Source organism: Elgaria multicarinata, chromosome 18 (genome assembly GCF_023053635.1).
Source record: "Elgaria multicarinata webbii isolate HBS135686 ecotype San Diego chromosome 18, rElgMul1.1.pri, whole genome shotgun sequence".
NCBI lineage: Eukaryota > Metazoa > Chordata > Lepidosauria > Squamata > Anguidae > Elgaria > Elgaria multicarinata.
Window position 1 is genome coordinate 12,591,557 of NC_086188.1, and position 116,397 is coordinate 12,707,953.

Below are 116,397 nucleotides of genomic sequence, written 5' to 3' on the forward strand. Positions count from 1 at the left end.
TGTCAGTTCTCTACTAACGCAACGGTACTTGGACTTAACTTGTTTTAGGGTTGGATACTGTTGGTTGTGTTTTGAATTGGGTCTTAGTGCATTTGATTTGTCATTTTAATATATGAATGCAAGCTGCTTTGAGCAGCATTTTTCTTTGTTTAAAGGCAGGGAATCAATCAATCAATCAATCAATCAATCAATCAATCACACCAGGGCCAGATCTACACCAAGCAGGATATAACATTTTGAAAACAGTACATGAAATGTCTCCTGGGCCTGAACAGTTGTCGAAACCGTTATAAACTGTTATAAAGCAGTAGTGTGCCCAGGGTGGAGAACCAGGTTGGTTTGGAACATTCTTCCCAGGCACACAAAATGGGCCATTCTTCTGGCACAAGTCCATCATTGTCACTTGAGGCTCAGGTGACCTCAGTGGCACGGAGTGCCTTCTACCAACTCCGGCTGGTGGCCCAGCTACACCCCTATCTAGACAGGGATAACCTGGCTTCAGTTGTCCATGCTCTGGTAACCTCCAAGTTAGATTACTGCAATGCACTCTACATAGGGCTGCCTTTGAAGACGGTTCGGAAGCTGCAGCTCGTGCAAAATGCAGCGGCCAGATTGATTTCGGGAACCAGAAGGTTCGACCATATAACACCTGCTCTGGTCTGCTTGCACTGGCTGCCTGTATGTTTCCGCGCCCAATTCAAGGTGCTGGTTTTGACCTATAAAGCCTTACACGGCTTGGGACCACAACACCTGACGGAACGCCTCTCCCGACGTGAATATACCCGGTCACTACATTCAACATCTAAGGTCCTCCTCCAGGTGTCTACTCCGAGAGAGGCTCGGAGTGTCACAACGAGGGATAGGGCCTTTTCGGTGGTGGCTCCCAAACTGTGGAATGATCTCCCTGACGAGGCTCGCCTGGAACCAACGCTGCTATCTTTCTGGCGCCAGGTTAAGACTTTCCTCTTTGCCCAGGCATATGGCGGCACATCTTAATCACCCACATGTTTAGTTTTTTTTAACGGTTTTTATTGCTTTATGTGTGTATGTTCTGTGTTTTAGAATTTTAAATTTTGTATACTTGTTTTTATCTCAATTTTAGAATTTCTGTAAACCGCCCAGAGAGCCCTGGCTATGGGAACGGTATATAAGTGTAATAAATAAATAAATAAATAAATATAAACAAGTGTCACGTGGGCTCCGATGCGGCCGGAGCCGGAGAGGTTTGGCAGAATCGTTCCAATTAAAGGCTGCTTGCGAGGCCCGAGTTAATGATGGAGACGTGACAATGGTGATGATTCATAACGAATGTGCTATGTGAGCAGGCAGGAAGCAGCTCTTGGTGGCATCCCTGAAGGAGCGCTTTTGAGCTGTGGTGCAAACTAGGTGATTTTTGGCTCTGGGCTTAACGGGATTGTGACATTGGGGGGAGGTTTCCAAAGGGTGGCCTAAGAAATTTTGCCGCCTGAGGCGAAGAACAAGATGGCGCCCCTCCCATTTGATGTACAAAAGCTGACTAGACTGACCATTAAAGCTTTCTTCAACACCGGCGATGGGACACCGTCCTTTGCCACACCTGAAGGCAGGAGACTATGTTAGGGGGTGCAGAGAAGGCTGCCTGGCCCACAGCTCTGTCCTCCAGCACTTTCCGGCCACCTTTCAGCATCTGCTGCCTGAGGCAATGGCCTCGCTCTGCCTCATGATAGGGCTGGCCCTGCCACGCCTCCTAACATGGCCACGTTGAATTACTCCCATTGCAAAGTGCGCAATTAACATTTCTCTTTGCCGTGCCCCCCCCCTCGCCGTTCCCTGCTTGACAAGCGCTTCTGCATTCCTGACAGGTTGGAGCGAAACTCCCACCACCTCCCCACAACTCAAGCCAAACAAACAGTTTCCCAACCCTGGTTTGGAAAGCAAGAAGCCGTCTTGAGCCGGCGCTGCGGTACATTTTAATCGCGCTTAAAGCAAGAGCCCCTTCGTGACTGCACGATGAGCACGGAGTTGGTCTCCGCTGCCTTGGTTTACTTGGGAATAAGCACAGTTTCGTTGCAGAAAAGGATTGTACATTTTCAAATTGTCAAAATAAAATAAAATAAAATAAACATCAGCATGCCTGCCTGAGCAGTATCAGCTTTAATGGGCCCTGGGATGGTCATACCTGCTCAGGAGCTGATGCTGGGCCTGTTTGCCCTTGGCCCCATCACCTGTTGCTCTCTGGGTAGTCACTTGGGGGAGGACTTTGACCCTGCGGTCCAGCCCTAGCTGTCAGTGGAGGCTGGTGGCTTTGATTTCAGTGGGGCCGTGAATCAGCTCGATTTCAGCCAGAACTCTAAAGGAGCTATTCAAAGTCCTGAACCTATTGGGATAAATCAGGGGCGGATCTACACAGAGTTCTGAAGGCGCTTGCGTGCGCCCTGAAACTCTTTGTGTAGATCCTGCCTACCTGTCCAGAAGAGGCAGAGGAGGAAGCGGCGGTGGCGGCCCCACCTTCTTCTGCTGAGCTCTCCGACCCGGGTGGCTCTTTCGCCGGCAGCAGGAGGCCGGCAGGGAGGTGGGCGTTGGCGTCGGTGACAAGGACTCACCAGCGAAGCCGCCGAGTCCGGGAACTTTTCATCCCATCCCTGCGAGGGGTGATGCGGGGCCTCCTCCTCCTCCTCCTCCTCTTCTGGACAGGTAGGCAGGATCTACACAAAGTTTCGGGGCGCCCTGGAGGTGCACGCAAGCGCCTTCAGGACGCCTTCACAACTCTGTGTAGATCCACCCCAGGTTTACTTAGCTCCTTTTGAGTTCTGACTCATTCTGCCTGAAGCCCAGAGTGCATTCACTAGCCATTGATAGCTGCACGATTGCTTTTGAGTTAGCGCAATGCAGCCTTGCAAATGATTCCTGACAGTATTTTGGGCTCTGGGACTGTCCATGCGACTTGCTCATCGAAGGAGCCAGGATCGGAGCGTTGCTGCTTCTCAGGCCGAAAGTGTGGATTCCACAAAGGCATGGCATCCGCCCTGAGCCCAGATGGAGGGGGTTTGGAGGGCTCCCTTTCTCTAGAAAGCCCCCCCCCCGCCGTCCATTTCCTTGGGGCGGGGGATTCATGAGTATGAAGCTAAGAGTTTCCAGTCAATGGCTGTAATACTGTCTGGGGGCGTGCATTCACTTTGAAACAAATGAATGGCGCACATGTGGTTCGGATCGTGTTCCTTTCTAAACGAATGCTGCAAGTAACTGTAAGGACTGCTGGGATCTGTGTGGCACTGCCCTATGTGGCGAACTGCAGGATGGCCATGGGATCCTCCTTGACAGGAAGGAGTATAAGGATTTCCTGTTTCTGTGGTGTGCAGGTGCTCCATGTGGTGAACTGCAGGCTGACCATGGAATTGCCATGGACAGGAAAGAATACAAGGAATTCCTGTTTCAGTGGTGTGCAGGTGCCCCATGTGGTGAACTGCAGGCTGACCATGGAATTGCCATGGACAGGAAAGAATATAAGGATTTCCTGTTTCAGTGGTGTACAGGTGCCCCATGTGGTGAACTGCAGGCTGGCCATGAGATCACCCTGGACAGGAAAGAGTATAAGAACTTCCTGTTTCAGTGCTGTGCAAGTTCCCCATGTGGTGAACTGCTAAACTGCAGGCTGGCCGCTGGATCCTCCCAAACAGGAAGAAGTATAAGAGGACTTCCTGTTCCAGTTGAACCTTGCTTGATCAATAGGGTGTTCCTGTGTGCTGGTGTGTCTGTATTCTTGTCTGTTTTTAGGTTCTCACTTCTGGATTGCTCCTTGCTCCTGCTTCCCGGTTGGTCCTTCAGTCCTGACTTGCTCTTCAGTCATGGTTATTGACTCACCTTATGGCTTCCGGTTTCTGGCTCACCTTAGACTGCTGCTCACAGAATCAGTAAAGATGGCTGTGTTTTTCATTATACCCCTTTGGGTTCATCACCTCCCTCCCTCTGGCAAGAGCAGCAAAATGTTCTTCAGTGGCTGCTCTAGGCTGCCGCCATTTTCTTTTTCCAGTATGCCCTGAACGTTGCGTTGTTCTGGGGCGGAAGGAATGGCAGCCGCCATTTCCACCCGAGAATGACGTAACATCCCGGGTGTACTTGGAAAATAAAAAGGCAGAAATGACTGCAGAAATCAGCTTTGCTGCTAAGAGAGGCTGCCCCCCACTCCCAGCAACAAATGCAACTAACAGAACAAATGAGCTATGAATGAATGGATAATGAAGCGAATGTGGCTTTTCATGAATGAATGACAAAACTAAAGCAGCCTTTAATGAAAACGAATGGAGCAATTAAACGTTTGTTTGCTTCTTAGTACTTATTTACAAAGGAGTGGGAATGGAATTGAGCTATCAGGATTCTTCTTTTTTATCCCTGAAAGAAAGATGAGGGAGTGGCCTGTATATATTTTTTTTTATAGGCACGTGCACCTCTATCCCATGCTAGTTTTGGGAATTGGTCAGTGGACGCTGGTGGCTCCGATTTCAGTGGGGAGGTGAATCCATTCCGGGTTTTCAGTCAGAACCAGTTAAAACTCCAAAGGAGCTATCGAAAGTACTGAACCCTATCCTCAAAATGGGTTCAGCACCTGGGATAGCGCCTTTAGAGTTGTGGCTGAAACCTGGAGCGGATTCACTGCCCCACTGGAAGAGGAGCTGCCATTGGAATTGGTAGCCCCTTACCACCAGCTGCCCCTGCTGTTCTTAGCATAGTTCACCAGTTGCTGCCAACCCTTTGAGTACCCCCCACCACACTTCATCTTTCCAGTGAACTCTGGTTATGGGTGGTGGTGGTGGACATGCACCTTACTTTACACAGGACAATCCAATATATCAGCCTTCCCCAACCTCCAGATGCTTTGGATTGCAACTCCCATCAGCCCCAGCCAGCATGGCCAATGGTCGGGTGCTGTAATCCAAGGCAACTGGAGGATACCAGGTTGGGCACGGATGTTTTATGTGAAGGGTTGTCAGAGGGCAGTCCTTAATTGGAAGGCTCCCTCTGTTCGAAAGGCAGGCAGGTACTTATCTGGTTTGAAGAGAGAGAGAGAGAGAGAGATTTATTACATTTATGTCCCACCTTTCTTCCATGTGTTATCTGTACAGCACCATGTACATTGATGGTGCTATATAAATAAATTAATAATAATAATAATAATAATAATAATAATAATAATAATAATGTATGAAAAGCAGCTTTCTGGATAGAAAACATAGCTTTCAACAAAGACGCTCCACAGGAAAAGTATCAACATTTGCTCCTGACGAAGGATCTTGGCATCCGAAACGTTGAGTTTTTTGAACCTTTTAAATAAAAACCTTATTTTTTGACAATACCATAAAAGACTTTTTATCCTACACAGCACCTCAGCCAGTCTCTCTTTTCATACCAAATGGTGGGGCTTTTTCTCCTTTTTTCTCATCTTCCCTTCATAAGAACACAAGAAGAGCCATGCTGGAACAGATCAAGGTCCATCTAGTCCAGCATTCTGTTCACCCAATGGCTGACCAGCTGTTGACCAGCGACCCACAAGCAGGACACGGAATAACAGGCTCAAGTTAAAGGAAGCCAGATTCCAGCTGGACATCAGGAAAAACTTCCTGACTGTTAGAGCAGTATGACAATGGAACCAGTTACTTAGGGAGGTTGTGGGCTCTCCCACACTAGAGGCCTTCAAGAGGCAGCTGGACAAGCATCTGTCAGGGATGCTTTAGTGTGGATTCCTGCATTGAGCAGGGGGTTGGACTCGATGGCCCTGTAGGCCCCTTCCAACTCTGCTATTCTATGATTCTATGACACGGGTGCTTTAGCACCCTCATGCCCATGTTCTCCCACAGGTGGTCCCTAGTAGATGTTGTGCATGTTCCTTCTCCAATCTTTGGGGAGCAATGCAGAACAAAGCAAGCCGGAAATACATCTGCCTAATAAAGACGTTACTACAGTGTTGTTTCCTGGAGTTATCACTGGGTCACACAGACATAATAGTGGGGCCGCCATTTAAAAACAAAGTCTACAACGTATGGAGTGGCAACAGGGCTGCTGTCAAGAGGAGACCTGATTGGACACCTGCCAGGGGCCCACTGAGAGGAGGCTCCGGAGATGCACCCCCTCTTCACCCTTGCAACCTGCTTGTTCACCTCCCTCTTGCTCTGTCCAGACAAAGATGGTGGTGGGAAGAAGGAGCTGTAGATGCCACAGCCTCCTTGCTCCCAGGCTCTCTGCCTGTCAAGGAAGGAAGTGGTAGCCATGATGAGGAACAGCATGAGGAGCAATACGAGCTGGTGACAATGGTAGCAAGAAGGTAGAGAGGGCCCCCCATTGAGGTGACTTTCTCAAGGGCCCGCAAAAATGTGGAGCCGGCATATACTGACACTGTGTTGAGCACTCCAGGGGCCTTGTGGGAATTTTAAAATCACAGCTTATAGACCCAGTGTGGGACGCCTGCCTGAATGTACCAGGTGTCTGGAAACAAAGCCCTATGAAGAGAGACTGAAAGACCTGGCCATGTTTAGCTTGGAGAAGAGAAGATTGAGGGGAGACATGAGAGCACTCTTCAAATACTTAAAAGGTTGTCACACAGAGGAGGGCCAGGATCTCTTCTCGATCATCCCAGAGTGCAGGACAATAATGGGTGGAAGTTACAGGAAGGCAGATTCCATCAGGACATCAGGAAAAACTTCCTGACTGTTAGAGCAGTATGACAATGGAACCAGTTACCTAGGGAGGTTGTGGGCTTTCCCACACTAAAGGCATTCAAGAGGCAGCTGGACAACCATCTGTCAGGGATGCTTTAAGGTGGATTCCTGCATTGAGCAGGGGGTTGGACTTGATAACCTTATAGGCCCCTTCCAACTCTATGATTCTAATTCCTGACCCAATTCATTTGTTTGATTTTAGACATTTAGGTAACTTCTGCATGCTTTGATTAGTGATTTTTTTTAAAAAAAACACACTTACGCACACACTCTTAGATCATAGTTTTAGTGGATCTGGATCTTCTTAAACCATAATTTCACTGGTATGGCTATCGTGTTTGGAAGCACCAGTACATACATACCTATATGTACCTTTTGTGGCAGGAAGCTGGCTACTCAAAAAGATGCAGACGACTCAAAGCGGACAATCTCAATTTGCAGCGTGTCTTTGTCACAGAAAACTGGCGCTATAGCAGATGGGTCTCCAGTGTCTTAGATGCTACACGGTAGATCTCACGGTAGCATAACACCAACCTGGACTGTGGAGTGGACCAAGTCTCAGATCATGGCAAAATCAATCTACAATTTTCTTTCATCTGGAGGAGATTAACAAGGGGGATAAAAATCCATATCCTCTCCAATTTTGGGAATTTTACAAATGTAGAGAATTGCGGGGGGATGTTATCGGCTCTTGAGGCTTCCGAGACAGAAATCTGAAAGGACTTGATGATGGAAAACGGTTCCCCTCCCCTCCCCCTCCCCCCTTTTTACTTCCATCTCTTTCCAAAAGTTTTGAGATCACAGCCTTTAAAGAAGTTATTGGAACTGGTGTGACAAAAGCCATGATTCTTCATCACAGGGTGTCGTCGTATTGTCGGCCTTTTCAGAGTGAAGTCCTTTGCATCTGGTCAGAGAGGTTGTCCATATCAGCGTGCTTTTCTTCTTGAATAACCTTTTCATTTTCTGAGTACTCCGATTCTTTCCCATACATGGTTCTGATGTGATTCTGGTGGTGCGAGCATTCGCCTGTTTTCGTTAGCGTGGTGTCCGAGACCGATTTGGGGTCTTGCATCCAACCGTGCCCCAGAACCTCATCAATGCACAGCCGACGGGCGACGTCGGGCTGGAGCATGCGATAAATGAGATCTTTGCATTCGACGGAGAGCACTTTGGAGCGGGGGAAATGCACCCGGTGCTCTTTCTGCAGCTTGAGCATTTTTTTAATGTTGGAGTCGTCGTAGGGCATGGAGCCGCAAACCATAATGAACAGGACCACGCCCAGGCTCCAGATGTCATAAACCTTGGGTTGGTAGGGGATACCTTGCAGGACTTCAGGGGCTGCATAGGCGGCAGAACCGCAGAAGGTTTTGCTAAGGACCACCCTGCCGTCGTCATCACGAGTCACGCGCTTGGCGAAGCCAAAGTCAGTCAACTTGATGTTGAACTCTTTGTCCAGGAGGAGGTTCTCGCATTTCAAGTCCCGGTGGACAATGTCCAGCTCGTGGCAATACTTGATGGCGCTGGCAAGCTGGTGGAACATCTTACGAGCCACTTCCTCGGGGATGGCTCCTCTCCTCTTGATGAATTCCAGCAAGTCTCCTTGGACGCCGAGTTCGGTCACGATGTAGACTTTCCTGTCGGAGGTCTCAAAGATCTCGTAGGTTTTGATGATGGCATGATGCTTCACTCTCGCCAGCATCTCAATCTCTCTTGGAAGGAACCTCTCCAGAAAGTCATGGGGCGCTTTCCTCTTATCAATGATCTTGACTGCCACGTTGCATTTCAGCTGGTCGGAGTAAGCAGATTTCACCTTGGCGTAAGACCCTTCTCCGAGATTGATTCCCATAACATAGCCTCTCTTCTTAAGGACTTCGGCATCATCCATAGTACTACCTCCAGCAGCCCCTAACTGCTACATTCAAGTGGGCTGAGCATCATGTACCCTAGCTCCAGCCGCCCCATTCATGCGCATTCCAGGATGTTCATCTGAAATGCCCTGGCTTCTCCTAGGTTGGATGTCATGGAATTCTCAACCTTCCTTTGTGACATCACAAAGCGGAACCGTCGCAGGTGCTGACCAAACCTGTACTAGATGGGTCAAAACTGATGTATATGAATGGCAGGGACCAAGATAGCATCCTTGCATGACATCTGAAGCTTCTTGCTTGGGGGAGCTTTTAAAAGGATGGTCCTCTACAAAGGGCACCAGGTATGTATAGAGGAGGAAAAAGCCTGCCTCTTTTTCTCCATTTCCCCTATCTCAAAATACTATAGCCCTCAGTAGGGAGGGCCACCAATTTTGATGGCTTTAAAGAGGGAGGGGGGTTGGACAAATTTATGGAGGAGAAGGCTATCAATGGCTTCTAGACGTGATAGGACTGTATGCTACCTCCGGTATCAGAGGCAGGATGCCAATTGCTGGAAAACACTACTGGGAGGTCACTGTTGCACTCATGTCCTGCTTGGGGTTTTCTAGAGGTAGCTGGTTGGCCACTGTGCGAACAGAATGCGGGATGAGATGGACCTTGGACTAATCTAGCATGCTTCTTATGTCCTTATGCTTCAAGGAAATGCAATCTTTTTGGGGCCAAACTACTTAATGATACAGGAGATCTTTTTCTTTAGATCTTAACAACACAACCCTATACATTTCTACTCAGAAGTAAGTCCTATTACTTTCAGGGAGGCTTACTCTGTGGTAAGTGTCATTCTCAAGCTCGGTGCGAGGTCCAGGTTTTTGAGGGCCCTGGTCAAGGCACCCTTAGTGCAATGGAGGCTGGTAGCTCTTCTTTCAGGGGAGCAGCGAACCCGCTCTTGGTTTCATCCAGAATCAGTTGGAATGCTGAAGAAGCTATCCAAGGTGCCGAACCCTAGCTCCCAAATGGGTTCAGCAGCTTGAATGGTTCCTTCAGAGTTCCGACTGGTTTTCATTTGAAACCCAGAATGGATTCGCAACCCCACTGACCTCAGTGGGCCCCTGCCCTGAGTGAGGCCGTTTCTACACCTGCCTTTTTTCCAGGGATCGTCCCGGGATCATCCCTGTGCATGCAAATGACACACACGGGATCCCGGGAGCAGGCAGGGACGACCCCTCCATTTTCCTGGGATAATCCTTAGGTGTAGAAAGGGGCAAAGTCCACCTTCTGACCTTCCTTTATTTATTTATTACATATTTATACTGCCCAACAGCATAGGCTCTCTGGGCAGTTTACAACTAAAATCATGATATAACAATCCAATTTAAAACTTTTTTAAAAATCACATAAACCCAGAATAAGTTACAGTCCAGGGAAGGCTTGTCTAAAAAGATATGTTTTGAGGAGGCATTCAAAAGATATTACGTTTGCTGCCTCCCGAACCACACGACAGAGGGTTTTCCAGAGGATGGGTGCCACTACAGAGAAGGCCCGCTGTTCTTCATGAAGACATTCTCTTCGTCTTGGAATAGCCAGCAGGGCCTCCTCTGAAGATCGTAAATGTCACCTGGGTGTATATAAGGGAAGGTGGTCTGCCAGGTATCCTGGTCCTAAGTTGTTATCATATACCTGCTAGGTAAGGCATACAGCCAGCAAGCAAGGAGGCAGTGTCATCTAGTGCTTCTCCTCACTCTCCACCACCGGGACAAAGCAAGAAGGAGGTGTACAAGCCGGTTGCAATGCTGAAGAGGAGGGCAAGTCCAGGCAACTCCGGTCAGTGGGCCCCTGCTGAGCTGTGGGCCCATGGCATATGCCCAAACATGCCTACTTTTGATGCCAGCCCCGCTCAAGACCACCGTGTTTGTTTGAATTTGCAATTTCCCAAATGGAACCAACCTCACGTTTTTAAAAAGGGAAGAGTGGGTGCATGGCGACCTGAAACCTGAAACAAAATAAAGAAGGGACACACGGCAAACTCTGCCACTACACTGTGCCACCTTTTGTATCTCTTAAAAACAGAGCTAGGGTAACCAAAGAGAGAAAGAGCTCAAACACAGGGTTTCAGTCGGAACCAGCCGGAATTCTGAAGGAGCTCTCCAAAGTGCTGAACCCTATCTCCAAAATAGGTTCAGTGAACATACTTGTACAGGAACGAATTTAGTACATAAGTATTACTGCTGAAGAAATCATCATCATCATCATCAGGGATGAGAACTTTGGAATTTGATGCCATTTCTGTATTTCATCAGAGAGAAATAATAATAATAATAATAATAATAATAATAATAATAATAATAATAATAATTGGGGGTGACAACTTTGGAATTTGATGCTATTTCATCAGAGAGAATAATAATAATAATAATAATAATAATAATAATAATAATAATCAGGGATGAGAACTTTGGAATTTGATGCCATTTCTGTATTTCATCAGAGAAATAAATAAATAAATAAATAAAAATAATAATAGGGGTGACAACTTTGGAATTTGATGCCATTTCTATTTTTCATCAGAGAGAAATATAATAATAATGATGATGAGAACTTTGGAATTTGATGCCATTTCTGTATTTCATCAGAGAAATAAATAAATAAATAAATAAAAATAATAATAGGGGTGACAACTTTGGAATTTGATGCCATTTCTATTTTTCATCAGAGAGAAATATAATAATAATGATGATGAGAACTTTGGAATTTGATGCCATTTCTGTATTTCATCAGAGAGAAATCATCATCATCAGGGAGGAGAACTTTGGAATTTGATGCCACTTCTGTATTTCATCAGAGAAAGAAATAATAATAATAATAATAATAATAATAATAATAATAATAATAGATGACAACTTTGGAATTTGATGCTGTTTCTGTATTTCATCAGAGAGAGAGAGAAAAATATTAATGAGTAATCACTGTGTAGACAGGCTGAGTACCTCTCCAATGACATGCCCATTCGAAAGAGACAAGATAATGCAATGATAACTCTCGCAAGGGCCTAATACAGATATCAAAAGTAATGATAAAATTAGCTTATGCCTTAAATTTATACCTGAGAACTTGGGGAGGAGGGGGAACTGAAACAATTGATTGGAGTACTTCAAGAATTCCAGGGAAATGATATCTCTGTTGCCCTAAGATCACAAAATAACCACTCGAATCTTTGAAACATGACGATAACATAAATACTAGAACCCAGAGGTTTTCTTTCATTGCCTATCTTCAATCATTTTCTTCATTTGAACGCTTTACATTGTTTCATTATTTTCCAACCACAATATCAACATGTGTCCCTCCTATCAATTCACTTAAACTTACATGTACAGTCAATTTTTTAACTTTAAACAGCTACCTTGCCTGCTAATGTCACTAGAGCTGATTTTGTTTCCTCTATGTACAGTACGTTCATCCGGTGGCATTCTTTCTTTCACAAGCAACGGACAACCTCCCGTATGCTTGGATTTGTCTTCTTTCAGGAGCATGATTTCACTAGGAATCCATTTGGTGAGACTAAACTTCTGGCTGCAAATGTCATCAGTCGTGTTTCAAATATTTGCCTGGTTATTTTGTGATCTTAGGGTAACAAAGATATGATTTCCCTGGAGTTCTTGAAGCACTCCAATAATTGCTTCATCCACCCCCCCCCCCAAGTTCTCATTTTGGGGGCAATCTGAGCTTTTTCACATGTGTTCAAATTTGCAATTTTGCGAAAATATGCTGAAATCTGCAAATTTGTGCAAATTCACGGAATTGGAAAGAAACCCGTTTCAGTCAATGAGCGGACGATGGGACGAAAAGTGTCTGTCCATTCACACAACACAGATGGGATGGGTTTTACGAAATTCTTGTATCCGTAGATTGGTTGTGCTCTTTGTTCAAAGGTATTTCTAGAAAGCTGAATGGTGCGGAGAAGATTGGATTTGCCATAACATCCCATGGACATCTGGTTGGCCACTGTGGGAACAGAATGCTGGACTAGATAGGCCTTTGGTCTGATCCAGCACGGCCCTTCTTTTCTCCATCGTAGGAGAAGAGGGCTAAGGATTTTTTTTACTTTCAGTTCTGTCTATCTAGCATGTTTACGGCACACTACTACTTTAGAGGAAACGGTATACAATAAAATCACACATAACAACACCCTCCCTCCCTGTTCCATTTCTTCCCTATTTTAAGGTACCCTTGAGTGAAGGACAACACGCTCGGTGGAATGTGCATTGCATACAAATAATGTGCTGTCTCTCTCCAGTGGCACATATTGTGTTGCATCTGGGTAAAACATCAAAGCTCTGATAAACAAGGAGTTTTTGAGGCCATTCTTACTAATGGAAGCAACCGTTTCAGCTGCCGAGTGTTTCAAAGGGCCCTTGGGAGACCCTTCCTTTGAAAATCCACCACCCTAGATGAAGAGGAAGGTTGCTCCATCTTGGGTGGATGGTGCTAAATCCTGCCAAAGATGATGTTTCTCCTCCATTAAGGGAAGAACTTTCAAGAGATACTTGGACCAGACTTAGAGCTCTACTAAATTGGGCTCTTCTGGATTTCCCCCCTGACACAGGAGCTGTCAAAAACAAGAGCACCCCATTGTAACAGAAAGCCTTAATTGGGGAGAAATGGTGGAGAGGCAGTGTGGTGTAGTGGTTAGAGTGCTGGGCTTTGACTGGGAGAGACCAGGGTTCAAATCCTCATGCATGCAAGGCCAAGGTGATTCTCCCATATTCCAGGAGGCTGCACAGAGGCAAAGTGGAGCCATTCTACTAGCCCTGCTGAAAAACTAGTTAATTTCCTCCCTCTTTCTTCCCATCTGCTTTTTCTTGTGCGTCTTGTCCTTTCCCATCACTGGTATTTGGCCCCCGCAAAGTTACCCATGAGGGAATGCAGCCCTCAATGTGAAAAAGGTGCCTCACTCATGATGTAATACATTTCAACTGTGTCCCTGGACCAGGTCACTATGACTAGATAACCATGGGTTCTCTTCATGTATTGTTCATGGTTAACAAACCATGGCTTGTTAGCTCGGCTGTATTCAAACAACACAATAACCAAACTCGGGTTGAATATGGGTTGTTATTGAGTCATGGTTTGTTGCTGAAATGTAGTTTATTGTATTGTCTAAACCCAGCCGTACTAACAAACCATGGTCTGTTAACCATGAACAACCCATGAAGAGAACCCATGGGTTTTTGATGGATTGTGAATTGTGGGTTATTCGTGGTTAAGAAACCACGAATACTAGTTGGTTATCGTGGCTGCGTTCAGACAGTACGATGACTGCATGGTTAACAAGCCACCCTTCAGAAAATATCCTGGGTTCAGAGAGTTCAACAAACTAACCCACAATTCAACAAACAACCCATGGTTCAACAAGAACCCACACTCAACCACTGAGTGTTGGTTAGTGTGTTGTGAGAACCCAGTCAATGAAAGTGTTGATCCCTGAATATGCTAATTTTCTTCTTTCCTCACCATTCATTTCTCTTTTTATATCAAGAATGAGGAACCTGTGGCTCCCCACATGGTGTTGAACTCCAATATCCCACCATCCCTGACTATTGGCCACGCTGGCTGCGACTGATGGGAGTTGGAGTCTGTCAACAGATTCCCTCCTCCTGGTTGTATATTGAATCTCATAGAATTCAAACTGTTTTAGATGGTAAACTGGCTAGAGCGCTTTGGCAGTCAGGAGATATAGAAATGTCGTAAGCAAATAAATAAAGAGCTAAGTAAATACAGATCTGATCAGGAGAACTGTGCAGTGTAGTTCAAGGAAAAGAAATCCACATTTACTGCACTCTGCAAAGCAATAAGTACTCCTGATAACATTTCACGCGTGCTCTTTACCGTCCAGTAAGTCTCAAAATTTCTATGACTTCAGCCGCTTCCCCTGTACCCAAGGGTGGTTCAAAACTTCTTCAATCCGTAGCCGGTGAGAGACGTCAGGCTGCAGCATGCGGAAAATAATATCTTTGCACTCAAGGCTCAAATACTCGGGGAAGAGGACCCGGTGTTCCTTTTGCAGCCGGAGCATCCGCTTGACGTTGGAGTCGTCGTACGGCATGTACCCGGAGACCATGACGTACAAGATGACGCCCAAGCTCCACATGTCATAAACTTTGGGGTGGTAAGGGATGCCCTGAATCACCTCGGGGGCGGCATAAGCCGCAGAACCACAGAACGTCTGACTGGGGATGATTTTGCCGTTCCCATCCCGGAAACACCGCTTGGAAAAGCCAAAATCCGACAACTTGACGTTCATGTCTTTGTCCAGCAGAACGTTGTCGCATTTCAGGTCCCGGTGCACCACGTCTAAGTCGTGGCAGTATTTGACCGCGCAGCACAGCTGCCGGAACATGCGGCGGGCCACTTCCTCGGGAAGACCACGGTTATTCTTGATAAATTCCAGCAGGTCTCCCTGCACCCCGAGCTCCATCACGATATAGACTTTCCCAGAGGTCTCAAAGATCTCGTAGATCTTGATGATCGAGCAGTGGTTCACGGTGGACAAAATCTCCAACTCCCGGGGCAGAAATTTTTCTAAGAACTCCGTGGGGACTTTCCTCCTGTCTGTGATTTTCACGGCCACGTTGAATTTTAGGCGCTCCGAGTAGGCTGATTTCACTTTGGCAAAGGAGCTCTCACCCAGAATGCGTCCCAGGATGTAACCTTTCTTCTTAAGCACGGCGGCATCGTCCATAACGCAAAGGACGGGCATGCCAACCTCCCATCTGAATGTAATTTAACGGAGCATTCCTTTGGGTTGTGTGATGGTCCTTCCAGGGGTCTTGAGTCTGTGTGCTGTTAGGTTTTCCAGCAGTGCTTTTTTTTTTTTATAATTGCTGATGTCATCAGATGAGGTCATAAGGCAGCACTGTCAGGAGCATAGACATGCGATTCAGAGATTTGAAGGAAAGGCAGGGCCGGCCCAAGACATTTTGCTGCCTGAGGCAAAGGACAAGATGGCTCTTCTCTCATTCCATGCACAAAAGCCTACCGGACTGGTAGTTGAATCTTATGGTGGCATCCTCTATTGCACCTGAGCAAAGGTGTAATGGTGGGGTGACCATATGAAAAGGAGGACAGGGCTCCTGTATCTTTAACAGTTGTATTGAAAAGGGAATTTCAGCAGATGTCATTTGTATATATGGAGAACCTGGTGAAATTCCCTCTTCATCACAATGGTTAAAATGCAGGAGCTATACTAGAGTGACCAGTTTTAAGAGAGGGCAGGGCACCTGTATCTTTAACAGTTGTATTGAAAAAGGAATTTCAGCAGGTGTAATTTGCATATATAGGGAACCTGGGGAAATTTCCTCTTCATCACAACAGTTAAAGCTGCCCTCTTTTAAATCTGATCACTCTAGTATAGCTCCTGCAGCTTTAACTGTTGTGATGAAGAGGGAATTTCACCAGATTCCCCATCTATACAAATGACACCTGCTGAAATTCCCTTTTCTATGCAACTATTTATTTATTTATTGCATTCCTATATCGCTCAATAGCCGAAGCTCTCTGTTAAAGATACAGGAGCCCTGTCCTATGTAATGGTAAATTTTTGCAGTGCAGGCGCTCATCATGGCAGTCTCTGTAGCCCCACCCCCAAGGAGAATCAGGCAGCTGTATTGATCCGTATCAACCAACCAGTCCTAGGAGTTTTCCTCTCGATCAGGAGCAGGTGTTTTGTAAAGCGCATGGGTCTTAATCACCATCCATGCCCAACCCAACCCAAAGTACTTCTACATCACAACCAAAAACAATACATTGTAGCTGGGAACCCCTCCCCACACAGCTATTAGGAGGATTGTAGCTAAGCTCGGAGGGGTGGCAGATGAGATGGACACTACTGCTAATTAAAAAGTGCCGGCACTCTGTCCCTGCACCTGCTGATTTCACTATACCACTTCATGAGTTCACATATAGGATTCCATTGGGAGGACCACCAATTTGGATGGCTTTAAAAGGGGTTTGGATAAATTCCTGAAGGAGAAGGCTATCAATGGTTACTAGACCTGATGGCTGTGTGTTACCTCCAGTTTCTGAAGCAGTAATGCCTATATGCACCAGTTGCTGGGGAACATGGGCGGGAGGGTGCTGTCCTGCTTTGTTGTTCCCTGGTCTACAGCTGGCTGGCCACTGTGTGAACAGAGCATTGGACTAGGTGGACGCTCGGTCTGATCCAGCAGGGCTCTTCTTATGAGGAGTGACAGTAGGGACATGCATGTTCTCCACAGTGGGACATGCTGGGATATATACATTCCAGCAAAATTCTCAGTGTTTTTGAGAACCTCTGTAGCTCTGCATTCATTTTATAGTTTCTGAGAAATTGGACAGAATGGGGGAACATTCCATTGCAAAAGAATGTCAAGAGGGTTATAGATGCGGTGACCATTAGAGGACTGCCGGCAAGAGGACCGCTGTGGCTACATGTGGTGGCAAAAGCAGGGTTAAAAGAAAGCTGGGAATGAAATGAGAAAGAAAATGAATGTGAATGTATGTGGAGCGAAACAAGTGAGTTTTTAATAATGAAAACAGATATAATTACAATATGGGGGTGGGGCAGAGGGATGAAATCTTGCACGCCCCCAACTGCAGGGTGGCCATATGGAAAGGAGGACCGGGCTCCTGTATCTTTAACAGTTGTATAAAAAAGGGAATTTCAGCAGGTGTCATTCGTATGTGTGCAGCACCTGGTGAAATTCCCCCTTCATCACGACAGTTAACGCTGTAGGAGGCCTGCCCTTGTGACCAAAAGAGGACAGGACTCCTGTAGTTTTAACTGTTGTGATAAAAGGGAATTTCACCAGGTGCTGCATGCATACAAATGACACCTGCTGAAATTCCCTTTTCTGTACAACGGTTAAAGATACAGGAGCCCCGTCCTCCTTTCCGTATGGTCACACTACCCAACTGTAGACGACGTAGCGTAATGATTCATCGAGTCGTAGGAAGTTTTCAGACTGCTTTAAAACCATCTCTGGTGTCTGGAGACAAATTCCTCGCGAAGGACACCTGTGATTGCTCACAGCAAGGAGTAGCATTTTGCGTATGTGTGTGTCTTTTAGACAGGGGCTGATTTATATTTTGTTCGCTTATTGCTGCCACCTCCTTACCAAAGCTGCCAGAAGCTGGGCAGGCAGAGGAAACAATTGTCTTGACCTCGAGGGGTGCATTATTAAGAGAGGGCGAATGTAAGGTCAGCCTCTCTCCCGTTCCTTATGAGCAGGAATCATTCATCAGTCACACGAGAAGGGCGCACCAATAAAAAAAGATGCAAGAGTATGTATCATGGAGCACAGCAATCTAGGAGAGAGGCGAACATTATAAAAAGGAATGGCGTTTACTAACAAAGCCATCTTGCGGCGTTCTTTGACCTTTGGCTCTTGACCAGGATCACCAAGCCTGGGTTGATTTCCCTGGGCCCCACAGACCTAAATGTCCATTGATGCCAAAGTTAGGGTGACCATATGAAAAGGAGGACAGGGCTCCTGTGTCTTTAACAGTTGCATAGAAAAGGGAAGTTCAGCAGGTGTCATTTGTATATATGGAGAACCTAGTGAAATTCCCTCTTCATCACAACAGTTAAAGCTGCAGGAGCTATACTAGAGTGACTAGTTTTAAAAGAGGGCAGGGCACCTGCAGCTTTACCTGTTGTGATGAAGAGGAAATTTCTCCAGGTTCCCCATATATACAAATGACACCTAGTGAAATTTCCTTTTCAATACAACTGTTAAAGATACAGGAGCCCTGTCCTCCTTTTCATAGGGTCGCCCTACCTTAAGAGGAATGGAGCGGAGAGACCAGGGCCGGTGCTACCATAGAGGCCACTCAGGCGGCTGCCTAGTGCACCAAGCTAAGAGGGGAGCCGGGCGCAGCGCAGCACAGCACTAACGCGCGTTGGCAGTGAGCCGGCCCGGCCTGAGGATTCAGCTGGGCCTGGGCGGGCGAGATGGTGCCCCGCGCCCACCCAGCCAAAAAGAAGCCAGGAACGCTGGGGTGGGGGTGGGGCGGCTCCACGTTCGGACTTCCCAAACATGCCTGGAAGAGAAAGAGAGAGAGAATGAATGGGTGAATGGGGTGCAGGGGGTCTTTGAGTGAATGCATGTGTTTATGCATGTGTTTGTTTGGGGTGAGTGATGCTGAGTGTGTGTGTGAGTTGGGTGGGGGTGATTTGGAGGTGATTGTCCTATTAAATAATGCATTTTAGACCCATAGACGTTCCTTTCCAATTTGTTTGCTATAATCGGCATGATGTATTTCTTGCACTTTAAAATGAATTTAGCAGTTTCAAGTTTTGTGCTTCTTATTTTTTCCAGGAAACATCTGTTCTTAAAAATCAAAGTTGGCATTTTTTTTGGTGTGTGTGTGTGTGTGTGTGTGAAAGTAGCTCACCTTGCCTAGGGCACAAAGTAGTCTGGCACCGGCCCTCATGGGGTTCTAGGGGTGCACGTTGGCAAGGGTTTTTTTTCTAGGGGTGCCAGTGGGCGTGGCTTCACTCCAGATGGGATGGCCTCCATGTGTCCAACTCTTGACGGCTCTGCATGCTTGCTTGAAGGCTTCCTTGTATTAAGCTGTTCTAACCTGTGCAAAGTCAGGTCTGTTCGTTAGTATCTGGGCACCACACTTCACGAAGGATGCAGAGAAGTCGGAGCATGTTCAGAGGAGGGCAACCAGGATGATCAGGGGTCTGGAAACAAAGCCCTATGAAGAGAGACTGAAAGAACTGGGCATGTTTAGCCTGGAGAAGAGAAGATGGAGGGGAGACATGATAGCACTCTTCAAATACATGAAAGGTTGTCACACAGAGGAGGGCCAGGATCTCTTCTCAATCATCCCAGAGTGCAGGACGCAGAATAACGGGCTCAAGTTTTAGGAAGACAGGTTCCGGCTTGACATCAGGAAAAACTTCCTGACTGTTAGAGCAGTACGACAATGGAACCAGTTACGTAGGGAGGTCATGGGCTCTCCCACACTAGAGGCCTTCAAAAGACAGCTGGACAGCCATCTGTCAGGGTTGCTTTAAGGTAGATTCCTGCATTGAGCAGGGGGTTGGACTCGATGGCCATATAGGCCCCTTCCCACTCTGCTATTCTATGATGCTATCTACAGGCTTTTAAAGCCCTTGTCAGAAATATTGGATTAGTTTAAAACGAAAACAGAACACCACCTGCAACGCTTGTTACTTTCCCCCTGGTCTCCTGTGCGTTGCTTTGCTCTGTGAACAGCCTACCCAGTGTCACTGTTTTCTCTTGCTCTGTGGGGACGCCCTCGCGAACCACAGGGGAGGCAGGTGTCAGCCAAAGCCTTGTGAAATACAAACAGCCAAGGCACGGCTGTTAGCCTGTGGCTAGCAGGATGCGGTGGGGGAGCGTTGGTAACGCCTGTGGCTGAGGCAGCCTTTTGTTCCGCAAGAACCACGTGATGTTCTGCTTTGGGTTTTAAAATACCGTCGGTTGAGAGGTGGCAGGGAAAGGTGCTGGCTTCTAACACCTGGATGCCATTTTGGCAGCCAGTGGAAAACTCTGTGCCTGTATACAGACCCGTATGGGTTCCATGATTCTGTGTACCTGGTGTGGGGGGGGAGCATGGTCAGGCATCCGCTGAGGGCTCACATCCCAGCAGGGGTTCACGGACAAGAGCCCCCCCAAGTGTTGATCATAGAATAGCAGAGTTGGAAAGGGCCTACGAGGCCATCGAGTCCAACCCCCTGCTCAATGCGGGAATCCACCCTAAAGCATCCCTGACAGATGGTTGTCCAGCTGCCTCTTGAAGGCCTCTAGTGTGGGAGAGCCCATGACCTCCCTAGGCAATTGGTTCCATTGTCGTACTGCTCTAACAGTCAGGAAGTTTTTCCTGATGTCCAGCTGGAATCTGGCTTCCTTTAACTTGAGCCCGTTATTCCGTGTCCTGCACTCTGGGAAGATCGAGAAGAGATCCTGGCCCTCCTCTGTGTGACAACTTTTTAAGTATTTGAAGAGTGCTGTCATGTCTTGCCTCAATCTTCTCTTCTCCAGGCTAAACATGCCCAGTTCTTTCAGCCTCTCTTCATAGGGCTTTGTTTCCTCTGCTTCACCATTGCAACCTGGTGGTTCACCTGCCTCTTCCTCGGGCCCGGACAAACGGTGGTGGTGAGAAGGTGGAGCAGGAGATGTCACGGCATATTTGCTCCCCGGCTCTCTGCCTGTCAAGCAAGTGGTACCCATGATGAGAAAGAGGATGTGGAGCAATAGCAACTGGTGACAATGGCGGTGCGAAGTTAGACTCACTGAGGGAGGGGGAACCATGTGCTGGGCACCGAGCTTCTCTTCACACAGGAAAAATCCTGCGGCTTGCTGTGGCTTTCATTCTCACGGTAATCCCACCACTGTGATGTGCTTCTTCACATGCGACCACGTGATCTGTTCCCTTCTCGGAAAGGCCCCACTGTGTTTTAATGAGACGGCGCCATCTAGTGATGGAGAGATCCCACGAGATCTGGCTGTTACCACATTATCTGTGAGTTTTTCAAATGCGCAATTTCCACGGAATAGCATGGAAGACATCCTGGCTGTTGATGTCATGTAATGGGCCTGCAAACTTCCTTGAATGGCCAATCGTGAGCGCGCTATAAATCACTCGTTTAGAAAAGCTCCCTGTCTGCGCAGGCCCCCAAAGTGATGCTGATTGGTTGAAGAATCGAACATCCACAAGACTGAACCATCAAATGAAGAATCGAACATCCACAACATCCCCACAGACTCATGCAGCAGGATGGGACCTCAAAGGTTGTCAATAGTAAATCAATAATAATTTAATTAATACTGTGTCTGTGTGGTTGTAGTAACATCTTCAGTCACTCTGCAGTCTATACAGTCGGAAGCCAGGGAGATTATGAGGCCAAGGGACAGAATTAAAAGGCTGCCCCCTCACCATTGCTATGGGGCAGCCCCCCCTCAGTGGAATGGAATGGACAGAACCCTCCCTCAGAAGGTTTTAGGGGTGCACCATGGCAGGCACCATGCCGGGGGGGGGTGACATTGGGCATGCCTGCACTCAGACAGGGCAGGCATAATGTGTCCAACCCTGGCAGCTCTAAGTTTGTTTGAAGGCTTTGATGTATCAAACTCTGGGCTACTGCAACTCATTTCAAGCTGCGTCCATTTGATAGTTATAAACTCACAGGCATACATAATCTGCAATCCAGGCCATTAAAATCCATGGGGTTGATATTAATGGCGCATGGATTATGCCCACACTAGTGCAAGGTTGAAAATATCAGCCATTTCTGCTCTGATCTCTCTATGTATGTATATGCCCATGGCCAGCACCAGCACTTGCTGCTGGATCAGACCGAGGGTCCATCTAGTCCAGCACTCTGTTCACACCGTGGCCAACCAGCTGTCGACTAGGGACCCACGAGCAGGACATGGTGCAACAGCACCCTCCCACCCATGTTCCCCAGCAACTGGTGCATATAGGCTTACTGCCTCGGATACTGGAGGTTGCACTTAGTCATGAGGACTAGTAGCCATGGAAAGCCTTCTCCAGAAATTTATGCCAACCCCCTTTTAAAGCTATCCAAATTGGTGGCCATCGCTATGTCTTGTGTTAGTAAATTCCATAGTTTTACTATGTGCTGTGTGAAGAAGCCCTTCCTTTTATTTGTCCTGGATCTCCCCCCAGTCAGCTTCATGGGATGAACCCGGGTTCTAGTATTCTGAGAGAGGGAGAAAAATGTCCCCCCTATCCACATTCTCCACATCATGCATAATTTTGTACTCCTCTATCATTGTTGATGCTTGCCCTAAAAAGTTTTCGTTTTGTGAACCGCCCAGAGAGCTCCAGCTATTGGGCGGTATAGAGATGCAATAAATAAATAAAATAAAAAATTGGCCCAGCACTCTAAGCAGTGCCAGGAGGGTAGATCTAGTCACCCTTTTAATTTCCCACGATGCCCCTGGCCTAACATTACCCCTGTGGAATTATGGGTAGTATAAAGCAGTACCTCCCTCCTCTGCTAAACCCCCAGACAGATGAGGGGGCGAACTAGAAAACACTGTGCTCCAGGCATCCTCAAACCTGACCCCTATAGAACATGCATGCTAGAACATGCAATCTTGTTTCATGTTTTTTTGCCCATTTAAAACATATTGTGGAACTTTTCCCAGTTCTCTTATTGCTGCCAAACCAAACATGTACAGGTCACACAGTCCAGAGCACTCTGTCACGCCAAGGATAAAATCATTTGAGTGTGTTCCCTTTTCTGCATCCTCTTCTATACCAAGAAGGTCCACAATTTCCATGGCTACGAACCACAACGACCCCACACATGTGGAAGGCTGGTGGAGACAGAAAATAGCTTTAGGGTTGTCTCAGAGAGGCTTCCCTTCCCAAGCGAAGACCTGCCCTCCAGGTGTGTTGGACTACAACTCCCAGCATTCCCTAGCCAGCATCTTTCATTTTCCCTAGCCAGCCTCTTTCATTTTTCCATTGAACTCAACAGAATTTTCTTCTGAGTAGGACGTGGCTAGGATTGCACTGCCAATCCAATAAGAATGGGGTGTGTTTGTGCAGGAAGACCGCATAGAAATAATTTATTACTAAATTTATTTTTATTTATTTATTTATTTAGAGTATTTTTATCCCGCATCTCAGCCACAAGGCTCTCAGAGCAGCTCACAATTTATCAATAAAGAAGACAGTCCCTACCCTCAGGCTTACATTCTAAAAAGACATGACACACAAGAAAAAGGGGATGAGGAGGGAAGAGGGAGAAATTATCATCATTATCATTATTTGGTCTGCTTTTGTTGAAGTTTATGTATGATTCTTAGAAAGCTTTATTTCCGTTTCACATGCAGGCATTGAAGCTGGTACATTCAGATCTAGGTAGTTATATTTTTCCCTTTTCACCTTTTAATAATAATAATAATAATAATAATAATAATAATAATAATAATAATAATTTATGACACTTATATCCTGCCTCCCCCATCGCCTCCCCCAGGAACCCAAGGCATCTCACATAATCTCCTCCTTTCCATTTTACAACAACAACAATTATTATTAGATCTACTTTTATTGAAGTTTATGTATAATTCTTAGAAAGCTTTATTTACATTTCAAATGCCTGCATCGAAAACAATACATTTATTACCTTTTCATGTTTGGGGCTTTGTTGAAAGTTTGCAATAATTTTATATTATAGATATACTATTAATAAGAATTAATAAACAATAATATTAATTTATAACATTTATATCCCACTTTTTTTGCAATAATTTTATATTATAGATATTAATAAGAATTAATAAATAATAATTTATAACATTTATATCCAACTTTTTTGCAATAATTTTATATTATAGATATGAATAAGAATTAATAAATAATAATATTAATTTATAACATTTATATCCCACTTTTTTTGCAATAATTTTATATTATAGATATGAATAAGAATTAATAAATAATAATAATTTATAACATTTATATCCCACTTTTTTGCAATAATTTTATATTATAGATATGAATAAGAATTAATAAATAATAATATTAATTTATAACATTTATATCCCACTTTTTTTGCAATAATTTTATATTATAGATATGAATAAGAATTAATAAATAATAATAATTTATAACATTTATATCCCACTTTTTTGCAATAATTTTATATTATAGATATGAATAAGAATTAATAAATAATAATAATAATTTATAACATTTATATCCCACTTTTTTGCAATAATTTTATATTATAGATATGAATAAGAATTAATAAATAATAATTATAACATTTATATCCCACTTTTTTGCAATAATTTTATATTATAGATATGAATAAGTATTAATAAATAATAATAATAATTTATAACATTTATATCCCACTTTTTTGCAATAATTTTATATTATAGATATGAATAAGAATTAACAAATAACAATAATTTATAACATTTATATCCCACTTTTTTGCAATAATTTTATATTATAGATATGAATAAGAATTAATAAATAACAATTATAACATTTATATCCCACTTTTTTGCAATAATTTTATATTATAGATATTAATAAGAATTAATAAACAATAATATTAATTTATAACATTTATATCGCACTTTTTTGCAATATTTTTTATATTATAGATATGAATAAGAATTAATAAATAATAATATTAATTTATAACATTTATATCCCACTTTTTTGCAATAATTTTTATATTATAGATAATAAGAATTAATAAATAATAATAATAATAAATAGCATTTATAGCCCGCTCCCCCCCCCCCCCCAAAAAAAAAAAAAGGAACCCAAAGCCGTTCACATCCTTCCCTGCTCCTTCCCGTTTCACAGCAAGCGGCGCAGGTGTGCAGCCTTCGGGACGCGCGTTCCCTGGTTAGGGCGAGCGGCTCTCCGCCCCTCATTACCGATGCGCCTATGCAGATTTTCCGCCTCCTTGGCCCCGCCCCCGCCTCCCCATTGGCTGCCGGGCTCGGCGGCGGCGAGGGGGGGCAGCGCTGGCGGAGCGGCCGAGGGAGGAGAATGCGGCCGCCATCTTGTGTGTGCAGCTCCAGCCAGGACGGGCCCCTCGGCCGAGAGCGGCGGTGACCCTTCTCGCTTCGCTCCCGGCGCTGTGAGGGGAGAAGCGGCGGCAGGAGTCCGAGGCGAGGCGAGGCGGGGCCCCCCTGGCTCCCGGCGACGGCGGCCCCCGGCTTCCTTTTGCCTTCTCCGCCCCCTCCCCCGGGGGGCTTTATGTTGCTGCGCTGGGGGAGGATGAACGGAGGATAAATGGTGCCCAAGGCAGACAGCGGCACCTTCCTCCTCCTCTTCCTCCTCGTACTCAGCATCACCGAGCCGTTGCGGCCAGGTACGGCGGCTGGGAAGGGACACACGCAACCTGTGGTTGGTTGGGGGGGGTGGAGAGAGAAAGACATGAAGGCAGGTGGGGGGGGGCGAGCCCCACTTATAAGTGGGTCTGAAGTGGACTTCCACGGGGTGTGTGTGTGTGGGGGAGCTTTCATCCGTTTGTCCTGGAATTTGGGGTGGGGTGGGGTGGGGTCTAGCAGGAAGCCCCCTTCCCCATGGTGGGTTCCCCAGGTGCATCAGGATAGTTTTAAGGGTTTTTTTTGGGGGGGGGGGGTTAGGGTCCTGGAAGTGCCCTGGTGAGGGGCTGCTTTTGTAATATGGGGTGGTGGGGGAGGTGGATTGAGGTGCGGGGGCTGACTTGATTGGAAAAAGAGGAGGGGGTCTTGCCTCTCCATGAGGGGTGATGGCGGGGGACACTGATGGCTCCCTAGGAACTGTGTGGGGGTATTTGTGGGTACCTTCCATGCAGGGTGCCCCATATACAGTGCTCCATGATCCAAAGGGAGAGGTGGGTAAGAAATTATTATTATTATTATTATTATTATTATTATTATTATTACACTTCAGGGTTTGGGTTTGTCTTTCTGATGGGGTGGGGTGGGGTGGGGTGTGGGGTTGAGAACTAAGGAGTGGGATTGAATCCAACCCCTTCTGGACCAGTAATAATGGGGAGCCCCTGGTGTGACCCCTTAACGGTGGTGTATTGTAAATAGTTGGGGGTAAGGGAGTGTTTAAGGTTTGTTTTTGTATTGGGGGGGTAAAGAGTGGTCTTTCTGAAAAGGAAGAGGTCTTCTGTATCCTGATTGTTGATAGTGGGGAGCCCTTGGTATTCCCCAATAACTGGGATATTGTGTTTATTGGGAGTGAGGGGTGCCCGAAGGATTGTAGGTGTAATGGGGGTTTTGACATCTGAGGGGTGCTTTTACTGAAGGAGGGGAAGTGTCCCTTCTGCCACCTTGAATGATGGTAGTGGGAGGCCCCCCGTGGCTCCCCAGGAATTGTAAGTAGTCTGGGGTGAGGGGGTGCCTTTACTGGTGAGGGTCAGTCGGGTTTAGAGGTTTGTTGTCACCTAGAATGAGATGGTGTGCGTGCCTCTGTGGTACCAAAATGTGGACTAAAGCGTTGGGAAAAGTCCCTAAAGAGGTATGTGGCACTTTCCCCTGCTTTTTTTGGTCTGGACATTTGGGGGGGGGGAGAGGGATTAGGGATTGAGATTTATCTTTTGGTTGCAATAAGTAAATGGAATGGAATGAGATTTATTGTGGAATTAGAATGTGCCAAGCTTGGAAGGGTGTCCCAAAGTATCCTGGGCAGCCCAGGAAGGAAGAACGAAAAGTTTGAGCCCCACTGACGGCTGATCAAACGATGCAGGGGGTAGGAGAGAGTTTCAGGACATGAAAACTTGTAGATTACGCTGGAGTATCTTTAAACCGGTGAAGAGAGAGAAATGATAGAAGGGCCTAAAGTTTCTCTAGGAAGAGGTGGGAGAAATTGGAGCAATGCTCAGGCATAGGAGAGGAAATAGAAACCTTGGCATTTCAGAGGCTTGGTAACTGGGGGAAGAAGTCTGCCCTCGAAAGAGAGATGCGTTCCCTAATGATACATCCCATGCAGTGATGCATGTTGAGAGCATTGTGAAGTGAGCCTGTGTGTCTGGGGCAGGTGTGCGAGAAGAAAGAAAGGGCCTTCCAAGTTCTGTGTTGTGGCAGTGACAGATCATAATAACCTTATCGTAGTTGCAGTGTTGTTGTTTTCTAGCTAGCTGTGCTCCGGAATTGGCATATATATTCCCATTGCAGGAGGCTGAGGAAGGACGGAATGGTGTTTAGCCCTTTTCTATACCTTACCTGTTGGGTTGAGAGGGAAGCAGGGATGATTGCTGGGGAGCTTTGGTTGCAACGCTTAGTTGAATCATCTGTTCCCTGCAGATTATAGCAGAAGCCAAAATCTAAAAGTATAGCGTTGCAGGTAGCCTGCTTAGAAAGAATGCCTCCTCTGTCCACTTATCACTCTATACAAAACTGCTTGGCAAAGGCACAAGCATGCAGAGGGAGATTTATGTTGCAGTGGAGTATTAATTGACTGATCAGACCGGGTTTGATGGTTTCCTTTTTCTGGAACACAGTTTGGCAGGCTAGCTAACTTTGATCCTTTGTAGCTGTGAGATTTAAAAGAAAAGAGTCAGAAAATCTTAATGTGTAGCAGAAACGATCAGTGTGTTACTACCTCTCTTGAAAACCCCATGTGACTTAGAAAAAGGTACGTGTCAGGAAATGATCTGCAAAGATTCTGATGTAGCATTTCCAAAGCAATGTGACTGAGTTATGTAAGCGCCCATTGCGTGTGTATCGCCGGCATGACCAGGCACTGGGGGACGCGTCGGCTTGTCATTTCAGAAGTTGAGCATTTTTAAAATTAATTTGCTTTTGTGAAAACGCGTTTGCCGTATTATATAACCCTGCTGCATGCAGAATTTAATAGGTTTTTATTGCCTGTGCTCTTGTAAATACGAATACTGGATAGAACTTGACTGATGATCTCAGAGAAGCTTAGTTGTGGCTTGTTTGCTAGGCTACTGATGCAACACAGCGTTATGGAGTATAACACATAACATAATCATAATATTTAAAATCTTTACACTGTACCCTAGTTGGCTTTGAAAGAGGCTTGTGCATTGCTGCAATATTATCGAGTTCTTCATAGCATGTTCTTCTCTGTCTCTGTTTAGTAGAACTTAAAAACTTGGCCAGAATGTCTATTGAGTTGACAAACCTCTTTTAAATTTTACTCAATTGCCTTATTTGGGGCTACAGCTGTATGGAAAGTGGGACACTGAACCAACAAGCTGAGTGTATATGGGGGAGAACCATGTTCATCGCAGGTTTTCCTTGAAGCTTCCACTCAGCCCTTCTCGCGGCTGAAGAGGCAAGCTGAATTTTAAAGTGAGTATTGGTTTGTCTCTTCAGCATTACAGGTGGTGTAAACTCCAAAGCAACCTCTGGCAATGCTTGCCCGATATCTTTGTGCAAAATTAGTTCAGAATTTTCCTTAACTCAGGATCTAGGTTCTTATTTACTGTGCTTGTGTGTTCATATTTTTAATAGTGATAAAAGCATTGTTTAATGAGTGACGTTAAATGGAATATATTGACCTGAATTAATGAAATATATTGCCCTTTAAGCATGGTAATGGCTAAAGCCAGCATTCCCAACATGGTGCTCTACTGCTGTGTTGGAACTACAGCTCCCATCATGCTAATCCAACATGGCCAATGGCAATGTTGGCTGAGCATGGTGGGAATTGTAGTCCCAACATATATGCTGGGTACTGGGCTGGAGAAAGTTAAACTAAAGGAAATGGCAACAAAGGCACACATGTCTTTCCCGCCTTTATTGAAATAATATTTCCTCTATGCTGCTTTTATTGTAATAATACTTTCGCTACGCTACTTCTGGAGTTTGTTTTAAGGAACAGATGCAGTTTGAAGTACCACCTCCCCAATTCTTGTACTCTTCCTTGAAAAAAATCTACAAATTCAGACCTTTGCCTCTGTTCTCTAGGGCTTGTGTTAAAGTGCCTCTTCCTGCATATTTTTTGGTGTTTCTTGATTCAGCTTTGTTACCTTGCTGCACCCCAAAGGCTCAGGGACTTTACATCTCTAGGTATTTTTAAATGACTTGTTCAGTGGTATCTAGATTGGTAGTTTGTCAATTCCTATTAAGATAAGGCGCAGCGTCCCCTTCTGTATGTATTCATGATGAAAGCTATTTATTTTCTTGTTTGTTAGTGAAGCTAAGTGGTTGGTATAGGGTGGTGTTTCTGTTCAAGCCATTAGACCCACAGCGCTGCAAAAATGTGGAGTGTGGCTGTTGTTTTTTGTTTTTCAAATCTGTTTATGTGCTGTGTTGTAACATTCTTGTATCATTTCCTCATCCTGTTGTTTAAAACAAACTGTCCACCTTTTAAAACGTTATTGACATCCATTGGTTAATTTCTAGCTCAGTTGTTTATGAATTAAGTCTTTGATTTTGCAGAATTCGTAGGTCTTCCATGCTCCTCCAGATAGTCATTATAGTGTAGCAGTTGTGAGGGACAGTTTTCCGCACTGGGTCTCATATTTGACCCATCTTGCATAACCTCTCATCTGCCAGTGGTGTTCCTATACAGGTGTGAGTTTCCCTTTAGTATCCCCCAAATCAAGATTTGCCAAGTTTCTAGGGTTTTTGTGTTGCACAGCAGGAGGTGTGCAGACCAGTCCTTTGCATGTTCACTCTGAAGTAAGTCTTGCTTTATTCAGTGGAGTATTGACCACAAGAATCAGGTCTACACTGGGTTAAACTACTGGTTCTTCTGACCCAGAATTCTCTGTGCTTGACTAGCAGTGTTTTGCAAAGACAACTGAGGTCTTTCTCAGCCTCGCTACCTAGGATTCTTTTAACCAAGATGCAAGGGAACACCGTGCAAAACGTGTGTTGTGCCCCTGAGCTATGAACTTGCCCATTATTAACTTCTGTTCCACCCACAGCAGTTTAGAGGGTACTCCTGAAGATGTCTCACCTGGGTTTTAATCACAGCCCTTGCTTTCTCAGCATCAACAATGCTGCAGTGTTGGGTGCTCCCAAGCTGCTCGTTCCCAGCCAAGCAGGTAATAGTATTGCATTCCTGCGCCTCTGACTTCCTGTTTCCTGTAATGCAAGGTGGCTTAAGGGTGTAGGATTTGCCACGGCATTCTTGACATAGCTTATATCCCATTAGTGGCTTGTGTTTCAACACAAAACAGATCCAAACACCTCATTTAATTCATTGGACTTCCACTGTTAATGGTCAGGACTTGCAAAAGGGTTGCACCCTGACGTCAGGAGGGTAGCCCAGGTGTCACAATCACTGTTCCCCCCTCATCCCATTTCCCCCCCCCCTACTTTGCTGGGGTGTTCTTTAAAGAGGAAAGAAAGAGAGTCTGACGAAATGAAAAGAGGGACAGAAATCTTTTATAGTTGTGTAGAAGCTACTTGTCTTGTAAATAAGTCCACAAAAGTTAACTAGTCCACAAAGTAGATTTACTAGCCTGCTAGCGTGGGGCAGAGGAGGGACGGAGCGTGCCGTTCCTCTTCCAGCAGCTCTGCTGCATTTCTGTGCTGAGCCTGGAGGAGGGGGCTTCCCTATTTTGGCAGTCCATTTGGATTTGTATACCAGGCGCAGAGGAGGGATAAGAACATCAGAAGAGCCCTGCTGGATCAGACCAAGGGTCCATCTAGTTCAGCACTCTGTTCACACAGTGGCCAACCAGCTGTTGCCCAGGGACCAACAAAGCAGGACATGGTGCAACAGCATCCTCCCACCCATGTTCCCCAGCAACTGGTGCACACAGGCTTACTGCCTTGAATACTGGAGATAGCACACAACCATCAGGGCTAGTAGCCATTGAGAGCCTTCGCCTCCAGGAATTTATCCTACCCCCTTTTAAGGGAGGATGGAGTGCTTCATTCCTCCTTCACCATCCTGCTCACTCACCTGCGCACAGTTCCTTGTCACCTGTGGCAGCCAGGTGATCAGCTTTAGGGGATAACAGGTTTTTTTAAATAATAATAATAATAATAATAATAATAATAATAATAATTATTCAGGCATGAAAAGCTGCACCTACAAAAAAAAGAAAGAATCCTTCTGTACAGCTTAAAAATGAAGTGGCTTTCCCCTCTATTCATCCGATCACCCTTAACAGAGGTGACAAAATGGACGTATGCGGTGAAATAATGTGAAGTGGGTTCCATGTTGGAGTTTGAGATTAAAGATACATCCTGGATCTCAAAAGGTTGAAGACGACTGACTTAATTGCCTATTGACGTGTGGTGTGCCTCCTTTGATTTGGCACATCAATTTCAAATGATTAAAAGTTAATCTCCCTGGATTCAACATCCTGTGGGTTCTCTAGTCTGTGCAGCCTCCAGAATGTTCCTCTTGTGTCTGTCCCGTTCCGCCAAATGACACCGCAGGACTTCTTTTGTCCCTAGGGTGAGTGGTGCTTCCCTTCCATCCCACTTTCTTATCTGCCATCAGCTAATTGTCTGCAACCTTCTTTTCTTGAAATTTTACGCTCTGCTCAGGAAGCAAAGGAAAGGAGGGGCAAAGAGGACTCCTTGGAGCGGACCTCTACCAACATAGTGGGATGGCTCTTAGAATCATAGAATAGTAGAGTTTGAAGGGGGCCTATAAGGCCATCGATTCCAACCCCCTGCTCAGTGCAGGAATCCACCTTAAAGCATCCCCATTGGTGACAGAGTGAAGGGCATGTAATCATAATATGAGAGAGGTACAGCCTTGAGTAAAGACTTGGTGACATTTCCTCTTGAGCCTCAGAACAGCTACCTTTCTGTTGTGTATTGCATCAGTCTCTGTCTCCTGGGGTCTATCTGCAGTGAAAGAAACAGTCATGCCATGCTTCATACATCATGACGTGTCTCCCCCCCCCCCCACTTCTCTGTGCAAAAAATGTCACATCAGGTTTCTCATCATAGAGGAATAGGGAAAAATACGTTACATCTAATGTACATATACGCAGCACATTGAAAGTACATATATGAAGCACAGCAAAAGAGACCTTTCGGCTGGCTAGTTTGTCCACGTTTGGTTTGGTTGAGCTGTTCGTGATGACCCTGTTTGGAGCTTGTCAACCCAATGGGATAGATTTAGGTTGATCATCTTGCTCCTATTGTTTTCTTCAGGAAGCATCTTCTGGATAAAGTTATGCAATTATTGAAGCAATAATGTTTTCCTGAGTTGAATGAGTCCAAAGGTGCAAATGGGTGCGAACTCCTTTAAAGAAAAACATGTACGTAGACGTAAGCTTTATCCTGAAATATCTGGAAATTCAACCCAGATCTCCCGACTCCCAGTCCAACACTTTAGCCACTACACCACACTTATGCTGATATAATCCCCTATTTCCAACTGGAATGCTGCCCTCCCTGCATTCTGGGTCAGTTGTAACTTCCAATAACATACGAACAAACTTCCAAGGGCAGCCCCATGTAATGCTTCTTCTAGCAATCTAATATAATATTAGGTAAGAATCATAGAGTTGGACTCAAGGCAGGAAGTCCAGAGTTATTTGCCCAGCATTTGTTTGAAGTCCTTCATTGAGCGAGAGGGTAATGCTTAATGATTAATAGTTAATTACAGCACTTGCCGGTACTTTCAGCGCATTGTCAAACACGGAAAATTGGAAAGTTTGAAACAGCTCTTAAAATGTGTGTGTGTTTTTGCCCGCCTCTTGCCAAGGTGACCCATGTAGAAGCAGACTCTTATGCATGGGTCAAGGCAGCAGGCCCTGGTAGTCTCTGGTTGTGATTTGTAGGCACTGATGCAGTTTCCATAGTTTCTCCAGTGCTGCACAGTCCACATGTTTTCAGCATAGTTTTTGCAGGCTGAATGACATGAAGATGGCATCACCATAACAGAAATGGTCAAACTGGCGCTTTAATCAGAGCCAGTGTGGTGTAGTGGCTAAAGTGTTGGACTGGGAGTCGGGAGTTCCGGGTTCTAGTCCTCACTCAGCCATGAAAACCCACTGGGTGACTTTGGGCCTGTGACAGACTCCCAGCCCAACCCACCTCACAGGGTTGTTGTTGTGAGGATAAAATGGAGAGAAGGAGGAGGATTATGTACGCCGCCTTGGGTTCCTTGGAGGAAAAAATGTGGGATATAAATGCAATCGTCATCATACAGTTACCGTGCTTAAGACCGCAGCATTTGTTAGCAATGTTAGAGGGGTAACTCTGCTACACCCCCATCATTCTTTGTCTCTGCCAGTTGAAGTTCACGCTTAGGTAGAGCACCTGCTTTGCAAAAGATCTCAAATTCAGTCCCTGGCATCTCCAAGTAGTGCTGTGCGTAGTTAAATTACGGAATTCACTACCACAAGATGTGGTGATGGCCACCAATTTGGATGGCTTTAAAAGGGGGTTGGATAACTTCCTGGAGGAGAAGGCTATCAATGGCTCTTTTTTAAAGATCACGGGCCCTAGGCCGGGTTGGATGAGGAGGACCTCTCTCTAACTGTAGCTCAGTGGTAGAGCCTCTTTTTGCATGCAGAAGGTGCCAAGTTCAATCCCTGCCTCTCCAGGTAGGGCTAGGAAAGAAGCCTGCCTAGAAAGCCATGCAAATTAGTGTCATCAGGACTAGGCTAGATGAAACAATGGTCTGATTTGGTTTAAGGCAGCTTCCTCTGTTACTGACTGGTAAATTTGTACGGACCACTTAATGGTCTGCATCAATATGGTCTTCATCAATGCTACCGTCTAAAAATCGCAGGCCCCAGGCCACAGCCTTCTTAGCCTGTTGGATAATCCATCTCTGACGAATATAGCTTTTATCTCTGTCGTTGGGGGTGGGTTCGGGGTTGGAACGGGGAAGCAAGTTGAAGGTCAGGTACCGATACTCTTGACTGTTTTTCCGCCTTTCCATGGACCACCTGAGTGGAGCTCGCAGACCACAGTTTGAGAATCTTTTGTGCAGGCTGTACTGAGCTAGATGAGCTTGTGGGCCGACCTGTTACAAGGCAGCTTCGTGCATTCATCTATATGAAAGCTTGTGCTGTAATAAATCCGTTAGTCTTGAAGGCGTCACAAGAATATCTTTTTGTGTTCGCCTTAGTTACGTTGCAGTATTTGAGAATAACCGGCGTTGCTTGTGCTAATTATGGTTGGTTTTAACTAGTTTCAGTGAGAGACAAATCTTTTTCCGCCTTGAAGTTCCTTATTGTAAGATTAATAGGGATTGAGAATGATGACTCGTTTGATTTAATGCCCCAAATGATCAGGGCAAGGCCGCCTTTCATCAGCTGATTGTGTAGAACTTTCATTCAGATTGTTATTGCTAAGGGCAAATGAATGTTTTACAGATTTCTTCGGAGAGCTATTACTATTCAGTAAGGATTTCAAAACCGGCTAGCTTTTTGAAATATTAATCTTATTAGCAGCTAGCTGCACTTGGACCCTTACATAGAGTCGCTGGACATTTTTGGTAAGCCGTTCACAAGGGCTGCTTAATAACTCATTGATCTCTCGCTTTTATAGCTTTTCCCCACAACATGGATAATCAAGGATACCTGGAGGAAATAGTTTGGTGTTGTTAAAAATCTTGTGTCTCAGCTAATCATCATTAGCTACAAGGCTTGCCACTGCAGGTATAATTAAAAATTGATTTCAATCTCGTTTTCTCATTAACCGGGATATACTTTTGATTCTGTTTTATTAGAGCTGTGCAATGTTAGATTCACAGGGGTCCACACATGTTGGCTTAGCTTACCAGCCAGACGTTTTTTGTGGTCTCCGCCGACCCCCTCCCTTACATCTTCCGGCATGCTTGGGAGAGAAGCACGGCCATCTCTTATTTGTGCAAGAGATGGGAAATGCAAGAAACAATGGAAGTTTCCCCCTACTGCTTGGAAGAGAATCCTGCTGCTTCTTACCTGCCTGAAAAAGATAGTAGAATGAGACTAGCAAGGTAGGGTGACCTCAGTGGTGCTGTGTGTTCTACTCGCCAGAGAGCAAGGGGTACATTTGTAGATGCCTGTAAATATATTTGCTTTTAACCTGTTGGTTGTTTTATTATGGTTTTAATTTTTGTGAACCGCCCAGAGAGCTTCAGCTATTGGGCGGTATAAAAATGTAATAAATACTAGGAGTAGACCCACCCAGTAGTGGGTTTGATTCTCTCTCTCATACACACATTTAAATTATATAGATTTGTCTTCTGCCGTTTTTGCTATTGATTTTTAAAACGTTTTAAACTGTTCATATGAATTTGGCATACATGTATAACTTGATTTTCCTAAACAAACTGCTTTTACTGACTTGAAGAATTCTTACAGTGCACTGTAACTGTAGTATATTTAATAGTGTTGTCAAGTAGAATATTTTCTGTATTGGATTATTGTTTCCACTACTGTATTTTTCTGCAGAAAATCTTATTATAGCCCTTCTAGCAGCCTCGACAGACGAACCTTTTCATCTTGGCCTATAACTGAATTAGCTTATTGAGTAGCATTGTACACATGCTAGTAGCTTGTTTTAATTGCTTAATTTGGATGTTTTATTCTTGTTTTATAGTTTGATTCTCTACATTGGTTTGGGAAGGTTTGTCCCAAAAGGTGGCCCATAAATCTGTTTTTTTAAATTATTATTATTATTATTATTATTATTATTATTATTATTATTATTATTATTATTAAAATTGATTGTTTAAAAAGCGTCAATTAAACTAAGCACAAACCCAACTTAGTATTACAACATGATATTTTGGCAAGATTTAAAATCTATATCGGCAATGAACGGAGGCTTCTTTTAAGCGGATGCTTGTTGAAAAATGCACCGAGCCCTGACTGCATTGTGTGAGGCTTTCCAGAAACACAATAAAAGATTTGCCTTTGCCGAAGCGTTGCTCTGTATGAAGCGGCCCTGAGTTCAGCTGGAGTATTGAGTGTTGAGAAGTATTCCAAGTGTGAGGCGAGCCCAGCCTAAGCATCCTTGGATGAGTGCCAGGGCAGCTTTGGTCTGACCACCCACGCTGTGCCCGGGGGAGGCAGGTGTCAACGTGCCATCTCTCTTTCTCCTTCTCTCTCTCTCTCTCTCTCGTTCTGATAGAAAAAGACTTCGTTTCACACCATCCTTATTGATGCTCTCAGTCTTCCAGTCTAACGTTCAGCTGGTTTTCTGCTCCCCTACGAAATATACAGGGTTACCACGCAATAGAGCCATGCCACCGTGTGTCCACAAAGAACCTTCTACCACCATCTGCCCCGTGAGAAGGATCACAGGGGAGCCGGGGAGCCAGGCAGGCTGACCTCAAAGCCTGCTGCAGCTGAAGTGTCGTCCCCCCCCCCTCCCCAAGCTGCCCTACGGGAAGGATCCTGACTGCTTGTATGTTGATATGATTGTGTTGTTGTTGTTTTTAAAAAGAAGTGTTTTGATGCTACTTCTAAGCTGTCTCTGAAGGATTTCTATCCTGAAAGATGGGACGTAACTGTAATACGTAAATAAATATAGTGCCTTCGATGTGCATGGCGGTTTACAACGTACAAGAGGACAGGTCCCTGCCCCGAGGAGCTTACAATGTGAACTGTGACACAAGTGAAGGAGATAGGGGTAGAGAAGGAAGAACATGCATTTCTTTCAGTTGCACAGGCGTCTGGGAACTAAGGACCAATGATGGTGTTCAGCTTTCAGGCTGCATCTCATTCCAGCCTCTCTTCATCTCTCTGCTCCAAGTATGCAAGAATCCTTGTTTTTCTAGTGCTCTTTGTCAAAAGAACTGCGGGTTGGGAGCATAACTGTGTGCAGCCTCGTCCTACACACGTTTAGTAGGAAGTCAGTCCAGAGTTTCATGGGACTTACTCCCAAAGAAGTGTGTATTGAATTGCAATCTGTTGAATTCCTCTGGGCCTCTGCTTCAGGTGCTTAAAAGTTTGATAAAATGAGGGCTGTGTTTTCTGGGCAACGTGTACTTTCCCCCCTCCAACTCCCAATTCTGTACCGGGACGCTATGAGTTGTGACCTATATAAACAATACTAATTCAGATTTGCATAATTGCTAAGACTACGTAATTTTACTTATGCTAGTTGTGGAATGCCAAGCAGGGTGCTGAAGCGCCATCTATGACCGTTCCCCCCCCTCCCATTTTTGCCTGTGCACTTTTAAGTCTGTCTCTACAGCCATGGAAGTCTCAAAACTTAGAAGTCGAGACTGAGTGTGGTGAATTTCGAACCTGAACTTTCCGTGGTTTTACAGGATGTAGGCGCCTGTGAAAATTTTGCAGCTTCTTTTTTCTTGTAATCTGGTTTCCCACTAATCTGACACTCTTGCATAGATAATTCTTGGGTAGTCTGCAAGAGAAAGAATAAGAAAATTGGCTGAGATCATGCAAGTCTCCCCCCCCCCCCAGCCATAAGTGCAACTGCAGCTCTGTTTCCTTCTGAGCATCAACAGTTTTTAAAGTGTCAGCAATTCTGTTTATTAAATAAATGAAACAAACAAATGTACACTAAAGAAACAAGTTAGATTTATGTCACCTCAAATGTGCATCATCAAACATGCATAATCTAATCCACCTTGACAGCTGGTAGATTTCAGCAGTGGACTGTTTGTTCACCAGTGTTCATGTATGTCAAATAACTAATCTTAGTTGCTGTGGTTCGGAATGTTTAGGGTAGCCCTGTGTTGGTATAGATTTCTGTAGCAAAATCAAAAGTTATTTATTTAACCACGTGCTCTGTAGAGAATGCATGTAAAGCAAAAAACTTTGGTAGGCATCGCCATTTCCTGTACAGAATCCAGGAGAGTGCCGTATTGTAAAATGTCTGCCTTTATTTCTTTGTGGCCTTTATATATCACCGGATATAAGATCTCTCTGCGGTTCACAACATTAAAACCTAGCATTAATGGCCTAAGAATTGTACACAGGATCTTCCTTTATCACCCTGTATTAATATAAGAGAATTATTTATTTATTTATTTTCCATATTTATATACCGCTCCCCATTGAAAATTTCGGAGTGGTGTACAAGATAAAATAAAATAAAAACACAATAAAACACTTTGAAATAGATTCTCAAAGATGCAAAATGTGCAAATGATGTAGTGTTGTACCAATAGGCCGTTTAAAATGTATGCTGTTACTGGTGATGTGTGTTGGAGCATATTTTGATGGAGTTTCCCCAAGGTTATGATTTTTGGTTTGATGTATATTATATGATATTGCTAATGGTACATTTGACTATACTGCTAAATCCCTTGATAATCTCATTAGGTTATTTAGGGAAGTTCGCTTCAGATCAAAGGGAGTTAATTTGGAACTTTTTAGCTATTGCAAGAGTTTTTGGTAGCTCAAAATGGTTAATGAAAGTTTGGGAAATTGCAGAATTATGATGACGTTTATAAGATTGATGGGCAGGAAACAAAAAATTGCTGAAAACGTAAAGTATTACTTTGTCTTCTTTAATTTCGCTTAGAAATTAAGGTATCATTTTGATATTGATAAGTAAAAGAGTTTATGTTGTCCTGGTGCGTATCTCACCTCCTGAGTAACCTAGAAAGATGATTTGGGTGTCTCATCATAGTTTTTTTGAGATTAACAGAGTGATTGGAAGCGATCCTAATAACACCGGGACAAAGTGTTTGAAAACAGCAAAGCAAAGCAAATGTAGGCACTAGATGCTTAGCTGCAAAGTTCAGCAGCCTCTCCCTCTAATAGCCTCATAGAGATCAATGCACATTTATATACCGCCTTAATTGCTAACCCCCCCCATCAAGTGGGGTGCTCTTGGCCTCCCTAAAAGGTTGACCTTCCCTTTGGAATGACCCCTTAGGTGATGACCCCACAATCTTAAGACGGCCTCTCTCTTTCAGCCCTTGGGTCCCAGGGATAGTCCAATGAGGCTGAGGCTGCTGGAAAATGCTGCTTCATTGCCTGTCCTCTCTAGGAGGCAGGAACTCTCTCTGCAGCCAGTCCCTACTCACGAGGGAGATTTTACAAGCTTGCACGATGGTAAAAAAACTATTGTCCGTCCAGGGCACCGGATCTTCTTCCGTCCCCTTTTGTGCTGAAGTGGCTGCTGCTGTTCATTGTTCTCACCTAGTCCAGAGCAGTCTCTCTTTAAGCGGTTGATGATGTACTGCAACATTTTGTTGCAGTTTCCCCTGGTTTAATGGAGAATGCAGATTGGTCGAATTTGTGCATTGCAGTTATTTGCCCGTGCTAAATTTAACCGGGCGAGTAAGAACACTTTGCAGAAGTTATAATTCAGTTCCTTTTCTGGGGGAAAAAAAAAATTACATTCCAAGCAGGGAAGTAATGGAATGAGTGTGAAAGCATGTAATTCTAATGCCCTCGGTTAGTGGCTTTGGATCAAAGCTGAATGTAGATGGCTCTCGTTTGTCTTTTTCTTTCTCATGCCAGCACTTTGCTCAAGACTTTCCCCCCTTGTTTATTTGCCGGAATGGCATGAGGTAATAGTTTCTCAGTGATGCAAAGTAAGCTGTTCCTTTTTGTGAGCCACACCAGTATTTTGGAAGGGTAGTATTTGTTTGAGGTTCCTCCTGTGTTATGTAACCTGCTGCTGTGCTGTTTAATTTGGGCAGCTGGGTTCCCCCCCCCCTTTTTCTTTTGCTTCCCTTGTACTTGGGTATCTTTAGAAGCTTAGAAAATACTTCCCTCTTTCAGCATGAGAAAAGGTCTCTTTGTTCAAACACGCCAAGCCTTCAAGGAAGGCGAAGGCAGCCCAAGGAATTCTGAACCAGCGATTCAACAATTCACACGGCTAAAACTGTCCTTGCCAGTCCTGATGTTCAGCCAAAACGACACATTTCTTTAGCTTCTTGTTCTCCTTCGGAACAAAAGGCAAAATTGCAAATGCTGAGTTGGAACCAGAGACTTGTAAGAATAGGGCAAAGGTGGCCTAGATCCAAGTTTATATGTGGCCCTTCAACTCCTCAAACAACTTTGCCGAAACAAACCTCAGTTCAGAATTTGTGCCACCTGGAATACAGTTGGGTTGCACGTGTCTCTGTACTTTATATTTTTCCTTTGAATAGCGGAGAACACGACACTGGCAAAATAGTTTGAATTCCTAGCTACTGAACATTGCATTTTTATTGCATTTATTTATTACATTTCTGGGCTGTTTGCAAACTAGAGCTTAAAACCCTAAAATAGAAGAACTTATTAAAAGAGCATGACCTATTTTTTTTTCTTTAAAAGAAAAAGCTACCAAAAAGCTTTAGAATAAAACCAATGTAACCAACAGCAGTGCTAAGGTCTAAAAATTATTGGACACTTCTTAAAAGTCTGAGAGGGTAAACAGGTCTTCACCTGGCACAGAAAAGACCACAGTGTAGGCACCAGGTGAGTCTTTCATTATACCGTTCCTATATATGGTTGGGGGGAAAAAAGTTAAATTGCTAATTAACAGCATCACTGCTTAATTTCTTTTAATAGCACTTAATACAGTGACATTGCTTAAGGAAAAAAGAATGCGAAAAGGAAAACACAACCATGTATATTTGTCCTGGCCCAAATTATTCTAATCAATTCAAAGAGGATGCCAAGCTTTCAACAGTTGCTTTTCCTTATTGTATTGTGCATGAACATAATATATTGACTTCTTCCATAAATAAAAGTTGTGTGTGTCGGATCTCGCTCAGCTGTTCTAGTTCACCTGAAGTCTTAACGTTTATGCAACGGCTTGAACGGTGCGCTGCTGGAGTGGTTGAATGCTCCTCTGAGGACATGATTTGGCAACATTGACTGATGCAATCCATCCCCTGCAACTAATCTGAGCGGTTTTCTCTTTGAGCAGCGGATTGTGGGTGTTTGGAGCCTTGAACTCCTATGAACATGCTTTGTTTCCTCCTGTTAAATTGCTGGATTTTTCTAAAATGGCACAAGGTTTTAGCAGTGCAGTTCTAACTTCGTTCAAGTCGTATGTTTCCGGATGAAAAGGGAGCGAAAGGGCACGGACAGCCTTTTAATTTGCACTGTTTTGAAGTTAAACCCGTCTAGATATAGAGTTGTTTTGGTACCTTTTGTATGTAGTGTGAGGTTTTCAGAGTGTTTCACTTACATAGTTCTTGGTAATCCTTACAACACCCCTGTAAATGAGCTTACCTGAAGCTGCCTAGTGAGTCTGTTGGCTGGTGTGTGTGTGTGCGTGTGTGTGTGTGTGTGTGTAATTTGTGCTGGAGATAAGAGGTATTGACTGTTAGCGAAATGGAACTGTGTACCTCTGAATATCAGTTGCCTCTATTGAAAATAAAATGCTCTTAGCCATTGGAATTGTGTTTTTAAGGGTTCTGTTGCTCCAGAATTAATATATAATAATGAGTAGACAATATGGCGCCCGCCAAGATGCCCTAGAGATGTAAAATTTCTGGAAATTTTGAAGCCGATTTTTTCCAGGCCTTCACATCTCTACCTACCCCTCCCACTATTTTTTAAATAAGTCTTTTCCTTAACAGTAGCTGGGATTGCAATGGGATATATTGGTGCTGAAAACTGTGGGTTCAAAGGAGTTTTAGGCCCCATTCAGAAGATACCTTAAACCATGGTTTTAACCACGGTGGTTAAGCCAGAAAGCTGGGCTGTGTTCAGAAGACACCTTAAACCATGGCTTTAACCACGGTGGTTAAACCAGAAAGCTCCTCTGGTTAAAGCCACGGTTTAAGGTGTCTTCTGAACACAGCCTGGCTTTCTAGCTTAACCACCATGGTTAAAGCCATGGTTTAAGGTGTCTTCCGAACGGGCCCTTAGTGTATCACAGCTCAGATCCCACCTCTGCCTTACACTCAGTCTTTTGTGCAGGTTACTTGTCTTTTGCCATGCTTCTCATGACAACCATTTTGTGGTGGTGCCCACAGGCAAAAACATTTTTGTTGTGTTGGATTTTTAAAATTGTTATTTTTTAAAAAAATGTTTTTAATATTACAGGGGGTTAATTCTATTTTAACTTTTGCAAATTTATATTTATATGTTAATTGTATATGTTTTAATCTTGTAAACTGCCTTGAGTCCCAGTATTAGGGAAAAGGTGGGATAATAATAATAATAATAATAATAATAATAATAATAATAATAATAATAATCAAATGTACCCACTTCCCAAAAAGGTTGCGTGCCGCTGGCATATTGAAATGAAGACAACTTGGAATGTTTCTAAGACAGTGTAGAGTTATGTATTGCTACAGCCCAGCCAGGTTTCAAACCACACTAGTTGTGTTTTGGCAGCATGGGATCCGGCTAGATGCAAGGGTCCTCCAGTATGCCATCGCCTCTTTCCCATATGTGCTGCCTTTCCTTTTCTCTGGAATAAGTCTAGGTTGTGCTCATGAGAGTTGGCTTAAATATAAACAGCTATGGGCCTGTTCAGAAGACACCTTAAACCATAGCTTTAACCATGGTGGTTAAGCCAGAAAGCCAGGCCGTGTTCAGAAGATGCCGTAAACCATGGCTTTAACCACGGTGAATGAGGCTTTTTTGCTTTATTCACTGTAGTTAAAGCCATGGTTTAAGGTGTCTTCTGAACGGGGCCAATGTGTGCTTTCAGGTTGAAGTAGATGAATTCCATGTCTTCATCCATATCTTAGTTTTTTGTTTTTAAATGGAGGGAAAGTTGACCTTTCTGGTATTGGTACATTTAAATTTCCTACACTTTTGTAAGTTTTCTTTTACATTTCAAATTGCAGGTGCACGACTAGCTCTAGCAAGACTTCTTTCAGGTGAGTGTCTGAATTGGACAGATTGTTATAGGGTCTAATAACCTAAATCATTGGCCTTTACTTCTGTAAGGTTTTGGATTTAATAATTTTGTGCCATATATTCCCTGCTTTTTTAAAAAAATCACTTTCTGCTATTAAACCTCCATATTTGAAATATTATTAAGATACCTGTTCATAACCGGGATAGCTTTCCCTCTTTCCTTTATGCATGAGTAAAGAGCACTGGTGCATATTAAAATATGGAATTCATTTGTGTCTGTTTTGAAATGTATTCGGTTTGTTTGACTAAAATTAGCCAGTGTGTCTCCAATTTTAGACGGAAGGCATAGATTTGAACAAAGTATACTAGATAAAGACATAGGATGCAATCGTAAAGGCTCTGTGTGAGCATCTAAATAGGTGCCATGAGTGCACACAAAGGTTTTTCAACACCTAATTGTGCTTGGCATACTACATTGGCTGTATGTGACTTGGGATTTGGGGGTGGGGGTGGTGACAGAGATTTATGAAATGATGAGATGGGGTAGAGAAAGTTAATAGGGAATCTTTTTCTTCCTTTCTTCCTCTCCTGTAATGCTAGAACTCTGGGGCCTTAGCTAGACCTAAGGTCTATCCCGGGATCTTCCCTGCCAGGATATCCTATGTGTCATTTACATGAACAGGGATGACCCCGGGACAATCCCAGGATAAACCTTAGGTCTAGCTAAGGCCTGGGTCACCTCATGACATGATTGAACGGTTGGTTTCGTGTAATTAGTTTATGGAATGCTTGGCTCCAGGATGTGGTGATGGTCAGTAGATATATAGAGGATTAGGCAAAATCCCGGAGGGCGAAATTGTCAACAGCCACAGGCCATGTTAGCAAAATGGAACCTCCTGGTTTAGAGGCACTATCCTTCTGGGGGAAAGGCTTTTGCCTTCAAACTCTGCTGATGGGCTTTCTGGACGCATCTGTCTGTATGTTGTAGGAAGTAGGACAATAGATTAATCCACCCTTGCCCAACCAGATGTGTTGGGCTGCTATGGCTGCTGGGAATTATGGGAGTTGCAGTCCAAAACATCTGGTGGGCCCCAGGTTGGGGAAGACTGGACTAGGAGAACATAAGAAGAGTTCTGCTGGATCAGCACAATAGCCCACTTCACACAAGGGCCGACTGCATGCCTAGGGAAAGCCCACCAGTTGGAGATGAGGGCAAGAGCTTTCTCCTGTGTTCCTCAATGACTGGTATTCAAAGCCATGGTGCTTCTGATCTTGCAGGGAGCACACAGGCATCAGAGCTAGTAGCCATTGAAGCTTTGGTACTTGAATTTGCTTCCCTTCTCATTCCCCTTTCCTTATTGTATCATAAGCCTTTAGTTGGGGGCGTTCTTGTACTTAATCTCTGCATAGAGCTTGGAAAACGTTAGGCACTTCACCAGCAATAATAATCCAGCAGGGCTCATTTTACGTTCTTATGCAAGCTTCTCCAGCCTGACGCTCTCCAAATGTTCTGGACTTCAACTCCCATTGGCCTCAGCCAACGTGGCCGGTGTTCAGGAATGCTGAGAGTTGTCATCCAAAATATCTGGAGGGCACCAGGTTGGGGTTCTTATGGATGTTGCTCAACTTCAGGAGTGACGTTTGGGTTGCAGGGTTGAGGGATTTTTGTGGCAAAGGGAACGCTCCTGAAAACTCCTTTGAGTGTACAGAAGGCCTCTCACAACCCTTTGCGTTCCACCCTTTTAATTTCCGTGCTTCATATATTTTCCAGCTAATTAAGAACATAAGTGCCATGCTGGATCAGACCAAGGGTCCATCTAGTCCAGCACTCTGTTCACACAGTGGCCGACCAGCCATTGGCCAGTGACCAACCAGACAGGACATGGTTCAACAGCACCCTTCCACTCATGTTCCCCTGCAACTGGTGCACACAGGCTTACTGCCTCGAATACTGGAGATAGCACACAACCACCAGGGCTAGTAGCCATTGATAGCCTTCGCCTCCAGGAATTTATCCACCCCACCTTTTAAAGCCATCCAAATTGGTCGCCATCACTACGTCTTGTGGTAGTGAGTTCCATACTTTAACTATGTGCTGTGTGAAGAAGTACTTCCTTTTATTCCTCCTGAATCTCCCACTAATCAGCTTCATGGGATGTCCTCTCTGGGTCATAGTATTTTGAGAGAGGGAGAAAAATGTCTCCTTATCCACATTCTCCACTCCATGCATAATTTTGTACACCTCTATCATGTCTCCCCTTAGCCTCCTTTTCCCCCAAGCTAAATTCTTAAAACAAATCCTGAAGGCCCAGGTACATTTGATTAAATTTGGTGCCAAATCCTCATTGAAGCACTCCTTGTACGTCACTTTTAAGTTAAAAAAAATGCTGAAAGAATTCAAGAATCCGCCTCAAATTCTTTAAGTAAGCCCTTAAATTTCACAGTGCGGGCTTGACATTTGGCTTGACGCAACTTGCTACAACGCCACGATGCCTTTCATAAAACCTGTTGACAGGAGAGCTGCTGTAAAGCCCCTGCTCAGAGTCCAGACGCATCGGGCTCATGCCATCCATTGCCAAATGTGACGTGGAAATGGTTAGAGAAGTCCAGCAGTCAAGATGCGAGGAGCTGACTTTACAATGAACTCCCCCAGACTTTCCCAGTTGCATAGTTCTGTATGGTTGCTCAATAGTCGCATTATTACCTTTAGGAAGTTTTTTCCCTGATGACTATGTGCTACCTCCAGTATCAAAGGCAGTAAGCCTATATTCACCAGTTACTGGGGAATGTGGGTGGGAGGGTGCTGTTGCACCCATGTTCTGCTTTGTTAGCCCCTGGCCGACGGCTGGTTGGCCACTGTGAACAGAACGCTGGACTAGATGGACTCTCGGTCTGATCCAGCAGGGCACTTCATATGTTCTTATGTTCCTTTCCTGAAAGGAATCACTGGAAATTTTGGAGTGGCTCGTGCTCTTCGCTCCTCTGATGCCATGTTTCTCGCCTGTCCAAGGGCCTCTACTTCCCTTGCTCGGCTTCGTCCATTTTCATCTGCTGCCCCTTGCGCCTGGAACGCTCTTCCAGAACATTTGAGAACTACAAGTTCAACCGCAGCTTTTAAAGCTCAACTAAAAACTTTTCTCTTTCCTAAAGCTTTTAAAACTTGATGTTGTGCAGACTTCTACTGTTACTTTCTACTGTTAGTTTTACCCTACCCTGTGCCTGCTTACCCTACCCTGTACCTGTTGGCATTCTCTTCCCCTCCTTATTGTTTTACTATGATTTTATTAGAATGTAAGCCTATGCGGCAGGGCCTTGCTATTTACTGTTTTACTCTGTACAGCACCATGTACATTGATGGTGCTATATAAATAAATAAATAATAATAATAATAATAATAATAATAATAATAATAATGCATATAGGCTCCGTTCCCTTATACTGGGGGCTGTCCCTAGTGTTAGTTCCTAGGATTGACATTCTTCAGGGTTCAGTTTCCTCTCCAGAGTCACCAAAAATTAAAATTCCTGTGTTGCTTGAACACCAAGGTTTGCACTGTCATTTATCTCATTGCAGCTGCTAAGGTCTATGTTGAACTGTTAATGCCCTGTTTAAGGACAGTAATAGTAGGGTGACCCTATGAAAAGGAGGACAGGGCTCCTGTATCTTTAACAGTGACATAGAAAAGGGAATTTCAGCAGCTGTCATTGGTATATATGCAGAACCTGGTGAAATTCCCTCTTCATCACAACAGTTAAAGCAGCAGGAGCTATACTGCAGCTATAGTGTGACCAGATTTAAAAGAGGGCAGGGCACCTGCAGCTTTAACTGTTGTGATGAAGAGGAAATTTCACCAGGTTCTCCATACAATGACCCCTGCTGAAATTCCCTTTTAAATACAACTGTTAAAAGATACAGGAGCCCTGTCCTCCTTTTCATACGGTCACCCTAAGTAATAGTTGTTTCCGAGTTTATCTTTAACCAAATGAACATGCTCTCGCCTGGCTTTTAAATCGTTAGAATACCTTCCAGCGTAAAGCAGGAAAGAGTGCAGCATTCACCAACGTAAAATAGTGAGGTGCGGGGATTTGGGAGTCCTCTTTGATATGGTAGTTGTGGTGTTCTCTCTGTCTCTGTTTCAGCTGTGAAATGGGAATATGCTGCTGACAGCATCCCGCTCTTTTCTTTTCATCTCACTCTGCTCCTGTGGCGGTTGCACTGCAGTGTATGTCTTGCTCTTGGGTAGTGGCAGAGGATTGGAAGGCGGTAAGCACAGTGCAGCGGCATCTATCTGTGGGTGAAGTAAATCCTTGGTTGGTTTAGCAAGAGCTTTAGCCTGGTATGCCTACTCAAATGTACAGCCCTGGGTTGTTCCTGGATTACTTGCTGTGGCTGGAAGTGTTTTTAACACCACCTCTATTTGGGTGAAAAGGTGGTGGCTGTTTTCACAGCTGGAATTCATCGTATAATATCTGAGATACTTAAGAGAAGGGCTTGTTGTTGGGTTAACCGCTGGGTTGTTTAGCCCCATCAGTTTTTAAACCTCTGGGTTGTCATTATGTGTGAACAGCCCCATGCTTTGTGAACTTTTGGTTGGCCGTTGACTTGGTTTGCACGATCACTGTGGCTTAAATAAGCCATGCTGGTTTGTTTCAGCTGAGGCATGTGCCTAATTACCTGCCTGGATGCAGCTTCTCATGTCTTCTGAACCTGGTTGGTTTATGTAGTTTGTTTGCGGGGGAAACAACTCTTATATAACCCATGGCCAGAACTGTGCGTTGTTCATGGGTTGTTTCACCCGGCTACAGACGCAATATGGATAGAGGGAGGGAATGAGTGAAAAAGAAGGGAAACAGACAACCCAGGGATTGAGAAAACAAACCCAGGTTTGTTCGATCCTCTGCCAGACAAATCCTTGGGTAGGGCAACAAACCATGGATTAAATAAATGACGGATAAGTGTTATGTGCAAATCACGCCATTGCGTGGCTGCTGTGAAAAAGGCAAGTTCCATGTTGGGCATAATTTTTATTGTCCTTATAGAAATCTGATACGATCACACTTGGAATGCTGTGTACAGTTTGGGTTCCCCCCATCTAAAAATAGGATATTGTTGAATTGGAAAAGGTACAGAAAAGGCAAACTGAAATGACCGAAGGACTGGAGCATCTGCCCTATGAGGAAAAGTTACATCAACATGTGGAAGAATTTAGCTTAGGAAAAAAGCAAGTACAGGGAGACATGATAGGGTTATATAAAATTATGCACGGTGTGAAGAATTTTCTCACTCTTCCTCCAAGTTTCCTTGATGGCAGCATCCTGATAGAGGGAGGGAAGGAGTCTTTTTTATTGTCTCTGTTGTTCAAACATAGCATATTGGAACTATTCACTGATCTTTTTGTAAATTGCCTTGCTTGGTTTCAGAAAGGAAGCATAGAAATAAAATAAAACAAATAAACTGCAAATCACCAGTAGATCCCAATTTCCCTTCTGTCTGTCCTTGGTTACAGGGATGGAGAGGTGGCGATTTTGAGAGGCAGCAAACCTTGGGTGAAAAGAGACCTGGAAGCCCAACAGAAAATTTAACTTTTTAAAAATGCCCCATTTTTATTATTATTTATTTATTTAGAATATTTATATACCGCTCCCCATTGAAAAATTTCAGTAATTACAAGGTAAAATGAAAATAAAAACAGAATGAAACAGTTAAAACAAAATGTAAAAGAAGCAAAAACAGAAATCCAAGGCTGCATGTCAAAGAAAGGCTTCTTGGAATAAAGATGTTTTCAGGAGGCGCCGAAAGGAGTACAAGGTCGGAGCCTGCCTGACCTCCAGAGGCAGGGAATTCCACAGGAGGGGAGCCACCACGCTGAAGGCTCTTCCCCTGGTGGATTCCAATCGGAGGAATTTTGTTCGATTGAGTCTTGCACAGTTTGAACTTCTGGTTTCTGTACTGTTAGGGTCACTCCATAAAGTATAAGTTATATGGCAATGAACGGCCGCTAATCTAAGAAACCTGAATCGTAAAATGCCCTTTTACTATTAAAAATTACTTAAAATTCCCCTGAAGCTGGTGATGGTGGGGTTTCAGCGTGGATCGAACGTTCTTAAACTCTGAAATAAGTGGTGGTGGTCCACAACGTTCTCCTTTCCTCTCTCTTGAGTGTCGTTATTTACAGATAACCTGATATCCAAGCTTGGCGTTCTAGCTTCTAGAAGTGAATGAGTTTTTAGCCTTGCCTTAGTGTAGGATATAATAATTTTAGAAAGAACGCCCACTCACCTAAATGGGTCAAAGCTGTTTTGGCCGTGCTATAACATATGTTGTTGTCTATAGCAGTCTAACAGGTCTGAGTTCTTCGCTGTCTTTGTGACCTCAATGTTCATTCTGAGTAGGCGGCGTGTCAAGCAGGCTAGGCCTATTTTTACTGCCTCCTTCTGGCTTGAGCTGCTTTTATGCTCTTTAAGACAAAGCACTTCACAATATCGGAGGGGGGAAAAAATCTATTCCTTATTACAGATTTTTTTATGTACGAGTGCTCCGTTTTGTTTTTTCAGTGCTTTCCCCTCTGGTACAGAACCTTGACGTACAACCGCTTTGGAATTCATTTTAATTCGTTGGGGAAAGCGAAAGCCATGCAACAGTTAGAACCATTTTGTGCGGACGTCGTTTTTCGTCCTGTCTTGCCTTGCAAACCCAGAATCGTGTGCAAAGAAAGCAAGAGCTTTGTCAGTTAAAATAGCTCCGTGCTGGTGGGCATGATTCTACAATTGATTAATGCCCGTTTGGGAAACTCGGGAGTTCACTTTGGAGATGGATAACGATGCCAGTACTGTTAGATTCCTGCTGCAAGCCTTAACTGATTTGAACTGCATTGAGGTGGATGGTTTCCTGTGAAGGTGATCTTGACGAGGTTAATGACAGCTGTGTGTCTCAGTTGAACTGTCACAAATGCCTATCTGCAGACTGCCTATCTGTCTCCGGCCACATTTCCTCAGGATTTTTTTGTTTTCTGTTAACGAATTGACAAATATTGCAGAAATAGCACTTCTCAAATGTACATATTTTACAATTAGACCATTACAGCAGTTAAGAATATTTAGCATAAAAATATTATTGATTTGAGTTCTTTTTCTTCTTTTACAAATTCATAAAGTCCAAGATAATATTGGACATTTAGAACTTTCCTCCCTAACAAGCCTTGAAGCTTGTATTATATCTTGATATCTAGACCCAGATGCTAGCAGCCCTGTTAATTTTATAAATTCTAACTATTTTATTAACCCGTTCCACCTCCTTTTGTCTCACGTTAAAATTCCAGTATTTGGTAAAGGGAAGTCTAGCAGTTGTGCCTGCCTGTTTGGTTTGTCTACCTGGGCTTGAGACTATGGACATACTGATTAAATTATATTCAAAAGACACAGTAGGCAGCCTTGTACTGAAGCACTGGCCCTGTTTCCCAGGAGAGAAGAAGTTGCGTGCAGGTGAGGGAGTATCCACTATGGAAACATTTTTAATTTTAAAATTACATTTATAACCTGCCATTCCTGGTTCTCTCTGCCCCCCCCCCCAAAAAAAAATTGATCCTCACAACAACCCTGCGAGGTAGGTTTGGCTGAGAGATAGTCTGGCCAAATATCACCCTGTGAGTGTTACGGCTGAGCAGAAATTTATTCCCCGTCTTAGTCTGCCACTATGCCACACTGGCCCCGTTTATTTATTGCATTTATTTATTTATTAAATTTATATACCGCCCCATAGCCGAAGCTCTCTGGGCGGTTTACAAGAGTTAAAAAACAGTGAACATTAAAAAGTATACAAAATTTAAAACCATCAAAAATATAAAAACAACAGTATAAAACAACAAATTTATATCCCGCCTTTTTTTCTCCAAGGAAACCAAGGCAGTGTACATAATCCTCCTTCGCTCCATTTTATCCTCACAACAACAACCCTGCGAGGTGGGTTGGGCTGAGAGTCTGTGACTGGCCCAAAGGCACCCAGTGGGTTTCCATGGCTGAGTGGGGACTAGAACCCAGAACTCCCGACTCCCAGTCCAAAACTTTAGCCACTACACCACACTGGCTCTTACGGCAGGAAGACTGAAATCACAGGCCGTGGTGCTTTGAGAACATGGTTACGTATACACTAGGAATTTCTGAAAGTGTTGCTCTTACCACGTAGTGTTAGGTTAGGGTGACCATTTGGAAATGAGGACTGAGCTCCTTTATCTTTAACAGTTGTATAGAACTTGAGCAGGGGGGTGGACTCGATGGCCTTGTAGGCCCCTTCCAACTCTGCTATTCTATGATTCTATGATTCTATGAAAAGGGAATGCCATTTGTATGCATGCAGCACCTGGTGAAATTCCCTCTTCATCAGAAGAGTTAAAGCTGCAGGAGCCCTGCCCTCTTTTGTATCTGGGCAGGAGGGCAGGGCTCCTGCAGCTTTAACTCTTCTGATGAAGAGGGAATTTCACCAGGTGCTGCATGCATACAAATGACACCTGCTGAAATTCCCTTTTCTATACAACAGGAACTTTGTCCTTCTCTCCATACAGTCACCCTAGGTTAGGTTTAGACTAAGTTATGCTTTGGTCCCATTGACTCATGAATGACAGAAGCCCCACTGATTTCAGTGGGACTAAAGTCTGACTAACTTAGTCTGGATCCAACCCACTACCTTGGAAAAAGTCTGTGTAGCATAGGATACTACTGCCCCTTTGGTTTTAGAGAATGAGTTGAGATTCTCCGGTTCAGTTGCTTGCATTCAGCAAGAGGTTTGGCAGGTGGATCTGATGTGCTAGGTGTACAGAGACCTGCTTTGGGTGTGTGTGGGAAGACTATAAGAAAAAGAGGCTACTAGATCTGGTGCTATGAAATGTCAAAAGAAATTTCTTTATTTTTGTCCGAAATATAAAAATGTTCAAAGAAACTTTCAACCAAACTTGTACAACGCTCAACGTTTCGGATCCGGAGATCCTTCGTCAGGAGCTGTACAACGAAATAAATTACTTTTTGAAGTAATGATAAATTTAAAACAGAATGCGCACGACTGCAGTCTTGTCAAAAAATATCTAGACGGTTTTAAATTTATAATTACTTCAAAAAGTAATTTATTTCGTTGTACAGCTCCTGACGAAGGATCTCCGGATCCGAAACGTAGAGCGTTGTATAAGTTTGGTTGAAAGTTTTTTTTTGAACATTTTTATATTTCGGATAAAAATAAAGTAATTTCTTTTGACATTTCATAGCACCAGAGGTAGTAGCCTCTTTTTTTTATAGCCTTTTTGTGGTGCTTTCCCCTTCTTTTTCCTCAACTGTGTGTGGGAAGAGACTGCATTGAGCAGCAGCGCACATACCTGTTCCATAGAGATCCTCATGTGCCCCAAGATTGTGTGCTGTGCGAGCACAGCTATCTCTCTGTGTAGGATGGTTTCTTCTTTTCTTTTCTGCTCTTCCCACACCTTGTTGGCTTGTGGCTAGCCTGTGTAACTCAAGGCCACTTTATCAGAGCGATTCCTAACGGAGCTGCTAGGCTCATTTATTTATTTATTTATTTATTTATTTATTTATTTATTTATTTAAAACATTTGTATCCCACCCTGTATCATTAGGATCTCAAGGTAGCGTACAGATAAAAGCATACAGTATAAAACAATAAATATACACAGCTAAAAACAAATTAAACCATGAACCAAATTAAAACAATAACTAATTTAAAAGCAGGAAAAACAAAACAGTTAAAACTGTGTGCCGTCTTAGTGACTTTAACCATTAAATACTTGAGGCACAGGTGAACTCAGTGGCAAAGAGCACCTTTTACCAGCTTAGGCTGATATACCAGCTGCGCCCTTATCTGGACAGAGATAGTCTAGCTACAGTTATCCATGCTCTGATAACCTCCCGTTTGGATTACTGCAATGCGTTATACGTGGGGCTGCCTTTGAAAACGGTCCAGAAACTTCAGCTGGTACAAAACAGGGCAGCACGCTTACTAACAGGGACTGGCCGACGAGACCACATCACGCCAGTCCTTTTCCAGCTTCACTGGCTGCCAGTCCAGGTCCGGGCCCGATTCAAAGTGCTGGTATTAACATTTAAAGCCCTAAACGGCTTGGAGCCAGGCTATCTGAAGGAACGCCTCCTCCCATATGTACCTGCCTGGACCCTAAGGTCATCCTCAGGGATCCTTCTCCGTGAGCCCCTGCCAAGGGAAGTGAGGCAGGTGGCTACCAGGAGGAGGGCCTTCTCTGCTGTGGCACCCTGGCTGTGGAATGAGCTCCCTAAGGAGGTTCGCTTGGCACCTACATTATATGCTTTTAGACGCCAGGTGAAGACCTTTTTATCCTCCCAACATTTTAACAATCTATAAATAAATTCTAACTTGGTGTTTTAAATTTGTAATTTTGCACTGCTGCTGTTTTTATCTGCTTGAGCTTTTATATTGTATTTCATATCATGGTTTTATACTGTTGTTTTATACTTTGAATGTTTTTAATTTTTGTGAACCGCCCAGAGAGCTCCGGCTATTGGGCGGTATAGAAATGTAATAAATAAATAAATAAATAAATAAATAAATAAATAAAAGCTTTGTTAAAAAGCCATGTTTTTACTTGGTGTTGAAATGAAAGCCGTGTTTGCGCCAGGCGGGCCTCCAAGGGGAGGGTATTCTACAGTTGCTGGCGAGCAGAAGGGCGCTATTGCGTGCATGCTCTACTTGTGGACTTCCCACAGGCGGCTGGTTGGCCACTGTGTGTATGAGATGCTGGACTAGATCAGCCCTTGGTCTGATCCAGTCTGGCTCGTCCTACGTTCTTGTGTTCATATAACATTTGAGGCAAATAAAGTAAGGTGGCCTTGTGTCCTCCTTTATGGAGGTCAGTCCTCTCTTGGTTGGTATTCTGCATTTGATGGGCTGCCCAGCCCAAGTCCGGTCTCAAGAGGGAAAGACCTGAGAAGGGTTGTTGACGTTGTCCGTCCAAGTTGGCATCTGGACAGCAGGCACACGGGTCACCTGTTCGTAGACTTCCTCATCGTGATGTATTGCATTTTTTAAAAACGATAATAATTACTTCTGAATGTTCACCTTTGCATATGCAAATATGATGCACACCTGTGTCCTCTCTTGGCCTCTTGTTTTTAGTGATGCATTTCCTCTATTTTTTTGGGAGATGGCCAGCCACCCTATTGATAAGCAACATCATCCCCCTACCTGCACTTTGTCCTTTGGATCTTTTAGTTGGTCCAACCTGTATCTACTATACACTTGCTTAATTCTCCATATTTAGTTTAGAATTAACTGTTTGCCCCCTCCTTTTATTTATTATTATTTATTTATTTGCAATATTTATATACCGCTCCCCATTGAAAATTTCGGAGTGGTGTGCAAGATAAAATGAAAATAAAAACAGAATAAAACACTTAAAATACAGTGACTCATGGCTGGACATTAAGGAAAGGGTTCCTGGAATAACTATGTTTCCAGGAGATGCTGAAAGGAGTACAAGGTTGGCTCCTGCCTGACCTCCAGAGGCAGGGAGTTCCACAGGAGGGGCGCCACCACGCTGAAGGCTCTTCCCCTGGTGGACTCCATTTGGAGGATGGATCTAGGTGGAACCACCAGGAGCAGACCCTCGGATGACCTCAGTGACCGGGCAGGTTGGTAGGGGAGAAGGCGCTCTCTCAGATATCCTGGGAAATCTTTTATATTGCCTGGGAAATCTTTTCTATAACCCTTAGCAAGCTTTGCTTTCTTTCTCATCAAAGGGTGTGCCTTCAGATATTTTCCCTTTAGAAAGCCCTTGTAAAATACATAAATTGTACTTAAGTTTACAGAGCCTCAATAAGTAGCGATTGCAGACTGCAGTTCCTTGAGTACTTTCGTGCAAGAAACTCCTCTTAAAAAGCAGTAGAGTTTGTTCCAAGTAAACCTGGATAGGATTTGACTGTAAGTGTGTGCATTCAAACAGGGCCAGAAAAGCACTTCAGATTCTGTGCTGGCCCAAAACATCCAGATTTTTTTTTTTAAAAAATGAGCTATGTCAGATCCCTCCAGCAGCACAAGCCTTGCTATTGAGTATTTTCATGAATGCTCTGTAAATTTTGCTTCAACACAAAGAAGCTCCTTTTCTGCCAGGTAATATTCTTAGGGAGATGATTATTGATAGATTGCGCTTAGATCCTGCCCTTTCTCCAAACAACGTAGAGCACATGCCATGTTTCTCCCACCCATTTTATTGTTACAACAACCCTGTGAGGTTGGTTAGGCTGTGTGTGTGCGTGCGCGTGTGACTTCACTAACATGACCAAGTGGGGATTTGAATCCTGGTCTCCTCAGCCCGAATCGGATCACCTAGTTACTACACTGGCCTACATTACTGCTGCTAGTAATAATACTGTGCTTTTGAATGTTCCAAGTGCTTCACATACATCGTCTTAAGGTTCACTGCTAGCGCTGACCAATATGTATTGTGAGAGTTAATCATAGGTCCCTAGGATAATTGTTTAATCAGCATTAAAAGAGGAGCCACACCTGCTTTTCAACTATATTAAAGAGCAAGCTAATGACATTTTTTATCTTAGTGGTGTTGTGTCAAGACTTGAATGCCGTTTTCCTCCTAGAACCCATATAAATTATCGGGCAAATTTGGCGCTCGTTCTGGGACAGTGGCGCAGAGGTTTTTCGAGTAGAGATCTATTTTGGATGTTGTTTGGTTTGCAGCCTTCAGCAATCTCCTCCTTGTGTCTTGCAGAGCTGCGCTGCATCCCAGGACAATTTACTTGTCGCAGTGGCTCCATCCAATGCATCCCATTGAACTGGCAGTGTGATGGATGGCCCACCTGTGAGGATGAGAGTGATGAAGTTGACTGCCCAAGTAAGTGCACCTAAAGTGAATGGCGTGTGCTACCCAAGCCGCTCAAGTCTTAACGGGGCTCAATAGGGCAGTAATATCCCCCAGGTTAGGTGAACATTAGCCAGGATTTTTGCAACTGAAATCTAGGCCTTAGCTAGACCCAAGGTTTATCCCGGGATCGTCCTGGGGTCGTCCCTGCCTGCTCCCGGGATCCCCTGTGTGTCATTTAGATGCACAGGGATGACCCCGAGACAATCCCGGGATAAACCTTAGGTCTGGCTTAGGCCCTTATTAGGAAATGTGGCTTGAGAATTTTCATCCAACGTTTCCCAGCTTTGATCCAAAGGCTTTGCTTTTTTATTAGCCCCTTTGCAGCCATTTGCATGGTGTATTCAGGAATTTACTTGAAAAGGTAAGTTGCCCCTTTCTGGAGCGTTCCATCCAGTTGGGCTTTATATTTCTGAGCAAGCCTGACTTATCTGTATTTTGAAGTTTTTATGCTTATTTATTTATTTTATTACATTTATATACCGTCCCATCGCTGAAGCTCTCTGGGCAGTTTACAAAAGTTAAAAACAGTGAACATTTAAAACAAATATACAAAATTCAAAACCATCAAAAGCATAAAAACAACAGTATCCTTTTAAAACAACTATTCTGGGGTCAGTTATTATTATTATTATTATTATTATTATTATTATTATTATTATTATTAAACAAAACTCAGCACATGTTGTTAACTGCCTGCGAGAAGAGAAAAGTCTTGACCTGGCGCCGAAAAGATAACAATGTTGGTGCCAGGTGAGCCTCATTGGGGAGATAGTTCCGCAGTTGGGGGGCCACCACTGAAAAAGCCCTCTCCCTTGTTGCCATTCTCCAAGCTTCCCTCTGAGTAGGCACTCAGAGGAGGACCTTAGATGTTGAGCGCAGTGTACAGGTTCATGTCGGGAGAGGCGTTCCATCAGGTATTGTGGACCCAAGCAGTGTAAGGCTTTATAGGTTCAAACCAGCACCTTGAATTGGGCTTAGAAACATATAGGCAGCCAACGCAAGTGGGCCAGAGTTGGTCTTATATGTTTGAACCTTCTGGTTCCAGTTATCAATCTGGCCACTGCATTTTGCACAAGCTGCAGCTTCTGAACTGTCTTTAAAGGCAGCCCCACGTAGAGCGGGTTACTTATGCCTTTAGATGAGTCAGTCATGTTGAATTTCAAGTTTGAAAGTCTCTAAACATGTGTAGTTGCGTCATTATTTTATTTAAACTGGCTTCTGGCTAAAGCTGGAAAACCAGAATGTTGAGTGATTCCTTGGCAGGGGGAGAATATGCAGGATAGAGTTTAGTATAAGCAAAGTGTCTGGTAAGATTACATAAAAGACATAGTACTTTATTATTGGCATATACTTGCTAGCTGTTTTCTCGTGTTCCCTATTTGCATTCTGCTTTCTGTACAAATGGAGAACTCTGTTTGCCTTGGCAGAAACATTTCAGTCTTAATTTGTACTAACACAGCAGTTTCTAGGCGCCCTGGTTTGAACAAAACAGATATAACTGAATCTCAGCAGAGTAGGCAAAGAATAGGGACCTTCTGTGTATGTGACAGTGGTAAGGCAGCTTTGGGTGGAATATATGTAGAAGAGCTGAGTAAGAACTTCAGAGACGTTTAGGCGACGGGCGGGCTGAAGACATCTGTACCGAAGTGAGTCACTCTGTCATGGATTCTGGAAGCAAAATTCTATTTTCTTATACCGTGCATACTAGGTATATAAAAATAGCGCAGGTATGGAACCTCAGTGCTTCATTATCTGCATCCTTGCATTTTTCTCCCAGTGGGACAAATAGCAGCTTTACATCATAAGATTTAGATCATGGAAACAGCTTATGGAGGGGATGGGGGCTTCCCCTAGTGCTGCCGTTCTGATCAAAATTGGGGTACCCCCATCTCTATGGTTGCTTTTAATCACAAATAGAAATGTCTGGTGTGATCACAGACCTCCTACGTTCTGTACAGTTTGGGCCCAAAAGGCATCTCTTAGTGGTAGTTTTTCAGTGTCGTGTTGATCTATGGGTTCGCGTGAAGGGAATAAGCTGTGACGTTCTGCAGTGAGCCTCACATGGCCGCGTGGAAGAATTTGGAAGCATTCTCTTCGACTTCAGTTTAACCAGGGCTGCTTCTTTTTTTTGTCGGAATTGAAAAACTATGGTTGACTGTAGTGGTTTTGTTTGAAACAAGCCAACTTGAAACTAAGCTCACCCTGTTCAGACGACACGCTAAGCCACAGTGGTTGAGCATCTGAGCTAAACATGATGGCTTAGCGTGTCATGTGAACCATTCTTAACCATGGTGACTACGTAACCATGGTTTAAACATGCTCACTAACCATTTGCTGCGAAATGGTTAGTGGCCTAACCATGGCTCAGCGTGTTGGAACGCTCTTCCAGAACATTTGAGAACTACAAGTTCAATCGCAGCTTTTAAAGCTCAGCTAAAAACTTTTCTTTTTCCTAAAGCTTTTAAAACTTGAATTGTTCTGACTTTTATACTGCCTGTTTGGTGCATTCTCTTCCCCTCCTTATTGCTTTATTATGATTTTATTAGAATGTAAGCCTATGTGGCAGGGTCCTGCTATTTATTGTTTTACTCTGTACAGCACCATGTACATTAATGGTGCTATATAAATAATAATAATAATAATAATAATAATAATAATAATAATAATAATAGTTTGTTGGCCTGGGCGAAATTACAATCCATGGTGGAAGTGAATGCTTCCAAACTTCCCAGCTCTGTGGGAGGAGGAGAGAGGACAGTGGAGCACGCAAGGTCCCACTGTCCTGTGTACCACGTAGAAAAAAGTACGTGGTTACGTACTTCTAAGGGAGGTGTGTGGGCAACTTGTAGGGCCAAACATCTGCAGGCCCGTAACTCCCATGATCCCTCACTATTGGCTATACTGGCCTAGGACTGATGGGAGTCGTAGGCCAAACCATTTGTAGGGCCACAAGTTGCCCCCTCCTGTTTTAAGGCATTGCAGCTTGCATCTCTTGTCTCTATTACTGGTTGTATTTGTTTTTGCTGCAATAAACCGAAAGAATTTATACCGTTTTTTAAAAATAAATAAACGTACCAGGCTTTGCTATTTTATCTTTATTTATGTTTTGACTACGAGTCAGTTAAAACGGCACGTAGAATTTAGTTTTGATGACACAGTGCCGTATATATTTCATTTGCCCCTAACACTTCTGTTGGGGGCGTGAGGCGTGAGAGAAACGCTTTTTGTTTTCCTCCTTCGCTTCAAAATTTCTGGAAATCTTGCCTGTCGAGACAGCTGGATGCTGTCGTGTATAAAAACAAGTGGGCGATTGATTGTGAGTTACTCCGGAAAGGCCAACTGCATGGACTGTGATGATTTTTGCAGCGGTTGCTTGCAGGTGCGCCGTCTTAACACCTGTATGGCAGGCCTCAGAAATGCCCAAACAGTTATACTCACTCTCTTTCCCAAACTAGAGAGATCTTAAACACATCTTTCTTTATACAGTCTTTCCCGCTCCCTCCCGGCCTCTCTCTGCTCTGCTGCAACTGAGGGTTTAATCCGCACGGCATGTTAGCAGTAGGGCAGAATAGTTAAGGGCCCCTGGTTATATACTCATTCTTCCGTAAGCACTAAGTCCTGTGTATTACTTCTCTCTCCCGCACCCCCAATCTTCCCTCGCTATTCAGTGTTTATTTTTAACAACCTAATTATATTAAATTCCAGCTTAAATGTAAGCCCTGACACTCAAAACATTTGTGTGTGTGTGTTAGCTTTCTCTCCTCCTCCTCCGATAAGTAGTGCCATCTTTTGGCCCAGTGGTTTTCTACCTTTGATGCTCCTGCTCATAAAGGATCAGGTCCTAGAGCTGCCGCTAACTTGTCTGCGTGCTTGAAATTACTGGGGGGATTTACGCAGCATGTGCCTTCCGCTCGTTTTTGGCTCTTAAGCCTTAGTTGCATGAAATGACGCTTCGGTGCTTTTGGGGGAAAGAGCGGATTTGCCAGTCCAAACAGGCTAGCAGGTGTGTGTGGGCCCGAAGACCTAGAAGCCATGTATTAATGCCACGGCTGCTTCAGTCTCTGCTCGTCTTTTTAACATAATAATAATAATAATAACAACAACAACAACAACAACAACAATAATAATAATAGTTACCCGCCTCTCCCTCTGGATCGAGGCGGGGTACCACGCAAATAAAAACACCGTAAAGTACATAAAACTAATTCAAACATTTAAAACCAGTGCATCATTAAAACAGCATTAAAAAAAAGGCATCTTAAAATTCAGCTGGGTAGGCCTGCCGGAAGAGATCAGTCTTTATGGCTTTCTTAAATTCTGGAAGACTGTTAAGTTGACGAATCTCTCCCGGCAAGCCATTCCACAAACTGGGAGCGGCAGAAGAAAAACGTCCTCTGGGTAATAGTTGTCAGCCTTGTTTTTGTTGGCTGGAGTAAATTCTTCCCAGAGGACCTGAGTGTGCGGGGCGAATTGTACGGGAGAAGGCGATCCCGCAGGTAGGCTGGACCCAAACCATGTAGGGCTTTAAAGGTGATAACCAACACTTTATACTTCGCCCGGAAACTAATTGGCAGCCAGTGAAGAGATTTTAAGACTGGTGTGATGTGGTCACCCCTAGGTGTACCGTGATCCGACACCCTCTACCCACCCCGTGTGTACTTGGCACTGGCATTTCAGCTGGTCGCAGCTTAAAACTGCATCTTTAGGGTCAGGATAGCAATAGGCGCTCTTTGGCGAGGCATTTTTCTTCCTCGCAAATCCTGAATTTCCTTGCCCAACCTGGCTGGCTGGTTGATTCCAAGGGGGGGCTCCGTTACTTATAAGCTTTATCATCAGTGTAGGGGTCATTTGTGGAATATTGCACATCGTCACCTTTGTGCGATAGAGGGAGTTCTGCACCACTCCATCGAGTCCAGATGGTGGTCAAGATGTAGTCCATTAACCACCATTGTGTGGCTTGCAGACCCCTGCTAGCACCCTTGTTTTCATTTCTACCTTGTGATGTCAAATGTGCTTCAAGGATCAGGAAAACGGAAGGAAATCCAAAAGGTTTCACATCTCCTTTTCCCTCACCACGTCTGTGAAAAAACAACAACTTTTGAAGGAGAATATTATATAATTGGTACAGCATGGCCGCCGGCTGTTTGAACATTTATCAAGAACATGAAAAGGAGGTGCACATTTGGCTAATTGAACCACATTGGGTTAGATGGGCAAATTGCCTGACCAGGTATAAAACCAGTTTCCTTTATTGCTGTTTGGTTTAGGTGGCCTTTAACTCTCCATGTTGAATAGGTTGGCTGCTTTTTCCCTTTTTAATATATGTATTCCTACACTGCTTTCAATAGAATATTTCCAAGGTGGCTTTATGTTTTTAAAAATGCCTACTATACAAGGAAGGAAAGGAACCTCTCGTGCAAGCACTGAGTCATTACTGACACTTGGAGGGACGCCAGCTTTCGCTGACGTTTTCTTGGCAGGCCTTATAGCGGGGTGGTTTGCCGTTGCCTTCCCCGGCCATGATTACCTTTCCCCCAGCTAACTGGGTACTCATTTTACCGACCTCAGGAGGATGGAAGGCTGAGTCGACCTGAGCTGGCTGCCTGAAACCAGCTTCCGCTGGGATCGAACTCAGGCTGTGGGGAGAGTTTCAGCTGCTCTGCGCCACACGATGCTCCTAGTATACAAACATCTATACAATACTATGGTCTGATGTTGGTGGTATATTTGTTGTTTCAAATAACATTCCTGTTGTGTTGCTGCTGTTTTGAAACGGCAGTCAAACCATCACAGTATTCGGAGCCATTCAAAACCTCCTAAATGCCTGGGGAAACAGACCTAAAATTCATTAGACATCACACCTGGTGAGCGGATGAGGGGAGGGGGAGAGTTGCACGGATGAGGTGCCACTAGTGAGAAGGTCCTGCTCCTGCTGGTTCCCCTTCTTGCTTCAGAAGGTTGCGGTGCTCAAAGCCAGGCTTCCAGGGAACAAGTTGCTGACCTCTGCTTAAATTTCTGCACTTGGAGGCAGTGTGCCTTGCAGTTTTTTCTGGAGAGATCAGTTGTTTTCCACTCTCCATCCTTAAACTCCCTACGTGACCCGTTCTTTTTCAATTCCTCGTTTTTCTGACAGCTCTATTATCAATTTCTTTTCCGCCGAAGGGGACAGAGGGCAGATGTCTTGGCGCCGAGTGGGATGTGTGTTTGTGTGTTTTGGAGCTGACGGGTGTTTTCTGATTTTGTTGCCACACCAGAGGTCAGGCTTCTGCTGACTGTTCCTTGAACTCCTAGAAGTGTGATCCCTTTGCCTCTTAGCCAGTGACCTCGCAAAGGAAGAGCAGTGAGTTGCAGTTTTGCTACGGCACAGGAGTGTTATAACCATCCAACTTTATTTTGGTCAGCGGCTTTGAATAACTCTTTTTTTTTTTAAAGATCTAATTTGTCATTTTTGGTTCTTTTTGCACTAGGAGAGAAAATTGGTCTCTAGTGTTTCAGTTCCGTATGTATGTTTATGTATTTCTACTTTGGCTGCAATCGCATAGGATTAAACGTGAAGTAGAATCATAGAATCATAGAATAGTAGAGTTGGAAGGGGGCCTTTAAGGCTATCTAGTCCAACCCCCTGCTCAATGCAGGAATCCACCCTAAAGCATCCCTGACAGATGGTTGTCCAGCTGCCTTTTGAAGGCCTCTAGTGTGGGAGAGCCCACAACCTCCCTAGGTAACTGGTTCCATTGTCGTACTGCTCTAACAGTCAGGAAGCTTTTCCTGATGTCCAGCCGGAATCTGACTTCCTGTAACCTGAGCCCATTATTCTGCGTACTGCACTCTGGAATGATTAAGCAATATTAATATGTTGTTGAATTTGTTTTGGGGTTTTTTTTGCACATGGTTAGAAATAATTTTTCTAAGCAAGAAGCATAATTTCTTTGGTTTCAGATGATACATATGTTTTTGGTTTTTTTTTAAAGGCGTTCTCCCTATGTGTGAGAAGGGAGAAGAATGCCTTCCGAGATGGCAACTTTTGTAAGCATTTATGTTAAAATACGTAAATATTTTTAAATCCGCTGCTTAATTAATCAAGGGCATCTTTAGTTGATTTTGGAGCCTTTCCCAAGCTGGGTCCTTCTGGACTCCAGTTCCCATCATCCCTGACCGTTGGCCATGTTGGCTGGGGCGGAGGGAAGTTGCAGTCTACAACACCTTGAGGGAACTCAGCTGGGAAAGGCTGATTTTAAGCGACTGTTTAATTGATCAACAAATTAACCACTGTACCCCCATTTTTTGTTATATGAACCTACCTGTCTACTGTGCTCATCATCTAAGCGTTCCTCCAGGTGCTTCCTCCAAAGGAGGCTTGGAAGGTGGAAACAAGGGAGCGGTTCTTCTTTGTGACCCATCTGGCACCAATGTGATTATTTTTTCAGTGCTCTGTTAAGACTTTCCTCTACTCTCGGGCATTGGGCAGCATATGATAAGATTTTGAATCAGGTCATGGATTTCCTTATGGTTGATTGTTGAAAGATTGTTTGTGGGCCTGTTCAGATGACACTTCAGGCTCTGTGCTTAGCGAAACTGTGGTTCTCTGGGGTCAGCCCTAACCACAAGCCGTGCTGTCGCACACAACACTTTAAGCCATGGTTAGAGCCGCTAACCTTGCTGCAGACGATCCGACTGTGGTTAGTGAGTGATCAGGGTTCAGCAAAACGCATCGCACAAGACACCTTAAACCCTGCTGCTTAACCAAAAACCTTAACCAGCAGGGTTTAAGGTGTCTTCTGAACATGTGTGTCTGTGTGTGTGTGTGTGCTCTTTGTCTGTACGTTTGTGTGTAAATGGTTGTTATACTAGGAATAGAATTGTATTTTTAAGGCTTTTGATCTTTGTAAACCGCTCAGAGAGCTTTGTCTATTGGGCAGTATAGAAATGTAATAAATGAAAAGAAAGTGTCTCTGCACCGAGCGGAGGTCAGGTTGTGGAAGCCAAGCAGCTCTGGGTTGGGTTAGCGCCTTGATGGGAAACTGTCTTGTGAGCCCTCATGTACGCAAACCTCGAGTTCTGTATAAGTTCAAGCACATCAGAGTTTACCTTGTGTGCGAATTTGGTTTGGCCTATTTGAAGTGTACAGTAATTCTTTATGGGGGGAAAAATCCTAAGGATGGAGCTTGGGAAAAACATAAAACAGGTTTCCTATTGAGTAACAAAATAAGTATCCTCACGAATAAAGTCTTAATTACAGTCCATCAGCTTGAGAGCCAATATATAGAAAAGCAATATGGTCGAGTCGGAAGGGACACCACATGTAACCACCTTGTTCTGCTAGAGTGACCCCACGGAGAAGGCTGAGTGTAGATGATGCCAAAGACAACCACAATAATAATTCTGCCGATGATGCAGAGGTATTTTTACACTAGTTCAAACCATGGTTTCCATAAAGGCAAACCATAGTTTAACGTTCCTTTGGAAAACTCCTTTAAAGGAAAGACCACACTGCTGTTTCCTCTTGTTTCCTCTTTTCTCAGCACTTACGGCTTTTTATTTATTTATTTATTTATTACATTTTTATGCCGCCCAATAGCCGAAGCTCTCTGGGCGGTTCACAAAAATTAAAACCATAATAAAACAACCAACAGGTTAAAAGCACAAATACAAAATACAGTATAAAAAGCACAACCAGGATAAGAACCATGCGGCAAAATTGTTATAAAATTAAAATACAGAGTTAAAACAGTAAAATTTAAATTTAAGTTAAAATTAAGTGTTAAAATACTGAGAGAATAAAAAGGTCTTCAGCTGGCGGCGAAAGGAGTACAGTGTAGGCGCCAGGCGGACCTCTCTGGGGAGCTCATTCCACAACCGGGATGCCACAGTGGAGAAAGCCCTCTCTCTCTCTCTCTCTCTCTCTCTCTCTCTCTCTCTCTCTCTCTCTCTCTCATGCAACAGCCTCTGTGGGCAGAATGACAGGTATAACTATGATATGTAAATTCAGTCATCACAGTAAACCATACGTAGTGCAAACCATGATGTGCAAAACCTACTTCAAGCCATGGTTTCCGACGATTGATGGTAAACCATGGTTTGCAACTTTGGACATTTCTTTAGTTTAGTTTGCTGACAAGCAGCTGTGGCTATGCCTTTCAGTTGCAACATCCACCCGGTATGCTACAGTCATATCATACAAGGCTGGCAGAGTTTGGCTGAAAAGGGCAACAAGCCGTCTAATAAATTAGCGAACTTCATCAGCTGTTTTCATTGTTCATTACATTAATAATTCATAGCTCCACCTACTAGGCACACAGGGTGATGTACAATAAAAAAATATCATTATAATGTATCACAAAACGGATCATTAAAATTAAAATTGGTGCACAACAAAAACCATTACACAGCTTTAAAAGTCCAATGGAACAGAACAGTCTTTAGTGCCTGTCGGAGGCAAAAGAAGAGAGAAGCCAATCTTACCTCCCTCGGGATGGAATTCCACAATCTGGGTGCTGCTACCAAAAAGATCCTGTCTTGGTTACCCACCAACCCAGCCTTTCTGGGAAGCGGGACATATAGCAGATCCTCCAGTGATGTTGATAAATCATGGTAGTCCATATGGCAGCAAACCATCCATCAGATATCCTGATCCCCAACAATGTAGAGGTTTGTAAGTCAAAATTCTGCATCTCGGATTGTGCATGGAAACAAACTGAGACTCATGAAGTTGAACCAAAACCAGAATCACTCCTGGTCTTGGGTCAACGCAAAGCCCATTCCTGACAACAAAACAAAACTCTTAACTCCCACTTGTTGCATTAGCTGTAGTTTCCCTTCGTTTTTCAAGGGCAGCCCCACGTAGATCACGCTACAGTAATAATGCTAAGTACAATGATTATTGAAGTATTATTGAGGTCTAGGTTTGGCTATAACTTGTCACTGGAAGCTTCCTATAGATAAGTTCACACACCCTCCTTATGTAGATCAGCCCTAAGTTCCTCGGCAAACTAAGACCTGGTTTTAACCACTTTGAGAGAAATACACCAGCTCCTACACGTTTGAGCAGAAGGTATTGCGTTGGCGTTAATTTTAACAAAAGCTCTGAGAGACAAGAATTCCTTAACATCTGGCTTTCTTTTGCAACTCTAGCAATACATAGCGCGAGAAGCCAAACACAACAAAGTAATTTTAAGGAGCTTAGAAAACGAATGATTTTATTAAGCTCAGAATTTTGCCACAGCTGTTAGATACTGCCCTGAAAGAGTTAGAGGAGACTGTAACTGCATCCTGCCGCATTTCTGGGCTTACACTTTTTTCATATTATATTTGTTCATGACTAAAGAAAATCCACACGCCTCCAGAGCATTTTAACAACAGATCATCCTAAATTATTTTTTTTTTTCAAGCTGTCGCCTTGTTCAGGGCTTTTCTGCTATCCTCTTGAGAGTGCAAACAACCTTTTTTTTTGGTTTTTTGGTGTCATCTGTTTACTCTTAGAGCCTGAGAAAATCTTCACTTTGTGCTAAAGAAACAGACCTCTAGCCAAAACACTGTGCTTAATATGCAGGAATCCTCCAGTGCAGAGAGAGGCGATGCAGTGCTCTCCAGATGTTTTGGACTACAACTCCCATAATCCCTGACTGTTGGCCATGCTAGTTGGGGCCAATGGGAGCTGTTGTCCAAATTTTCTATAAGATCGGGAGTTCTAGTTCAAAACGTCTGTTTTAATGCTTCGTCCCTCCTTTTCCTCCCTTCCTTTTGGAGGTAGTTCACTTTGGTTGGCTGCCTGTAGTGTCAGAATCTCGTACTTCTCACGTGCCCACCTTGAGATACCTTTATTCTTCTCAGTTTGAATGTTAGGAAGAATGGATGCTTTAAAAGAAAAGATTAAATGCGAGTGGGTGGGGGGAGACATGCATTCCCACAACTTCAGTAGGAACTGAGTTTTGCTCTTTTTCTCTCTAGATTTTACGGGCGACCAGCGAACGTACCACGTGAAGGAGAATGTGGATTCCAGGCACAATCGTGGCAGAGGAGGGGACACAACCCGCTTTCACACGGTCAATGTGGCACAGCCAGTTCGATTTAGTAGTAAGTTGCAGACTTGGAAGCAGGCGCTAAATCCCCTAGTTACCAGCTGCCTCATGCTGATCTAGGCAGAGGCGTTTCAAAGTACTTCCCTGTGTAGAGTGTCTTAAATTAAATTAAACCTCAAAAGGAGGAGATTCCATAACTTCCCTTGGTAACTCGGTCTATTGTTGAGCTGCTCTGAGATTCTCTTTTAACACTCAGAATAAATTCCCTTTTATCCGTACGGTGTAAAGCTACCGCTCCTTGTTCTGCCTCCAGCAGATATGGTGAACAATTGTCCCTGCCTGTCTCTTTGTGTCCCTGATGTTAGCACAGAACATCCACTGTTCAGAGTATTCACTGATATCTCTGTCCAGTTATAAGAGGCAGGGTAGTATGCAGAACAAATGGAGAACACTCTTAGCGGCAGATTCAGATGTAATGACAAATCGCTTAACGCAAGTTGAGGTTCACGAGTCAGCCTCAAACCATAGTTTGAGATGGTGCTTTGTTGGCCACAAACAAACCATAGTTAGTTGACCATGGAGGGTTCATGCATACAGTCAATTAACAGTTAAGCCAAACAAACTGTGTATATCATAGGGGCTGTTCATACAACACGCTAACCCACACCTAGTGGTTGAGCGTGGGCTGTTGTTGAAAGGTGGGTTATATGTTGAATGTGGATTAGTGAGTTGTCTGAACTCAGAAAATGTTCTTCAGGGAGGCTTGTAAACCATGCAGTATGGCTTATTTTTCTTGAACAAGCCACCTTGAGAACCCATGGTTTGTTTTGGGGGCTGTTTGTTGTTCAGGATGCAGCCACAGAGCACAATTAACAAGCCACCCTGCAGAAAATCTGGGTTCAGACAACACGCCAAACCACAGTTCAACAACAATCCACACTCAACCACTAAGTGTGGGTTAGCATGTTGTGTGAACAGCCCCATCAGAACTGAGATCATCCTATGGCCTAGCTCTTGCTCAGGATGGACAAATCTGTCAGTTTCTCCTCCTCCTCCTCTTCCTCCTCCTCCTTCCATATATGAAGAAAGTTGTGGATTTCATTGAATTCTTAATAATAATAAAAAAAGAGCTGAACAAAGTTCTCACCCATCCCTAGCTCTCACCGAAGTCATAAACCTGTTTCTAGGCTGTCCCATTCTCATGGCTGAGGGCTTCTCCATACAACCCCACCCCTCACTGCACATAGTATATCCCGCTAAGCTTCTTTTTGTTGTTATTACAATGCAGCTGCAGTCTGCACAGCCCAGAGAATGGCTTTCCACCACAGTGGGGTCTGGGTTGACACGGATATTTCAGAAACGACTCAAATGTGATGCATCAGGTTGAGATCCTAACTGGGAGGGGAACTGTTTCCCTTCTCTCCTTCATGTTTCCTAGGGAAGTGCCCGTCAGGATGGCATCACTACGAGGGCACTGCCAGTTGCTACAGGGTGTACTTAAGCGGCGAGAACTACTGGGACGCTGTGCAGACATGTCAGAGGGTGAATGGATCCCTGGCCACCTTTACCACCGACCAGGAGCTGAAGTTTATCTTGCAGCAGGAGTGGGACTCTGAAGATAAGGCCTTTGGGAGAAAGGACCAACGTAGGTGAGTGTGCACAGTGGGGCAGAACTCCACCATGAAACGAAACCGAGCCTTGTTTTGGATTAGTACAAGCTACTACTCTGTATGGGGCTGCCTTTGAAGACTGTTCAGAAGCTGCAGCTTGTGCAAAATGTGGCAGCCAGATTAATAACAGGGACCAGGAGGTTTGAACATATAAGACTGCTTGCATTGGCTGCCTGTTTGTTTCCGAGCCCGATTCAGGATGCTGATTCTAACCTATAAAGCCTTACATGGCTCGGGACCAGAATACCTGCTGGTGAACCGACGTGAACCTACCCATATACTACGCTCAACATCTAAGATCCTCCTCCAGGTGCCTACTCTGAGAGAAGCTTGGAGGATGGCAATCAGGGAGAGGGTCTTCTCTTTGATGGCCCCTCAGTTATGGAATGCTCTCCCCGCCGAGGCCTGCCTGGTGCCAACATTGCTATCTTTTCAGCACCAGGTCGAGACTTTTCTGCCAGGCATTTAGCAATATGTGACGGATCTGTTTTTAGATTCATAGGTTAAAGTTGTTATATAGTTGATTCTAGATGTATGTTTTTGTGTACGTTACTTGTTTTTGTGGTTTTAAATGTATATTGTTTTTTATTGTTTTAATCTTATGTAAACCGCCCAGAGAGCTTCGGTATAGAACTGTAATAAATAAGAACATAAGAAGAGCCCTGCTGGATCCGACTGAGGGTCCGTCTAGTCCAGCACTCTGTTCACACAGTGGCCAACCAGCCGTTGGCCAGGGTCCGACAAAGCAGGACACAGTGCAACAGCACCCTCCCAGCCATGTTCCCCAGCAGCTGGTGCACACAGGCTTACTGCCTCGAATACTGCAGATAGCACACAACCATCAGGGCTAGTAGCCGTTGATTAGGGTGACCCTATGAAAAGGAGGACGGGGCTCCTGTATCTTTAACAATAATGTAGAAAAGGGAATTGCAGCAGGTGTCAATTGAAGTGGGTGAAATTCCCTCTTCATCACAACAGTTAAAGCTACACTATTTATTTATTTATTTATTTATTACATTTCTATACCGCCCAATAGCCGGAGCTCTCTGGGCGGTTCACTAGCTATAGTAGAGTGGCCAGATACAAAAGAGGGCAGGGCTTCTGCAGCTTTAACTGTGTTGATGAAGAGAGAATTTCACCCTCTTCAATTGACCCCTGCTGAAATTCCCTTTTCTACATTACAGTTAAAGATACAGGAGGCCTGTCCTCCTGTTCATATGGTCACCCTACCGTTGATAGCCTAACCATGATCATAATAACACAAACTGAAGAATAAGAGGCCTGCAAATCAGCGCTCAGTTTGATTACCGGATATAGTTTCCCTACATCCTGTTTCTCTCTCCCCCCCCCCCCCCCAGTACACCTTTTCCATCTGCAACTTTGGCAATGCTTCTTCTTTTTTTGTCATGCCCCAGCCTCTTTGAATTGTATTGCGTCAGAGGCCTTTGCCCTCTGTTTCCCCATGGACGCCTCTGGCTCGCACAGGCGACTGTGTAATCGTTGACTCCGGCAGTCTTGGGGTTCACGAGCTTTGTGCACCAGCGATTTGACGTGTGGCGTTCGCCTGCCTCTTCCCTCTGGGATCCTTTCCCTTCAGCTTTGTGTTCTCGACAAAGCGAGCCCTGCTGCGTGTGTGTTTTTAAATCCCACAGGTTGATGGCAGGGCTAATCTTCCCCAAGGTAACGCTCCAGCCTCCCCTCCCCTGGATTATGGGCTGTCTCAATAACATGGATTGGCTGCACACTGCACGCCCTGACTCTTCTTTTGAGATTAAAACGGGACCGGAAGAGTTTCATAGCAACAGGAGCATGGCTCTTGCGTTCCTTTGCATTCTTCATGTTAATGGTGACTGGTTTTCATCCTTTCAAAATAAGCTTGTTTTTAAGAAGAGATTTCGTTACGACGCTTATAAGAGTGACAATTAAAACACTGTTTGAGGTTTTTCCACCTTATTGGTAACTGTTTGCTTTTTTGTTTTACATTGTGTTTTCCCTCTGGAGTTTTACAAGAAGTCTTTTTCAAAATCTCCCATTTGTAGGTTCTGGGTTGGATATCAGTATGTCATCACCAACCGAAATAATTCTCTAGAAGGCCACTGGGAAGTTGCTTATAAAGGTAAGATACTAAAATGATACCTATCAACCTGCCTGGTCACTGAGGGCCTGCTCCTGGTGGTTCCACATAGACCTATGGTCCGATTGGAGTCCGCCAGGTGCAGAGCCTTCTTTAAGGTGGCCCCCTATCTATGGCATTCCCTGCCTATGGAGGCTAGGAAGGTGCCAACTTTGTATTCCTTCCGGCGCCTCCTGAAAACATTGTTCCAGGCAACCTTCCCTTAATGACCAGCCGTGGTTTTATTTGCACTTTTGTTTGTTTTAAAAATGTACTTCTAATGTGTTTTTAGTCTGTTTCTATTCTTTTATTCTATTTGTCCACCGCTCCAAAATTCTTGAATGGGGAGTGGTTCATAAATATTGTAAATAAATAATAAAATAAAATAAATAAAATAAAATGTGGGTTGAGTTTTCAGGCCATTTCACTATGAATGGAAACCAGCTAACACGTGTGTTCCGGAAGGTGCCCTTTGCACGCATGCAATGGAATACCGCGTACAAATTGAATGACATCTGGGATGCATTTCCAAACCAGCAGGTTGTGAGCTGATAATCCTGATGCCTTGCTCAGCTGACTACACACAAACTTACCTTCCCATCCCATTCTCCCAGCTGGCATTGTTTCCCTTTTTATCCTTCTTTATCTTGATCTTCTGAAAACAAATACTAGATTTTTCTATAATTCCCCAGGGGCCAAAAATTGTAAGAAGGACATGCCGTTAATTTTTCGAAGTCTCTTTTGTTCCTAATAATTCTGTATCACAGGATATACCTGCTCTTCGAAACTTTCAGATGTCTGTTCTAATTTTGGTTACAACTCATCTCTTTCATTTCTACTGTTAGGGAAAGTGGGCGAGGGCGGGGTGGCAGGAAGTAGCTGTGGTCTATAAGGATAATCTCAACCTGACCAGACTTCCTGTCCGTGAATTGAATCACATGTTTTTGGTGGTTAACATGTCAACACAGTCATAGAAAATCTAACCACTATTCAGCATTTTGTTTAACTCTGGTACAAGACTGGACATCAGGAAAAACGTCCTGACTGTTAGAGCAGTATGACAATGGAACCAATGACCTAGGGAGGTTGTGGGCTCTCCCACACTAGAGACATTCAAGAGGCAGCTGGACAGCCATCTGTCAGGGATGCTTGAAGGTGGAATCCTGCATTGAGCAGGGGGTTGGACTCAATGACCTTTTAGGCCCCTTCCAACTCTACTATTCTATGATTCTGTGTGTTCTGTAAGCTGAGATTTTTGGGTTCACTCAGATTCTCTAAATACCACCTTGAAGCTCCACTTGCCTCATTTCCTAAGTTTGCAGTATTTTTAAATTTACCTTGGAAGGGGAAAGTGCACTTAAAAAAAAAGCGCTCACTGAAATGTGCACAGTCCTTCCCATTGAGTAAAGTTTATATCTAACCTCTATATAGTTGTTGTGAAAGAGATCAGACATAACTGTTAGAGTTGTTGTTATAAATAGACCAGCATAACTGATACAGTTGTTTTGAAACTAAGGGATTATGTACATATGTAAACCAATTGGCACAATTGTACTTGTGAGCATTTCTATTATAAATCTGGCAACTAATTGGACCAGTGCTATTTTGTACATCTCTTGCATTGGGGTTGTGAATGGGATATGTTCCCATGATATGTGAGCATAAATGAAAATTATATATATCACCGGGGTTGCAGACGTTTTCTTCAAAAACTAACAACTTTACTGCCATCTGTTGGTAGAGCTGCTGAAAGAGAGGAACATTTTGTATGAAAGAAAACACTCATTTGTTATAACACGACAAATCAAAGTCAGGGGTTTTGATATGTGGGCTTAACATATCCATATATATGCTTCCATATGGATTACCTTTTTGGAGGGGCGACAAGGGCGATAGACTTTAGATCTATAAAGTAAATCTTGAAGGTTTAGAACATAAGAAGAGCCCTGCTGGATCAGACGGAGGCTTGGAAAGGGGGTTGGAGAAATTCCTGGACGAGAAGGCTATCAACGGCTACTAGCCCTGATGGCTAAGAGCAACCTCCAGCATCAGAGCCAGTGAGCCTATGTGCACCAGTTGCTAGGGAACATGGGTGGGAGGGTGCCATTGCACCATGTCCTGCTATAATAATAATACCGTATTTCTTCGATTGTAAGACGCCATCGAATCTAAGGCGCACACTAATTTCAGTGCCACCAACAGGGAAAAAAAGCTTTGATTCGAAGAAAAAATAAATTTCTCCAATCAGCCAGCAAAGCAATTTTACGGTACATACACGCAGCGGAGAGGGAGAGGAACAGGGAGCGAGCGAGACACAGACACACGCGCGCGCACCCACACACACACGCATAGAGGCAGGTTACATGAATGGGAAGCAGGAACCAATCGTCCCCTGTCTGGGAACGGACAGCCACACATGCATTCAAAAGCTGGTCTGCACCATTCACATGGACGGGAGGGGGTGGGCGGGTGGGTGAGCCCAACCAGCGCTGCTCAGGTGTTTCTTCCGCTTCCCATCTCCTTAACAGAGGCGAGGCCGAGCTCTTTGGAAGCTCGCTGGCCTGCCGGAGCTGGGGTCCCTCCCGGCCGGCTCCCGGCGGCAACGTTTGAGATGCTCCGAGACGTTGCCCCTCTCCCCCCCCCGCTTCTCTCTCCACTCCCTTCTCTCTCGCTCGCTTTTCACCCCCTACCCTCTTTCCCCGCCTGTCCCGCTGCAGACTCGACAAATGTAATTACCGTATTTCTTCGATTCTAAGGCGCCATTGAATCTAAGGCGCACCCAATTTTTAGAGCTGTTACTTTAGGGAAAAAAGTGTGTCTTAGAATCGAAGAAATACGGTAATAATAATAATAACAACAATAATATATTTATTTATTTCTTACCCGCCTCTCCCTTTGGATTGAGGCGGGGAACAACATTAGAACAGAAATCAATACATCCTTAAAAATCATGATTTAACATTGATCTGGATAGGCCTGCCGGAAAAGGCTAGTCTTTAAAGCTGCCTTAAAATCACACAGAGAGTTAATTTTACGAATCTCCTCCGGCAGGCCGTTCCACAAACTGGGGGCGACAGAAGAAAAGGTCCTCTGGGAAACTGATGTCAGCCTAGTTTTAGCTGACTGAAGTAAGTTCACCCCAGAGGACCTGAGTGTGCGGGGCCTGGCCGACGGCTGGTTGGCCACTGTGTGAACAGAATGCTGGAGTAGATGGACCCTTGGTCTGATCCAACACGGCTCTTCTTATGTTCTTACTGTGCATGGCATCAACAGCTTTCGCTTTTAGGCAGAATTTTGTCTACTGAGCCTGTGTGTATATAACCGCTGCGGTGATACGTTTTGTCGTTCCAGGTTCATCAGAAGTCTTTCTGCCCCCTAATCCCACGTTTAGTACATCTGTGTCTGATAACGAAAACATCCTTTGCGCCCAGTTCCAGTGTTCCCACTTCCCGACCCTTCGCCACCGCGGTTTTCACAGCTGGTATGCTGAAAACTGCTATGAGAAATCTCCCTTCCTTTGCAAAAGAAGTGAGTTGCCTCGTCTGGATTGTATGTCCGGTGCACATGGACTCTAAACATATAGGAACAGAGCAAGCAAAAATAATATATATGGCCGTCTTGTGTATATACATCATGTCGAAAGAGCGTTTGCTTACATTATAGTTGGGGAAGGCAGGCTGAGGCCACCTAGTGAAGATGCTGGGTGTGTTCTCATGTAATGGTAGGCCAGAATTCTGGGGAATCTTGGCTTATTATTCACAAGCAGTGTCCTGGTGCATGATGCTCAATTCTCCTGCGTTACGCTCTCCTCCAGTGGGAGAGCGTAACGCAGCAGTTCTCAACCTGTGGGTCGCGACCCCTTTGGGGGTCGAACGACCCTTTCACAGGGGTCGCCTAAGACCATCGGAAAACACATATTTCCGATGGCCATTTATTTGTAATTAGAAATAAATATTTCACAATATATAATTACATATTGTTTTTGTGATTAATCACTATGCTTTAATTATGTTCAATTTGTAACCATGAAAATACATCCTGCGTATCAGATATTGACATTACGATTCATAACAGTAGCAAAATTACAGTTAAGAAGTAGCAACGGAAATAATGTTATGGTTGGGGGTCACCACAACATGAGGAACTGTATTAAAGGGTCGCGGCATTAGGAAGGTTGAGAACCACTGGCGTAACGTAATAAAGAACTAACCAGGAGGTGAAAGCTGTGTCCAGACTGAGATTCCTGGCTTGTTGCTCTCAAACAAGCTGGTCATCAGAAGCCGGTTTCAGACGCTGGCTTCAGATTCTGGCTTGGGAGGGTGAATCTCACAAGACAGAGCACATCTGAAGATGCTCGAAAAAATTGCTTTATTCTTAAAAAGGGGCTTTCTTAAAAAGTGTGTGTGTGTGTGTGTGTGTGTGTGTGAGAGAGAGAGAGAGAGAGAGAGAGAGAGAGAGAGAGAGAGAGAGGGGCGATTCATCTTCACCAAGCAGGGCATTCCACTATGAAAATGGTATATAACATGCAGGAGCCACACTAGTGTTCTATAGCGGTATTGAAGGGCACTGCACTATCTATTCTACTGCTTTATAGTGGTACTGAAGTGCACTGACAACTGTTGGGGCCCATGACACATCTACACGAAGCAGGATATAGCACTATGAAAGCAGTATATGTTATGTCAATGGGCCCCAACAGTTGTCAGTGCATTTCAATATCACTATAAAGCAGTAGTGTGGCTCCTGCCTTTTATATACCTCTTTCATAGTGGAATAGCCTGCTTGGTGTAGATGAGCCCAGAGAGAGAGAGATTGATTGATTGATTAGCCTCTCCAGCTTTGTGGGATGTGTACTGCCTGGACTTTAAGATAATCTTCAGAGGCCCGCCTCTGGGTACTTCCGCCAAATGAGGTGAGGCAGGGCCTTTTCCATGGTGGCACCCTGTTTGCTGAATGCTTTCCCCAGAGAGGCTTGCTTGGCACCTACATTGTGTTTTTTTCAGCACCAGGTGAAGACCTTTTAAAAATTATTTTTCCAGGCTTTTTAGTTCTTCGGTTTTGGTTTTCAAATGTGTGTTGCGTTTTTCAACCCTTTCCTGCTGCTGGTTTTTACTCTTAGTTTTCTATTCTGTTTTAAACTTCTAGAAGTTTTATGTTCCATTTTATCCTGTTGGATTTCAGGGGTTTAATTTTTGTGGAGCGCTCAGAGAGCTTTGGTTATTGGGTGGTATAGAAATTTAATTAATCAATTAATTAAACAAACTTCCACCACTGCTGTCATTATGAGACCCGTGGCAAGCCCAGGGGAAATACCCCCAACCCCCCAAAGGTCTCTTCCCCAGTGCACATTTGTTGACTAATGATAATTACTGTCAAGACTGCTTAGCATGCTGCTCAATCTCACTTGCTCAGCATGCACAGCTCCACAATTCAAGAAGGACGTAGACAAGCTGGAGCGTGTTCAGAGGAGGGCAACCAGGATGATCAGGGGTCTGGAAACAAAGCCCTATGAAGAGAGACTGAAAGAACTGGGCATGTTTAGCCTGGAGAAGAGAAGATTGAGGGGAGACATGAGAGCACTCTTCAAATACTTAAAAGGTTGTCATACAAAGGAGGGCCAGGATCTCTTCTTGATCCTCCCAGAGTGCAGGACACGGAATAATGCAAAAACATATGTATCATCTGAAACCAAAGAAATTATGCTTCTTGCTTAGAAAAATTATTTCTAACTATGTTAAAAAAAAAAACCCAAAACAAATTCAACAACATATTAATATTGCTTAATCATTCCAGAGTGCAGGACACAGAATAATGGGCTCAAGTTACAGGAAGCCAGATTCCGGCTGGACATCAGGAAAAGTTTCCTGACTGTTAGAGCAGTACGACAATGGAACCAGTGACCTAGGGAGGTTGTGGGCTCTCCCACACTAGAGGCCTTCATGAGGCAGCTGGACAGCCATCTGTCAGGGATGCTTTAGGGTGGATTCCTGCATTGAGCAGGGGGTTGGACTCGATGGCCTTGTAGGCCCCTTCCAACTCTACTATTCTATGATTCTAAGAGCTGTTCACACCTGGAGCATTTCCTTCTTGCAGGAGCGAATGGGGGGAGCCACTGGATCACAGCCCTAGTTTTTGAAGATCTACCTTGTTGGTCTTTAACAAGGGAAGATGGGAACCCTCAACCTTTCCTTCTGTTTCAGGCCAAACCTGCGTGGATATTAAAGACAATATCGTCGACGAAGGCTACTATTTCACCCCAAAAGGAGATGACCCCTGTTTGAGTTGCACGTGCCACAATGGTGAGCCGGAGATGTGTGTGGCGGCCTTGTGTGAGCGGCCTCAGGGCTGTCAGCATTTTCAGAAAGATCCCAAGGAGTGCTGCAAATTCACTTGTGTAGATCCTGGTAAGAGTTTTCTTTGTGAACACAAGAAATTAACTAGACCTCCCTCCTTCCGCTTCCTCCTGATTCTGGGTTTCAAGTAAATCTGTTTTTCATTCAGCAGCCAATAGCCCTTCAGACGTTATTGGACTCCAAACTCCAGTTAATTCTAGCCAGCATGGGCAATGATTGGGGAGGATTTGATAATGTCTGGAGGGCCAGAGGTTGCCCTCCCCTGTTTTACCAGTTTTTTGAGAAGCGTCTCTCACTATGGAATTTCAATTCCTAATAAATATTCCTAATACAAAACTTGAATGATGTAACAGTCTCGATCTAGCAACTCGGAGTTGTGCCCACATGCTCCACCCTCCCCTTCCTTTCCCTTCTCTCACATGCCGTAATTCAAAATTTCTGGGGGTTGTTGAACCACAGTTTCCTGGTGCATCCCAATGGATAAACCGTGGTTTAACCTTCGTCTGATAAACCATGGTTTCTGATCTTGGTTTAATTGTCGTTACGTGCAAACCCAGCGTAATGGGTTATTTGTGGGTTGCTTTGCCAGGCTGCAGAGGCAGGGGGCAAAAGTGGTAAAAACACACACACACACACACCTTTTGTGTGCCAGTACTGCAATGCCACAATATTGCATACTGGGAGGGAACAGGCGAAGGAGAAAGGAAACAACCCAGGGACTGAGAAAACAAACAATGATTGGTTCTGTCAACTGCCAGGCAAACCGTTTCGGGCCGATCCGGACCTCCCCCGCGCCGCTCCGGAACCAGGCTTAGGAGGTCCGGATCGGCCTGCTCTCCTTCAGATCCAGGGATCTGTAACGAAGCAAAGCACACTCCTAGTTCACACAACACGCTAAGCCATAATGTTTAGCTCAAATCACTTAACCATCCTGGCTTTAGTGTGTTGTCTGAACAGCGCTACAGCGGTAGAGCCAAGGGCTCTGTCACTCTTGAGTGAACCGTGGTTGTGTTTTTTCCCCTATAAATGTTAAAAAACTTGTATAAGTGGAAATGAGTGGCTGATGTGCTCAGGAGCTAGACCAGGGATGTGGAGCATTTTTACCATGTATATTCAGATGCAAATAACCTTCAGCCATTACAAGAGAGTGCCATGAGAAAGAGACAACTCCCCACTCTTCAGTGTGGGAGCAACAGTGTCAGTAGGGAATTGTTTCTTTCTGTAATGCATGATAGCGTCTTTACTTCAGGTGCTCAACAAAATAACCAGGAGATGGTGCTGTTCACATTCGCTCGATATTGAGAGGATGACTTGGCTTATAGAAATCTCTTTACCTGGAAATCAGAGGCCATATTTCCTCCTTCACTCCTCTCTCCAGCAGGATCATAGAATAGAAGAGTTAGAAGGGGCCTAAAAGGCCATCAAGTCCCCAACAACCTGGGGAAATCCCTCTTATTTAAAAAATTTGCTCACATGAATACAGTTTGAGAGTGGCGTCTCTCCTTTTTGGAACAATTAAGGAGACTGCCACACTAGGGGCATTCAAAAGGCAGCTGGACAAGCCCTCTGTTAGGGATGCTTTAAGGTGGATTCCTGCACTGAGCAGGGGGTTGGACTTAATGGCCTTATAGGCCCCTTCCAACTCTACTATTCTGTGATTCTATGACTGTAGGTTTTGCTGAGGCAGTGAAAGGTAGAGATTCCAACCTGGGTTGTCCCAGTCTGAAGCTGCACCACCCTGGGTTCCTGTTTGCCACTGTATTCTCTGAAAGATCACCACCTCTGTATATGCCTACTTGTCATGTTTCCAAGTTCCTCGTGCATGCACACATTCTGGCCAACTGACACCGGACACCCAATTCAGTGAGACTTCTTTATTGGAAATCTCAAGGCAAAAGCTTAATGGTTACACATTTCAGAAATCATAGAGCTACAGTAGCTACAGGCTCCCAAGAAATCCCAGAACAGTCAAAAGCTAACCACCACTACCATGGTGAGCAGTGCGACAATGGAACCAGTGACCTGGGGAGGTTGTGGGCTCTCCCACACTAGAGGCCTTCAAGAGGCAGCTGGACAATCATCTGTCAGGGATGCTTTAGGGTGGATTCCTGCATTGAGCAGGGTTTTTTGGACTCGATGGCCTTTTAGGCCCCTTCCAACTCTACTATTCTATGATTCTACGATCAACGTGGTTTCCCCATTGTCATCTCTGAACACAAGGGAAGTCAATCCATACATGGGTTCCAAACCTGGGCAAGGAAGGGGAACGATTCCTGACCCTTCTTGGAACGTTAAGATCCTCTTTGCTAGACTACTCAAAAGGCCTGGTTTGCAGAATGTAATATGTGGGTATTCCCCCCACCCCATGGCTTTAGAAGAGGGGAAACCCTGAAGGGTTACGTCCACTGTAACCGAACCCACTTTGGTTTCCCATCACAGACGGCAACAGTTTATTTGACTCCATGGCAAGCGGCATGCGTCTCATTGTCAGCTGCATCTCCTCCTTCCTTATCTTGTCCCTGCTGCTCTTCATGGTCCACCGGCTGCGGCAGAGGCGCAGGGAGCGCATTGAGTCCTTGATTGGCGCAAACCGTAAGTAGCCTGGCGTCGTAGGCCCAGGGGCTCAGAACCTCCGAATTTAGGTTCCCGAAATGGCCACATGCCCTCCATTTTAGCTGGGACACAAGTTTAAACACCGCTTTGCAGTGAGAACCATCAAAGCGGTCATCATCATCGTAATTTAACCATAAAAATGTAACCGTAAAGTAAAAAGACAGTTATTATTTTTTTGAGAATAAGCCTATGCACCTATATAACTAGCCCTCCCCCATCATTTGGTGGTTTTGTGCAGTCCCCTCCGCCCCCCCCGGGTTCTAAAAAGTTTTAATAAATATTGGCCTTTGGACCTCAACAACAACAACAACAACAACAACAACAACAATAATAATAATAATTCTCCTCCTCCTTTCCAATTGTCGTTGTCTCCTCCTCCTCCTCCTCCTTTCCAGTTGTCGTCGTCGTCGTCATCTTCTTCTTCTTCTTCTTCTTCTTCTTCTTCTTCTTCTTCTTCTTCTTCTTCTTCTTCTTCTTCTTCTCCTCCTCCTCCTCCTCCTCCTCCTCCTCCTCTCCAGTTGTCGTTGTCGTCGTCGTCGTCTTCTTCGTCTTCTTCTTCTCCTCCTCCTCCTCCTCCTTTCCAATTGTTGTTGTCTTCTTCTTCTTCTTCTTCTTCTTCTTCTTCTTCTTCTTCTTCTTCTTCTTCTTCTTCTTCTTCTTCTTCTTCTTCTTCTCACCGCCCCATAGCTGAAGCTCTCTGGGCGGTTCACATAAGATAAAAACACTTAAAAAGAACATACAAAGATTACAAACCACAAAAACAATTAAAATACACATACATTTAAAACCACTGTAACCACTTTAAAAATGATGAGCCAAAAAACAGACCCATGCTCATTACATATTGCTAAATGCCTGGGAGAAGGGAAAAGTCTTGACCTGGTGCTGAAAAGATGACAATGTCGGCGCTGGGCAGGCCTCATCAGGGAGATTGTTCCACAGTTAGGGGGCCACCACAGAGAAGGCCCCTCTCTCTTGTCGCCACCCTCCGAGCTTCCCTCGGAGTAGGCACACGGAGGAGGACCTTAGATGTTGAACGTAGTGTTCGGGTAGGTCCATGTTGGGAAAGGCGTTCCGAAAGGTATTGTGGTTCCAAGCTGTGTAAGGCTTGGGGGAGTGCCTCTCCCTATATATCCCTGCCCAGAACTTGAGATCTTTTGGAGGAGCCCTTCTCTGCATCCCACCACCAACGCAAGACATACACTGTGGTGGGAAATGGCAGAGGGCTTTCTCTGTTGTGGCACCCTCCTGGCAGGCCTGACTGGTGCCAGCGCTGTCCAGATTTCAGCGCCAAGTTAAAATTGTTTCTATTGCTTTTAAATTCTATACTGGTTTTAGCTTGATTAAAGGTTCAATTGGTCTTTAGCTGTGTATATTTATTGTTTTATACTGTTTGTGTGGTTTTATCTGTACGCTGCCCTGAGATCCTAGTGATATTATTATTATTTATTACATTTTTATACCACCCAACAGCTGAAGGGTGGAATAGTAATACTAATATAAAAATAAAATAATAATAATAATTTTCTTTTCTATACTGCCCAATAGCCGAAGCTCTCTGGGCGGTTTACAACCATTCATAAAATAATAAAATGCAACATAAAAATGCAGCATAAATATTTACATATACAAAACAAACCGTTTTAATTTTAAAACCAATTTAGACAGCTAAAAACAGTGACAAAGGACTAGACCTGTTTAGATGACTGGCATAAAATAGGCCCCTAAATGCCATTAGATGTCTGGGAGTAGAAGGCAGTCTTTACCTGGCGCCGAGAAGGTTACAGTGTTGGCATCAGGCGGGCTGGGGTGGGAACCTCGTTCCACAGTCGGGGGGCCACCCGTGAGAAGGCCCTTGAGCTTGTTGCCATCTTCCGAGCCTCATAGTTATTTCCTTAGTTATCTAAGCTAAAATATGCTGGTATTCCTGGCAATTTTGGCCCTGCCCCTTTTTCCTTTCCAGCTCCGCCCACTATTGGTCCCGGGAGCTTCCCCAAAACAGAATCCCGCCCTTGGCCTGAGAAAGGTTCTCCCACCTCTGCTGTAGCCTCATTCAGAAGTCTGCCCCTCCCCACCCCTCAGTTCGCATTGCGTTCTTTGCAGAATGACCTGTCCTCTCCTAGAGAAGGCCTTGCCACAATTCACACACCTTGGCTTTTGTGTTTGTCTCTCTGTGTGCCGTTTCCTTCCGCAGTGCACCACTTCAACCTGGGCCGCAGGATGCCCGGCTTTGATTATGGCCCAGACGGCTTTGGAACTGGACTCACTCCGCTGCATCTTTCCGACGACGGGGAAGGCGGAGCGTTTCACTTCCACGACCCTCCTCCGCCCTACACAGCTTACAAATATCCAGATATTCAGCATCCGGATGACCCACCTCCACCTTACGAGGCTTCCATCAACCCAGACAGCATCCTTTGCTCCCCTCCAGGTAAATCCCCGCTGTCCTGCGCAATGCCATCTTTCTGAGATTTTGCCGCTGTATCCAGTCCTGCGGCAGCTAATTCTTTACAAGAAAACGAAAGTCGAGAAGCGGTAACATCCCATTGAGGGAACGTCATCTAACGAGCAACTAAAATCATGAAAATACTTTCCTGGAATTTTGCGGGTTGGTTAAATAAGATAGTGAATCCATCAACTATCCCAATTGTATGCCTGCAAGAAACCTGGCGCCTTGTCCCAAATGAAACTGATTTACAAGGGTACATTTCATATGTAGTGCTGGCAATAAAGGCAGAAAAGATGAGACGGTCTAAAGGGCGACTAGTCGTCTTAAATTCAGTTGAGTTAGGAGCAACAGTTGACGTGTTAAAGCTTCGAGAGTGTTCTTATATAGTAGTTCTGTTCTTAATATGGACGAAGGGGAAGCGTTTGTTTTGTGTAATATACCAAAAGGTGTGTTTCACTCTGCAGAAGAGGGCTTGCTTTCCTTGGGGAAAGTCCCAGGTTCTCTCGCCAGCATCTCCAGGTGGGACTGGCAGAGACCCCTGCCTAAAACCCAAGACAGCTGCTGTTGGTGTAGGTCCAGGTTGGGAAACCTATGGTCCTCCAGTCCCATACAACTGCCATCATCCTACGTTGGCTGGGTCTCATGGGAGTTGGAATTGAACATCTCGATGTGTGAAGGTCCCTCGGCCCTTGCGAAGACAATTCTGAGCTAGGTTGACCGGGGCCTGGCGGGATGTAAAGCGGAAGGACCCCTGACATTGTGTTTCTCAAACAGGACACAGGTATCTTGCCTTCTACCTGAGATGCTGTGCGAGTGAACCTTGAACTGTCAAAGCAGCATTTGAACTTAGGAAAGGAAAGGAACCTCTCGTGCAAGCACTGAGTCATTGCTGACTCTTGGAGGGACGCCAGCTTTTGCTGCTGATTTCTTGGCAGGCCTTATAGCGGGGTGGTTTGCCGTTGCCTTCCCCGGCCGTTATTACCTTCCCCCCAGCTAACTGGGTACTCATTTTACCGACCTCGGGAGGATGAAAGGCTGAGTCGACCCGAGCCGGCTGCCTGAAACCAGCTTCCGCTGGGATCGAACTCAGGCTGTGCGGAGAGTTTCGGCTGCAGAAACTGCTGCTTTACCGCTCTGCACCTTTTAAGTCCTACGTAAATAATTGGTGGCGATGATATGCAAGTAGCCTCCGGCTTCTGATTCTTCCTCGCCTTTCGTTTCTAGATGGAATCCGTTCTCAGACAGGACAGGACAACCCGCTGTCACTAGGAAACGGGGACGGATCTCCGCCGCTCACAGAGGAGTCTCTTCCGCCTTCCGTCGGCCCTTCCCCGGTGGAGCTGGAAGACTCGGCCGACAGTAGCACCTTCCTCGTACCTCCCGGGACGCCCTTAAGCGAATGCACGCCGGCAGAGACCCTCCCAGGCAGCCGCCACAGTCACAGTTCTCTGAACACCATTGTATAAAAGGAAAACAATTAAAAGGGAGCACAAACAAACAAGAACCCTTACTGCCGGTCAGAAATAAAAAATTTTGAGCAACTGTTTGCACAGCAGAGGTACGGACGGACACGGATCCATGGATTGAACTTCAGAAATAAGCTCTAGTTCTCCTTCTTTTTTTTTGAACACTACTTTTATGTTCTAGCTTAGAATTGTGCCTCTTGGCTATTGCTGTCATTTCCATTCTGGTCGGGTCACCCTCTTTAAAAAAAAAAAAGGAATCGTGAGAGCTGCACTTTTTCTACTGGCTGTGGAAAAGGAGCAGAGGACGTTCGCTTTTTTTAAAACACACACACAAAACGTTTGTTTTTAAAGAGGAAGAAGTGCGTGGATAGCTTTTTTGTTTTTTGGTCCTCACCCCCTTGTAAGTCTCAGAAAAGAAAATCATGAGATGTACATTGGATGGAGACGTTCCTTGGATGTTGGTGCTCCACAGTTGGGAAAGGCAGATACTGAACAGAAGGGTATAGAGTGGCCCGAGATACTCAGTGCCCCAGGCTCTAATTCTTACTCCTCAAGCACAGAAAATTAGACTTTGGTGCTGCTCTGTGTTCCTTTGAACAGAAGACAGAACTCTGGCAGATAGAAACGTGAGCCAAAGAAAGAGAGAGAGACACACACACAAACACACACCGAGGCACAGGTTTTGATCTTCACACCGCTTCCATCACTGCCTTGAAAGGGGCGGCGAGGGTGAAGGGGTTGGTTGAACGCTTGGCTCTTCCCTAGAAGCAGGTGTGAAGATCCAAATGTAGGCTAGCAAGGAACAACCTGTTTGCTTAGCTGCGGAACCGCAAGTCTTTTCCTGCGGCTGTTAAACTCAGCGATCCACAAACAAGAAAATGGCTTCTAAGAGGCATGGTGCGGTGTTCGGTTCTGGGAAAGAGATGGTGTGGAGTAACTTCACAACTTGAAGGGGTGGCGGGGCGGAGAAATCAGTTAGTGGGTCCTGGTGAATCAGGACTCGTCCCCCTTTAACACTTTAATTCTGGTTTTCATTTCAAGTAGTTAGATTGACACTGTTTACTTTATGCCATGGGGTTCATTGAAGCCTTAAGTTATAATTTTAAATTTAGACAATGCGGAAAATAATATTGGCCTGGGTATCACAACAGTGAGTATTCTTAATAGTCCCTGTTGCCGTCATGACTTGGGAACTGACTTAAAGGCGGTTTCCTTTTTTTTTTCTCTGCCCACCTCTGCCTTGGGCCCTGACATTGGCAAAGTTGTCGCTGGTTCTGTTTATCGTTACCTGACTTGGGATAGGAATTGGTGGAGCTAGGAGCGCTCAGAAGTCAGGTGAGCTCCCCCCCCACCAAGTGATCTCGAAAAGAGCGTGTAAATAATTCAGAATGGAGCTCACCCAACGTCAGCCGTTTTCCCAGTTGGAGACCTTAGCCAGGTTGAGTTGGAGGAGGTTTCATTCCAGGTGTTCCTGTTGCCTTATGAAAGGCCAAAAGCCTAGAGGGACGGGAAAGGAACACAGGGGGTGATGGTGAGGCGCTGCTGGTTAACCAAGGTGGTTCAATACCTATCTTCTCTGGGTGCCTTCCCGTTTCAGCTGACTTTTCCCTGCCACTTTTCATTTGGAATCTTCCCGTCGACACTTTTGGCGGAGGTTTGGCTCCTGGTCAGAGTTCCGCAGAAAGGGCGGTATCCAACTGCGTCATTCCGCTAGCGGTAATGACGTTGCGCTGCTGGAAACTTAAGTTCCGAACTGCGCGCAAGAGGCGAGTCCAGCGGAAGTTCCATTAGCGCCAGCGCAGTTGTGCTGCCGAGTGCGCATTCCGCCTGGGCAACCGCTTGCGCAAGCGCAACGCACAACCGCTCGCACGGCGGAAAGTTTCGCCAGAGCTCCGCCGGTGCTGTTTGAGTTTGCGGAACGACACCGTTGGATACTGCCCATGGATTTGCAATTTTTCCACCGCATGGGCTGCGTTTAAAGAAACGGCTGTAGCTCAGTGGCAGAGCACTTGCTTTGCATGCACAAGATCCTGGGTTTAAGCCCTAGCATCTCCAGGTGGGGCTGGGAGAGAGCCGTGTCCGAAACCGTAGAGAGACGCTGCTAGTCAGGACTGGCTATGCTGAGGTCCAGGGTCTGGCAGCTCCATATGTTCATCTGTCTGGTGATAATCACTTGCAAACAATCATAAACCCACCGGAGACAATGTTACGGTGCAGCAATCATGCGAATGTCCAAGCATGTTAGGGAACCTCTGTTGGGAAATCCTCATCTTGGGAGAGATTGCAGACCTCGCCCGTTGCCTGACATAGGGCGGAATCACACGATTGCTTTTCTCTCGCAGCACAGTGGCTGCTCTTTGAAGTTGCCCCGTGGGGAGGACTGTGTGGACTTGTAAAAGGGCTCCACGTGGAACGAGCAGCCGTGGAATGGAGAACCCTCCCCCTCTTTTCCCCTCCGTGCTGTTTTCACACGAAGTCCGCAGTGAGACAGATGCAGGTCCGCGTAAATCTCTCTCCCCTGGACGGTTGCAGAAACTGCCGCGGGGCCGTGGAAGAAAGCCCGTCTCGTGGATTCTCTCAATCTCAGTCTCCTCTCCACCTCCCGACGCTACCCCAGCCTGTTCTGAACCGTCAGTCAGGAGAGCAATCCTTCCTCCAGAGGACATGGCAGCATCTTCTGCCTTGACAGTTGAGAGTCCTGGTATGGACGGACAGCTGTGGCCAGAGATGCGCGTTGAGCTTAGATACCGAGCGTTTCTGAAGTACGAAAAATAAAAGCGGGTTTATGTGCGTTTTTAGCACACTCATAAGTTTTATACATTGTATGTACTGACTTTTTTCTTTCGTTTTATATGTGCGTGCGTGTGTGTGAGAGTGTGTGTGTGAGGTGCTGATCATACCTACATCCACTGTAGCTTGTGATCGCAAGCAAAGCGCAGCAGCAGCATGAGATGGGGCGCCGGTGCCCATGCTACGGAGTCCGCCCTTGGATCCATTTGCGCATGTCCGAGTGTGGAAGCGTAAGGAAGATGCACAGCCAGCTATGCCGTACGGTCTTAAATAGCAAAACTTTCATGTGTCGGGTTTCATTTCCTTTCTCCGAAGTTAAGAGTCGGATGTTCACTTACGTCGTGGTTTTCCTAAATGCAATAACGAGAGCTTTTTTTAAAATTACTTCTTACGGAAGTGGAGCGTTGTTCATGTTGACCAGCCGTTTGGACAGATCGTCCTAGGCGGCCATTCCTACAGACTTCATTGCGTGCATGTGCCGCTACGGCTGGGTGGCTGAGAAGCTCGCGCCACTCTTCAAGCGCTACTGAGCAGGCTTCTTCAACGCCGTTTTTCCGAGAGCCGACATTTATATTTATCCATTAAGGTCATCGATGAATTTTATCTTGTGACACCTCTTGGGGTGACGGTGTTTCCAGGTGGACTGCCAAAGTCCATCATTACAGTTGCATGGACAAGGGGCAGAACCAAACCCTGATGCTAATCGATTCCACTTGCATTGATGTATCTGTTTTTGCACTGCTGTTGATAGGGAAGCACTCGCCTGCAAGCCCTCCAATCAGTCGTGTAGTCCTCTGCTTATTTTTAGTCCTGTTCTGCATCTTTCTTTTCCGTAGAATGGATTCAGCAGTCAAGGTTCTACATACTTTTTCGTGGGTCTCCAATTTGGGCTCTTTTGTCTTTAACGGCATCTATCCACACGCAAACCTCTCTTGTAGTAAACCTTGGAGTAAATCTTTGCAGTTGACTTTATCACTCCTGAGACTACAAGGATCAACTACAGGAAGTGATCGTGTCTGAGTGCAGTTTACTTTGATGATGGGGGACCAATTATATTCACTTGTGGGGCGGGGACTTATTTTTATGGCGTCCTTTTGCTTGTTCCTTTAATGGCGATACGCCGCCTGTTCATTTCAAGACATTCACGTTTTAGCCAACCGCGTAGAAATTGCTTTAGTTTGAATAGTTCCATGTGGTGGCTGTGACATTTACAACTGACAGGGATCTGCTGGAAAGGGAATCCATTGCCAGGAAGAAGGACATGATGGTGAAGATCATAGAATCATAGAATAGCAGAGTTGGAAGGGGCCTACAAGGCCATCAAGTCCAACCCCCTGCTCAATGCAGGAATCCACCCTAAAGCATCCCTGACATGCTTGTCCAGCTGCCTCTTGAAGGCCTCTAGTGTGGGAGAGATGGTTGTTCCTTCACAGTATATAGGTGAAAACGTAGGTTTTAAAACCCATGCTCATCACATATTTCTATAGAGGGATGTTGGGCCTTCTGATTAGATACTCTAAGCATGATCCAGCCAAAACAAAGCACTCTTCCCTTCCGTTCGAGTGTGAGAGTAAACGACATATTTAAACCTCCCCTGTTGAAATAAGTGTAATGTAAAAACACTTAATGTGTTTTTTCCCTACCAGGGGTCCAACTCCCATCATCCACAAATGTGTGACATGTACCACCTCCCTATGACTTTGGAGGCTTTCTAACAACAGCAGCAACAGTCTGTTCAGGTAATGTCACTGCCCTCTGTTTGCCTTATGCCCCTGGCTGTGGCAAGAGCACCTGGAACCTTTATAGGTCTGAACAGAGTAAGCAGGGTTGAGGGATACGGCGTTGTGGCGAAGTTATCTCTCAGATGATGCCACAGGCTTCACTAAATCCTCAAAACGGGAGTTATTTCTTCGTAGGTTAAAAGGCAGCATTTGCAGATGGAAAATAAAGATAACATACAGATTATCTACTCAGGAGCAAACCACACTAACTATCACCCTGGGGTCTTTTGCGAAGTGAAACAATTCTGTGTGGGACAAGAACAGGCTTAGATGGAGTCCACCCCCCTCTCTTTTTCTCTTTTCTCTTCGTTCTCTCTCTTCCCCCCCCCCCCCCCCCCCGGCACATTTGGGGTGCCAAGATTGGAAAAAGCGTAATGAAAAATCATGGACTGTGTTTCTCTTCCTCCCATCTTTCAGTGCTACATTATAGAATGTTTCCCCTTTTTTTCCTCCAAGGCAAACTTCCAACAATTTATAGGCATTTTACCAAAATCCCATCCAATGTCTTGATTGTAGTCCTGTCTGTCTGTCTGTCTGTCTTCCTTTCTTCATCAATCTGAAGTGTTATTAGAAAACAAGCAAGATTGGGTTAAGGATTCCATGTGTAAAACCTCCACCCCCAAATATTACTTCAAACACAACATTTTTGGCAGTTCATGCATTCAGTTGCGAACCAGTAAGTAACTATTGATAAATATTTCACTCAGTCCTACAACTTCACAGCTGAACCAGCGCTTGGGACTGAGGGTGGGTGAGCAGCTGAAACCAAAGCCCCCAAATGCAACGTTAATTTGATACGAACGGTTCTTTGCCATGAGTTCCCGCGTATTAAATTAAAGCATGTTTTGACCGTTGCGTGTATTAAAATGGCACTTCCCTTGTATGAACTGCACTCAGCGAGCTGTATTTTGCTTTCTAGCGTTTTGCTGTTGATTTTCTATGGGAAGATATTTTTGTGCTTTTTAAAAAAATGTTTTAATTGCACCTAAGCCAGATTCGTTTTATTTTCGTTTCGAGACAGAAGCTCTTATTCTGTACGGGCTCCTGGATCTTGTTCCTAAATGCATGTATTAGAAGTATGCTCCATTTCATTCCAGTTCTTGTTTTTTTCCTCTCTCCAACTGGATGTTGTGTCCAAATGGGTGAGTGGGTAAGATTCCTTTACACGCCCCCCTCCCAATTTGGAGAACCAGGACTGCAAGATGCCAACGCACTTGCGGGTTGCACATTCTTCCTCGATTCATTTCAGCAGCACTGGCAAGGGGCGGCGAGGGCGAGGGCTTCTCCACGGCACTTATTGGGCTGGGTGAGCTTGACCGACTTGAAGCAACCCCAGCTGTCTCCAGAAGCGAAGATGATCAGGGAGCCAACGTGTTCTGAGATGGATTGCGTTGCCAGTTCCATCCCTCCCCCTTCCTGAAGTTGATTTTTTTTTTTGTAGCAATGAACAGCTTGTTCAGACATTTTGGGGAAGCTCTTTTGTTTATGGGAAGACCCCAAGGGCTGTAGCTCAATGGTAGAGCGCACGCTGTACATGTCAAAGACCCAAGGCTCACTCCCTGGGCTTCTCCAGATAGGACTCTGAAACTGGAGCCCTGTAGACAATACTCAATTAGATGGACCAATCGTTTGACTTGATATAAGGCAGCTTCCTATAATCAAATCTTTGATGACCATGCTTTTGCCTTGTAGGCTGAATGTATGCCTGGGAGGTGTGCTCTGTGTGTGTGTGTGTGTGTGTGTGTGTGTGTGTGTGTGTGTGTGAGTGAGTGAGAGAGAGAGAGAGAGAGAGAGAGAGAGAGAGAACAAATGAGATACTGCTTTTTACCTTCTTTCAGAAAACACTTTCAGCCAAGGCTGTGTCTGCAAACCCCCCCTCCTGTGTCGTTGATTTGTGACCGAATTTAACTTGTGTCGGTGTGTGTAAAAAGATTTTGATATTCCATGAAATAATATGTAGAAATGAAATTTGGTACTGGAACAGGTACTGGAATAACTTGAGACCTGTCACCTTTTACGTTTTAATGTTTTTATCTTTCTTTTTTCCTTTCCTTTCCTTTCCCTTTTTTTTTTTTTAGGAGATGGAGGAGAAGGTGGGATGGGATGTCACTAATTCTTTTTATTTTTCTCGAGATGCTGTGAGACGCGTTACATCCAAATGCCAAATAAACCGTGTTCTGTAAAGAGGAAGCGTTTGCGGTGTCTGCGTGGTTTTGTTTTTAAGGTGTGGATGAGGAACCTGTGGTCTTTTAGAGAACGTTGTGTTTTAGTTCCCATCAGTCCCGGGCAGTAGGGATGATAGGAGGTGGAGTTTGTCACCATCTGGAAGGCTAAAGGTTCTCCATCCTCTATTATAAAACAAGTGGTGGCGCTCCTAAACTTTGAAACTGGTTTTTTCATCTGATTCTCAAAGAGAACACGGAGAAGCTGGTGGGAGCCAAAACGGGGAAAGATTTGTTTGAGAGGTTATTGGGGTCATAACAAGGCCTGTTCCCCTTAGGCTGGGGGAAGGAGCTTCAGGCGATCAATTGGGATCTGATTCTGAAGCAGAAGAGACGGTGCCAGAAATGTACCAGCCTACACGGGAAGTAGGGGAGGTGATTCTCACGAGCTCTTCACCAGCTGGGGTGAACCTTTGCCAGACCTTAGTACCGAAAACGTTAATGACACACAGTCTGTGGGAAATCTGTATTCTTCAGAGGGGGAGGTCACTTAGAATAATAGAATCATAGAATAGCAGAGTTGGAAGGGGCCTACAAGGCCATCAAGTCCAACCCCCTGCTCAATGCAGGAATCCACCCTAAAGCATCCCTGACAGATGGTTGTCCAGCTGCCTCTTGAAGGCCTCTAGTGTGAGAGAGCCCACAACCTCACCAGGCAACTGATTCCATTGTCGTACTGCTCTAACAGTCAGGAAGTTTTTCCTGATGTCCAGCTGGAATCTGGCTTTCTTTAACTTGAGCCCGTTATTCCGTGTCCTGCACTCTGGGAGGATCGAGAAGAGATCCTGGCCCTCCTCTGTGTGACAACCTTTTAAGTATTTGAAGAGTGCTCTCATGTCTCCCCTCAATCTTCTCTTCTCCAGGCTAAACATGCCCAGTTCTTTCAGTCTCTCTTCATAGGGCTTTGTTTCTAGACCCCTGATCATCCTGGTTGCCCTCCTCTGAACATGCTCCAGCTTGTCTGTGTCCTTCTTGAATTGTGGAGCCCAGAACTGGACGCAATACTCTAGATGAGGCCTAACCAGGGCCGAATAGATAGGAACCAGTACCTCACGTGATTTGGAAGCTATACTTCTATTAATGCAGCCCAAAATAGCATTTGCCTTTCTTGCAGCCATATTGCACTGTTGGCTCATATTCAGCTTGCGATCTACAACAATTCCAAGATCCTTCTTGTTTGTAGTATTGCTGAGCCAAGTATCCCCCATCTTGTAACTGTGCCTTTGGTTTCTGTTTCCTAAATGTAGAACTTGGCATTTATCCCTATTATCCCACTTCGGGGCTAGCTGATCCCAGTGTCTGCCACAGACTCGAACAGGCGGAGCTAAAGGAAGGTTAGAGAAGGTTGGCCCGGCTAGCTTCTCACCAAAGGCTTCTTCAGAACCAGCCTCCTTGAAGTTAAAGCGTCCTGCGAAAGGGCTTTCCCTTTTTTCTTGAAAGGACAACGGTCTCGCTTAGTTTTGCTGAGAGGAAAGTTCCTAGAGGTTAGACTCTCTTCAGGTGGGAAGAGATGTTTATTGCCTGAATAAAGCTCTTTGCAGACCCCTTTATTGCATTTATTTGCATTTACATCCAGCATATATTCTATCATGAACTTATGGTGGCACACCTGAGGCTTCCCAGGTGATTTCGCGTCCAGGCGCTGTCTTGACCTAAACCTGCTTACCTTCAACGAGGTAGGTACGTCAAATGGCCCTTGGGTGGCTCTTATAAAAAAATAATCTGTAACGATTGAGCCAGAAATACAAGTGCAGTGTACACAAACTACATCCGAGACAATTGGATTCATATTTCGGCAGGAGAGAGTGAGCAGGGAGTAAAGAGTGTATGAAGTGAAGGTGAAATTAAATTAGGGTGTGATCCTATGCATGCTTAGACAGAAAAAAAGCCCTTCGACTCCCAACATTCCCCAGCCAGCCACGTAGGACTTACTTCTGTCTAAATACGCTTAGGATTGTGCTCTTGGGACATCCTTGATGTAATGACTTGTTGATATTAAATATAAAGGTGGCAGAAGCTAACTAAAGTTTGTCGTCTTCCCCTTAAAGCCAGTGGAGGGGATCTCCTGTGTCACATGCAAGCAGGATGTTGCTGGGGAACATGGGTGGGAGGGTGCTGTAGCTGCACGTACTGTCTACGGGTTACTGGTTGACAGCAGGTTGGCCACTGTGTGCTGGGCTAAATGAACTGGAGTGTGTGACGGACACCAGTGCTATCTTCATGCCAGCAGGTTTGGTCTCCACCTAGGGTTCTTCCACACCTCATTTTCTCTTCTCTCCCCCTCCACCCCCCAGCTTAAAGATTCAGTTGTATTTGCAATTCTGTGATCACGGAGAGTTCCTGCAATTCCCCTTTCTTGCTGCAGAGGTCTGTAGTTGCAAGTACAATCTTCTTAAGGATCAGGTTCCTGAACTGAACAGCGAGTTTTCAGACTTTTCACATCCACCCCCTGAATAGAGGCATGATATTAATTGCTCTAGAAACGGTGTTGAATACTCTGGGCTTTTAGATCATAGAATCATAGAACTGTGGAATTTGAAGGGACCATAAGAATCATCTAGTCCAACCCTCTGCAATGTGCAGGAAAACCAATTAAACCACCCATGAGAAGTGGCTGTTCAACCTCTTCTTAAAAACCTGTCTATCTTTGACATAGGCCCCAGTGGTTATTTTGATCCTTAGGGTGGTTTTTTTATTACTTTACTATGTTTTTATTTGATTACGGCCTTTCTCTTTTGAAAGTCTCTAAACTGCCTCGGTTGTTTTCAGAAAGGCAGTCTAGAAATGCAGCACACAAACCAATAATGAATTGGCCAGAAGTGTAACAGCCGCCGAAGTGGATTGGATTCTAGAGCTGTGTGTATGTGCCTATTTTGGCAGTCGTAAACTCCCTTGAGGATCATTCAGTTGAAAAGCACGGGCATCGTATTTGAATCAGCCTGTTGTTAATTAAAAAAAGGAAAGAAATCTTCAGCCGTGGAACAATCAAAACCAAGAGCGATGATAGCAATTGAGATGAGCAACCCTTTGAACGAATTTTAAAGCCTAGAGCAAAAATGTTGCTTCAGAAGAATCTCTTGGGAATATTGCAACCTCATCTGCAGATCAGCATTGAGCAGGGGGTTGGACTCGATGGCCTTGTAGGCCCCTTCCAACTCTGCTATTCTATGATTCTATGATCACAAGAAAGGGGAAGTGTTGCAGTTCGCTAGTTAATGCACGGGAATTTGGGGTTTAGCTAGCCTTATGATCTCTATAGCCTACAGTGTGGTTTCCTGCTCCTCCCTTTCCTTCTGCCCCTCTCTCTCACCTTCATTGCCAGGAGCACACATGCCTGCTCTCTCTCCTGCTGGTGTTCTAAAACACAAAGAAATGGAGTGAACAACTGTTTTGAAACCCTATGGTGTACCTGCATTTTTATGCAAGAATATTGTGAGTAAACTATTTTACCTTTTCTTAACTAAAGGAGGGAGTGGGCTCATTATTTTTTAGCCTTATGTGCAGGTAAACACTCATTCTGTTCTGCCTTTTGTTTTTGTTCTTTCTCTCTGCTAACTGCCTTTTTAATATTAGGCAGCGGTACCAAGCTCCTCCAGCTGTTGCACTGATATCATCGTACTTCTTTGCAGGGGTCCAAAGATATCAAAAGATCCAACTGGTAGAGCAAAGCGAGCTCATGAATTGCAGGGTTTGGAGCCAGCTGTTGATTCCACAGCCAGGGCTGTGTGTTTTTCTGAATAAGCATTGGAATTCATTATGGAGAGGATGAACGTAGTTATTTGGGGAGTTGCCAAATCCTCTCTCTATGTCCAGTTGAAGCGATTTCTCTAGGGATTTTGTGAGTTTTGCCTGGAGCATCCTCAGTGAACAAGGAAACAATGATGACGTCGAAACAACATTAAAATCAGCAGGCAGTAAGCAGAATTAAAAGACAATTTTTTTTAAAAAAACAATGACAACCAAATTTCTAATCTTTAAGAGCCTCGTGTGGTGCAGAGTGGTAAGCGGCAGTTACTGCAGCCGAAACTCTCCCCACGGCCCGAGTTCGATCCCAGCGGAAGCTGGTTCTCAGGCAGCTGGCTCAGGTTGACTCAGCCTTCCATCCTTCTGAAGTCGGTAAAATGAGTACCCAGCTAGCTGGGGGAAAGGCAACCATGACTGGGGAAGGCAATGGCAAACCACCCCGCTACAAAGTCTGCCAAGAAAACGTCAGCGAAAGCAGGCATCCCTCTAGGAGTCAGCAGTGACTCAAGTGCTTGCACGAGAGGTTCTTTGCCTTTATGAGCCTCGTGTGGCGCAGAGCGGTAAAGCAACAGTTTCTGCAGCCGAAACTCTCCCCACGGCCCGAGTTTGATCCCAGCAGAAGCTGGTTTCAAGCAGCTGGCTCGGGTCGACTCAGCCTTCCATCCTCCCGAGGTCGGTAAAATGAGTACCCAGTTAGCTGGGGGAAAGGTAATAACGGCTGGGAAGGCAACGGCAAACCACCCCGCTATAAGGCCTGCCAAGAAAACGTCAGTGAAAGCTGGCGTCCCTCCAAGAGTCAGTAATGACTCAGTGCTTGCACGAGAGGTTCCTTTCCTTTTCCTTTCCAAAGGATTCAGTAGTCTGGGAAGTATGGGGTGGGTGGCCAGAGCCTAATTAAATACTGAAAGCTTGTCTCATGCTGGAGATGAACAGGGGACGGTTACAGATTTAATGTTGGTCTTGAACTGGTGGGTTGCAAGATCAGTCCAGATGGGTCACGGCGAAGGTGCCGCCATGGCATGTTGGCCAATTGTGAAAGTGGGTCCAGCGTTGCAGGCTGGGAGTCCAAGGTGGGTCTCGGATCTGGACCCACTTGAAGACCCCTGTTTGAAACTGTTTTTCAATTGGACATCGCCCTTAACGTCAACGAGCTCGCTTCTCCGGGATAAGAGCGGGTAACAAATGCAAATAAAATAAAAGGAAATCGTGGGGAAGAAGAAGGACCAAGGGGTCAGGAGCAGGCGGAAGCAATATCATGGCCTGCTCCTGTTGGACTCTTCCCCGCCCCCACAGGGCAAACTGTCATCTTGGCCCTGTGAGGAAGAAGAAGGACCAAGGGGACAGGAGCAGGCCGAAGAAACATCATGGCCTGCTCCAGTTGGACTCCCCTCCTTCGAGAGCAGGACAGTCCCATCCGCCCTGTTCCCAGTCCACTTAATCTCTCTCTCTCTCTCCTGGACTCCTGTTCCTTGTGTGTCATGTCTTTATTCGACTGTAAGCCTGAGGGCAGGGACTGTCTTTTTTGCTCAGTGTAAGCCACTCGGAGAGCCTTATAAAAAGAAATTGTGGCAACTCAAAAAGAATGGGGGGAGGCAAGTGTTCAGATGAGTTGTGCGGAGTTTTTGTGTTATATATCCTCCCCTCTCTCCCCCCATCTCCCCGTTCCCCCATCCCTACATCTGTTTCTGTTTTAGTCCATGCGTCTGGTGTTTTAGAGCAGTTTTATATTCCTTCCTTCCGAATCCCAGAATAGGCACATCTTGCGCTCTGTCACTGGTGTGAGATGGCTGAAGCTACCCCTTTGCTTTGGCAGGGTGCAGGTTCTGGGTCTGTGCTTCCTCCAGGCAGAAGGGAAAATCAATCTCTCTCTCTCTCTCTCTCTCTCTGCTTTGTTTACTTCATCTTTTGTCAAAGTGTCTACAATAATCCCCCACCTGTACCCACCAGAGTTCCATGCTCCTGGCTGGGTCTTTCCCCACATGGCCAAGCAGATTGGCCAATCCTGCACTTAACGCCAATAGGGCAGGCTCAGAGATTTTCCCATCATGCATCTGGCTCACACCCCCAATAACTCATGGCCTTATTCTGGCGTTTGGTTGCTGTTTGGCTTCCTGCTAGGAATGTGACGGTGCCCACCGCTAGCAGGTGGCTTGGTTCAGATTTTGGCAAGTGTGCGTAGCAGACGAAGCGCATGAGAAACGGCGACAAAGAACCAGCTCCCGTCCCTCTGCTGTTTTCAACCTTCATCTGTGGCGTTTGGCAGAAGAACAGGGAGAGCTTCTCCCACCTGCTGTTCAGGACAACTGTTCGGTTTGGGATTTTAAGCTGCGTTCTCTGCCAGAGCCAGGCAACACCTTTCAACCCGATCCAGCCATGAGGCCTGCAGCACAGAACCAAAACACATTTTGACAAGGCGGGCGGGGAGTGATTTGAAGCAAGCGTGCGCCTTCTCGGCTCTAATCCACATTGCAGCAACGAGGACTTTTTTTCTTTTTGCAGAGACACTTTGATGGATGCCAAAAGGTCTCCGCTCTGTACCGTTCTATCCCTGTGCATCCCTAAAGAACGCACAGTGATTGACAAACACTCCCGTTTGGAACGGCGCTGGGCAAATAGAACGATATAAAAGAAGTCAGAAAAGAATTCTTAAGACCCTCTGGTTTCGGTGTTCAGGCGTGAGTGCCGTATCAGCAGGTCTGAAGGAACCCTGAGGTTTGTAGAAGTACAAATGATATTTTTTTGGTGGGGACCATAAACAGAGGGAAATGCCCCTCCCCGACAGCTCGGTGAGGACTGTGTTGGCTTAGTGGGCACAGAATGCTAAGTGAATGGAAGAAACCCTCTTCATCCAGAAAACTAGCTGGGAGAGGAGATGGAATGGTGTCTCATGGAGAAGGGGCATGGCTGGCTGAATGCAACAGTGAAAGGTGCACATTTTGTTGCATCTCTCTCTTTTCCTTTCTCGGCTTCATTGCAAAATCTGGTCCCATTGCTCTCCCAGTGATAGCAGCAGCGGCTTGATGGGATCTGAATACCTCTCCACACCTTTCCATGTACCCAACTGAGCATGCTCAGTCCCCATTGGATTCTTCCTCCCCCCCCTTTTTCGGTATTTCCCCTAAGAGCGCTGACAACTCACTTTTTGCATATGGGTGGTGCAGTTTTGGCTACACAAGGATCCACAGCTTCAGAACGAGTTCCCCATTTGTATGTAGGATGTATACCAGCCTTCTTCCAACCGGGTGCTTCCAGATGGTCTGGACTATAACTCCTATGTCTTTCTGGGGGTGATGGGACATGTAGTCCAACCCATTTGGAGGGCACTGGGTTGGGGGAGTCTGGTATACAGGATACAGTTGCATTCCTGGAAAAGGTGGGCTTTGAAGTGAGATGTGAAGAAAGAAAGAGGTGAATGATTATGGACTACAACCCCCACCATGTTTCCTGGGGATGATGGGACATATAGTCTATCCCATTTGGACGGTGCTGGGTTGGGGGAGTCTGGTATATGGGATATGGTTGCATCCAAGCCTTCCTGGAAAAGGTGGGTTTTAAGTGGTTTCTGAAGGAAGAGAAGGAAGTGAGGTCATGTAGATTTTTTTTTTTTAAGTCGTGGGTGGAGGGGAGTGAATTCCAGGTACAAGGAAGGATGCATACATTAGGAGTGTGATTATGTTACCACCGGCCAGATTGCCTCCGTCCTGTGGCCTCGTCTCTCCTTAAGGATCCACACGGCCACCGCTGTCGGTGATGCATTTAATCTTGGCTCGGGCTGCTTGCATCAGGGCTGCGTCAGCCAGGAGACACTTTTCCAGGCAAGGTCGTATTAAGGATGTGAGCGGATGTGCCAAACCAGCCAACGTCCTTATTTGCGGAGAGCCGGCCCTGCAGAGCCCAGACTGACTGCCCAAACTTGGGCGACGCACTTCGACTGCTTCAAGTTGCCAAGCTGCCAGAAGATTTTTTCTTTTTCAGTCTGAAAATGGAAGGATGCCCTGTTCTTCTGGCCAGCCACTGCTTCATTAGGAGCCGGGAAAGAGAGCTGTCATGATCCTGCGGTAGGCTGGCCGTGAGTCCTGTATTCAAAGGTCTGCCAGAGGACAGTCCTCTATTGAAAGGCAGGGCCAGCATCAAGGAGTGGGCATGGTCAGGCTGTTGCAGAGGGCCCGTACCCTGGCAGGGCCTCACTGGTAACAGCCCCCTGGAGTTGCCCATCCTCTTCACCATTGCAGCCTACTTGCTCACCTCCAAAACCTGGAGCCAGCATTGTTTAGAGGCATCCCCTGTTTCAAGGAGTCATCTATGGCTATCCCTTCTGAGATCACGCAAACCCAGGCAGAGAGTCAAGAGAACCGGCTAAATGGGGTGAGCTGTCGTGTATGGGGGATGGGAAGAGGGACCCCCCGAAATCGGGTGGAGGGACCTTCTGTGGTTGGAACCCTTCCTTTCATAGTTCCTGGATCTAACCTCTCGTCCGAAGCCCTGGAGTGCCATTGCTGCTTACTGTCTCGAGCTAAACGGACCCCTGCTCTGACTCCATTTAAGGCAGCTTCCTAAAGAAAGTGTCTGGGGCAGCCCTCGAAAAGCAGAAAACGTGGAAACACCCGCCTTAAAAGAGTTCTTTTAAAAATTCATCCTAAGCGAGGTGATTGATCCAGCGGGGGGCTGGTGGCTCCGACGTCAGTGGGGCTGCGAATCCGCTCCGCGTCTAAGAACCTGCCAGAGCTCTAAAGGAGCTATCCGAGGTGCTGAACCCTTTAACTCCTTTAGAGTTCTGACTGAAACCCGGACCGGATAGATTGCTCCACTGACATTGAAGCTACCAGCCTCTACTTGGCCGATACCAAGAGAAATCGCTTTGGAAGCATCAAGGCGGGCCTTGAACGAGCTGTCGGTGGCCAGGGCCGTCAGATACGCCGGGTGGGCAAGGGTTAAATCGCCCTCCAAAGGAGGCTTTTGTCTTCCTTTTGGGGCAGCTGCAAAAACCTCCCCCCCCACCGCTCCCCACCACTATCGGAGACAAAGAGCCTTTGAGGGGGAAAGAACACCGAGTCCAGAGCAGGGGCAGGCATGGTGCTGGCAGGCTAATATGGAGCAGAATTTGAACGCGCTCCAGAGCAGGGGTGAGAAAACGCCTTTAGCCTGAGGGCTGGATTCCACTTTGGAGCAGCCCTCAGGGCCTGCCTTCCCGGGTTAGGCGGGGCCCAAAGTACCAGCAGCTGGTAAACCTCTTACTGGTAGAAATGCAGCTGTAGGGTCTTTTCTGTAGGGACTGATGTGGTCCAAATGATGTGCAGGGGATCCCAGGAGCAGGCAGGGACAATCCGTCCATTTCCCCAGGATAACCAAGACCTCAGTTATCCCGGTTTTACCTGTGCTCCAGGGATGATCCCAAGGACTACAGGCAGTGTGGGCACCCATCCCGGCTTCTTCCCTCCTCCCCATGTGTAGTGGGGGTCAACAGAGAGAAGGAGCAGGGCCAGAGGGAGTCCAGGGACATTGGAGGGGGGTCGGAGCTCCCCCCCCACTTGCTTTTCACTTGGGCGTAAATGTGCTCCGGCTCCTGTTGGTTTTTGTTTTTTTTAATGGCGAGTGTGATTGGTGCAACATCCCTCTTTCCTTCCGGGATGTGTCACTTCCGTTTGGATGCCCCCGGAAGCAGGTAAGTCTGAGATCGTCCCCCCTCCCTCCCTGGAGGCCCTTAGGTATAGAAAGGACTTTGGAAGAGGCATATCAAGCTGTCAGAATGGGGAAAAACTGAAACAGCTGAGAAACCAGCTGATTGGGGGAAAGGGGGTGGAGTCACAGGAAGGAGGCGTGGCCTTCTGGGGAAACCCGGAGGGCCTGTTGAGATGGATTTGGTTCTTCATCAACCTTACTCCCATAAAGGTAAGCAGAATGACCAAACTTCGCTGGGGAGAAACAGCTTGCCTGCAGATAGACAAGCAAGCCATAGTAGAGTTATACCAACCTTCCCTTACCGGGCGTCCTCCAGGTGTGCTGAAGTGCAATTCCCAGCCAGCGTGGCCATCGGATGTGAGGCTTAACATCCCTGCTTTAGAAGAGGACCTCAGAAGGCTGAGGCACCTGGAGACAGGCCTTAGGTGATGACCGTAATGTTCAGCTAGGTCTCACGCAGGAGCTGCTACACCTCAGTGGCGCTTGCATTATGGACGAGGCTAAAGTCCCACTAGACATGCTCAGATGTGCTCTCATCACAAGTTCTAGGTTCAGTCGTTGCACTGACATAACGGCATGAGAAGAGCCGTGCTGGATCAGACCAAGGGTTTATCTAGTCCAGCTTTCTGTTCACACAGTGGCCAACAAACTGACCTTGGAAAACCCTCAAGCAGGACATGACTGCTACAGCACCCTCCTACCCATGTTCCCCAGCAACTAGTGAACAGAGGAGGAGGAGAAGGAGGAGAAGAGATAATAATGTTATATCATGTTTTTATACTGTTTGTTTTATACTTTGAATGGTTTTAGTTTTTGTGAACCGCCCAGGGAGCTTCGGCTATTGGGTGGTATAAAAATGCAATAAATAAATAAATAAATTTATTGGAGGTAGCATATAGCCATCAGGACTAATTGCCATTAATAGCCTCCAGGAATTTATCCAACTGCCTTTTAAAGCCATCCAAAATGGCGGCCATCGCTACATTTTGTGGCAGGGAATTTCACAGTTTAGCTCTGCGCTGTGGGTAGGAGTCCTTCCTTTTGTCTTTCCTGAATCTCCCACCCATCAGCTTCAGGGGATGGCCCCTTTGGGTTCCAGTACGATGAGAGAGGGGAAAAAATGTCTCTGCATCCACTTTCCCCACACCATGCATGCTTTTGTACACCTCTGCCATGTCTCCCCTTCCCTAATCTAAACAGTCCCAGACGTTGTAACCTTTCTCATAGGGGAGTTGCTCCAGGCCTTTGAACCTGTTAGTTACCCTTTTCTGCAACAGGCCCAGTTTCACAGGTCGTAGCCCTCATGAGCCCTGGCTGAAACATCGCCCTATCGTTTGACCTTTGACTGCTTGCTTTTGATGGCTGGGTGGATGAAATCCCCTTCTGGCACTTCTTTGAATCTCCTTCCTCCTGGTTTGAGGGCCCCAAGGAGATTTTCCCTCTAATTGTCCGACCTCGCTGGGTTATTCCAAGTCCATATCATTCTCTCAGTACTGCACTCTGGGGCATCGTTGGGAGGATGTAGTCTTCATTTCCAGTTTTTTTTTGCTCGCTCCCTGCTTGGTAGCCTCGCATATCAGGTCTTTTATGGCTTTGTTTCGAACGGGAGTTGCCAACGCGAAAGTCAAGAGCAAGACAATTTGATTCTTTCATTACCGGCCGTGCACAAAGGATGTGACTGGGTTAGGTGGGTGGGTGGGAGGGAGGAAGGAAGCCCCCACCTCATAAATGACGACTGGATGGTCCCACTCAAGTAACCCCCCCTGCCCCATGAATGGCTAAATGCTCCTGCAAAGAATGAGCACATGGACAAGATGAATTAGTAAGTGACACAGGTTACACACTTTTGGTATTATCCTTTATACTGGGGCTATTGGGTCCCTTTCAGCTCACGAGCTAAGTTCTGTTTAGGATGTGCTGATGGGGAGTGCATTTAAGCAGTGGGCGGAGCCAAAAGCAAAAGGGGGCGTGGCCCAAAATATGAAAAGTACCAACAAATTTTAGCTTAAAGCTCTTACTGCTGGGACCTCAACTTTAGGAGCAGCATTTCACCCATCTAGAATGAGGTTAAAACAATGGCACAAAACTCTGCTTTCCTTTTGCACTGCCATGTGCTCATGGCAAAGATCTGTAAACAAATCTTTTTCCAATTTAGTGAAAGGGTCTCCTTTTCACTTTGTAACAGCCTCTCTGAGAAGCCCAAGAGCTCCTTCAGACGGGGTGGGAAATCACATCCCCTTACTGTGGCTCTGCTTCCTGCTTCTCTTCCGCTTTTGCAAGGAGCTGCAATTACACAAGGGAAAGAGCAGTGACCATATGTCTTGTACAGCCGCAATGCAGTTGAATGGGACAGTGCCCTCTAGTGGGCATTTTATAGCGCAACTTTTCCTTCTCACAGCAGGAAAACCCGACAAATATTGATATATTTCCCAGAGTGAAGGACACGGAATAATGGGCTCAAGTTACAGGAAGCCAGATTCCGGCTGGACATCAGGAAAAACTTCCTGATTGTTAGAGCAGTACGACAATGGAACCAGTTACCTAGGAAGGTTGTGGGCTCTCCCACACTGGAGGCATTCAAAAGGCAGCTTGGCCTCCATTTTTTTAAAAAAAACTAGAATGAAAAAATGAAATATTTGTTTATCTATTACATTTATACCCCATCTTTTTTTTCCATTGTGGGACTCAACGTGGTTATGTCCAGTTCCTTGGTTCTCTCCTCCAAGCACTGACCAGATCCAGACCAGCTGCCATTTCCACAGGATTTCCTTTCTGGAAACAGATGAGTCACCAATTTTAACATGGCACATCTTTTGAAGAAGCACGATGTCATGTCTAGCTCTGCATCCCTTGGGTTGGAAGGTAATCAATCAGAATCAGACTCTGAAGTAAAGGAGATGGTGCCAGAAACAGGCCAGATTATACCAGTGGGGAAGGCAGCTCTCACAGGATCTTCACCAGCTGGGAATGAACCTTCTCCAGAGCTTATCTCCTCAAGGCTAAACAACACACAGTCAATGGGAAGCCAGCATCCTTCCGAAGGGGAGGGCACGGAGAGGTTAGCTGATCCTAGAGTATGCCACAGACTAAAATGGGTGGACCTAAAGGAAGGTGAGAGAAAGTCAGCCCGTCTGGCATCCCGCCAGAAGCTGCCTCAAAACTAGTCTCTCTGAAGTTAACGCGTTTTGGGAAAAGGCTTTCCATTCTTCTTGAAAGGACAATTGTCTCGCTTAGTTTGCATAGTTTTTGCCTAGAGGAAGATTCCTAGAGATTAGACTCTCTTGAGGTGAGAAGTGATGTTTATTGCTTGAATAAAGCATTGTAGATTACTTAGCAGACCTCGTTATTGTTTTCCAGGAAGGTGGGAAGTCTTAGGAAACATGGCACACGGATGTCTACAGGTGTTTGTGACAGTTCCAGGTAAGTAGAAGGGGACAGCTCTTTGGTGGGCAACTGGAAAAGCCAGGCTCCAAGCCATCCCAAAATGGAATTTGGGCTTTAGGTGGAAAGAAATTCAACAAACTTGCTATAAGCTGCTAGAGACTTGAGTAGAGCAGTTTGCATTTCTTCCCCATCGTACAGAGGAAGGGAGTGAGCAGGCTACCCAGTGACCACAGCACAAGACTTTCCTTGTCCTCATTACTTGTTTGACTAGCAGAAACAAATTCAACGATGCAAAATCGGGAGATATTTGCAGATTTCCCCTAATTAATACAGGCGCAGAATCCAGTATTTTAGTTTGGGGGTTCTTTTGGGTGAAACGTGTTTTGCTTTCCGCTCTCCGTGCAGGAATTACACCCAGCCCTGATAACAGACAGTACGTAAATCATGTTGCACGCATAGATCAATGACAAAAATGGCTGCACGGAGCAGATAAATGTTGCTCTCCGTTTCTCACGGATGACAGTTGCAATTTGTGAGCCCTTCCGATGCGGAGGAAGAGCTGGTGCCTGGTGATGCGCAGTCAGACCTTAGGTTGTGTATTTTCCACTTCCCCAAAGGTTTGCATTGCAATCTGCCTTGTGGTGTCGCATTTGGCATTGTGAGACGATGACTTCTATTGTGTGTGCGTGTTTTAAAGTTGCTAGCCCTCATGGTGCCGAGGAAATAACTTGGAAACACCTTCATTTCCTTGCCCAGGCTCGATTCCCTTCTGTCGCCATTTCTTTCCCCAAAATTCCAAGCGCTTAAAACATTGGCTAAAATAGGGGAGGCAAAGCAACGGTGTACAAGCCCTCATAGCTAATCAGAGCTTCCCAATGTGGGGTAACACAGGAGAAAAGGGTTTGAATCCTGGTTGGACCATAAAGCTCACTGTGCCCTTGAGTCAGTCACTTTTTCTCAGCATAACCTACCTTACAGGGCTGTTGTGTGAGAGTAACACCATTCATGTTTGTCATGCTGAGATTCATGGCGGAAAGTTAGTGCTCTTCAACATTTTTATTAATGATTTGGACGAGGAGGTGCAGGGAACGCTGATCAGATTTGCAGATGACACAAAATTGGGTGGGATAGCTAAAACCCTGGAAGACAGAAACAAACTTCAAAGTGATCTTGATAGGCTGGAGTGCTGGGCTGAAAACAACAGAATGAAATTTAATAGGGATAAATGCCAAGTTCTACATTTAGGGAATAGAAACCAAATGCACAGTTACAAGATGGGGGACACTTGTCTCAGCAATACTACAAGCGAGAAAGATCTTGGAATTGTTGTAGATCGCAAGCTGAATATGAGCCAACAGTGCGATATGGCTGCAAGAAAGGCAAATGCTATTTTGGGCTGCATTAATAGAAGTATAGCTTCCAAATCACGTGAGGTACTGGTTCCTCTCTATTCGGCCCTGGTTAGGCCTCATCTAGAGTATTGCGTCCAGTTCTGGGCTCCACAATTCAAGAAGGACGCAGACAAGCTGGAGCGTGTTCAGAAGAGGGCAACCAGGATGATCAGGGGTCTGGAAACAAAGCCCTATGAAGAGAGACTGAAAGAACTGGGCATGTTTAGCCTGTAGAAGAGAAGATTGAGGGGAGACATGATAGCACTCTTCAAATACTTGAAAGGTTGTCACACAGAGGAGGGCCAGGATCTCTTCTCGATCCTCCCAGAGTTGCAGGACACGGAATAACGGGCTCAAGTTAAAGTAAGCCAGATTCCGGCTGGACATCAGGAAAAACTTCCTGACTGTTAGAGCAGTGCGACGGTGGAATCAGTTACCGAGGGAGGTTGTGGGCTCTCCCAAACTAGAGGCCTTCAAGAGGCAGCTGGACAACCATCTGTCAGGGATGCTTTAGGGTGGATTCCTGCATTGAGCAGGGGGTTGGACTAGATGGCCTTATAGGACCCTTCCAACTCTGCTATTCTATGATTCTATGATTCTATGATTACGGATGTTGGAGGAATCCAGTTCGGGGGTGGAGCTCTGCAAGTTTTCCTTCTTTTCCGTGAGCTGCCATTTTGCGCTAAATCATGGGCACGCTATTTACGGAAATTGGGGTTGTGCACAAAATGGTGGCCGCAAATAGCACAAGTTGAGCAAAGTTACATTTGCAACTGCAATATTGTGCAAATCGCAACTTCCGGATGCCATTTTACGCAAAGTTGTGATTTCCATAAATGGCTTGCGTGTGAATTTGTGCAAAATTGCAGCTTGCAGAAAAGCGGGAAACTGCATACAAGTATCTTGGATTGGTGTCTGTATCATGGGTTTTCTCCCCCTGCAGGGGCAAATAGATGTTCTGAGGAAGAGGGGGATTTAGACTGGGGAAAATAATGCAGGGGAATGGGTTAAGAACTGTAGCAAACCTGATTTGTTTCCCACTCCATGGCTGCTTTGGAAAACAGCAGCAACAAATACCTGCAGGACATTTGATTGTGGATTTCTCAGTGTCTCATCCAGTTTGGTCTGCTTCCTCCTTACCGTTAAATTACTCCCATTGAAATCAATTCCTCTTACCTTTCTGGCAAACATGCTCAGATTCAGGTTGAACCAGAAGGGTAAACAAACATATAAATAAAGTAAATCCCACCAACATCAACGGGATTTACTCCCTAGCAAGTCCACAGAGGGTTATGGCATTAGATGCAAAATCTCGGCTTCTGTTTTCACTTTAACAGCGTGGGGCGTTGCTTTCTCTAACTGTCCCTTGTCCGGAAAGAGCCTTGCCGACCCAGGTGGGTAACACTCCTGGTTCTCTTGAGTGACAGAATGGGAGGGGCCAGAAAGCTGTACTGGGTTTACTGAGTGCTCCTCTGCTGTTTTCCTTAAGCAATTAATGTGAAGGATGCACTGCTAGAGGCAGTGATAGATTTGGCAGTGGCGAACATGTTCGAAATTACAATGTTCATGCTACGAGGCATTTTCCTTGGGCATCTCATCAAAGAAGTGGAGAGGACTCAGTGCACCTTGGCTAATTAAAACCTGCGCACCTCTGACAAGTTAGGTGAATGCTGTTTGAAAGATTATAAAGGCAGGCAGCCCTCAGTGTATGCTTTTAAAATGATGCCTTTCAAAAACCATGGCGTTGACGATAAGCAGCGTTGAAGATATGTGAGATATCCACTCCCACATTCCATTATCCTGCGGTGGGGGCCGTTTAGATGTTGATGAACTACAACTCCCATCAGCCATGTTGGCTAAGGATAATGGGAGTCGGAGCCCAACAATATCTGGAGGGCCAAAGGTTCTCTGCCTCTGCGTTAGCCCATTTGTTTTTTGTTCTTAAAGGTTGCATTTGTCTCTGTACACAGCCCTGCTGGTAAGCCTTCAAGTGGGACAGGGTTCCAAAATGAAAGAGCAGCCACCAAGGGTGACTTTTAAGGCTCTTTTGCCTCTTTGGATCTGCTGCAAAGATGGTGTCTTTGAGAAGGAAAAAGGTGGCCTTTTGGTGGAACTATCGTTCTCTTAATGCTGAATGTAGGCCTCCTGTGTTTGCAGGTTCAGCCGATGTTACAACTTCCTCATGATCTAGGGTTGGAGGATTAGTATGGACAGCCTCTGATTTATTGCTTGACTAGCCTTTCCAATTGCCCCAGCGTCAGTTTCTCTTCCCACAATGGGTGGAGGGGGTGGGGAAGGACATTGATCAAGTTCTTCTATATTTTCCTTTTTTAAAAAAGTAGCGAAATAGCACTGAAAATAGAACCATTTTGTTATTAGAAAAAGAAAAGGACAAAAAAATAATGAGAAGAAACCAGTCATTGAAGAGCCCTTCCCCTCTATTTATTTATTTACAATATTTATAAACTGCTCCATATCTAAAATAGATTCCGGAGCAGTGCACATAGGCATAAAACAGTAAAAAGAAAGAAGTTTGAAAACAGTAAATTAAAATGGTTCAATTTTAAACAAAGGACCAATAAAACAGTGTCTGATCAGTTGAGGAAGGCTTCCTGGAATAGAGTCACGTGCAGGAGGTGCCAGAAGCAGCCTAGTCTTGGCGCGTGCCTGACTTCCAGGGGCAGGGAGTTCCAAAGAGAAGGGGCCACCACACTAAAGGCTCTTCTCTTGGAAGATTATTATTATTATTATTATTATTATTATTTATTTATATAGCACCATCAATGTACATGGTGCTGTACAGAGTAAAACAGTAAATAGCAAGACTCTGCCGCATAGGCTTACAATCTAATAAAATCATAGTAAAACAATAAGGAGGGGAAGAGAATGCAAACAGGCACAGGGTAGGGTAAGCAGGCACAGGGTAGGGTAAAACTAACAGTATAAAGTCCGCACAACATCAAGTTTTAAAAGCTTTAGGAAAAAGAAAAGTTTTTAGTTGAGCTTTAAAAGCTGCGATTGAACTTGTAGTTCTCAAATGTTCTGGAAGAGCGTTCCAGGCGTAAGGGGCAGCGGAAGAAAATGGACGAAGCCGAGCAAGGGAAGTAGAGGCCCTTGGGCAGGCGAGAAACATGGCATCAGAGGAGCGAAGAGAACGAGCGGGGCAATAGTGTGAGATGAGAGAGGAGAGATAGGAAGGGGCTAGACCGTGAAAAGCTTTGAAGGTTAACAGGAGAAGTTTATATTGGATTCTGAAGTGAATTGGGAGCCAATGAAGAGATTTCAGAAGCGGAGTAACATGGTCGGAGCGGCGAGCCAAGAAGATGATCTTTGCGGCAGAACCACCAGGAGCAGGCCCTCCAATGACCTCAGTGACCAGGCAGATTGGTAAGGGAGAAGGCGCACTCCTACGGGAAGAGAAACTGACACTGAGGCAATTCAGAGAGGCTCAGTGCTCTAGGGGCCTATAAACGCAGGAAACGATAGGTTGCTGCTTCAGTGTGTCAGAGATTAGCGCAATTCCAATCTCATCTGTCTATAACCCCACCTTCAATCTTACGTTGGATTTGTATGAAAGCCTTGTTTGTTGTTTGTTCTGTTTTGCTGCCAGCCAAAACAAAACCAAATAGCTGAACAGCTTTGAAGAGCTCTTTGCTTCAATGAAACAGCTGCTCGGTCAATTTGGATCACTCCCATGAATCAATGGGTGTTGCCATATATAGCATCTGAGAAAAGAAGATTAATCTTCTTGTACATGGAACCTGTCTATTTTTCAGCAATATGGGCAGAAGGCTATTGATAACTACTAGTCACTATGGCTGTACCGCGCCTGCATTTACTTACAATCAATCAATCAATCAATCAATCAATCAATCAATCAAATACTTAGAGGCAGTGTGCGTCTGAATGCCAATTTATTACTTATTTATTACTACTTTTATTCCACTTAATATCCTAAGATCTCTAAGCGGACAGCATGAAACCAATATAAAAAGAATGAAAGAATGATGATAACTACCCCCCATAAATATTTAAAACTTTACAACAAGACCATCAGAAAACAGAACAGGGCCATAATCCATTAGATGTTAGTGAAAGCCTGTATAAACAAATATGTCTTCAAGTGGGATTTAAAGCTCAACACACTTCCTGCCTCTCGAACGGCATGCTCCAGAAGGCCGGCTTATTTGGTGATGCTCTGTTGGTTTGTGGAACGACCACGAAGGGCCTCCTTAGAAGATGTCAGGGATAGACTGGGTGCATCTGGGGGAAGGCGGCCAGCTAGGTATCCTGGTTCTGAGTTATTTAGGGAAGCATCAGCAGGAGAGAGCTATTGTCTTGATGCTCTACTTTGGGTTTTCCGTAGGCTTCTGGTTGGCCACGGTGGGCCTCCTCCTCCTCTTCTGGCAGGATCTACACAATGATTTTCGGGGCGCACTGCAGGCGCATGCAAGCGCCTTCACAACGCCATGTAGATCCTCCCCTTGGGACATCCCATGAAGCTGATAGGTGGGAGGTTCCGGGCAGGAAATAAAAAAGGAAGGACTTGTTCACACAGCACATAGCTAAACTAAGAAATTCACTACTACAAGATGTAGTGATGGCCTCCAATTTGGATGGCTTTAAAAGGGGGTTGGATAAATTCATGAAGGAGAAGGCTATCAAGAGCTACTAGCCCTGATGGCTCTGTGCTACCTCCAGAATCAGAGGTAGTTAGCCTGTATGTACCAGTTGCTGGGGGACATGGGCTGGAGGGTGCTGTTGCACTGTGTCTTACTTGTTGGTCCCTGGCCGACGGCTGGTTGGCCACTGCGTGAACAGAGTGCTGGACTAGATGGACCCTCGGTCTGATTCAGCAAGGCTCTTCTTACATTGTTATGTTCTTAAGACGAGCTAGGTCTGGTTAGTACCTGGATGGATGGCCACCTGGAAACATACGAATGCTACAAGACGTTCCACGATGGGAGAAATATGGGATGCCAATGTAATAGATAAAATGTTTCAGTGCCCTGCTCCACCGGCTTCTCTGATAAAAGTCAGGATATGCGTGTGTGTGCTTCGAACAGCCTGTTCTTTCACAAAGGATCACCTTGCTCTCTTCTTCTGCCCCCCACCGCCTTCCACTCTCGCAAATGGCTAAAAGCTCATCTCGGTCAGCTGTACGTACAGATGCTGACTTTTAAATCTCCCCTTGCTGCCGTGTCTCTAACTGCATCTCAGGAACAGAGGAACCTGCCTTATTTGGATTTAGGCATTCTCCAAGTTGATGTCCTCCGAGTGTGCAGCAGCCTTCCTCAACTCAATGCCCTCCAGATATTTGGGACTACAACTCCCAGCGTTCCTTTTCCATGAGCCCCTGCCAAAGGAAGAGAGGCAAGGGCCTTTCCACCAGGGCCTTTTCTGCTGTGGCACCCCAGCTGTGGAATGAGCTCCCTAGAGATGTCCGTCTGGTGCTTACGTTATATTCCTTTTGAAGCCAGGTAAAGACCTTTTGATTTCCCCAGCATTTTAACATTTTAACATCCTCGTCTTTTAGCTCTGCTGTTTTAAATCTGTATTCTAAGTCTCTGCATTGCTGCTCAGTTTTTTTCTGGCTGTACTTTTATATTGCGGTTTTAAGCTTCCGTATTTTATAGTTTACCTTGTTCCTTGTGGTTTTAGTTTTTGTGAGCTGCCCAGAGAGCTTCAGCTATTGGGCAGTATAGAAATGAAATGAAATAAATAAGTTTCTGACCCTTTTCCATGTCTGCTGAGACTGATGGGAAGTGATGCCCAAAACAGATAGCGGGCACCAGGTTGGGGAAGGGTAATCTTCACTCATTGGGCAGTGACTCTCCCCTGTTTCAGACAGGAATCTTTAAAAGGGGGATTGGACAGATTTGTGAAATAAAGCTAGCAGTGGCTGCCAGGCCTGATGGCTATGTGATGCCTCCATAGATATCTGTTGCTTTGGGGAACATGGGTAGAAGGGTGCTGTTGCCTTCATGTCCTGCTTGAACGTTCCCCACGGGCAGCTGTTTGGCCACTGTGTGAAGAGAATGCTGGACTAGATGGACTCTCGGTCTGATCCAGCAGGGCTCTTCTTATTTTCTCAGTGCTCTCCCCACCATCTTATCTCACAGCAACAACCCTGCGAGGTAGTCTATGCCAACAGATGACGTCTGGCCCAAGGTCTAAACCCAAGCTCATCCCATGAAGCTGAATGATGGGAGATTCAGCCCAGATCAAAGGAAGGGCTTCTTCGCACAACGCACCCCATGGAACTCACTACCACAAGATGCGGTGATGGCCACCGATTTGGATGGCTTCAAAAGGGGGTTGGATAAATTTATGGAGGAAAAAACTATCAGCAGCTACCAGTCCTGATAGCTATTTGCTACCTCCAGTATCCGAGGCAGGATGCTGGGGATATGACAAGAAGGGCGTTACTGCACTAATGTCCAACTTGTGGACTTCCCATTGGGGCAGCTGGTTGCCCACTGTGTGAACAGAATTCTGGACAAGCGGGTCCCCTGGTCTGATCCAACTTGGTCCTTCTTATATTCTTAGTCTTTTTTTTTTAGCCCTATCTAGAGATAGCAGGGACTGCAGCTGGGTCTTTTTGCCTACCAATTATGCACGGGGCCACGAAGTTCCATCCATAAGAACATAGGAAGCTACTTCATACTGAGTCAGGCCCTTGGTCCCTCTAGCCCAGTATTGTCGACACGGACTGGCAGCAGCAGCTCTCCAGGGTTTCAGACGGGATTCTTTCCTAGCCCTACCTGGAGATGCCGGGGATCGAACCTTCTGGGACCTTCTTCGTGCTAAGCAAGAAGAATCCAGGACCAGATTAAAACCTCATCATATGCTGCGAAGTGACTGAGAGTAGAGGGAAGTCTTAACTTGGCACCAGGCAGGCTTCATTGGGGATGTTGTTCCATAATTGGGGAGCCACCACCAAGAGGACCCTCTCCCTTGTTGCCATCTTCCAAGCCTCCCTTGGAGGAGACACCTGAAGGAGGGCCTTGGATGATGAACATAGTGTACGGGTAGGCGCTCCATCCATCAGGCATTGAGGTCCCATGGTTTGCGGATTTTTTTAGGATTGCAAGCTGCTCCAGCAGCATCTGCCAGTTTGCTGGCATATATATTTGATATCCATACACATTGGTCCATTCAGCCCAGTATTGTCAATACTGACTGGCAACAGCTCTCTGGGGTTTCAGACAATGGTCTTTCCTCGACCTACCTGGAGATGCCAAGGATCAAACCACGGACCTTCTGTGTGCAAGGCAGGGACTCTACCACGGAGCCAGGGCCCTTCCCCAACCACTGGGAACAGAGGAAGGTGCCTTATTCTGAGTCAAAACCTCGGTCCATCTAGCCCAGTATTGTCGACACGGACTGGCAGCAGCAGCTCTCCAGGGTTTCAGACAGGATTCTTTCCTAGCCCTACCTGGAGATGCCGGGGATCGAACCTTCTGGGACCTTCTTCGTGCTAAGCAGGTGCTCTACCCACTGAGCCACACCCCCTTCCCCCAAAGCCCACTGCTTGATCTGCCACAACGAGAAGTGAATGCTTTCCAGAGCACAGGCTTCAGTGTTGTCATCCGTTCTTTGCTGCAGATGAAGCATCTGTCAAAAAAAGGAAGGGAGAAAAAAAAGAGCATTGTCATTGTTATCACTGCAGTTTTATTTATATTCCACCTTTCCTTATATATCCTGCTCCCAGAGTCGCTGTTGAGGCTGATGGAAAAGTTGGCAACCTTCGCCATGGCTTTTGAATCACGCTGCAACACTCTGCTGCGCACCGGCTTCTGAAGCAGGGCGTTGCGAGTAAATGGCTCCTTAAGGTTTCCTCTTCGAGGGCCGGTTCGCCAAATGCGCTGGGAGGAAAAGGCGGCTCAACCTAAAAAAAGAATCAGAATCGAGACTCTGGTCTACCAGAAACAGGTGGCTGAAAACTGGGACTGCATTTACTAGGGACAGTCAGCTTTTCCCCTCTCGGGATCCTTTTGATTTCCTGGGCATCGCTTCTTTGCCAAGACGTGACATCTGAAATCTGGTCCGGCGCAGATCTTGCCAGGTCAGGGGATGAGGCTTCCCCCCACAACCTGATTTTTCTTTGCCCGGCTTTTCATGCCGTCTTCTCAGGAGGCAAGGAGTTAAAAACTCAGTCTCCTTGCGATGAATATTTAACAGCAGCCAGTACACGGGCTGGAGCTCCGGATCGTCTTGACGGCAGCGGCACTGGCTGGTTTAAAAGCCAGCCAGACTTTGCTCCAAGGGACTTTGAAGAGCAGGAGGAGGAGGAAGAGGAGGGTGATCAGGCACAAGACCCATCGGGGGGTGGGGGCTTGAAAGCTGCTCTCATTCTTAATGTGGCAGTGAGGAACTGAGGACACCGCTTGGTACATGTTTGCTGCCTGGGATTCCCTGCAACAGCTCTTCCTGGGTCTCCCCATTGTCCCTAATCCTTTGGCTATGATGAGGATGCCCAGTTTTCTTTGGATAACTTTTGTCACTTTGCCGTTCGTCATCCGGGCAGGCACAGCAGGTGAGCTGGTCAGTGGAGACATTGGGGGTTGCCCCTTGAGCCTGGGGGGTGGGGTGGGGTTGGGATCTCTTTGAAGAATGGGATGGGTTTCTGCAGTCTAGGTTGAACTTCACCATGAGCCTCTGTCCCCCATCTCTGCCCGCCTTGCTTCAAACACCTGTCGGCCCGTAGCCAACTCCCTTGGTGCTGCCCGGGGCTTCCTGATTTTGCTGGACTGAGGCAGAGAAATCTTAAAATTCAAGCCGCCACTCACCCTCAACACCCGCCTCATTCAATAAGGGTTTTCATTTCAAGCCCCGGTGGTCCTCGGATGGTGTCAATCCTGATCAAGTGCGGCGCTTTGTAATTATGGACGGACCAAAGAGACCGTTTCTGTGCCGAAACTTTCCCCAACGGGCTGTCTCTGTGAAATGGGAGCAACTTTGGAAGGGTTCTGATGTGATCTCTCTCTGGTCCTTTGGAGATCAGGATAAATTTTAGAATGATTCCTTTGCAGGCAAGAATGCTGTGCTCACGGTCATAGCCTGAGACAGTCCACAAAAGGAATTTGTGGGCATGCAGGGACACTTTTTTTTTGGGGGGGGGGACCTTCTGACTTTTCAGCATGCAGCCACCTTTTTACTATGCCACCCCTCACCAGTCACTGGATGGGGGCATTGACAGAGCTGTGGCAAAAAGTGGCCACGTGTTGAAACTCTGCCATCTCTTGGTACAGGCCGGAGCAACTCTGTGTCTTGAGTCAAGTGGATTTGACCTTCAGGTTGGGAGCAAGTCCAGGGTGATGTATCTTTAGTACGTGGGGATAAGCATTTTTAAGGGGACGGTTAGTCGGGAGTTGATTTGGATTGGCCAAAATTCGCTTTCAGAAGGCAAACCTTCTGATCTCATTCCTCTGCTTTGCTGTTGCGTTGACGGTCAATAGCAGTATACTCAAGCCAGAAAGGTTCTGTGGATCATTATTTCGCCAGTCTCCAGGCAATGAGAGTTCCATAGTTGAGCTGCAGGATGCTGGAACATTTCTGACTTAATTGCCTGAACCTCGTGCAAAGTTCTGGTGCCATGACTGTGGTACCTAGGGCCAACCCTACACCAAGCAGTGTCCTAGCAAGAACAATCTTCCTCCATGCATTTATCTTTTGAATACCTGTTTTTTTTTAATTCAACGTGTAGCCATTTCACTACTTTGATGCTTGATTCATATATGTAATTTATCCCAGCCATATAAGACGATGCATTTGCACAGGTAGATATGATCACAGTTACTTGCAAGCATGTAGTTTGTCAAACGTACACAGCTATTATATCTTCTTCTTCTTCTTCTTCTTCTTCTTCTTCTTCTTCTTCTTCTTCTTCTTCTTCTTCTTCTTCTTCTTCTTCTTCTCCTCCTCCTCCTCCTCCTCCTCCTCCTTTCTAGTTGTCGTTGTCTTCTTCTTCTTCTTCTTCTTCTTCTTCTTCTTCTTCTTCTTCTTCTTCTTCTTCTTCTTCTTCTTCTTCTCCTCCTCCTCCTCCTCCTCCTCCTCTTTCCAATTGTCTTCTTCTTCTTCTTCTTCTTCTTCTTCTTCTTCTTCTTCTTCTTCTTCTTCTTCTTCTTCTTCTTCTTCTTCTTCTTCTCCTCCTCCTCCTCCTCCTCCTCCTCCTCCTCCTTTCCAATTGTCTTCTTCTTCTTCTTCTACTTCTTCTTCTTCTTCTTCTTCTTCTTCTTCTTCTTCTTCTTCTTCTTCTTCTTCTCCTCCTCCTCCTCCTCCTCCTCCTCCTCCTCCTCCTCCTCCTCCTCCTCCTCCTGTCCATGCAACTCAGCCCAGAGCTTTACAATCAAAGATGGTGTTTGTGTTCTCCCCCCCCCCCAGCTGTTGAGTGGTTAGTTGACTAGATTACCTGGGGAGGTCACCTTGGCAACTTAAGCTTTCCCCAAGGTCACCTGCCCCTTACTCTGGCACTGACGGTGTCCTTGGCTGGTTTCACAGATGGGGAAGGACTATAGCTCAGTAGCAGAGCACATGTTTTGGATGCAAAAGGTCCCAGGTTCAACCCCAAGAAGAAACCCTGGAGAGCTGCTGCCAGTCAGTGTTGACAATACTGGTCTAGATGGACCGAGGTTTTGACTCAGTATAAGGCACCTTCCTCTGTTCCCAGTGGTTGGGGAAGGGCCCTGGCTCCGTGGTAGAGTCCCTGCCTTGCACACAGAAGGTCCGTGGTTTGATCCTTGGCATCTCCAGGTAGGTCGAGGAAAGACCATTGTCTGAAACCCCAGAGGAGCTTGTTGCCAGTCAGTACTGACAATACTGGGCTGAATGGACCAATGACCTGACTTTGTACGGATATCAAATATATATGCCAGCAAACTGGCAGATGCTGCTGGAGCAGCTTGCAATCTAAAAAAATCCGCAAACCATGGGACCTCAATGCCTGATGGATGGAGCGCCTACCCGTACACTATGTTCATCATCCAAGGCCCTCCTTCAGGTGTCTCCTCCAAGGGAGGCTTGGAAGATGGCAACAAGGAGAGGGTCCTCTTGGTGGTGGCTCCCCAATTATGGAACAACATCCCCAATGAAGCCTGCCTGGTGCCAAGTTAAGACTTCCCTCTACTCTCAGTCACTTTGCAGCATATGATGAGGGTTTTAATCTGGTCCTGGTTCTTCTTGTTGTTGATTGTTTAAAGGAATGAATTGCGGTCCCCAGAGGTCCCCAGTTCACATGCTGGTCCTTCTATAGCTCCTGTATAGCTGAGGAATGGGTTGCAACGTTTTTAAACTCTGCACACGTGATATCAGACCTGAAAAAGCAGCACCTGGATTATGATCTTCCACTCCCACCAAAATGCATCGCCGTTGCGTTCATGTTCACCCATAGCCAGGGCTCTCTGGGCGGTTTACAGAAATTCTAAAATTGAGATAAAAACAAATATACAAAATTTAAAATTCTAAAACACAAAACATACACACGTAAAGCATTAAAACTGTTAAAAAACTAAACATGTGGGTGATTATGATGTGCCACCATATGCCTGGGCAAAGAGGAAAGTCTTAACCTGGCGCCGGAAAGATAGCAGCGTTGGCACCATGCGAGCCTCGTCAGGGAGATCATTCCATAGTCTGGGGGGCCACCACCGAAAAGGCCCTGTCCCTCGTTGCCACACTCCAAGCCTCTCTCGGAGTAGGCACCCGGAGGAGGACCTTAGATGTTGAACGCAGTGACCGGGGTATATCCACGTCGGGAGAGGCGTTCCATCAGGTATTGTGGTCCCAAGCCGTGTAAGGCTTTATAGGTCAAAACCAGCACCTTGAATTGGGCTCGGAAACATACAGGCAGCCAGTACAAGCCGACCAGAGCAGGTGTTATATGGGTCGAACCTTCTGGTTCCCGAAATCAAGCTGGCCGCTGCATTTTGCATGAGCTGCAAAATTAATAAATAAATAGATAGATAGAATGCTGGACTAGATAGACCCTTGGTCTGATTCATCAGGGCTCTTATCTTCTTCTGAGAGAGAAGCAATTCACATGATTTTTCACCCCCTTGAATTTTTATTTACTTTTGCTAAAGTATTGGGAGTCAGAAATCCTCGGAGATCTACTGCAAACCACCTAG

The 116,397-nt window shown here is 45.3% G+C and overlaps 4 protein-coding genes across 12 annotated transcripts in view; 2 read left to right on the forward strand and 2 right to left on the reverse strand.

The window, feature by feature from the left end:
* Positions 1 to 7,572: 7,572 nt before the first annotated feature.
* On the reverse strand, positions 7,573 to 8,574 carry LOC134410558 (testis-specific serine/threonine-protein kinase 1-like). Its single transcript, XM_063143879.1, has one exon. It carries the CDS (start codon positions 8,572 to 8,574, stop codon positions 7,573 to 7,575), a length of 1,002 nt encoding a protein of 333 aa, XP_062999949.1.
* Positions 8,575 to 14,465: 5,891 nt separating this feature from the next.
* LOC134410810 (testis-specific serine/threonine-protein kinase 2-like) lies at positions 14,466 to 15,364 on the reverse strand. The gene has a single exon (XM_063144336.1). The coding sequence runs from the start codon at positions 15,312 to 15,314 to the stop codon at positions 14,466 to 14,468; it is 849 nt and encodes a 282-aa protein (XP_063000406.1). The 5' UTR covers positions 15,315 to 15,364.
* Positions 15,365 to 25,213: 9,849 nt separating this feature from the next.
* On the forward strand, positions 25,214 to 89,618 carry DGCR2 (DiGeorge syndrome critical region gene 2). Of its 7 annotated transcripts, none has more exons than XM_063144289.1 (11): positions 25,217 to 25,445; positions 42,680 to 42,712; positions 55,444 to 55,566; positions 66,544 to 66,669; positions 68,044 to 68,263; positions 70,324 to 70,400; positions 73,749 to 73,925; positions 76,598 to 76,801; positions 79,190 to 79,342; positions 81,558 to 81,794; positions 83,037 to 89,618. In XM_063144289.1, exons 1-11 carry the CDS (start codon positions 25,367 to 25,369, stop codon positions 83,276 to 83,278), a joined length of 1,671 nt encoding a protein of 556 aa, XP_063000359.1. In that variant the 5' UTR covers positions 25,217 to 25,366; the 3' UTR covers positions 83,279 to 89,618. The 7 variants fall into 7 exon arrangements, with proteins under 7 accessions (XP_063000364.1, XP_063000365.1, XP_063000366.1 ...); XM_063144291.1 differs by having other exon boundaries at positions 68,053 to 68,263; XM_063144294.1 differs by lacking the exon at positions 55,444 to 55,566 and having other exon boundaries at positions 25,214 to 25,445.
* A 22,987-nt stretch (positions 89,619 to 112,605) lies between these two features.
* LOC134410546 (carbonic anhydrase 15-like) overlaps positions 112,606 to 116,397 on the forward strand; it is a 32,440-nt gene continuing 28,648 nt past the window's right edge. For all 3 annotated transcript variants that reach the window (XM_063143861.1, XM_063143863.1, XM_063143862.1), the window contains exon 1: positions 112,606 to 112,808. In XM_063143861.1, coding sequence (XP_062999931.1) covers positions 112,667 to 112,808 — 142 coding nt within the window. In that variant the 5' untranslated portion in view covers positions 112,606 to 112,666. The remainder of the gene's footprint in view (positions 112,809 to 116,397) is intronic.

Bases quoted from the DNA above. Each gene is read 5' to 3' on its own strand.
- LOC134410558 (XM_063143879.1), bottom strand. From the start codon at position 8,574: ATGGATGATGCCGAAGTCCTTAAGAAGAGAGGCTATGTTATGGGAATC.
- LOC134410810 (XM_063144336.1), bottom strand. From the start codon at position 15,314: ATGCCCGTCCTTTGCGTTATGGACGATGCCGCCGTGCTTAAGAAGAAA.
- DGCR2 (XM_063144289.1), top strand. From the start codon at position 25,367: ATGGTGCCCAAGGCAGACAGCGGCACCTTCCTCCTCCTCTTCCTCCTC. The intron at 55,567-66,543 runs GTAAGTGCACCT...TTTTCTCTCTAG, and splicing joins TGATGAAGTTGACTGCCCAA to ATTTTACGGGCGACCAGCGA. The intron at 68,264-70,323 runs GTGAGTGTGCAC...TCCCATTTGTAG, and splicing joins GGGAGAAAGGACCAACGTAG to GTTCTGGGTTGGATATCAGT.